The 144,179-nt window shown below is 35.9% G+C and overlaps 1 protein-coding gene across 2 annotated transcripts; it reads right to left on the bottom strand.

Moving 5' to 3' along the window:
• Nucleotides 1-41,814: 41,814 nt before the first annotated feature.
• Nucleotides 41,815-136,650, bottom strand: LOC138328421 (dachshund homolog 1-like). 2 transcript variants are annotated; one of them, XM_069275222.1, is made up of 10 exons: nt 135,835-136,650; nt 101,557-101,678; nt 80,272-80,482; nt 72,415-72,509; nt 68,597-68,719; nt 63,607-63,822; nt 47,914-47,997; nt 47,504-47,659; nt 46,596-46,670; nt 41,815-45,837 (listed from the first exon to the last, which is right to left on the bottom strand). In XM_069275222.1, the coding sequence occupies exons 1-10, from the start codon at nt 136,353-136,355 to the stop codon at nt 45,734-45,736; spliced, it is 1,707 nt and encodes a 568-aa protein (XP_069131323.1). In that variant the 5' UTR covers nt 136,356-136,650; the 3' UTR covers nt 41,815-45,733. The 2 variants fall into 2 exon arrangements, with proteins under 2 accessions (XP_069131323.1, XP_069131324.1); XM_069275223.1 differs by having other exon boundaries at nt 80,272-80,461; nt 135,835-136,649.
• Nucleotides 136,651-144,179: the final 7,529 nt, after the last annotated feature.

The raw sequence follows: 144,179 nt of genomic DNA, 5'->3' as shown, positions 1-144,179 counted from the left end.
TTATAAATAGAGAGCTTTGAAGCTTACCCGACACAACCTTGTGTGTCAGCAGGTTCGAGTACCAAAAATGGTATATCTCTTTGATTTGATATAAATGTCCAGACGTGATAAAACTGTATGAATTTAAGTTCAAAAAAATTTTAGTCTATTTATCTTTCAAAAATTTCCATTTAGCAATTGTTTTCCTTGTTTTAAAATATATGGTGTATTTTGGGTTGTCACACGACGTCGTTTCACGGATTTGTTCACAATTTCATTGTTTTTATATTCAAATAGAAAAAATACGCAACCAGAAAGAATATGACATGAAAAATGCCACAATTACTATTAAGCATCTTATTTTTTTGTTCAGGACAGTTTAGATTGTAAAGTGCAAATTCTGCTTCATATATATTTAAAGCGTACTAATTTGGTTAGCGTGCCACATTTGAGTAGCGTCACGTAACGCTATTCATTCTCGAACATTTTGTAATCATGATAGGTATTTCGCTACACAATTAACACCTCATGGTAGAATACACATACATTAAATCAAATAAATAGTTAATCTCATTGTCTGGGGTCAGCACTCACTAATTTTCACCTGCAGCTTAAGCTATTCTTTAAACTCTAAACGTTGAATGTCGTGAAATTATATCGAATTAACTGAAAATTTAATCCGTTATCAAAAAAAGAAATCAGTGTTTGCAAATATAAGACATGATTACATAGTTGAGCACGGAAATAATGATGCTAGATAAAAATGAAAAACATAAATATAACAAAAATAATGTTTGTAAAATCGCTAAAATGAATTGCCCATAGGCGTCATAACGAGGTCTAGCCCAACTTTCTAAAACCAAAATAAATGCCCGCTAAATCAGATACATCTCCGCTAACAGTTCTCCTCAACCCTATAGACCATCCCAGACAAGAGAAAGAACAGGGATATAAAGAAAATCATTTGTGGTGGTAATGAGAAATGATGTTATATATTTATGTGTGGCGCTAATCGTATACAGACACAGAGAGATACAAATCGTGAAAAATGATTGATTGATTAAATTAACATTGAAACCATGACAGTAATTTGGCTGTTTCCCGTACAGATACGGTTCAGCAGTATATTAAATCCGTTCCGACATGTGATTATAGTCATATAAATATCCTACAGGATGTCTAATATCACTGGATGTCGATTTCACTGCAGTTTAGTGCTAACGCGTGTCAGGAAGGGTGTTTCGTATATCGACTGAGAGCCCGGCGCCTTCTATAAGTAGATAACTCCTAATTTTTACATTAGTATTTCATTATGTCCGGAATTAAACAAACCATTTAACGATGACTGACTATTCCACGATATTCTGACGTCCCATGATAAACTAGAGTGATGAAAATGAGTAATGATTTTAACGACCAGAGGTGGGAGATATCATTTTCTTTGCCCCGATCTGACCGTTCTGCCTACTCCCCTCACCTGCATCCGTTCATAAGGTGATGAACGCACTAGGCAGCTGCCTTGTGAAACACATATATACACCCTGCTAATATAAATGATGACGCAGACTGTCTTAGCAATATTTTAACGTGATTTCAATACAACAAGAAAAATATGGTGTATGATAAATACAGGGTTTTAAGTCTAAGGAGTCTAAGAGAAATGTTACTTACCCGATATTAACACACACAGTTTGTTAGCACTGAATATGATAAATACAGGGGTAAAACATTGTTATCATCAATTATTTGTTAACTTTGCCAACTATAATGTAAATTTCTGTTCCAGAGCGATGATTTTCTTCGGGGACTTGTAGGCATCCCATTAGTGCCGTTATTTTAGCGTAACCTAGAAATGATCCAATGGAAGTGGTGTGTGTACGAATTTGAAAACCCGTTCGAATAAGAATTTATTAAATTTGGGTATAAGCTATTCATACTTTTGTCATATGACTCTGGTGAATGTATTAAAACAAGTTATTTTCATGGGTAAAAAAAAAATCGCGATTTTACAACGAATTGATGATATACCTATTTAGGGTATGTTACTGGATCAGTTTTAATGCGATGAAGAAAATTATGCACAAAAATCGCATCAAAGCATCCGCACGAAAATAATGACACTACCACTGACAGACATTGTTTTACAGGTAGTGGACAACAGCCTAATTAACTCTTAATATGGAATTAAATCATTTTCAGTCAATGAAGCAATATTATCATTGCATCGATGTGGTTTCTGTTAAAGGAGAAAGTAAATAATACTATCACAAATGTAGTTTCCAAAGGTAAAAAACTTAAATACTTAACAAAATGGCCAATTGTGATATTCAGATAAATCAGTCCAAACATTAGACCCATTACGTCTGTCAACGTCAGCGAGAATGCATTAAAACAAAGCTTTTAGGACCTGTGTGTGGCCTGGAGGCCAGTCACTGTCACACGGAGAGGGATCAATTGTGAGAACATAAAACCAGAAAAAGCTTGATAAATCTAATTTCTGAATGTCTTTTTTAACAAATTAAATGAAGTATCCCCGCATTAGAGATAACAAATCGTCTCTATAAGCGAGACCCATTGACTATATCTAATGCTCCAAATGTGAGATGACACAAGCCAACGTAACATCATCAGCACCATCAGAAAGCTAGCTTTTACACGGCCGACCACCACTAACCTCATTAATATCATTTTGTGATATTCGAACTCTTAATGTAAACAGCCGGCGTTCAATTTGTCGTATTACGACCACACATCCGTCTAACGGACCCCCTCCTTCTAACCCAAGCCAATACTGAAAACGAAAGTAAGGTCAGCTTTGAAAAATGTCAAGAATTTAGATTTATGAACATTCAGAATGTTTAACAAATAACGTTTAGCAATAAACTTCATCGTTAATTAATTATCACATGTATAGTACATGTATAAAATATGATTTTTTGATCACAAAGCCTTTGGTTGATATTGTTTTAATATTATCTTTGTAAATAAAATGTATTTTTCTACCATCTCAGGGCGAAGGCAATGAAGGTAGACAGATTTGATATATAGAAGTGCTCTTATATCCTTTGCGCTCATTCTAATCAAGGATTGTGCAGTGAATACATTTAGATTTATTCTTATGTCTCTTAGATAAATTGTCCAAATCAACTAGTACTCTATATAAATCGCAAAGTGTTACCGTATGATACAATATACATAAATTTCTTGAGTTTTTAAATGCCGAGTGATTCTTTTCTTCTACCAAATCGTTAGGCTTTTAGCAGAACAAACATATAAACAGAAGCTACGTTATCAACACCGACGTCTTTTTTTTCTTAAACGGGATGATAACGTGTATTTTTAAGCCAATGAATGTTTTTTAGAAGCAGAATAGAATAACTTCTCCTTACATATATTTCCACATTAAACCAACAACTAATCTTACACAATTAAATTAGTCTAGAATATTAGCAATTAACTGCAACACACCACTCAAAACCCGAACTTCAGTAACGTAACGATGATTTTAACACAGTAAAAAAAAATAGAATAAAAAAATAAAGAAAGAAAGAAAAAAAGAAAACAAGCGAATGCTGTTCTTCACAACAGAGACAATTATCATCATGACGAATCCTTGTGTCACATAGGAAAGTATGTCACATTGGACAGTATGTCACATTGGACAGTATGTCACATAGGGCAGTATGTCACATTGGACAGTATGTCACATTTGACAGTATGTCACATTTGACAGTATATCATCCATTGGACAGTATGTCATACAAGTATTTGTCGTAGGATTTGGCCCGATCAGGATCCATTTGCCAATTCTAAGTTATATACTGAAGGCTCAGACATGTGGATATCACTTTTCATCCTTGTTTATCGATATTCGCCATTTCAAAGTACATTCATACAATGTAACTACATCTTAAAACATCTTAGTGTGTCTATTTTCTCTAGTAAACGAGACATGCCGTTTTTTAAAACCGAAAAGCTGAGTCTATGTACACATTCAATTGTTCTATCGAACGGAATATAAATAGGTTTCTCAATCTGAAGTCTATCTCGTAAAGCGGCATTACAGTGAAACCATTCGATCTTTGTTCGTGTAGAATAATATATATATATTTATTTACCTTGATTTATACCAGTGCGTGAAAAGTAAAAATAAGGTTGATGTTTCTATATATTGGTAGATTGACCAAAAAGTGTGTTAAAATGGTAGAACAATGGCAATGTGACAATGAAGTTAAATTGGGTTAAATAAAAATAACATAGCCAGAGACTAATGTGTGGATTATGGGTCCTCGCCTGGTAGCCGTTGGAACAGGCGATTTCTGGCAGAACCACAGAGAATTTATTTAACGAGCTAAAATTACTTTGGATCCTTTAAGAAATGCCACCATATTGACAAATAGATATTTTTATTTAATAAAAATAATAAAATCAATATTAAATATTTCTTCTTTTTTTTTTTCAAATATGACATCATTTGTAATGTTATACTGTAGTTCTATGTTATTGACCTGAGGGGGCTGTGTACTTTACACAGGGTGACTGTGAACCCGACAGACATAAAGTACAGCTACTGGGGCCACACCGCGACAGGTTATAACAAAAACCAAAATTCCAACATTCAAAAGATCATCAAGCATCATGTCAAGTACAACTTTTGTGAGGAAATCAACTTGATATTAAAAATCAGTGCTGTTATTAGTTTTTTCCGGATAAAATATTTATAAACTTCTGATCATATGAGGACGAACCACCGTCATGAAACGTCATTCTCGACTAGGTCACACCAGGTTTGTTGAAAACTTTTTTTTATGTTTTTTCATATGAATAAAATGAAATGGTCGTGTTGTGTTTTTGAACGATTAATTGCTAAAACTGTCGTTTGTATCATGTCGGTATTGCGTTATCGTCTGCTGATGATCACTGCCATTAGTTAATTATCCTAACCGATATATGCTCACAGCAAAGTTTCATCGTGTGACAGGAAGCGGAAATACCGGACAGGAATTAATGCGAAAAAGAGAAAACGGATACCGGTAAAATTTACACGGATGTATGTATTTGATATTTCGTGTTTAATCTGCCATTAGACGGGGATGAGCAGTCTGTCAATGAGAGCTTTGTCTATCGTGACATGATATCACAGACGTCTTAAAATGGCCCTCAATGTAAAGAGAATGCTCATAAATTGATTTAAATCTAATATGGTTAATGGTGGGGAACCATCGAGAGGGGGAAGCCAGTGTTTACATTCATGTCGACATTTTAATTTGTACAATTTTAAATAGGCAATCACATAATTTAACGGGTTTATAATATCACAACAAAACATGGTTGTTTTTTTTCTAACATCTTAGATTGCTTTTTATTGCTATCAAAATGAAGGTGTACACCAAAAGTAAAGTAAATAATGACAGTTCATCGGTTCCTGGTAGTATCGAGCGACATGCATTGTCACCCTTTTCATGGTTGCCATTTCCCCGTGACCAAAATGACCCTCTACATTTCTACTTGACTTTGCAGTAGCTAAAACAGCACATTTGTAACAAAATACCATTGATTTGTATGGAATCACATTGTCTCTATATTTATGGGTATACGCTAATGTGAAGCTTCTTTAGATAATATTTCTATACTTCTATATTCCTCTTCTTTTTGAGTTCCTTATGATTTTTGCTGCGGCAATAACCACTTGATCGTAAAACAGAAACTTTTTTCATGTATATCCAGATTTAGCCAGACTTGTATTCTTGTCCGCATGGCATTATAGCCTTCCATCACGCCAGAGATGATTAAAGATAATTTAATGGCTTGTGGTGTGCTAGGTTGGATAGAGTCTTAACGCTATTCAGGTCAGTTCCTATGGCTTTAAAACACAGGAAGGATCCAGGTTTTTAGTGGAACTCTCCTGATACTATAATATGACACCGGATGACAGTTACTTACTGTTTGGATGGCCAATCGATTGATATTCAGTCAATATCCGGAAATCAGATTCCTAGATGATAAAAGGCCAACACCAGATAGACATTAAGGAATCGCTTATTGTTTCAGGTTTTGTTATGATTCGACACGATATATGCTTGTAATATGGATACTTTAGTTTTTGTTAAGCGCAGGAATAGATGATTCAGATAAGATTCCTCATTGATAAGCTAAATAAACAGATACTCTATACCAACTGATAACTGATAAGATGAGTTTTTCATATAATTAAATTAATTTTAAAATTGTTATTAGTTCAAGCAATGATGTAACATTCGTTCATGTAAAGTTTCTTTTTTAGAAACAGAATGAAAATATCAATGTCCTACTGATGGACCTATCACTTACCTGCTGCCTAATTTTTCCTTTTTTTTTTCTTTCTTTTTTTTTTTCTTTATTTTTTTGACTTCAAGGAAGGCTTTGGATCACACCGAAGCCTAGAAGGGTAGTTTGTATTCCTGCTAAATGTTCCATACAAATTGTGTATGACGATTAGTTCGTTTAATGTGACCGTGAGGATGCATTACGCCCGAGATAATAATCTTTGTGATATAGAACTATAAAATGGGTAAGAGTTCCGCCATCATACTGCAGTCTTCCAAAACGCACACAAACAGCTATCACACGACGCGTATGGGGAGGCCGTCCTCAGCTGTTACTATGTATAACCAACCAACCGTACAATTTTGACAATATCACGCGTGACTTAAATTGAAATTACATTAAAAAAGGAAATCAAAGTTTGTTTCTTATCTCCCGAGCATTAGCTGCTTAAAACTTCGATAAAAGACAAGACCACTATTAGTGTCCATTTTATTTTTCTTTGATTTAATGCCAGTTTTCACTCGGGTGTATTTGTGAAATTGTACATTGAATTTCATTTCGGGAATTGAGAGTGTACATTACTGGCCTGTACCTAGAAATCACATACATTACACAAGTACCCGTGAGCGATTCAAAATTCTCCGTAACAGTCACATGTGATGAAGGGGTGAATTAGAAATAGTTTTCCAATGAATGTATGTCTTCATAGTTTTCATAATATAACACGTATCAAGTTGAATGGTTTTATTTTTCAATAACAGAATTGAAATTTAGTATTCAATTCACAATCAAGTGATTAATTTCACGACAAGAGGTTTGCTGTCATGTGTTAAATGTTAAAGTATTCGATAACAAGGCCATTGTCTCCTTAACAGGCCTGTACATAGCTGCGTCACTATCACCTTCTCCGAGTGGATTTTTACCTGTAGCGAGGACAGGTAATTGTACAATAAATTTCATTTTCTCGGACGTAACCGTCGATTTGACCAGCTAGTATTTCACACACGGCACACAATGCATTCAATTATACTCTTTGATAATTTGTCAAAATTAGGTTTTATATTGTATATCTTCGACTCAATCGATATAGTGTTTCTAATATAGTAAGACATAAATTTTCTTTCTTCCTTAAATAGAAGGAAGCAGTGGACAGCGTTATAGGGCTACCAAACACCATAGTGGTCCACCTTAATATTACTTTGCAATTAAACTTGATGATCTCCCTTTCTATTTACACACCTTTAATTAACTGATCGAGTTTCTGTCAGGTATCAAGACTAAAGTGTCGTCTGCCCGGACCTTTATGACAGCAGCCTTTCCACAGGTCCAGAAACATAAAAACAGAAATAGACAGATTTAAGTGAAACAAATAACACTTTTATTACCGAAATTGTACCTCAACGAATTTATATAAAGTTGCCCGGAATTCAAACTTCTTTGTTTCCGATAAAACTCCTTTGATGTACAAATTACGACTTTCTCTGCCATATCGTTCAATCGAATGTATTGTGTATTTATGGCGGGAAAGATGTCGTCTGCTCCATCCCTATCATTTACCAACAATAAAAAGAACGGAAAACGGTTCTACTTATTCACTGTGCAAATACTATTTAAATGACACGAATTGGGGGAGAAGATAGCCGTGTAAACGATGTGGTTTATCTGAACTGTTGCTGTTATTTATTAGCCGCCTTATCTGTGGGTAGCTCGAGTGTGTCCTCAAATGGCCTTTGATCGTCCCAGGACAATTCGAGAGACATCACACCTGTGTGAGGGGTAGCCTACATCAGCAGTGTACACTGCGAGTGTATTGTAATATCATTTCCGTCCCATTAACAGCTCTGGGTCCACAAGCATCTCAAAAAAATCTCAAACAAGTTTGAACAAGAAATAACTGGCCATTTATGGATGAATAAGGGGTATATGTAGTGTTAGAGTACCCGGAGAAAATACACCGATCTACAACTTTTATCGGGCAACTGCTCCACAGGGGTGTTACATTCATGACCCAAAATCCCGGGGGTGTATCGTAGAAGGCGGAGGCGAAAGTGACAGTGAAAAAAATCAATAAGTTATATTTCGATTCTAATAGAAAATATTAATGCACGAATTTTAATCATTGATATATAATATACTGTCAACACGCTAAGCCAGACCCGCCTCCTGGTCAACGTGTAGGTGGAGTCCAATCTTAGCTTCAGAGCTTTAGCGTTTATTAAATCCTTTGTCTGCAAGATAATATGATCATAAATACCAATATTTCGCAAAGTTTGACCGTCAATCCCGCAGCTTTCTCCAGTTGTGCGAAATAAAATGAAATACCATTGATAGTTTATAATAGCGTGTAAAGTTATGTGATTATCGGCAGGTCATCTTCCCACAGAACTTAGCACTAACCATCATGTAATGTTAGGTCTCATAAAACATTCCAAGAGAACTGTCTGATTCCCTGACAAACTTCTCGCCTTTTCCTCTTCATTTCAAAAACTCGCACCAACAATCATAGAAATTTCACCCCCCGTATTATTTTTCGGGGAACTCTCGGCGAAGCTCCTCTCAAACACTATCAATTTTCACACTGCGCCATTGTTAGATAACACAAAGGAATTTGTCGGACATTTTAATGGTCAACATTAAGTAATGTTACAGAATCCGTCCGTAATATCACGTGGTTCTCTGTAGAAGATCTGAAAATAGAAACAATATAGATATTTGTTAAATTGTTCACAGTGAAATGTAAGGTTTTACGGTAAAAATATTTTCACTAGTTTTGATATTATCACTCGTTTTTGACCAATAACGGAATGCATCTTGACAGTGAAAATATCATTTTGATTGTTACGTCATTAGTTTGTGTACAAAAATGACGTCATATTTTTGTGTAGAAATATCAATCTCTCCAGTCCGGTATTGCAGTCCTTTCAATGAACTATGGGGCAGCATTGAACCCTTTTAGATAATGTAGAAATATGACGTTAATCTCACAACAATACGACGTAATAATCGCAAGGGCAAATAACTCTGTAAAATGGCGGAATAACCTTTGGTGAAACTAGTAGTGATGGTCTTCTGTAAATGGAATTGAGAAAACAAAAGAAGTAAATAGAATATGCCTTGTTTATTGATGAATATCAGTAATATTTCATCTCGAGAGGTGGAAACTTTGATATTTTTCACTCATGCTTCGCACTCGTAAAAAATATCAAAGTTTCCAACTCATTGATAAACAAGGAATATCCTCTATAAATACTTTCCCTTAGAAAGAGAAGAGAGGAAAAACAAAGAACATTGGACCTTGTTTGATACGAGAATTCGACAACCTGCCTAAATACGAAGTATTTAGTCGGTCCCGGTCAAATTCCCTCGCTATCTTTGTTTAGAAAACTCGAAAAACTCGAAGAACTCGGATAATTTGAAGAAAATTTTTGGTTTGAATGACAAAAATCATACATAAATTGTTTGTATAATTCGAAATGAGAATTTTTGAACTACGAGATCGCCAAAAATCCCAATTTCTTTTTCATAAATCTGTCGTAGAACGGCATTTCAAAAGCCGTTTCCAACTACAAAAACATGCATAAAACTGTTTCAAATTTGAGAGACACAGACAAGCACTGTGATAGTCAGAAATGATGTGTCCGGCTCATCAGTTGTAAGGTAGGTTATGGGTTCTGTACCCTGGCCGAGACATTCTACTCCTGTTTAGCGCTCAGCAGATAAGGAGTGGGACGACTGGTTCGCCCGTTGTCAGTGTAATATGACATAGATATATAATACACATCAATAATACATAAGATGACGTAACCTCGCCATTCCATCTTTTTATAGTTATACATAATTAATTCTACAATTAGAATAAAACATGCATTGTTGTAGTTATTTTATTATCAAATTGTTTATCATAACTCGAGCTTTTGTGAAATAGGTTTTAAACACAAGTAAATAGAACTTTTATTTTCAAATCTAAAAAAATCTAACAGTTGTGAAAAGTGTCATTAGGCTTTGAAAGGCAAAAAAAGGACGACAGTTCATAGAATAACGCTATAGTTTCTTATAAAAAACCTAAAAAATGAATAGAAATACTCCTTTCCTAACCCTATTGACTATGAACAATAAATAAGCAAGGATATCGCCATATTTATCTAGAATGTTGGGCGCCACGGAGAACGTCAACTTTTTAGGTTGTTTTGCCGACGGTTTTTCCCACTTCGATGCTAAACCATGATACATCAAAAAGGTTTACATTAAATCACTGTGCTTTTGAAACTCACTGATTTATCGCCATGGTATGTACATGCGAGTAGTTTTGTTGTAGATACAATTGGGTATTAGATGTCCGAGTCGGAGCGTCATCACTCTCTTCAAATAACATTGTAAATATTTTATTTACCTTTTCTATTGGCGATTTCAGATTAATTTGTGTTGCTACAAGCAACTTTATAATGCTGTAAATCAACTTTCTTTCGCGTGCGATTTCTTTCCGCGAATTTCGCGATCCAAGTAAATTTGCTAAAAATTTATTTGTGCGTATTAACATCTTCCAACAACTTCACGAAAATGGTTTTAATCGGAAATCGTGAAAATAAGCTGTCGCGAAAGAAAGTTACTATATAATATATAAAATAAAAACAACAAGATTTGTATTAATACAGTTAAACAACGGACATTACAGAATTGTGATACATCGTTCGAGTGTGAGGCAAATTATTGAATATTGTATGTAAAACTGATTATCAAGAATACCTTAATAAAATTTCAATAATCCCAAATACATAACTATATCTTCATTTCAATAACATATAATCGTTCTAGTGGTATCAAAATGTGATTTTGACTAATAGAAGAGAAAGGTAAATTCAAACTTTCGTACTCTGGTAATTTTGTACAAATCAAAATACTTTTCGGATCAAGTTTTCGCAATCAAGGTAATGTCCTCCAAAAAAAACAAATATCCCGCGACAATGAACGGCTATTCGGTACTATTGTATGAAGACATACGAATGTAGGAATGTATAATGATAAGCAGAAACAATGGCCAAAATCTGAACAAAAGTGGAAGAAGCGGTGTAACACATGAATAACGACCCGGAAAATGGATTGTTGATCAATCGTAGTGATCTGAAATGGTCTCCTGTAGTTGTATACTGTTTAAACTATCAATAGCCTAGGATATTAAACGGTGTTCTATAAGTATTTGTAAAGTGACGTCAGTCGGCTATAAAGCCTCCACTCCACAATAACTTCTATATGTAATGCAGACAGAACAGATGGAAAGAACTGCAATGGAATCATGGGACAAGAAAAGGGGAAGACAGAAACATGTTTATTTTTTTTAATTTTTCATTATGAGAATCATTTCTACAAATATAAAAAAAATATCTACAGGCGTTTTATAAAAATACTCATCAGAGAGATTTTAATCAACAAGAAGTTTGGCAAGCATTGCAGCATGGATGACGCCCTTTCTACAATTTTCACTGCTTGAATTTTATCAAAGACATAATAGCGTTTCCGAAGTCTTCTATTCTGCCTGTGTCGAGATCTTGATAAACATACCAAGCCCTTATTATCTACAATATAGCTAGTATGTCATGGGGAGTAAATAGGTTTTCTCGCCATCCTTTGTCGGGACGTTTGACCGTGACAAAGACACAGAAGGAACAACTAATACCAATAATTCAAGCGATTTTATTTCTTTCTCAAGTAAAAAAACCATAAACACGGCACTTGAAAATTTACACGCCACTATTTTTATTGTAATTTTGATCGCGATTTTACGAGATCATAAACAAATATATTCATATCGTGAAGATTTAATCATTCAAATTGTATTATCTCGACTCAAAATAAACCATTTCACGAACATAAAATTGATATATTTCATTTGAATGCCTGAGGTTGAACGTGTCGTGTTTAAAAATACATTTGCGAAGTTTCTTCTTTACAAAATAAAATGTTATATATTTCATACGGACATGAATTAACCATCTACATTTACAAATTTATCTATTTGGGTACATTTCAGCATTTTATTCGGCTATATAGTTTTATTGGTTGATGACTCTGATAACTTTAGGATGCTGATGGAGAGATATGTACAGATGTAAAAATCCATTAACACTTCTCCCCTGCGTGAAATCCGAGCCTGTGTGTATCCAAGCGTACCGAGAAATGACGGAGATTCGCCTTTTTATTCTCTTATCGTAACAATCGTATTCTTATTTTCAAAATTCAAAAATTGTGATTTTTAACTGCATTTTGTATACCGCGTTTGTGAAATGTATTGGTGTGCTTGTCATGTACTTCTATGGACTAACTACAACGTTAATAGTTAATAAGAACATCACTAATCAGAGATTGAATTATCCATGCCAGTTTTTTTTTCTTTTTTTTTTTTTTTTTTACAAAACATAACAAAATTATGACCAAATATTTTGTTTAAGATAGAAATAACTTATTTTATGGACAAGATCAGTTTAAGTTTTATGCCATTTTATTCGTCAAATTTGATTTTTGATATCATTTCCAATGTTATAGGTGTAAATATCGTGAATATGGTTTGAAGACGATATAAAACTATCAATGTATATATACGAGTAACATTAGTTTGTCTCGCAATGATACATGACAATATATCGAACCATGTGTCTGTAGATCGGGTCGTTATTGCGTCTGTGAGTCCTTATGGCGTGTCATTTGGTGCTGCAAATAGAGGAAGCAGGAAATGACTATATACATTGTATAAAGCATCAGCTGGAATTATGAGTGACATGTTGAGTACCAGAGGAAATGCAAATCAAACCAAAGTTTTGTGAAATAGCTTCCTCTCATTGGAACAATACTGTGTCTCTCCCAAAATGGCAGAAAACCGGTGAACGTTTCAAGTTCAATTTACTTTGAGTGTGCTGACTCATCAATTGGATATACATTATTATGGAACATTCAAATGGTATACCATGAAATACAGATATAAAGATCGACAGTACTACATTCGGAAGAGTATAACTAATTAATTTATTAAATTAAGTAACTCTTTGGACTTGACATGAATACGTGGCGTAACACACAAACTTTATTAGTCTCTAGTTACAAAATACATTGTGCAGAGAAACATATTTACAACATCCAATAAATGTTGTTATAATAGAAAGAATAGAAGGAGGACAAATTATATAACTTTTTCCCAACATGACTTAGATAAATTTACATACATCTCTTAATATTTTTTATGTTCATAGATTTCATAAGCTGTGAAAATTTAATAATATAGACATGCAAACTGTTTTCGTCTCGAAATACATGTAATTACAAAAAAATACATTCAGCTGATGACACCAAATCCGACAATGATAGATTTCCGATGTTATTATCTTCAAGTCACGTATCTGATATGATAATTCTTAGTGCCACAGAACAATGAAGTGAAACACCTGAAATAGGTAAATGTCGTTAATGTAGATGATTTTATATACGACTCCTCCTCCATCCTATGCTTGTAAAACGACACACTGACCATACTCACAATTACAAAACCATAGTTTGCAAATGACACTAAAATCGACATGAATTTCATGATTTATTTTGTAAGGGAGAATCAAATAACCATTAAAATATTATAATTTTCAGATTTTTTCGTAGATATATAACCATGTAAAAACCAGCGAGATTGATATCTGGTAGACAGATGTACGCCGGTGTGTGCCTGGATAACCAAATATCGATATATACTACCCAGATATCAGTTATATATAGTCATACCGGGCAATAATACACAATAAAAATATAAATAATGATATACACTACACAGATATCAGTTATACATGTACATAGTCATACCGGGCTATAATACAAAGCTAGGAATAAAAATATAAATATTGATATACACTACCCAGATATCAGTTATATATAGTCATACCGGGCTATAATACAAAGCTAGGAATAAAAATATAAATATTGATATACACTACCCAGATATCAGTTATATATAGTCATACCGGGCTATAATACAAAGCTAGGAATAAAAATATAAATATTGATATACACTACCCAGATATCAGTATATATATAGTCATACCGGGCTATAATACAAAGCTAGGAATAAAAATATAAATATTGATATACACTACCCAGATATCAGTTATATATAGTCATATCGGGCTATAATACAAAGCTAGGAATAAAAATATAAATATTGATATACACTACCCAGATATCAGTTATATATAGTCATACCGGGCTATAATACAAAGCTAGGAATAAAAATATAAATATTGATATACACTACCCAGATATCAGTTATACATGTACATAGTCATACCGGGCTATAATACAAAGCTAAGAATAAAAATATAAATATTGATATACACTACCCAGATATCAGTTATATATAGTCATACCGGGCTATAATACAAAGCTAGGAATAAAAATATAAATATTGATATACACTACCCAGATATCAGTTATATATAGTCATATCGGGCTATAATACAAAGCTAGGAATAAAAATATAAATATCGATATACACTACCCAGATATCAGTTATATATAGTCATACCGGGCTATAATACAAAGCTAGGAATAAAAATATAAATATCGATATACACTACCCAGATATCAGTTATATATAGTCATACCGGGCTATAATACAAAGCTAGGAATAAAATATAATATAAATATCGATATACACTACCCAGATATCAGTTATAATGTACATAGTCATACCGGGCTATAATACAAAGCTAAGAAAAAATATAAATATCGATATACACTACCCAGATATCAGTTATATATAGTCATACCGGGCTATAATACAAAGCTAAATAAAAATATAAATATTGATATACACTACCCAGATATCAGTTATATATAGTCATACCGGGCTATAATACAAAGCTAGGAATAAAAATATAAATATTGATATACACTACCCAGATATCATTATATATAGTCATACCGGGCTATAATACAAAGCTAGGAATAAAAATATAAATATTGATATACACTACCCAGATATCAGTTATATATAGTCATACGGGCTATAATACAAAGCTAGGAATAAAAATATAAATATCGATATACACTACCCAGATATCAGTTATATATAGTCATACGGGCTATAATACAAAGCTAGAAAAAAAAATAACACAAGAATAGTAAAATAGTCATACGGGCTAAAAGCTATGATATACACTACCCAGATATCATTATATATAGTCATACCGGCATAAACAAAGCTAAATAAAAATAAATACGATATACACTACCCAGATATCAGTTATATATAGTCATACCGGGCTATAATACAAAGCTAATATAATAAAATATACACTAAATATCAGTTATATACACATACCGGGCTATAATCAAAGCTAGAATAAAAATATAAATATGATATACACTACCCATACATACGGGCTATAATACAAAGCTAGAATAAAAATGTAAATATTGATATACACTACCCAGATATCAGTTATATATAGTCATACCGGGCTATAATACAAAGCTAGGAATAAAAATATAAATATCGATATACACTACCCAGATATCAGTTATAGTATATAGTCATATCGGGCTATAATACAAAGCTAGGAATAAAAATAAAAATTGATATACACTACCCAGATATCAGTTATATATAGTCATACCGGGCTATAATACAAAGCTAGGAATAAAAATATAAATATCGATATACACTACCCAGATATCATTATATATAGTCATACCGGGCTATAATACAAAGCTAGAATAAAAATATAAATATTGATATACACTACCCAGATATCAGTTATATATAGTCATATCCGGGCTATAATACAAAGCTAGGAATAAAAATATAAATATTGATATACACTACCCAGATATCAGTTATATATAGTAATACCAGGCTATAATACAAAGCTAAGAACAAAAATATAAATATCGATATACACTTCCCAGATACCAGTTATATATAGTCATACCGGGCTATAATACAAAGCTAGGAATAAAAATATACATATCGATATACACTACCCAGATATCAGTTATATATAGTCATACCGGGCTATAATACAAAGCTAGGAATAAAAATATAAATATCGATATACACTACCCAGATATCAGTTATATATAGTCATATCGGGCTATAATACAAAGCTAGGAATAAAAATATAAATATTGATATACACTACCCAGATATCAGTTATATATATAGTCATACCGGGCTATAATACAAAGCTAGGAATAAAAATATAAATATTGATATACACTACCCAGATATCAGTTATATATAGTCATATCGGGCTATAATACAAAGCTAGGAATAAAAATATAAATATCGATATACACTACCCAGATATCAGTGATATATAGTAATACCAGGCTATAATACAATGCTAGGAATAAAAAATGAATATTTATATAAATATAGCTATGAATATAGGACATAATTTAACTTAACCTTGTGACACAGCTTTAGACAACATGTGCTCTGTCTCCATTGCTTACTCTTCATGCGTTCAAAAACACAAATGTTAATAAGTAATACAAATGAGTAATGCGCTGTGCTAAACAAGAAAAATCCTGTCAATTTTCATCCACCATACTCATTCGAAGAAAATAGCTTGTCAGACGTCAGAACGGCATGTCTGGGTGTCAGGTCCTCACAATAGGACCATTTTTGGAAATAAATCCACTGTGTGATTTGATATCCTTTTAGTTTTATGTTTAGTTTCTTTTAGATGTTTACTTAGCTATAGAATTACAAACACCAAAAAGACAAAGTAAGAACTTCACAGTATACAGAGAGGAAACAAGCGAAGGACAATCTGATTTCAGTTTTATAAGGGTAGTTATTGAAGTAAATATAAATAATCAACCACTCTATTATTATGTCTGTAAAATAATTCCAAAAACCCCGGGGACTATCCCCGGGGGTTATCCGGTGTGTTATGACTGGTCGTGCCTATAAAACTAAAGAAGATATATTAAACAAGTTAGAGTTCTGGACCGATGTAATCTGTAGTGTCATTTCAATGTGAAGACGCCGACTAGACATAAGACGATGTAGCAGGTCACAATGATAACACCTACATCGTGAACACGAAACGCCTTTGTGTAGCTTATCACCACAGAATGTGATTTACACCGAGATGAAAAAAGTATTATCAAATAATTTGCTCCGATAAAAGAAAAGTAAAGAGCGTATCATTTGGCGATATGGGTAGTTTTCAGTAGATGTGAATTCAGGATGTAGTTTTACATTCATCTGGCTGTTGGTTTGTTATATCGCTTGTATAACTCAGGTTTTATTTATCCTGTGTGTTTTTTATCATATATTTGTTATATCTACCGAAAGTAATTCCCTCTCTTAGCAGGAAACGTATCGTTTACCTAACTTATATCTTTCCAAAGAAAGAAATTCTTTGATTTGCACGATTGCTTAATGTAGAACATGAGTGTATGTGTTGATTTCCTGTCAGATGTTTAATTGTAGATTTCTAATTAGACGTACATGTTGTTTATTTACATAGCTAGTCAGAATCCAATCCATCATATTTAATGACATTGATAATGGACTAGTCTAATGGATCTTAAAAATCACATCATGTACGTTATGTTTGGCGAGGTGGAATCCTCTCACAATAACATGTTTATCACATTTATACTATTACTTAGCGTTTAGTCCACACTTTGAACAGATAAACTTAATTGGGATGAATAATTAATTATACATTCCAACCTCTCACGAAAACCAAGTGCAAAATATTTCATTGGTATTTCACTTTGTTTTGTTGTTTTCCGAGATAACAAAGCTAAACTTCCTCTTTATTTAAATAAGTAGTATGCATTTTCTACAGGTTTGTACAATTTGTATTCAACTCCGGATTATTTTACACAATAAACACAAAAAATCATCTGACCTGATTAGTTCAACTGGTGTCGTATCAAAATACATGTTTGAAGGCAATTAATAGAGAGTTTGATTGGCTTTCGGTTAAATATTTCAACCGTGTCGAACTGTGTTTTAATATCGTTTATGAATTGCTTGACATCACAAGTTGTCTTTGTTCTCATTGCAATGGTCTTTATCAGTTTACGTTGATTCATAAATCTATGTTACTCGACTTGCAATGCGATGTAACGTAGTTTGATTTGTACAGTTTTGTGACAAAATTATACCCAATATATATAATTAACGAGTGGTAAGTAGAACTAAGGGTATCGGAAGCGGTCTCATTCATTTTTCGAATGACAAGAATATGTTTTGGATAAAAAACAACAACATCTTCTAATTCATCAATTATTATTGCAAATACTTCTACGATTACAAATAATTGTCAGAATGCTTGAAGTGGTCCGATACGTTTCTAAAATTCTACCGAGTACTGAATTCGAACCTCTTAACTAAGGGATCGGTTTGTGCTTTGGGAAATACCAAATTAAATCCATTTAAAATAAATATCTGTCATTAGGTCAATCAAAACAGCGGTATATATAACTTAAGGCATGAAATATTGGAGCCTGTGTAAGACAAAGGGTCAGGGCGGTAATGGGGACTGAAACACAGATGTGTGTAGACCACAACACGTACGATACAACCACAATGTGATATACCAAATCTAAATTATTGACGAATGGTCGAGTGGAGTTGTAATCTACCGTGACCGGAATTTAAATATATTTCCTGCATGTTTTCTGTCAGTTTCCATTCCTACCAACATGCGCATGCGCTATCAAGTCAACCTAGAAAAAAGGTATTTAACATTGCAATCTGTAGTTGTTCGGTGAATTATTGTGTAATTTTTCTTTTTTCATGATACAGTTCTCCACGGGCTATAAAGACATAACATTAGATATTAAATTTAAACAGATAACGCCTGATGATCCCGGGCTGTGTTAACAGGAGGAGACGCCTGTCCCCCAGTCTGTTTACACTATAACCAGTACAGACATTCATTAACACTGGACGAGTTGGTGTATTTCTACTAATATAATAAAGACAGTTTCTGTTGATATTAATAATATGTTACATTTCACACTCTGCGTGTAAGAACATTTGCGCGAGAACGTTGCCCCTTCATCTCGGCCATATGCAGTGGAGATTACACTGGTCCCAGCAGGTCCTGGTGGGAGAAGGAGGTTTCCAAACTCTGGACCGAATTTGCACTCTCGCATCCACAATCACAACCCACAGGCTCCATAACCAAACAGTTCCACATTCCCTTTTCTGTATTAAATCTTTTCTTGTAAACGACCAGAGTTTCTGGTGGGGAACCAGGCACATTTTCTAATCGAGTTTTTATGTAAGTAACGGTCTCAAAGACCTAGCAGAAGTCGTAGACAAAGCCTCGCTCATGTGTTGTTATTGAAATAGATATTATCCCGTTATATATTGGAATTTGTATAAATAATTTATTTGATCTTTTACTTCTGATTTCCTTTTTTCTTCTAGAGAAGATTTCTTCTATAGTCCAATCACAAATATATGTAGATTATATACAGTGACGGGGCATCCTAACATATAACGCATTACCACCACTCCAGAATCTTGGAATGTTCATTTGAAAACCATCGCTAGCGAATTATATGCTTTAGACCGCTCATTTCAGCGTTAATGCGGTAGTAGTTTTACATGTCAAACGATTCAGAGCCTTTTATTGCATTGTACACATTGTATCAATGGTATTTGTACTTTTCAAACGGACCAAGCTCCAAAGAAACACGGACTAATTCCGAGCTAACATTTGTACCTTTATAACAAACGTCTGATCGATAGTGTTATATTAGGACACACGTGATCGGACTAAAGCCACCATTCACATTCTCTTTTTCACAGTCTTTTTCACAGATGCAGAAAAAAAATCAAACGGGTTTATACCGAAGGCATGGCCATTTATGGCGGATACTAGTCAATGTGGTAGTATAAAATAATTGATATCAGCATCACTTTATCTTCAATTCATTATACTGTTTTCCCTATTTATTTATTCCAGATACAGTGTACCGTGCGTCTTCGGAAAGCAGGTCGGATGGGCTTTGATGTATAGAAGAAGTATTGTTTGGTACCGTTACTGTCCGTATTTAATGATTGTGGAAAATAACTTGGAACAAGTGATTTACTATTGGTGTGGGTAGGATGCGTATATAGATCACCCATATAGGTTGTAAATGTATAGAAAAGAACTTGATAATGGTGAAAAAATTATACCCAATCTCATATAGATTACTTACAAAAAGAATGTTTTGATAAAAATGTGGAAGGTTTTATTTAAAAGTTCACTATTCTGATAAACTCGTTTGTTGCGTTTGAACGAATATATACTACACTACTAGACATTCAGAAACATTACTCTTCTTGGAACTTAATCAAGATGGCGTTATTTATAATTGATAATTAAAAAATCTAAACATCTACAAAAAATCGACTTATTTCTATATAATTTGGAATGCACTTAAAATAGAAATTAACAAAATTTAACTAAGGTTATCGCACGTGCTCACCGCGTAATGGAGTGTCACGCGAAATTTGACACCTCATATATATATTGGTAATTGGTACAGTTGCAATGGAACATTAAAGAAAATGGGGAAGGCTGAAAGAATTAGTTCCTATAGTGGAACATTTTACTTAAACGGTCTCGGAAATTTTGAGTTGATCGAAAACTAAATTAGAGTGGATTTGCCACTAGTAGTCCATGAAAAAAGACAACAGGCAACATTTTTAATATGTTTAAAGCACATTGACTGATTTTATATAAAATGATCGAAAATTTAAACGGAACTCGGTCCAATGAAATGGGAGTTAATTGAACACGCATCTTAACTGACTCTATCACAAATTATCCATGACAAAACGTAACAGACAACATTATATTTATATATAGTTATATGTTCAAATCACATGAACTGAATTTATTTAATTTTATTAAAAAAAAAATCCTTAAACGGAACTCAAAAAACTTCCGTTTGCTTCGGTCTTCCAGAAAATGGTATTCCAAACTTGTGGTTTTTGTCTTAATTACTCTGCGCAACACATATGTGATTTTATTGTAAATAATTACAGAGCGATGGATACATTACTGTCCAGTATTGTCACTGGTAGTGAATACAGGCACAGAAACTCATCCTTCCGAGTTTTATCTGGTCTTTTACACGCATTATACCATCAACAAAGCTACTAGAATGTCTCAACAGTATCTGTGTGAATACGGGGCCTTTCCACGCCTATCTACCCGGTATTTAATTAGGAAAAATGCAGGTTCTTCAATGAAATAGTAAAGATGTGAAAAATGTTACTTGATATTTCAAAGAACTAATAAAAATGGCGATAAAACATTTTCCCTTTTTTTCTACATTCGGTATAAGAAAAGATGTTATTTTGATTTAATATCATTGATGGTACGCGACTATACAATTATCACGCAAAAACTAGCACCATACCTGCTCACTCGGTCAAAAAGGAGGGAACGTTTATTGTTAGAAAACATGTGAACTCATTTTAAACAAATTGGGGGTTGTATTTTCTATAAGATTATGTTTTATGGCCATATTACACATGCATGGACCGTGTCCATTTTCAGGCGACAATAGCACGTGAGGCTGGACAGCCACACTGGTCAGTTTTGTTGTCCAGTATCTGTTTATCTGAAAAAGAGAGGTGCATTGTATGACTTTCTTTCAGCTGACGTCTATTTTACATAGCATTTAAATTGCCGTTCGAAAACGTTGCTAACTGCAATTTACGATTTTACACAGAAAAATACATGTATTATAGTGCTGCATGTAAGGAAGACGCGCTTGGTAGGAGTAGTAGCGTACAATAGAGTTGGTGCGATTTGTATTCAATGAAATCTAATCTTCGGCCAACTGCGACCAACTGCAAGTACCATTTGTTAATGAAAAAGCAATCAGAAACCGACTGTAACTTTCCTTTGTGGGACTCTTTATAAGATGTACAGAAAGGTTTTTAGCGTCAATGAAATATAATAGCATGTTATCAGCACTAGTGTAAGAGCTTTACAACGGTGTGTCAAAATATCCCAAACTCAACCGATAACATTTAAACATTAGCATGAGAAGACGACAACACCTGGCTTGGCCGAGACACCCTCAACATCAGAGGTATTTAGTTTGTTGTAATTCCGCGGAATACATAATGGGATAAAGATGGCGATATTTCCATGCATTTGAATAGGAAGAGATAGTGAGGGACTCTCCAGCCAGCCCATTAATATACAGTCGTTTAGCCCTGGAAATCATACCCACACGGGCTGCCTGCGGTTATGCAGAATTTCTAATGATTAAAATCAAACTAAAACCCGAATTGCAATGGATTGTGTGATAAGGCAGCGGATCAAATTGTATGGAATCTCAAGCTGTTCTTCTTTGACATTGAGACAGAGAAATTGGAAAACGGCGGGAAGTTACAAGCGTGGCGCAATTATTGTTTGAATGTGCACGTCATTGCACGTGCCTAGATAATGGTTGATTTATTTATCACTTTTTCATTTTTATGTACGGTCGTACACTTGCCTGAAGTAGATGGCAGCTTAGTTAAATAGATATATGCTGTAATCGTCCATTTTAAGATACATATAGCGTCAAGCTCGGTTTCAAACGAAGCATTCACTCACGTGCTCACGTGGAACAAGGAAGCACCGACTGACCCCGGGCATATGTTACGTGGATTGTTTTTCTATGTAATTGATGTTCCTCTTTCCGTCCATTCTTTATTTTATTGTTTCTTTTGAAGACCAGTGCTTTCAGAAGAGTCTGAAATTAAGGAAAGAATTTATTATTAAGCGTTTTGGTATAAACACATAGCTAATTATAACTAAAGGATACATATTTGCCATTCCTTCCGAAGGAAATACAACACCAAGCAAATGTAGTTATTGGCCAAAAAATGGAAAGGGAATTAAAATCAATTAGATGTACAGTTCAGTTACGGAATCTTAATGAAACCTGGGGATGAGGGCTCGGGGTGAATAGAGTGAAGGGGATGGCGGCGATGGGGGCTCGGGGTGGACAGAGTGAAGAGGATGGCGGGGATGAGGGGCTCAGGGTGGACAGACTGAAGAGGATGGCGGGGATGTGGGGCTCAGGGTGGACAGTGTGAAGGGGATGGCGGGGATGTGGGGCTCAGGGTGGACAGAGTGAAAGAGGTGTTAGCAAGGATAGGGCTCAGGTGGACAGAGTGAAGGGGATGCCGGGGATGGGGGCTCAGGGTGGACAGAGTGAAGAGGATGGCGGGGATGTGGGGCTCAGGGTGGACAGACTGAAGAGGATGGCGGGGATGTGGGGCTCAGGGTGGACAGTGTGAAGGGGATGGCGGGGATGTGGGGCTCAGGGTGGACAGAGTGAAAGAGGTGTTAGCAAGGATGGGGGCTCAGGGTGGACAGAGTGAAGAGGATGGCGGGGATGTGGGGCTCAGGGTGGACAGACTGAAGAGGATGGCGGGGATGTGGGGCTCAGGGTGGACAGAGTGAAGAGGATGGCGGGGATGTGGGGCTCAGGGTGGACAGAGTGAAGAGGATGGCGGGGATGTGGGGCTCAGGGTGGACAGAGTGAAGAGGATGGCGGGGATGTGGGGCTCAGGGTGGACAGAGTGAAGAGGATGGCGGGGATGTGGGGCTCAGGGTGGACAGACTGAAGAGGATGGCGGGGATGGGGGGCTCAGGGTGGACAGAGTGAAGAGGATGGCGAGGATGTGGGGCTCAGGGTGGACAGTGTGAAGGGGATGGCGGGGATGTGGGGCTCAGGGTGGACAGACTGAAGAGGATGGCGGGATGGGGGCTCAGGGTGGACAATGTGAGGATGGCGGGGATGTGGGGCTCAGGGTGGACAATGTGAAGGGGATGGCGGGGATGTGGGGCTCAGGGTGGACAGAGTGAAAGATGGTGTTAGCAGAGGATGGCGGGGGGCTCAGGGTGGACAGAGTGAAGAGGATGGCGGGGATGTGGGGCTCAGGGTGGACAGACTGAAGAGGATGGCGGGGATGTGGGGCTCAGGGTGGACAGAGTGAAGAGGATGGTGGGGATGTGGGGCTCAGGGTGGACAGAGTGAAGAGGATGGCGGGGATGTGGGGCTCAGGGTGGACAGAGTGAAGAGGATGGCGGGGATGTGGGGCTCAGGGTGGACAGAGTGAAGAGGATGGCGGGGATGTGGGGCTCAGGGTGGACAGAGTGAAGAGGATGGCGGGGATGTGGGGCTCAGGGTGGACAGACTGAAGAGGATGGCGGGGATGTGGGGCTCAGGGTGGACAGAGTGAAAGAGGTGTTAGCAAGGATGGGGGCTCAGGGTGGACAGAGTGAAGAGGATGGCGGGGATGTGGGGCTCAGGGTGGACAGAGTGAAGAGGATGGCGGGGATGTGGGGCTCAGGGTGGACAGAGTGAAAGAGGTGTTAGCAAGGATGGGGCTCAGGTGGACAGAGTGAAGGGGATGGCGGGGATGGGGGCTCAGGGTGGACAGAGTGAAGAGGATGGCGGGGATGTGGGGCTCAGGGTGGACAGACTGAAGAGGATGGCGGGGATGTGGGGCTCAGGGTGGACAGAGTGAAGAGGATGGCGGGGATGTGGGGCTCAGGGTGGACAGAGTGAAGAGGATGGCGGGGATGTGGGGCTCAGGGTGGACAGACTGAAGAGGATGGCGGGGATGGGGGGCTCAGGGTGGACAGAGTGAAGAGGATGGCGGGGATGTGGGGCTCAGGGTGGACAGTGTGAAGGGGATGGCGGGGATGTGGGGCTCAGGGTGGACAGTGTGAAAGAGGTGTTAGCAAGGATGGGGGCTCAGGGTGGACAGAGTGAAGAGGATGGCGGGGATGTGGGGCTCAGGGTGGACAGACTGAAGAGGATGGCGGGGATGGGGGCTCAGGGTGGACAGTGTAAAGGGGATGGCGGGGATGTGGGGCTCAGGGTGGACAGAGTGAAGAGGATGGCGGGGATGGGGGCTCAGGCCGGACAGAGTGAAGAGGATGGCGGGGATGTGGGGCTCAGGGTGAACAGAATGAAGAGGATGGCGGGGATGGGGGCTCAGGGTGGACTGAGTGAAGAGGATGGCGGGGATGTGGGGCTCAGGGTGGACAGTGTGAAGAGGATGGCGGGGATGTGGGGCTCAGGGTGGACAGAGTGAAAGAGGTGTTAGCAAGGATGGGTTCTCAAGATGACAGTCTGAAGGGGATGACGGGGATGTGGGCTCGGGGTTGACAGACTGAAGAGGATTGCGGGGATAGGGGCTCGGAGTGAACATAGTTATGGGGATGGCGGGAATGGAGGCTCGGGGTGAACAGAGTGAAGGGGTTGTTAACAAGGATGGGTTCTCAGGTTGACAGTGTGAAGGGGATGGCGGGGATGGGGGCTTGGGATGGACAGAGTGAAGGGGTGGCGGGGATGGAGGCTTGAGATGGACTGGTTGAAGGGGTTGTTAGCAAGGATGGGGGCTCAGGTGGACAATACGAAGAGGATGGCGAGGATGGGGGTTGTGCTGGACAGAGTGAAGGGGATGGGGGCTCGGGTTGGACAGAGTGAAGGGGAAGGGGGCTAGGGGTGGTCAGAATGAAGGGGATGGAAGGGGATAGGGGCTTAGGGTGGAGAAAGTGAAAGAGATGGAAGGGTACTGTTTGACATCCAACCTGTTCTTAGAACTATATGAATTATAATCTGTCCTTGGAACTGTATGACATACAACCTGTCCTTGGTACTGTATGACATACAACCTGTCCTTGGTACTGTATGACACCAAACCTGTCCTTGGTACTGTATGACCTATAACCTGTCCTTGGTACTGTATGACATACAACCTGTCCTTGGTACTGTATGACATACAACCTGTCCTTGGTACTGTATGACATACAACCTGTCCTTGGTAATATATGACATACAACCTGTCCTTGGTACTGTATGACATACAACCTGTCCTTGGTACTGTATGACATAAACCTGTCCTTGGTACTGTATGACATACAACCTGTCCTTGGTACTGTATGACATACAACCTGTCCTTGGTACTGTATGACATACAACCTGTCCTTGGTACTGTATGACATAAACCTGTCCTTGGTTCTGTATGACATACAACCTGTCCTTGGTACTGTATGACACCCAACCTGTCCTTGGTACTGTATGACATAAACCTGTCCTTGGTACTGTATGACATACAACCTGTCCTTGGTACTATATGACATACAACCTGTCCTTGGTACTGTATGACATACAACCTGTCCTTGGTACTGTATGACATACAACCTGTCCTTAGTACTGTATGACATAAACCTGTCCTTGGTACTGTATGACATACAACCTGTCCTTGGTACTGTATGACACCCAACCTGTCCTTGGTACTGTATGACACCCAACCTGTCCTTAGTACTGTATGACATAAACCTGTCCTTGGTACTGTATGACATACAACCTGTCCTTGGTACTGTATGACACCCAACCTGTCCTTAGTACTGTATGACATAAACCTGTCCTTGGTACTGTATGACATACAACCTGTCCTTGGTACTGTATGACACCCAACCTGTCCTTGGTACTGTATGACACCCAAACTGTCCTTGGTACTGTATGACACCCAAACTGTCCTTGGTACTGTATGACACCCAAACTGTCCTTGGTACTGTATGACATAAAACCTGTCCTTGGTACTGTATGACACCCAAACTGTCCTTGGTACTGTATGACATACAACCTGTCCTTGGTACTGTATGACATACAACCTGTCCTTGGTACTATATGACACCCAAACTGTCCTTGGTACTGTATGACATACAACCTGTCCTTGGTACTATATGACACCCAACTATTCCTTGGTACTGTATGACACACAACCTGTCCTTGATACTGTATGACATACAACCTGTCATTGGTACTGTATGACCTATAACCTGTCCTTGGTATTTATGACATACAACCTGTCCTTGGTACTGTATGACACCCAACCTGTCCTTGGTACTGTATGACATACAACCTGTCCTTGGTACTGTATGACACCCAACCTGTCCTTGGTACTGTATGACACCCAACCTGTCCTTGGTACTGTATGACATACAACCTGTCCTTGGTACTGTATGACATACAACCTGTCCTTGGTACTGTATGACATACAACCTGTCCTTGGTACTGTATGACATACAACCTGTCCTTGGTACTGTATGACATACAACCTGTCCTTGGTACTGTATGACATACAACCTGTCCTTGGAACTGTATGACATACAACCTGTCCTTGGTACTGTATGACATACAACCTGTCCTTGGTACTGTATGACATAAACCTGTCCTTGGTACTGTATGACACCCAACCTGTCCTTGGTACTATATGACATACAACCTGTCCTTGGTACTGTATGACATACAACCTGTCCTTGGTGCTGTATGACACCAAACCTGTCCTTGGTACTGTATGACATATAACCTGTCCTTGGTACTGTATGACATATAACCTGTCCTTGGTACTGTATGACATATAACCTGTCCTTGGTACTGTATGACCTATAACCTGTCCTTGGTACTGTATGACACCTAACCTGTCCTTGGTACTGTATGACATACAACCTGTCCTTGGTACTGTATGACATACAGCCTGTCCTTGGTACTGTATGACACACAACCTGTCCTTGGTACTGTATGACACCAAACCTGTCCTTGGTACTGAATGACACCCAACCTGTCCTTGGTACTGTATGACACCCAACCTGTCCTTGATACTGTATGACACCCAACCTGTCCTTGGAACTGTATGACATACAACCTGTCCTTGGTGCTGTATGACACCAAACCTGTCCTTGGTACTGTATGACATCCAACCTGTCCTTGGTACTGAATGACACCCAACCTTCCTTGGTACTGTATGACACCCAACCTGTCCTTGGTACTGTATGACATACAACCTGTCCTTGGTACTGAATGACACCCAACCTGTCCTTGGTACTGTATGACATACAACCTGTCCTTGGTACTGTATGACCTATAACCTGTCCTTGGTATTTATGACATACAACCTGTCCTTGGTACTGTATGACATACAACCTGTCCTTGGTACTGTATGACACCCAACCTGTCCTTGGTACTGTATGACACCCAACCTGTCCTTGGTACTGTATGACATACAACCTGTCCTTGGTACTGTATGACATTCAACCTGTCCTTGGTACTGTATGACATTCAATCTGTCCTTGGTACTATATGACATACAACCTGTCCTTGGTACTGTATGATATACAACCTGTCCTTGGTTCTGTATGACATACAGCCTGTCCTTGGTACTGTATGACATACAACCTGTCCTTGGTACTATATGACATACAACCTGTCCTTGGAACTGTATGACATACAACCTGTCCTTGGAACTGTATGACACCCCACCTGTCCTTGGTACTGTATGACATACAACCTGACCTTGGTACTGTATGACATACAACCTGTCCTTTGTACTGTATGACATAAAACCTGTCCTTGGTACTTTATGACATACAACCTGTCCTTGGTACTGTATGACACCCAACCTGTCCTTGGTACTGTATGACACCCAACCTGTCCTTGGTACTGTATGACATACAACCTGTCCTTGGTACTGTATGATATACAACCTGTCCTTGGTTCTGTATGACATACAACCTGTCCTTGCTACTGTATGACATCCAACCTGTCCTTGGTACTGTATGACATACAACCTGTCCTTTGTACTGTATGACATACAATCTGTCCTTGGTACTGTATGACACCCAAAGTGGCCTTGGTACTGAATGACACCCAACCTGTCCTTGGTACTGTATGACATACAACCTGTCCTTGGTACTGTATGACCTATAACCTGTCCTTGGTACTGTATGACATACAACCTGTCCTTGGTACTGTATGACACCCAACCTGTCCTTGGTACTGTATGACATACAACCTGTCCTTGGTACTATATGACATACAACCTGTCCTTGGTACTGTATGACATACAACCTGTCCTTGGTACTGTATGACCTATAACCTGTCCTTGGTATTTATGACATACAACCTGTCCTTGGTACTGTATGACATACAACCTGTCCTTGGTACTGTATGACACCCAACCTGTCCTTGGTACTGTATGACACCCAACCTGTCCTTGGTACTGTATGACATACAACCTGTCCTTGGTACTGTATGACATTCAACCTGTCCTTGGTACTGTATGACATTCAATCTGTCCTTGGTACTATATGACATACAACCTGTCCTTGGTACTGTATGATATACAACCTGTCCTTGGTACTGTATGACATACAACCTGTCCTTGGTACTGTATGACATACAACCTGTCCTTGGTACTATATGACATACAACCTGTCCTTGGAACTGTATGACATACAACCTGTCCTTGGAACTGTATGACACCCCACCTGTCCTTGGTACTGTATGACATACAACCTGACCTTGGTACTGTATGACATACAACCTGTCCTTTGTACTGTATGACATAAAACCTGTCCTTGGTACTTTATGACATACAACCTGTCCTTGGTACTGTATGACACCCAACCTGTCCTTGGTACTGTATGACACCCAACCTGTCCTTGGTACTGTATGACATACAACCTGTCCTTGGTACTGTATGATATACAACCTGTCCTTGGTACTGTATGACATACAACCTGTCCTTGGTACTGTATGACATCCAACCTGTCCTTGGTACTGTATGACATACAACCTGTCCTTTGTACTGTATGACATACAATCTGTCCTTGGTACTGTATGACACCCAAAGTGGCCTTGGTACTGAATGACACCCAACCTGTCCTTGGTACTGTATGACATACAACCTGTCCTTGGTACTGTATGACCTATAACCTGTCCTTGGTACTGTATGACATACAACCTGTCCTTGGTACTGTATGACACCCAACCTGTCCTTGGTACTGTATGACATACAACCTGTCCTTGGTACTATATGACATACAACCTGTCCTTGGTACTGTATGACATACAACCTGTCCTTGGTACTGTATGACATACAACCTGTCCTTGGTACTGTATGACACCCAACCTGTCCTTGGTACTATATGACATACAACCTGTCCATGGTACTGTATGACACCCCACCTGTCCTTGGTACTGTATGACATACAACCTGTCCTTAGTACTGTATGACATAAACCTGTCCTTGGTACTGTATGACATACAACCTGTCCTTGGTACTGTATGACACCCAACCTGTCCTTGGTACTGTATGACATACAACCTGTCCTTGGTACTGTATGACATACAACCTGTCCTTGGTACTGTATGACACCCAACCTGTCCTTGGTACTGTATGACATACAACCTGTCCTTGGTACTGTATGACACCCAACCTGTCCTTGGTACTGTATGACACCCAACCTGTCCTTGGTACTGTATGACATTCAACCTATCCTTGGTACTGTATGACACCCAACCTGTCCTTGGTACTGTATGACACCCAACCTGTCCTTGGTACTGTATGACATAAACCTGTCCTTGGTACTGTATGACATACAACCTGTCCTTGGTAATGTATGACATACAACCTGTCCTTGGTACTGTATGACCTATAACCTGTCCTTGGTACTGTATGACATACAACCTGTCCTTGGTACTGTATGACACCCAACCTGTCCTTGGTACTGTATGACATACAACCTGTCCTTGGTACTGTATGACCTATAACCTGTCCTTGGTATTTATGACATACAACCTGTCCTTGGTACTGTATGACATACAACCTGTCCTTGGTACTGTATGACACCCAACCTGTCCTTGGTACTGTATGACACCCAACCTGTCCTTGGTACTGTATGACATACAACCTGTCCTTGGTACTGTATGACATTCAACCTGTCCTTGGTACTGTATGACATTCAATCTGTCCTTGGTACTATATGACATACAACCTGTCCTTGGTACTGTATGATATACAACCTGTCCTTGGTTCTGTATGACATACAACCTGTCCTTGGTACTGTATGACATACAACCTGTCCTTGGTACTATATGACATACAACCTGTCCTTGGAACTGTATGACATACAACCTGTCCTTGGAACTGTATGACACCCCACCTGTCCTTGGTACTGTATGACATACAACCTGACCTTGGTACTGTATGACATACAACCTGTCCTTTGTACTGTATGACATAAAACCTGTCCTTGGTACTTTATGACATACAACCTGTCCTTGGTACTGTATGACACCCAACCTGTCCTTGGTACTGTATGACACCCAACCTGTCCTTGGTACTGTATGACATACAACCTGTCCTTGGTACTGTATGATATACAACCTGTCCTTGGTACTGTATGACATACAACCTGTCCTTGGTACTGTATGACATCCAACCTGTCCTTGGTACTGTATGACATACAACCTGTCCTTTGTACTGTATGACATACAATCTGTCCTTGGTACTGTATGACACCCAAAGTGGCCTTGGTACTGAATGACACCCAACCTGTCCTTGGTACTGTATGACATACAACCTGTCCTTGGTACTGTATGACATATAACCTGTCCTTGGTACTGTATGACATACAACCTGTCCTTGGTACTGTATGACACCCAACCTGTCCTTGGTACTGTATGACATACAACCTGTCCTTGGTACTGTATGACATACAACCTGTCCTTGGTACTGTATGACATACAACCTGTCCTTGGTACTGTATGACATACAACCTGTCCTTAGTACTGTATGACATAAACCTGTCCTTGGTACTGTATGACATACAACCTGTCCTTGGTACTGTATGACACCCAACCTGTCCTTGGTACTGTATGACATACAACCTGTCCTTGGTACTGTATGACATACAACCTGTCCTTGGTACTGTATGACATTCAACCTATCCTTGGTACTGTATGACACCCAACCTGTCCTTGGTACTGTATGACACCCAACTTGTCCTTGGTACTGTATGACATAAACCTGTCCTTGGTACTGTATGACATACAACCTGTCCTTGGTAATGTATGACAAACAACCTGTCCTTGGTACTGTATGACCTATAACCTGTCCTTGGTACTGTATGACATACAACCTGTCCTTGGTACTGTATGACATACAACCTGTCCTTGGTACTGTATGACATACAACCTGTCCTTGGTACTGTATGACATACAACCTGTCCTTGGTACTGTATGACATTCAACCTATCCTTGGTACTGTATGACACCCAACCTGTCCTTGGTACTGCATGACACCAAACCTGTCCTTGGTACTGTATGACATAAACCTGTCCTTGGTACTGTATGACATACAACCTGTCCTTGGTAATGTATGACATACAACCTGTCCTTAGTACTGTATGACATAAACCTGTCCTTGGTACTGTATGACATACAACCTGTCCTTGGTACTGTATGACACCCAACCTGTCCTTGGTACTGTATGACACCCAACCTGTCCTTGGTATTGTATGACACCCAAACTGTCCTTGGTACTGTATGACACCCAAACTGTCCTTGGTACTGTATGACATACAACCTGTCCTTGGTACTGTATGACACCCAACCTGTCCTTGGTACTGTATGACATACAACCTGTCCTTGGTACTGTATGACATACAACCTGTCCTTGGTACTGTATGACATACAACCTGTCCTTGGTACTGTATGACATACAACCTGTCCTTGGTACTGTATGACACCAACTATTCCTTGGTACTGTATGACACCCAACTGTCCTTGGTACTGTATGACATACAACCTGTCCTTGGTACTGTATGATATATAACCTGTCCTTGGTACTGTATGACATACAACCTGTCCTTGGTACTGTATGACATACAACCTGTCCTTGGTACTATATGACACCCAACTATTCCTTGGTACTGTATGACACACAACCTGTCCTTGATACTGTATGACATACAACCTGTCCTTGATACTGTATGACATACAACCTGTCCTTGGTACTGTATGACATACAACCTGTCCTTGGTACTGTATGACATATAACCTGTCCTTGGTACTGTATGACATACAACCTGTCCTTGGTACTGTATGACATACAACCTGTCCTTGGTACTGTATGACACCCAACCTGTCCTTGGTACTGTATGACACCCAACCTGTCCTTGGTACTGTATGACATACAACCTGTCCTTGGTACTGTATGACATACAACCTGTCCTTGGTACTGTATGACATACAACCTGTCCTTGGTACTGTATGACACCCAACCTGTCCTTGGTACTATATGACATACAACCTGTCCTTGGTACTGTATGATATACAACCTGTCCTTGGTTCTGTATGACATACAACCTGTCCTTGGTACTGTATGACATACAACCTGTCCTTTGTACTGTATGACATATAACCTGTCCTTGGTTCTGTATGACATACAACCTGTCCTTGGTACTGTATGACATACAACCTGTCCTTGGTACTGTATGACATACAACCTGTCCTTGGTACTGTATGACATATAACCTGTCCTTGGTACTGTATGACACACAACCTGTCCTTGGTACTGTATGACATATAACCTGTCCTTGGTACTGTATGACACACAACCTATCCTTGGTACTGTATGACATATAACCTGTCCTTGGTACTGTATGACATATAACCTTTCCTTGGTACTGTATGACATACAACCTGTCCTTGGTACTGTATGACACCCAACCTGTCCTTGGTACTGTATGACATACAACCTGTCCTTGGTACTGTATGACATACAACCTGTCCTTGGTACTGTATGACATACAACCTGTCCTTGGTACTGTATGACACCCAACCTGTCCTTGGTACTGTATGACATACAACCTGTCCTTGGTACTGTATGACATACAACCTGTCCTTGGTACTGTATGACACCAAACCTGTCCTTGGTACTGTATGACATATAACCTGTCCTTGGTACTGTATGACATATAACCTGTCCTTGGTACTGTATGACATATAACCTGTCCTTGGTACTGTATGACCTATAACCTGTCCTTGGTACTGTATGACACCTAACCTGTCCTTGGTACTGTATGACATACAACCTGTCCTTGGTACTGTATGACATATAACCTGTCCTTGGTACTGTATGACACACAACCTGTCCTTGGTACTGTATGACACCAAACCTGTCCTTGGTACTGAATGACACCCAACCTGTCCTTGGTACTGTATGACACCAAACCTGTCCTTGATACTGTATGACACCCAACCTGTCCTTGGAACTGTATGACATACAACCTGTCCTTGGTGCTGTATGACACCAAACCTGTCCTTGGTACTTTATGACATACAACCTGTCCTTGGTACAGAATGACATACAACCTGTCCTTGGAACTGTATGACATACAACCTGTCCTTGGTACTGTATGACATAAACCTGTCCTTGGTACTGTATGACATACAACCTGTCCTTGGTACTGTATGACACCCAACCTGTCCTTGGTACTGTATGACATACAACCTGTCCTTGGTACTGTATGACATACAATCTGTCCTTGGTACAGAATGACACCCAACCTTCCTTGGTACTGTATGACACCCAACCTGTCCTTGGTACTGTATGACATACAACCTGTCCTTGGTACTGAATGACACCCAACCTGTCCTTGGTACTGTATGACATACAACCTGTCCTTGGTACTGTATGACCTATAACCTGTCCTTGGTATTTATGACATACAACCTGTCCTTGGTACTGTATGACATACAACCTGTCCTTGGTACTGTATGACACCCAACCTGTCCTTGGTACTGTATGACACCCAACCTGTCCTTGGTACTGTATGACATACAACCTGTCCTTGGTACTGTATGACATACAACCTGTCCTTGGAACTGTATGACATACAACCTGTCCTTGGAACTGTATGACACCCAACCTGTCCTTGGTACTGTATGACATACAACCTGTCCTTGGTACTGTATGACATACAACCTGTCCTTTGTACTGTATGACATAAAACCTGTCCTTGGTACTTTATGACATACAACCTGTTCTTGGTACTGTATGACACCCAACCTGTCCTTGGTACTGTATGACACCCAACCTGTCCTTGGTACTGTATGACATACAACCTGTCCTTGGTACTGTATGATATACAACCTGTCCTTGGTACTGTATGACATACAACCTGTCCTTGGTACTGTATGACATAAACCTGTCCTTAGTACTGTATGACATAAACCTGTCCTTGGTTCTGTATGACATACAACCTGTCCTTGGTACTGTATGACATCCAACCTGTCCTTGGTACTGTATGACATACAACCTGTCCTTTGTACTGTATGACATACAATCTGTCCTTGGTACTGTATGACACCCAAAGTGGCCTTGGTACTGAATGACACCCAACCTGTCCTTGGTACTGTATGACATACAACCTGTCCTTGGTACTGTATGACCTATAACCTGTCCTTGGTACTGTATGACATACAACCTGTCCTTGGTACTGTATGACACCCAACCTGTCCTTGGTACTGTATGACATACAACCTGTCCTTGGTACTATATGACATACAACCTGTCCTTGGTACTGTATGACATACAACCTGTCCTTGGTACTGTATGACATACAACCTGTCCTTGGTACTGTATGACATACAACCTGTCCTTGGTACTGTATGACATTCAACCTATCCTTGGTACTGTATGACACCCAACCTGTCCTTGGTACTGTATGACACCCAACCTGTCCTTGGTACTGTATGACATAAACCTGTCCTTGGTACTGTATGACATACAACCTGTCCTTGGTACTGTATGACATACAACCTGTCCTTGGTACTGTATGACATATAACCTGTCCTTGGTACTGTATGACATACAACCTGTCCTTGGTACTGTATGACACCCAACCTGTCCTTGGTACTGTATGACATACAACCTGTCCTTGGTACTGTATGACATAAACCTGTCCTTGGTACTGTATGACATACAACCTGTCCTTGGTACTGTATGACATAAACCTGTCCTTGGTACTGTATGACATACAACCTGTCCTTGGTACTGTATGACATACAACCTGTCCTTGGTACTGTATGACATACAACCTGTCCTTAGTACTGTATGACATAAACCTGTCCTTGGTACTGTATGACATACAACCTGTCCTTGGTACTGTATGACATACAACCTGTCCTTAGTACTGTATGACATAAACCTGTCCTTGGTACTGTATGACATACAACCTGTCCTTGGTACTGTATGACACCCAACCTGTCCTTGGTACTGTATGACCTATAACCTGTCCTTGGTACTGTATGACATACAACCTGTCCTTGGTACTGTATGACATACAACCTGTCCTTGGTACTGTATGACCTATAACCTGTCCTTGGTACTGTATGACATACAACCTGTCCTTGGTACTGTATGACACCCAACCTGTCCTTGGTACTGTATGACATACAACCTGTCCTTGGTACTGTATGACATAAACCTGTCCTTGGTACTGTATGACATACAACCTGTCCTTGGTACTGTATGACATACAACCTGTCCTTGGTACTGTATGACATACAACCTGTCCTTAGTACTGTATGACATAAACCTGTCCTTGGTACTGTATGACATACAACCTGTCCTTGGTACTGTATGACATACAACCTGTCCTTAGTACTGTATGACATAAACCTGTCCTTGGTACTGTATGACATACAACCTGTCCTTGGTACTGTATGACACCCAACCTGTCCTTGGTACTGTATGACCTATAACCTGTCCTTGGTACTGTATGACATACAACCTGTCCTTGGTACTGTATGACATACAACCTGTCCTTGGTACTGTATGACATACAACCTGTCCTTGGTACTGTATGACATACAACCTGTCCTTGGTACTGTATGACATACAACCTGTCCTTGGTACTGTATGACATATCAACCTGTCCTTGGTACTGTATGACACCCAACCTGTCCTTGGTACTGTATGACACCGAACCTGTCCTTGGTACTGTATGACATAAACCTGTCCTTGGTACTGTATGACACCCAAACTGTCCTTGGTACTGTATGACATACAACCTGTCCTTGGAACTGTATGACATACAACCTGTCCTTGGTACTGTATGACATACAACCTGTCCTTGGTACTGTATGACACCCAACCTGTCCTTGGTACTATATGACATACAACCTGTCCTTGGTACTGTATGACACCCAACCTGTCCTTGGTACTGTATGACATACAACCTGTCCTTGGTACTGTATGACATACAACCTGTCCTTGGTACTGTATGACATACAACCTGTCCTTGGTACTGTATGACACCCAACCTGTCCTTGGTACTGTATGACATACAACCTGTCCTTGGTACTGTATGACATACAACCTGTCCTTGGTACTGTATGACACCCAACCTGTCCTTGGTACTGTATGACATACAACCTGTCCTTGGTACTGTATGACACCCAAACTGTCCTTGGTATTGTATGACACCCAAACTGTCCTTGGTACTGTATGACACCCAAACTGTCCTTGGTACTGTATGACATACAACCTGTCCTTGGTACTGTATGACACCCAAACTGTCCTTGGTACTGTATGACATACAACCTGTCCTTGGTACTGTATGACATACAACCTGTCCTTGGTACTGTATGACATACAACCTGTCCTTGGTACTGTATGACATACAACCTGTCCTTGGTACTTATGACATACAACCTGTCCTTGGTACTGTATGACATACAACCTGTCCTTGGTACTGTATGACACCCAAACTGTCCTTGGTACTGTATGACATACAACCTGTCCTTGGTACTGTATGACATACAACCTGTCCTTGGTACTGTATGACATACAACCTGTCCTTGGTATTTATGACATACAACCTGTCCTTGGTACTGTATGACATACAACCTGTCCTTGGTATTGTATGACATACAACCTGTCCTTGGTACTGTATGACACCCAAACTGTCCTTGGTACTGTATGACACCCAACCTGTCCTTGGTACTGTATGACATACAACCTGTCCTTGGTACTATATGACATCCAAACTGTCCTTGGTACTGTATGACATACAACCTGTCCTTGGTACTATATGACACCCCACCTGTCCTTGGTACTGTATGACATACAACCTGTCCTTGGTACTGTATGACATACAACCTGTCCTTGGTACTGTATGACATACAACCTGTCCTTGGTACTGTATGACATACAACCTGTCCTTGGTACTGTATGACATACAACCTGTCCTTGGTACTGTATGACATAAACCTGTCCTTGGTACTGTATGATATACAACCCTGTCCTTGGTACTGTATGACATACAACCTGTCCTTGGTACTATATGAAATCAACCTGTCCTTGGTACTGTATGACATACAACCTGTCCTTGGTACTGTATGACATACAACCTGTCCTTGGTACTGTATGACATACAACCTGTCCTTGGTACTGTATGACATACAACCTGTCCTTGGTACTGTATGACATACAACCTGTCCTTGGTACTGTATGACATACAACCTGTCCTTGGTACTGTATGACACCCAACCTGTCCTTGGTACTGTATGACATACAACCTGTCCTTGGTACTGTATGACATACAACCTGTCCTTGGTACTGTATGACATACAACCTGTCCTTGGTACTGTATGACACCCAACCTGTCCTTGGTACTGTATGACATACAACCTGTCCTTGGTACTGTATGACATACAACCTGTCCTTGGTACTGTATGACATACAACCTGTCCTTGGTACTGTATGACATACAACCTGTCCTTGGTACTGTATGACATACAACCTGTCCTTGGTACTGTATGACATACAACCTGTCCTTGGTACTGTATGACATACAACCTGTCCTTGGTACTGTATGACATACAACCTGTCCTTGGTACTGTATGACATACAACCTGTCCTTGGTACTGTATGACATACAACCTGTCCTTGGTACTGTATGACATACAACCTGTCCTTTGTACTGTATGACATAAACCTGTCCTTGGTACTGTATGACATACAACCTGTCCTTGGTACTGTATGACATACAACCTGTCCTTGGTACTGTATGACATACAACCTGTCCTTGGTACTGTATGACACCCAACCTGTCCTTGGTACTGTATGACATACAACCTGTCCTTGGTACTGTATGACATACAACCTGTCCTTGGTACTGTATGACATACAACCTGTCCTTGGTACTGTATGACATACAACCTGTCCTTGGTACTGTATGACATATAACCTGTCCTTGGTACTGTATGATATACAACCTGTCCTTGGTACTGTATGACATACAACCTGTCCTTGGTACTGTATGACATACAACCTGTCCTTGGTACTGTATGACATACAACCTGTCCTTGGTACTGTATGACATACAACCTGTCCTTGGTACTGTATGACATACAACCTGTCCTTGGTACTGTATGACATACAACCTGTCCTTGGTACTGTATGACATACAACCTGTCCTTGGTACTGTATGACATACAACCTGTCCTTGGTACTGTATGACATACAACCTGTCCTTGGTACTGTATGATATACAACCTGTCCTTGGTACTGTATGACATACAACCTGTCCTTGGTACTGTATGACATACAACCTGTCCTTGGTACTGTATGACATACAACCTGTCCTTGGTACTGTATGACATACAACCTGTCCTTGGTACTGTATGATATACAACCTGTCCTTGGTACTGTATGACATACAACCTGTCCTTGGTACTGTATGACATACAACCTGTCCTTGGTACTGTATGACATACAACCTGTCCTTGGTACTGTATGACATACAACCTGTCCTTGGTACTGTATGACATACAACCTGTCCTTGGTACTGTATGACATACAACCTGTCCTTGGTACTGTATGACATACAACCTGTCCTTGGTACTGTATGACATACAACCTGTCCTTGGTACTGTATGACATACAACCTGTCCTTGGTACTGTATGACACCCAACCTGTCCTTGGTACTGTATGACATACAACCTGTCCTTGGTACTGTATGACATATAACCTGTCCTTGGTACTGTATGACATACAACCTGTCCTTGGTACTGTATGACATACAACCTGTCCTTGGTACTGTACTGTATGACATACAACCTGTCCTTGGTACTGTATGACATACAACCTGTCCTTGGTACTGTATGACATACAACCTGTCCTTGGTACTGTATGACATATAACCTGTCCTTGGTACTGTATGACACACAACCTGTCCTTGGTACTGTATGACATATAACCTGTCCTTGGTACTGTATGACACAACCTGTCCTTGGTACTGTATGACATACTGTCCTTGGTACTGTATGACATACAACCTGTCCTTGGTACTGTATGACATACAACCTGTCCTTGGTACTGTATGACATACAACCTGTCCTTGGTACTGTATGACATATAACCTGTCCTTGGTACTGTATGACACCCAACCTGTCCTTGGTACTGTATGACATATAACCTGTCCTTGGTACTGTATGACATATAACCTTTCCTTGGTACTGTATGACATACAACCTGTCCTTGGTACTGTATGATATCCAACCTGTCCTTCGTAATGTAAGATAATACAATCAGAGTTTTTTTCTCAAAGTTTTGCAGGTTTCATAGAGGCTTTGTGTCTTGTGTATGAAGAACCTTCTTCCGTTTTTAGTTTATGAATTCATAAACTCAAAATATATCGAGAATGTTTAAATGTACATACAACATAATTAAATTACTTATATCAACAATCTTGTAAGCATGTTTTTATCTTTACCATAAATCTCTATTGAGTATAGTACTTCTACAAATATTCTTTTTCTAAATCATTTGTTCTTTAGCCAAAATAATGAACCAGCGAATCTCAATCTTGCATTGATACATGGTAGCAGCATGTGGTACGAGATTTCCTTTGTGGTTAATTCTGATTGTACCAGACCCACCAAAAGGATAGGTCTTATAGATGTTCATTTCTTTGTTACCTAACAATGATAACAACCTTGCTTGGATACTATTCTATATCTATTATACCTGACTTACCCTAACAATGAACCTAGATGGTAAACAAACGCATGTCTGTCTGGATACAATGGTTTACTTTATCTATTGCTATAGGATACAAACACCTAATTATCCAGTAGTTTATGTGTAGACTTGTTAGACATTTAAGCAACTTGATTTATTTGGTCTGTGATCATTACAGTGATGGGTGTGCGTATGCAGTTTTGGATTGTTTTTATATCATATTTGTACCACATTATCATTTTATTAAGGACTTGTTTCTGATATGATAAACTTGTTGTCAGCAATGTGTTTATTGCCAAAATCAATGCGACATTTCTCCATGGATACAGCCATTTCACTCTTCCCCTCCAAACCTGAAGAGGTCTGCTTTGAAAGAATTTGTTGATTGTTTCTGCTTATAGGATGATGTTAATTTTTTAATAAGATTTTTTGGTTGAGCTGATCCACATATGATATGTGTTGTATAGTACAATCAACCATGGGTCTCCGACGGATGTTGATCAACCATGGGTCTCCAACGGCTACTGCCCATGTTTTATGAAGAATTGTTTTTCACAAATTCTAACCAGAAATCAGACATGAAAATGGAGTACTTTATGGAAGCAAAATGATAACAAGACAAGAATTTGTTTCTACAAAGGATATTTAATTGACTGGCTCATGGACACAAGTAAGGAATGTACCATCTGTACAATAGATCTACACTGACTGTACAGACTACTGAAAACAACATCTATTACAACTAAGTAGTACAATAGGGCTTGTTACTTATAAACCTAGGTCACAGTAACCCATTAACCTAGGTCACAGTAACCCATAAACCTAGGTCACAGTAACCCATAAACCTAGGTCACAGTAACCCATTAACCTAGGTCACAGTAACCCATTAACCTAGGTCACAGTAACCCATAAATCATAGGTCATAGTAACACATAAATCTTAGGTCACAGTAACCCATAAACCTAGGTCACAGTAACCCATAAACCTAGGTCACAGTAACCCATAACCCTAGGTCACAGTAAACCATAAACATAGGTCACAGTAACCCATAACCCTAGGTCACAGTAACCCATAACCCTAGGTCACAGTAAACCATAAACATAGGTCACAGTAACCCATAACCCTAGGTCACAGTAACCCATAGACCTAGGTCACAATAACCCATAACCCTAGGTCACAGTAAACCATAAACATAGGTCACAGTAACCCATAACCCTAGGTCACAGTAACCCATAAACCTAGGTCACAGTAACCCATAACCCTAGGTCACAGTAACCCATAAATCTAGGTCACAGTAACCCATAAACCTAGGTCATAGTAAACCATAAACATAGGCCACAGTTACCCACAAATCATAGGTCACAGTAACCCATAAATCATAGGTCACAGTAACCCATAAACTGTAGGTCAGTGTCTAAAACCATAAGAACACACATATATATATATCAAGGTTATGAAACCAACAAATATGTATGCCACAGCGTCTGTGACTGAAAAATATCTAGGTCACAGTATCCAAGATCCTCAAATATATAGGTCGTGAGAACCAAAAATATAGGTCACAGCATCCTACAAATATGTAGTGTGCTAGAACAAACAATATGGGGATTGCAGGTGTACATAAAAAACCTTCAAAAACAATCCACTGTTATGATGATGGGTGGATTTCCATGTTTCTAACCTTATGTTGGATTTCAGAAATGCAGTGGGGATATATTATAGTATCATAGTTCCAAAATTATCATTGTTTAAGCCAACAACAAAATAAAAATGTCTTCCCTTCAAAACAGCTTTACCATAGGAAACGGTATACACATTCATGATAACTATGTTTTGATTAGAAGTGGGATAAAATGAATGTAGTATGTTGGAACTTATGTCATGCCAATGTCTAGAAACACAGCTGAGATCTTGCTTAACTTAAAGACCTCATTTTCAACAGTAAATTCTTGGATAAGTACATAGTTTTCCTATAGCTCTTTGATTAACTTACTTGGTAAAATCAACATATGACAAGACTTCAGTTGCAATCATTAATTTCATTGGTAAAAAATAAGCATGGTACATACGTATTTCACCAATTTCTAGGACTTTCTTGGCAAGAACAAAAGACTATGATTTCATTATAATCTAAAACCTACTTTCAAATTAGTTATCAGATTGTATATTGTAGATGTTTTCATATAAAACCCTCAGTGGAAACTGATCTCCACCAAAATTGACAACGTAAAAAATAAAATGTGCCTGTGCGTGCATCAGCTGGTAGGGGACAATGGCACAACATTACAGGCTCACTGGAGTTATGGTGACATATGTCAGCAAGTTGACAGGCTGGTGGGAAGGGACGGGACGGGTAGTGTAGGGGAGGGGACGGGCGGTATAGGGGAGGGGATTATAATATCTCCTATCAGGGTTTCTCAATCTACAATGTAATCAAGCACAACTGACTCCCGGGTCTCTTTAACATACTGTCCTTGGTCTAGGGCCAAATTCCTACTGTCCCTGCAGGTCTAGGGCTAAATTCTTACTGTCTCTGCAGGTCTAGGGCTAAATTCTTGTAAAGTCAATGAAAGTGGATATTACATTATTGCACTAAAATAATTGCATCAAAAAATACATAAAATGTGTATATAGCATAGAAAATGGGACAGAAATGGGAGTCGCTGTAAAGTCAATGGCTTTGTCATGTAACATAGACATCCAAACTTATGTGTCAGGAATAGGAAAGCTTTTTCATCAGGAAGGAAAATAAAAATACATATTACTGAATTAATAATGATAAAGTATGTGACATTTATCAACAAATCTAAGAATACAGTCTGTACATGGAAACATAAATTGAAGTTTGTAGATTTACAAAAAACACGTGGATAAACATCAGTAAAAAAGTGCTTTAGAGATATTGCTGTATAAGTTTGTTTTCAAAGTAAAAAAGAACTATTGCCGAAGATAGAAGTAAAGACCCAGTGAAATGTAAATGATCTATATGTCGGTATGGACATTGACATGTGTCAGCGATGGACGACACAAGTCTTAATCAATATTAGAATATTTAATTCTCCATGACAACATTTAGTTAAATGAATATTTATAAACTGACGCAAATGAATATTCATAACAATGTAAAAAAAAAAGTAATTTAATAGTACAATAATATATATTGAAATATATTTCCCAGACAACTAGACGTTAATCACGATTCCAGTCGATATGGAAATGATTTGTGTAGTTGAATTTCATTTATGACTTAAAGGCCCACTGCCTTTCCGAAACGGCTTTTAATTTTTAAAATGGGAATGTAAAACAAGATCGATATTTTTGTAGAGTCTTAAAAATTATTAACTTACCGTTAATACTACATTTATCATTACCTTCTGAACGAATTGATTAAAATAAATAAAATGTTTATTTTCATAACACGGGTCGTATTATGTTTCCCGCCGTCGTCCTAAATACCGCGCGATAGTTGACTATTACTGCGCCAGACGGCAAAACAGCGAATTGACTCTCCACTGTTTTCATATGTTACGCAGGAATCTTGCATATGTTTGGTGTCGTAACCTTATTTTAGGTCATCGGTATGCATTTTCTGATGTTATTAATGTTTTTTGAGAAACCTTTATATTTTGCTCCGGAAAGGTAATGGGCCTTTAAAATACATTTAAAGACTACACTTGTGTCTCAGGACAATGAAAATTATGTGTTCATCTATAGCCTATACTACATATCACAATGTGGTCACTTAGATACAAGATCATATTATTAACACAAGTAACTCCACCTTAGTCAAACTTAATGTGACCTTTGAACTGTGATATACAATGTATCTACAATCCTGTCCAGTCACTCTCTATCTTGTTGACAATTAAATGCTCATAATAATTATAGTTAACAACTAGTAGTGTCTGATATCTACATGTAAACAGAAGGGTATCACTGTGTCAGTTCTACTGGATTTCTGATGATACAAAATGGCACAAGGAGCGACATACATTTGTGACAAAATATCAAATATACATATATACACCCATAAATATTGGATAGTCGACTGGTATGGGATCATAGGAGTACATTTATAACAACAAAGGAGGCATCAATGAACTGTAACATTGAGTAGAAAATCTAGATCAAATATATTTAACTTAACATATAGACACTTTGATTTATTGTAGCTAAAACATCATACATAATGAACAATGATCAAACAGATTGGTTTTATCTGTACATATCTATTTCTCTCAATCTGATTGGCTATATCAATATTGTTTAAATATCCAATCATATTGCCCTGTTGGACTCCCTGTTTTTTGATTGGTTGTTTGTCATACTGACAGCTAACATGGCACATTGCCTTTAACAAACAAATCGCTCCCTCTGAATATAGAATGGAGCTAAACAGTCTTCAATCTGTTTCAATGTCAAGTTTTACGAACAGTAAAATTTAAAACAAATTCTTTACAACATTTAATTTCATTCTTTCTTCACATTTTCCCGCTCATTTATTCGTCTGAGATCATATATTCCATTGTTGTGTGAGGGTGTCTCTATTGTACGTCCTTCACCATGGGTATGTATGGAAACCTATTGGTACTGTTACTGCTGTGAGATAGGTAGTTCTCAAACAGGTGACTGGCACGCTCCTGGGATTCTGTACAAACAAACAGCGCTTATTAAATCACTATTCATAGGTACAGCTATTGTTCTAATTAGAACTAAGCTAGAGAATGGAAAATGAAACTTTTATATTATATATTTGTTAAAATATGTTTTACAAACAAGTGTGTTTTGTACATTCCTAAGATTCTGGCTTCCTTCCAAAATGTACATATAAGGCAAGCCATTTATTTTGGTGGACTAAAATTTTTGTGATTTGATCTAAAAATGAGAAAATCCAATTTAAGTGTTTTTAAATTTTTGCGATATGGATTTAACGGTATATATCATTCAAGCATATCTCAATATTTGCCAGATCAAATTTTACGCTATCATAGCAATGTCATGCGAAATCACTAAAACATCATAACAATATATCCGGCTATATGGTATAACGCCTTTTGTGGCAGTCCACAAAATGATGTGTTTATAAAACTTATCCCTTGATTAAATATTAAAATTGAGATCAACTTACTTTACTGCAGATAATGAAGCTAACTGATATTACAGGTGATAACCTTGACCTCTACTGACCTGTGCTACATAAAGCTTACCAATATAAAGGGTAATGACCTTGACCTCTACTGACCCGTGCTACATAAAGCTAACATATATAGCAGGTGATGACCTTGACCTCTACTGACCCATGCTACTAAAGCTTACCAATATAAAGGGTAATGACCTTGACCTCAACTGACCCATGGTTCATAAAGCTAACCAATAAAACAGGTTATGACCTTGACCTCTACTGACCTGTGCTACAGCTTAGTCTTCTGTCCAAAGCCTCACTGGGCATTTCCTTCTCAGCCTCCTTCTCACTGGCAGATTCTGAAGAAGACAAGACACAAGGTTAAATCTCTGATTATACAAAGTCAGTTTCTCAACTCAGCTACAAGGCAAATGATAAATATAGGTGTTCAGCTTATAGTGTTTAACACTTTAATTAGTATGGTCTTCGAATTCAAGCCTATTGATGATTTGAGGAAGATGGGAACTAAAGATAAGAGTCCTTGATTGAGAAAAGATGTACATTCTGTTTAAAAAAGCATGCGGAAAGTCATTGTTACCATTGTTGTTTTTGCCCGAGTTGTGACTACGAAACTGCCAGTATTGGGGCTATGTAATGTAACAGAGTGGTCACAGGACTTACCATTGTTGTTTTTGACCGAGTCGGGACTGGGAACACAGCCAGTATGTATTGGGGGTCTATGTACATGTAACAGAGTGGTCACAGGACTTACCATTGTTGTTTTTGACCGAGTCGGGACTGGGAACACTGCCAGTATTGGGGCTATGTAATGTAACAGAGTGGTCACAGGACTTACCATTGTTGTTTTTGACCGAGTCGGGACTGGGGACACTGCCAGTATTGGGGCTATGTAATGTAACAGAGTGGTCACAGGACTTACCATTGTTGTTTTTGACCGAGTCGGGACTAGGAACACTGCCAGTATTGGGGCTATGTAATGTAACAGAGTGGTCACAGGACTTACCATTGTTGTTTTTGACCGAGTCGGGACTAGGAACACTGCCAGTATTGGGGCTATGTAATGTAACAGAGTGGTCACAGTACTTACCATTGTTGTTTTTGACCGAGTCGGGACTGGGAACACTGCCAGTATTGGGGCTATGTAATGTAACAGAGTGGTCACAGTACTTACCATTGTTGTTTTTGACCGAGTCGGGACTAGGAACACTGCCAGTATTGGGACTATGTGACGGCTTTATCTGCTGTTCCATTGACATATCCATCATCTGCTGCTCTTGAAGTTTTCTTCGAATCTTTTTCTCTTTCTTAATTCTCTTCAGAAGTGCAACTAGATAAGAAACAACAACAATTAGATCTTTATAAACTTCTCTTAAGGAGCACAGCAACAATTAGGACTTTTATACTAATTCAGACTTTGATTGAATTTTTAAAGTTTGATTACTCAAAGTTCATTAGAACATTATCTGATATATACAAACATTTCTAGTATAATTTTCACAGGATCATGGCTGAATACAAATTCTTTTGAAGATAAATTAGATAGAATTCTCCGTATCTTATAAATCAGCTACTAAACTATACCTTTGCTCCTCTGTTCAGCGGACAGCTGCTTTTCCAGACTCTCTCGTACTTCTTTCTCTCTGATCAGCTCCATCTTCAGTTCGGCTGTAAAAATAAGGGCAGATAACTGTCAAACTTGTTAGCGACCATGACTTGGATACTAAATATTACAAAAACCTACAATTAGATCAGATCACACCAAATCAGAGAATTAAATACATAGTAAAATGTGTTAAATATCAAAGATTAACATAGCCTTACATTGGTCTGTCAAGTGGACAAGGATATCTCAACCTGAGTGAAAGGTTTTGGGTTTGTTAATGTTTCAGGAGGGTTGAGATATCCCTGTCCACTTGACAGATCCATGCTTGATTCATTTTCTCTCATACTTAGTAGAAAATATAATTCTGAGTATTCCTACACTTCACCATTCAGTGTTGTGCGATGTCGCCTTCCTTTACCGACATAAGTCAGTCCTAGATCAGAGGACACACACAGACATATATAGCACCATTTAGTTGCAGTCAGCAAACCTTTGTGAATTAAGGACAATTTGATTTCTGAAAATAACTGAAATCCAGTTTCAAAGATTTCTGCTGAAAACCTAGACAGATTTGTAACCCGGTAGATTTTTGCTAAAAACTCAGACAGATTTCTAACAAGGTAAATTTCTGCTAAAAACCCAGACAGATTTCTAACATGGTAGATTTCAGCTGAAAAACTAGATAGATTTCTAACTAGGTAGATTTCTGCTGAAAACCTAGACAGATTTCTAACAAAGTAAATTTCTGCTTAAAACCCAGACAGATTTCTAACAAGGTAAATTTCTGCTAAAAACCCAGACAGATTTCTAACAAGGTAGATTACTGCTGAAAACCTAGACAGATTTCTAACACAGTAGATTGCTGCTGAAAACCTAGACAGATTTCTAACAAGTTAGATTTCTGCTGAAAACACAGACAGATTTCTAACATGGTAGATTTCGGCTGAAAAACTAGATAGATTTCTAACTAGGTAGATTTCGGCTGAAAACCTAGATTGATTTCTAACAAGGTAGATTTCTGCTGAAAACCCAGACAGATTTCTAACACAGTAGATTTCTGCTGAAAACCTAGTAGATTTCTAACACGGTAGATTTCTGCTGAAAACTTAGATAGATTTCTAACACGATAGATTTCTGCTGAAAACCTACATAGATTTCTAACACGGTAGATTTCTACTGAAAACCCAGACAGATTTCTAACAAGGTAGATTTCTGCTGAAAACCTAGATAGATTTCTAACAAGGTAGATTTCTGCTGAAAACCTAGATAGATTTCTAACAAGGTAGATTTCTGCTGAAAACCTAGATAGATTTCTAACAAGGTAGATTTCTGCTGAAAACCTTGATAGATTTCTAACAAGGTAGATTTCTGCTGAAAACCTAGATAGATTTCTAACAAGGTAGATTTCTGCTGAAAACCTTGATAGATTTCTAACAAGGTAGATTGCTGCTGAAAACCCAGACAGATTTCTAACAAGGTAGATTTCTACTAAAATCCCAGACAGATTCTAACAAGGTAGATTTCTGCTGAAAACCTTGATAGATTTCTAACAAGGTGGATTTTTGCTCTAGTTCAATGTTTACTGCCATATAACATTTGATAGCCAGGTTTTCACACTACTAGCTAATAGATGTACAGACTCGAGCTGATAATCTGGTTACAAAACCTAACAATTACTTGTCATTTCTACCTGGGTGGCTTCAGGTGGTATCTGTCTACACTATATACATCTATGTAAATTACAAAGTCATCCTCCGCCTTCCTCTCACGTGTTATAAATAATGGAAAAATTACTAAACATTCTCTCCTCTACATTTAGAACAATAATTTCGCTATCTAATTTTGAAGACAAACGAGTATTAGATGCAGCTGATATAAGCACGATAATTCCGTGATTATCTCCCCTCAGGCGCCAGTAAACTCTATAGAGCTTTATGCCATCATTACTCAAAAAGAATACTTATGAACATTTATATTATTCATTTGAATTTCTGAAAGCATGCTATCATAAAAACAGCTATAAAATGTTGTTTAGTTGAGATACAGACAATTAGCTTTATCGTATACAAGGATATTACAGATAGTTGTCATCGACAGAGCATTAATATTTGAACTGTGAACAGCTGTGTGTACGACCACTAGACATTTTGTATTAGAGTTGTGTTGTTTCCTCTTCACTGATGTTCTATTGATGTGTAACGGTACAGTTTTATTAAATTTCAAATATTCATGTGTAGCAATACTTTTGTAAATTCTATTGTATCACATGTGATCCGTAACGGTAGCCGTTTATCCTAACCATATCCTAAAAGGTACATTAATCACATTCAAATTTACACACTTCAATAGCTTTTCTCCCATCAAATTAAATTATCACAATTTATCCTCCTAAATGTTTCAGAATTGATAACAGGTAAAATATTTTACTAGTCTTACAATAGTCTATAGTACTCTCTGAGTGTCCAACTTTACATTTACAGATATCCACGCAATATGTTTCCATCAGCTAAATTTTAAATAAAATGATGAAAATGCCTATTTTTTTATAAATTGATTTAAGCATATTTTGTTTCTAATATTGGAAATCCATTTTGTTTTATTGTTTCAGTTTTCAGAGCTGTATGCTAAGAAAACACATTATTTGTACCATGTAGTAAGGTGTATCCACTGTAAAACGCGCAGACACTTTGAGGAAAAATCTAAAAATCTGTCAATCTGACAATTCTCGTAAATTTAATCATTATTTCTAAATGGAAGAACACGATGGTACCCGGTATTTTTTTCTCCATTTTTTACTTGAAAGGGAGCCCACAGACAGCATTAAGTGATGTTGTAGAGGACTTTGAACAGTAATTCGTGGTCTACAAATTGTACGGATTTTGACGGTAAACAGTAGCAAGGCTATCATTTAAGAATAGGTTCACTTTAATGTGTCCGATTCCTTCATCGTTTTAGTGTTTCGGTACACTTGTGTGTCAGGCTAGCCCTCCTCAGACATTGCTGACTGAAAGGTGATGGTACATTGATCTGTTTTAGTCTACTTTAACAAGGCATTTTATTTTTTTAACTTGTGGTGGTCATCCAACATTTTCTGGAAATTTTGTAGCATTTCTTAATCTTTTTATTCATCAAGAACTAATATCATACATCTTAAATACAAAATATTGCTGTCAATAAGATCAAACAAGAAATAAAATTAAGAAAAATGTACTCCAGAAAAAATTTGAAAAATGTGAAAAATAAGATACCTTAAAAAAAAAATGGCTGAAGTGCAGACCATAATATGAAAGTATAAGGAGACTGGGCAGGCAGACATTTGTATAAGGTGTGTGAATACCTATCTATCATGATACTGGAAGCATGACCATTATTACACGATATCATATGGGCATTAGTGTCTACAAAAAAACACTACAGCAGGCATTGGGTTTTTATATCCATATTCCTGGATGTGTCACAAAAGTGATATATATACCAAATCACTTCCATAAGATACGGAAATGATACATTACACACTGACGTTGACCCATCAGGTCTGTCAGGCACTCTGTAATCAATCAAATAATTAAATACTCTTTATGACAAATTCCTTTTTCTCCATACTTTTGTCTGTATCTGGAGCTATTATCTATGCCAGGGATGGCGGTCGCGGACAGAACCGCACTCCAATTGCAAATCAACCAACGTCTGCAGTAGGTTTTTCCTCTTTTTTTGAATGTCAACAAGATTTTTTTCTCTTCTGTATAATCAGATGACAAGCAGATAGAATTTCAAATTAACCCTAGGTTTGGGTTCCTACCAGAGACAATAATTGGGCAAACATTGCCACCTAGTCACCACCGTATATACAACTGATCTGATGGTCAATGCCCTGTTTGGCTCCATCATAATTAACGTCTTACTACACCTATTGTTTTGTGGCATGGTGCACGGTACTCACAATAGCATCCTATATATTCTTAAAAAAAAAAGATTTCATTCAAGATAATGTAGTTTTCTGGCCTTCGATACTGTGAATCAGAGATTTAGACAGACATTTTTGTCCAGGTATACTGCTAAAGTAGCTACATAATTTCAACAATGAACGTTTTTTAATTGGCGGGTAATCTGCAACATAGTACAAATGGGAAACAAGATATTGGTCCAACAAGTGTTTAGTAAGTGAATACAAAATTTGTAGGAAAGCATCACTTTTTTTGAAAGTTTCAAAGTATTTACTTGGGGAAATTAAAGATTAGGGTAGACTGTTTGCTTTAGCCTTAGTTACTAGGACAGGCTGTTGGTAGACTGGTAGAAGTGTCCTTGGTGGGAAGGTTATGGGTAGACTGGTAGAAGTGTCCTTGGTGGGAAGGTTATGGGTAGACTGGTAGAAGTGTCCTTGGTGGGAAGGTTATGGGTAGACTGGTAGAAGTGTCCTTGGTGGGAAGGTTATGGGTAGACTGGTAGAAGTGTCCTTGGTGGGAAGGTAATGGGTAGACTGGTAGAAGTGTCCTTGGTGGGAAGGTAATGGGTAGACTGGTAGAAGTGTCCTTGGTGGGAAGGTTATGGGTAGACTGGTAGAGGTGTCCTTGGTGGGAAGGTTATGGGTAGACTGGTAGAGGTGTCCATGGTGGGAAGGTTAGGGATAGCATGGTAGAGGTGTCCTTGGTTGGAAGGTTATGGGTAGACTGGTAGAGGTGTCCTTGGTGGGAAGGTAATGGGTAGACTGGTAGAGGTGTCCTTGGTGGGAAGGTAATGGGTAGACTGGTAGAGGTGTCCTTGGTGGGAAGGTTATGGGTAGACTGGTAAAGTTTCCTTGGTGGGAAGGTTATGGGTAGACTGGTAGAAGTGTCCTTGGTGGAAAGGTTATGGGTAGACTGGTAGAAGTGTCCTTGGTAAGAAGGTTATGGGAAGACTGTTAGAGGCGGTACTTGGGGAAAGTTTGTTTACTAGTATATGTACCACTGTATAGATATCTATTTGTTTCTACAGCCATAAATAACCAGTTTAGACGGAACTGGATACCCGTTAGAAGCATAATCATCCACCCAGATCTAAGTGAAATGTTTAATATGGTTGGCTGCACCCCACCGCAGTTTCCACACATGCAGAAAATTGTAATTATCAAAACAAGTTTTTATATTAGGTTCCTAGTGGGCGTCCCATGACATTTTCAATTTGTTTACTGAAATTCTGCGAGTGACTGACTATCGTTTCTAGCCGGTGGGTGTTCAGGTACGAACTTTATAGTGAAATCAAGTCACCGAAACTAAATCCGGAAAACAAGAAAGTGTACCCATTCATTGAATAACATCTAGATGATAATTTACGACAGGTTATATTTAGATGCCATGCTATTAATGTTGTCGTCCCCACAATACTATGCGATATTGACACTGATTCCCTGGTAGTGATTACGGTAATAATTCCGCTAATCGGACATCTGTAGTGTTTACATTGCGAGAACTGGCAGTGCTATAGCACTATCGATCCCCTGTACAACTCAGTGGAGTTTTTATGCTCTAATACTGACTATCCAATTACTGTCACCAATTAGAGAATAATCTGTTTGAGAAGTAAATATCAACTTAAACAACAAGATCTCTTTGTGCTGCAAGTTGTAGGAATAATAAAATTAATTTTAGCTTTTGAAAACAATGATAGATGCATCAAGAAGAGATATAAGAACTGTTTTGTTGGCAGTAAAGAGGATTTTTTGTTAAGAGCTTGGAAATTTATTGCTAATGGGTTCCCTTGGCACGGTATCATTAATCCTGATTTCATTGTCCTATAGCTAAGGACAGACAACTCTGGAGAGGATTCACTTCAAATAATTAATTAATTTTGATATTGTCTATTTCCACAGGTGGACAGCATAATCTTACTTCAGGGAGGCATCCTCTAATATTGGGAGGAATCATAACTTCTATCGTGACACGTCCAGATCACTAACATTAACACCTGGATCTGAGCTTCATCATAGAAAATGGTTGATTCCTCTAAACTGATGGATAAAAGGCTGGTTGAAATACCTACTCCATAGTGTCGGGTGAAAGGCTGGTTGAAATACCTACTCCATAGCGTCGGGTGAAAAGGCTGGTTGAATTACCTACTCCATAGTGTCAGGTGAAAGGCTGGTTGAATTACCTAATTACATTAAGGCTCAAGAGTGAAACATTTCTGGTAATTGTCGTATTGTGATTTTATATCATGTACACAAAGTTTGTAAGGCTTGTAATTAAACATATTTTATACTTAATATAGATATAAGATAAATTATTTAGCATTAATTACCAAAATTAATTAAATCAAATTAAATACAGGATAATTGATTAGCAAGATATTTAAATTCAATGTAATGATTTAATTATTACCCCAAATATCTATGATGTAGTACAATGACAAATAAAAAAATGTTTTACCGCAATTAAGTCATTTTCGTGGGGAGGATATTTTCTTTGGGGAGGATATTCTCTAAAATTACTAAAAATATTGAAATAGTCTGTGAAAACATCAGTATAAGTGAGAACTATACTGTGAAAATTAAATTTTTTTTTTTTAATTATGTCAAAATTGCGAATTGTTTAAACAATGAATAATAACCCTTAAGCTAATAAGGTATACATTAAAAAAGCTTTTAGATTTATTGATATATTATTATAATGTAAATTAAAATTCATTTACCTGTCAAATTATTACTGTAAGTACAGAATATCCCTAAATTAGGCTTAAATTTAAAACTTAGTAAGGTAATGCTCAAATACAAAGATTTCACACAGACCAAAAACTGCTAGCCAGTATCTTTTATGTAATTTTTATCTAAAAGTATTTCACAAAGATAACTATTCTTAAGTATTTTGCAAAGAATAATATCCTTTTATCAAAGTCTCAAGCTCTCTGCAGTCTATCAGAAATATCTACTGTATTTGTGGTCTGGCTGTGTGATAATCACAATAACATATAAATTTTTCTTGTTTTAATATTTGTGGTATATTAGTTTCTATACCATGTTATACAGTAAAACAAACTGGAAATAAGAGTTTTCATAGAATGATGTTTGTAAGCAGTTAGGTTGATCTCAAAACATATCTCATATCCCAAAATATTATCAAGATACAAAACGGTGTCATTATTTTTGTTATTTTCAATGATAGATAATAAGTTGTTATCTGCCAGCCAAGAAACACGATATTATACACTATCTTTGTACCTCTCTTTAATCTATCATATAGCAATGCTTATTTCCAATTTCCACTTTTTCATTCAACCAATAACACAATTTTTAGCTTTCCATGTTATCAAATATCATTTAGGTTTGCCAGTAAACATAGAAAATGTAATGTATTTGAGATTATTTTGTGTTTCATCTACGAGATGAGGTAATAATCTTTAATAAACAGCTTCTGTCATTATCTAGGATGGTGTACCTGCTAGTCTACGCTATCTACCCAGACAGTCTCCCTCCCTCCCTCCCGGCTGGGACTTATTAATCTAGTCCTACACTGCCTCGAGAAGTCTCCAGACATGGGATTAAGGGAATTAATACCTTTATTTCTTTGTTCATTTCCATTTTCCATTAAAGTAAATAACATGATGACCTGCAAAATATTTTCATTTTAATAAAAACGGATTCGTTTCTGATATTTCATATCTGTTTATGGCTGTATTGTCCTCTGAGGATGTTCATTTCCTGGCGTACCAAATCAATTTCGCTCTAGAAAATATTTATTTTCTTTATCTCCGCTGCTGTACATGGCTAAGTAGCCCAGTTAGAGCTCGGGTCCAATGTGACAATGGTAAAACCTATTAGGAAATGTATTTGTAGCAATCCTTGGAGAATTCAGAAAATGATTTTCATTATAGCGAATGAAATGAGCGGACAATATTATTGCATTGAGGTAGCAGTAAATCTGTTTCACTTTGTCATTTTCATTTACTTTGGTAATAGAGGTCAGCTATTGGTAGTGTTGCTATCCCGACCTAAATCTGATGTGATGATGGCATTAATATGTCTAATGTCATTTTGAATGTGGTCTGCATTACAGCTGATATTATATTATTACAATTGCCATAGGGAGGGGTACATTTTATTTATCACACAATCAGGATTCCATTTCATTCTGGGCATTATGGACTTCATGTGGTTTTCATTGCAATAACGCTGATACTGCACCGGCAGAAAATATTTTATCATTCCAGAAAATTCCCCATTTAAAGTACATTATTGTTTATATAGTTTTCTGTATTTATTCAAATGTTAATGGACCAGGGTTGTGCAATTTAGACACGAAAATCTATCATAAATGTATAACAATTTCCAGCGGTGATTGTTTAAACGCTGGCCTGGAGATAGGCACAAGTGTTAATGGGTAGCTACAGCTGCTGACGGCTCCCTCTAATCAATAGCTGTCCCCTTTAATACATGCACCTGTAGTCGACTCCTACTGATTCTCTCAAGGGGAGATAACTCTAAACTTTCCCAATCCCAACTGATTGATATCTGAGGTGTTGTAGTGCTACATGTATACCATGCACCTGCATATTGGTTTGTTGGCTCCACATTTGAGGAAATGTGTTTTAGACATGGCCACTGTAAGGCTAGGCTACATATCAACGTATCATATCCATAGTCAGGGGTTCCAAAGGGAGATAAATCCACAGATTGTTCACTGGGTCAACGGTTGGACTATAATTTAATATACAGGTGTTAATTAACATAGAAATATCTAATAACTCCAACCATTGAACGCAATTAAAACATTCAATTTGTATAAAACAATTTGTGATTTGTCGAATTGATATTGTATGATCTATTTACATGGAAGTATAATTCTAAAATGAATTCTATCCTTCTTGTATAACAATCGTCAAATTATTCACCCATAGATAGGGGGAGTTAACTCTTACATGACCAATCTCTAATTTATTTGCCAAAGTTTCATTGACAAAAGCTCTAGACTTAACAGGGAGGGGTAGAATGACGGCACAACGGTGATGCATGAAGTAAGGCGTAACCTTATACCTGTACAGGTAAACAGATTACAGGTAAGTTAATAATACTCTCCTATTCACAGCCACTACCTAACACAGTGGAAATTTAATGAACCTTAGAGGTCTAGGTGGAATTCTGGAAATGTGTACAGCACACTTGAATCATTTCCTTGTATAGTAAGCAGACAAGCTTCCATGACCACTCCTGAAGTCGCCACACAAAATTACAAGCTTGATCATCTGGCTTTACCTGTAGGTTTGGAGAGACAATCATACAATTAAATTTTTTAAAGGCTCTCTCCTGTGACTTTATGCAAATTGTTTGTCTTTCTTTGAATGTCAATATTTTTCTCAGTGCCTTTTTCTCTTATTTACAAAAATTTCAATTCAAAGAATGTGTTTATGGAGACCTGTAAAAATGTAGACAGAGTTCAACAGAAACATAGACAATATTACGGATACATTCCAGTGATGAATGTAATATGTTTATGAGGCAATTCATGTTAACGTGACCCTTGAGATTTATACATTTTATCTACAGAAGATGTTATGGGGAATATTCTACAATCATCACCATCGCCAGTAACACCAACTCAGCCATCTACAATCTTGCTTTGCATTTGAAAAGGATATTTTTGGTTTTCATCTTCGCAACAACACATGATTAAAAAAAACTTTCATCAAGAAACATAAAACTTTGATGCCTTATTCCCCATAATGATAAGGCCAATCCATCGTGTCTGCTGGAGAAAGATTCCTACACAAATATCAAATAAAAGAATTCTTTAAAAGTATTTCAATCAAGAATGTTCGGATTATCTTCCAAGAATTTCTCTTGATCCATACAAATATCTTATCCAACTAAAATCCTTTACAGAAAGTAAACCCAGGCCAACTGACTGTTTCCCCGGTAACAGTCTTTGTAGAAAGAATAAAATTTATCTACAGACTTGTGTGATATTATTATAAAGACTTAGTGGTACAGAATCTGTAAAATTGATACAAGAATCACCAAATGAAAGCCTTCTAGCCCCCATATATACGTGTTGTATTGCTGGTCCTATCGTCACGATCAGCCTCCTTCACTACCTCCATTCTAATCAGACGTCTGTTGTTTCCTCCTCTACAATTTTTCCATATCTTATTTTTTATTTTTTTTTAAATTTTTAATGTGTAATATTGGTCTTTATTCTCCGTGTATTAGTAAACTAGTCCGAGTGAAATCCTGACTTGACAGAGTTTTCATCTTGTATCTAACATTTGTTTTGGGACCTGTTTGATAATTGGCCATTTTCACCCAAAATTTCTGGGCTGATCCCAATCAGGGGTGTATCCGATTATAGCAGTCTTAACTACAAAGTACCACCAGGTCTAATGTCTCTCAACTTATCATTGGTCTATAGCTACAGCTTTTTTTTATCAGTTTGATTGGGTTAGACATATTTATCAAAAAAATTCTATTCACTTTCAACACAAACCAAGGTTACAAATAAGTTAATCACCTGTATTCTTAACCATTATACTTTCATTAATTCAGGAAAATGTATTTTTTAGCAAAAAATTAAAGATGCTCCACCACTGACAAATGGTATTTTTTCTCTATCAAAAACAGGAACAGGCGATTTGGTATTTTTCTTCATTTACAAAAGTTACTTACTTCACACCATTACTACTACTGTTGAAAAATTTGAGCTTTTAATTTTACTTGAAGATGAAAATATCAAAAATAATTAATTGAATCCCGAAAAAATTTGGTAGCACTATGTCCTATTTGAAATGAAGTACTGATTGCACATGCACCAAAAGCAAAATAAATTATTTTTCATTATTATTTGTGTTAATTAAACATATGTATATATATACAATTAATCACCAATTAATGTTCAAATGATAAGAATAATTTATGCTCTCTTGGCGGTGGAGCTTCTTTCATTATAAAGATATTTTGAACAAAAAAGATTTTTTATAATAATTATTATATGTTGAATATCAGTAATAAAATCTAAATGGCAATTTATGAAGAAAGAAATGTACAATCAATATAATTTAGAGTATTTGATGAAAGAAAATGAAAATGTGTTATGAAATGACCATAAGAATAAATCATTACTTCTATATACACTATTTACATTTGAATCCCTTTCTTTCCAACAAATAAAATTAAAACCTAAAAGCTAATGGGAAAGACTTTAACATATTTTATGATGCAATTTATTTTTTTCTCAAAATAATAATGGAAAGAATACAATTATGCTGTAAGTAATTTTATATAAAAAACAACAATGTAATAGAATGTAAAATATATAATGTAAGACACATTGGAGCTGAGGTTAAAAAAATTAATGTTTTCTTTGTATGTCAGAATTTATTCTCTTTACAACTCATAAAATACCAACACATGTAAAAATCAATTATCTTTGTGAATATCTCCGAGGGAACATTAATCCCACATCAGGTTATAACGGCACACAGATATTGATATACATCTGTACCTGTGTATTTCCTGAAGACAGGTGAAGTTAATCAAACCTTATCTCAGATGTACAATTTCTTAAAGATGGTAATTTATTACGTGAGGTAGGTCTGATGACTTTGGGGTTCTAAAAAATATTATTTATAGCAATTTCTACCCCAACTTTTCCTCCTTCCCCTGGGAATGGTGTAGAGTGAGGGGGGTTTAGACTCTACCACAAGGAAGTCCCCACCATCAAAAACTCTCACCACTTATAACAGCAACATAATCTCTTCATGCTTAAGTCTCGCTGTGGCACCCTGACTACCACAACTATTATTTACCAATTGTGTTCTTGTTTTTATTTAATTCCTGTGAAACAGTAGAAATTTTGTAATTAGCTATGAATAAAGTTTTACTGCTCTGCATATTTTTTAAATGACATGAAGCACAAAATTGATTGGAACGCAGTTTGCAGCAATACCATGGATAGATTGATCAGAATCAAGCGATTACATACAGCTCAGTGAATCATTGTTTCAAGAAAACATGTTTAAATATGGTATACTAGTATTCCAACGAATACTGTGCAACGCCTAAAAAAATTAGCTATTGACTTGGACTCAACAAATGGATCTGTTTTTGACATAGATGCACACAGATTAAATGTAAAATTTCATAGTTGATCTGTTACCTGTAACGAAGAAATAGTTAGGTGATTGTTGGTGCTCACATGTAGTTTATGGTACTGAGAGGCTCCAACATTCCACAGGAATTCAGTTGGAGCTTGTTTTAAGACATTGTTCATGTGTCAATTGGCTATTACCATTAGAATTTCAGATGGATAAAAACAAGTTCTACTCCACATTTCTGATTGCTGATGTAATATATACGCAATTTATGAGTAAATATTTCATTTATAGTTTTTGCAAAAAATTTCAAAAACATAGCGCATTTACTTGTATCGTCATTTTAGCTGGAGCCTAGTCAGAGAGGTGTAAGTGAGATTCTGGTCCAGGGTCACATCCCAGGATGCTAGTCCGGATGGAGCCTGGTCAGAGCCTGGTCAGAGAGGTGTAAGTGAGATTCTGGTCCAGGGTCATACCCGAGGGTGCTAGTCCGGACACAGACATAAGGGAGAATTGAAGGGACAGTCGGGGTGGAATATTAGACCATATATGGTCTGGTTGGATAGAAGGGGTTGTCAGACATTTATTGCCACTGTTAGCTGGAGGAGATGAATAATTCTCTTAACCTGGACAGTCCTCTGGTGAGGGCAAGATAACTTAAGAATCTTAAGAATCTAAGGGTTGAGATTGCCTTCATACCGTGAACAATTTTAATAGTCATAAGAACACTCTTAATCTGGTTAGAGAAGGTGCCTGGGTGGGGTTCTATAGGTTAAATATATAAAATATATATATATAGATTACTTTGGGTAGGAGTTTAACATCCCTATTATTATATCTGTTGTCACAAGTAGTTTTATGACAGAACTTTCTCATTCTTTCTTCAGGACACAATACTGAAATGTGAGCCATCTAAAGAGATGTTTGATTTCATCAGGGTTCGGATAGTAAATGATACACACACAAGGATAATTTATAAGCTACAGTGACTGACACAGGTGTACAGCTGGATTTGTCTCCCCTTTAATTACACACAATAAACAGATGGCATTCATAGCTTTGTATACCACACTTTCACAGGTATATACAATAATGATTATGATACTATGGCTAAAATGGTAAGCAATTAGAGTACATTTGAAGATTTATTTCAGCTTTAACATCACATCAATGTATTCAGAGAGAAAGGCACATTTACATGTGTAATACTGTCAACTCAATATTTTACGGCTAGATTACGTCTCCTCATCTAATATCAATATCTATATTGATTTTTCTATGGAACGAAATGAGGAAAATAACATTTTATCTTTTAACTCCGTAATGACATCATCTGCTTATAGCAGTGTGTTGGTTAACGCATCAGGGATGTGAGATTTTAAAACTGTTGTCATTACGGCTAGCTTCAATCTTTTGATGACAGCTTTCTAAGTCTATATCTGTACCATTTCTGGCCATTACGGAGATCAATATCCACATTTTATATGAGATGCTAACACCACAGATAATTGTATTTAAAGAGAACCCGAGTCACACAGGTAGAAAAAGCAAGAAATATCAATTTGCATTCATTTAATCTTCACTTAGCTCTGATTTCTTAGATCGTGTTCCATGACAAATGTTAATGGTGAGTTACGGAGCTTTAAATAACAGGGCCACTACCACATTTAATGATCGCCATTCAACATTTGTCTACAATTTATACTGGTATTATATCCTGTCTTCACCAGAGCGAAAATTCTTCATGGGAATGGAATATTGGAAACTTGAATCATATTCCAATGCGATATCCTAGTCGGGGATAATACCTGAAAATGTTTTTGAACAAAAGTCGCCTAATTTGGATGAATGAAAACGATAGGCGGGTGAGCGAGTACAGATTCAATCAGCCGTGGTCCCCAATCGGAGTTATTGCACTAATGACCTCTGGATCATAGGGAAGAAATAGTGCTGATCTTGTTTCAATGCATTTTATGACACAGGCGTTGATAACAGATTTTAGGGTCAGCCAGGGATACTGTCCTGTTTGAAATGCAAGTGCAGCCCCTGCTGTAGGGGGCGCTACTTTATCCCCCTGTGATAAGGTTTATCATCAAGTGCTCAATGATATATACATGTCACTATATACCACTCCCAGGGGCTGTAGGCATGGCTCACTTCAAAAACATGTTCCATTCATAAAAAAATTTGGATTCCCATGTAGTAAATGTGTGAAGTGGCATGAATGAAATCCAGCTCCAAGTTGTAAAAATGGAATTTGCTGTAGGAAATATGTATGTGTGCCTGGTGATTTTCATCAATAAAAGCTTCAAAAATACATTTTCCCTTTAGATGTTTAAATAACTCTGTACTAATTAAAACTATCTGCGGTCAATGTGCCAAGACATGATTGAAACAAGTCTTTCAACACCTGTTCCAAGAAAAGTTCACAATGGGCTTTATGCATGCATTGATTCCAGAGAAAAATTAAACTGATCCACACAGAATTAATTTTGTTGTAACCTTTTTGACGAAACTAATTTAAAACGACAGAAAATGATAGTTTTAAAATTGGCTGTTAATTGCTATCATAGGGCTTGTTGTGGTTTGATAGGACTGTAAAATCTACCTCTCAGGTAAAAGTCACTCTGGTTCCGTGATTACAGATATTTCCCCTGATAAAGGGAAGAAATGAACCAATATACTGAGCAATCATGCATGCTTACAAAAGTCTGGGAGTGACCAAATACAAACACATTATCACATTCTGTCCCTCAGAGATGGTAGCCTTAAGCAGACTTTGTACTTGATAAGAAATTGTACAAGTCCAATCTGTTATTACAATGGGATTATTCCAAAGATCATATTTTCCTGTCCTCTTTTAACTGGTTGTATTTGAGGTTGGTATATTTCATTTGGAGCCAGATTTCACCGATTCACCACTGGCATCTGCACATTTCTAGCTTCTGGTTTTCTTCTGCCTCAAGTTTTCATCAGTTTTACAAATTTAATTAAAATCACACTTGTTTTTGTAGTATTTGTACAGTTATTTGACATTAGTATGTGTCCTTAGTAGAATGATATTGAAACTGGCTGAGGCATGCCACTGGCATTGTAACTCAAAATGCATTACAAGAAAAGGTTATTTGACTTAGCTTAATTAACAAGAGAATAAGAAAAATTTCAATACTGAGTAAAAAACTTGATAGCCGAACAGAAATATTGGTATATCTGATGATTAATTAATAAACAATGGCTTAATTAAAGTCATCTGGCAGACACATTGCTCTTTCTAGTTACAGGGTATCAAAGAATTTAAATAAAAACTTAAAAAAATATATGTACTTGGTTTTTTTTTTTTTTACTTTTTTTTTTTTTAATTTTGAATTTAATTTACACAAATCTGAGAAAGCTGAGTATTCCGTTGTTAAACCAGACTTCTTCAAACAGACATTTTCTATATTTTTTACAAATCATATGTATAACAAATTATACGACTATCAAGTGACACTTAAGTATGATGTCAAAATTTGAAAAATTATTTAAACTCACATAAATACCTGAAATATTGAAAATTTTATTGTGGCAATGTTTGACTGTAGGAAACAATTATTCCCTATCATATTACAATTATTTAATACCTTTTTCATAGCTAAGCTGCCTTTCATGATGTCGTGCGTTTTCTGCTGCGACCTTCAGAAGTCCTTGGATGTTTAGGAGCAGTGTTTCTATAGAGGAGATGGAGGGCGTCTCCCCATTCAGAAGTTCGGTAGGGAAGGGGGCAGGAGGGGCGCTATGCTTCTCTCCAATGTCACTGTTGTTACCAGATTCACTCGGCTCCATGCTGTCGTCCAAATCTGTAGGCAGAAAGCAAGACTCTTAAATTCTCTCCTTACTTATTATTTTTATTTCAATTTTTTTTTACTAAAGTAATTATCTGAGCACCCTTTGAATATGGAATAATAACCATTCAGGAAGGTATGCTTCTATTTTAATCTGTTTCTTGAAATTCTTAACTGAAAAAAATAGAGCATCTGTAATAATTAAGGCTTAGTTTAAACATTTTCTGTAGATTGGTAATCCGTACGACTCCTCTCAAATCTTTGAAGTTCTCCACAGCTATCTTGTTAATTTCTCTCCATGCTGACTTTCAAATCAAAATTATCTTAATTTTAATTTAGAGTTATAATTGGTAGTTAAGCCAGAAATAAATATCATTTCATACTTTTTATGAAAAATACTCAAAAGCCATCAAATGTAATGCATGGAGTGATAACATTTAAATAAAACATGGCCAGTCTCACAGCTTCCATTCAGATATTTTAATGTGAATAGGTTTTTATCCTAGATCTGTGCAGTAAATTTGAGATATGCTTCCGAACTTGACATTGAAATAAACGGGTATTTATCTTTAAAGAGGATGTAAATAATGCTAAAGCACGAGACATAAAACTGAAAACTTTCATCTCTGACACTCCCTACCACCTATAGTAAACCCCTACTGACACACACCCTGGCAAATCTTTCTAATGTAATGAACTTGACTCATTTATTGACAAAATCTATAACTTATCAGTCTAATGATAACTTTGGACACTTCACCTTCAACCTAAATTAAATCACCCATTCAACTTTTAAACATGCTGCTGATGTTCGCAATCCTCCTAGCTCTAAAACTACCACAAACTCCAAGGTGGTTGGGATATTTTCAAACCTATGTATTTTGACAGACTGAGTGTAGACTATGATAATGATATTAAACTGTAAAAGTTGTTTTCAGAAGAGTTGCTACATCAGTAATCTGTAATAATTTCACTGTGCATCCTCAGAATTACTGTTTTATTGCACCGTGAAAAGTTATTGTAATATGTACAAAATCTACACAATCTATAAATCTAGCAAAACTGAATAAAAATTGTATACGGTATGTATTTCTATAGGTTTTTATATTGTATCCAATGTGTTGTTGAGTTGATGTCTCTTTCAGGTAAGGATGAATTGCTTGTTGCACAGTTAAAATTTACCGAAAAAAAAAAAAGGCATTTGCCTACATGTTGCCTTGACAAAAATCACACATATAAAGAAACTTGTATAATGTTGTGTTATTTGGCATTTTCTTGGCACCAAATTGTCAGTTCGGAGATGAAGCATTTTAGTTCCAGCTGTCCTCAGTAGGGGAATGCTGGGCCCAGTATCAGGTGGGCCAGGCCGCTCCATACATCTGGTCTATTGACAATATGATACATACCATACAGATGTTTTACAATTATTTCTGTCAATTAAGATGGCCTACCAAATGACCTTCCGGCCCAAAGGAAAGGCTAAGTCACAGGAAACTGCTATAAAATCTCAACCCAGAACAGCCCATATCATTAAATTTTTATATTTCTTACAAAAGAAAAGAATGGGAAGGATTGACGCGCTTGGGTAAAAAAATATTAACCGGTTTGATGATGTATACCGAGGCTATTTCACCCAGTTCATTATACCACCCAAGAGATCTTGTTTTTATGTGAAATAGTTAATAATTCAGCCAGGACTTATCTGTATTATAAAGGATACAATTTACTGTTGAACTGTTCAAGTACAATTGACTTAGAAAGTTGGCAAGTTAAAAATTCTCTGATCTCAGTGTCGACTACAATAAAAGGCTTTACACCAGACAACTTGTATGATGTAACATTGGCCGATAGTCCACTGACAAAGAGCACATCAACAAACAATTAATTATTGAAATGTTATAAGTACTGGTGAGATCTCCCCAAGATATCTTCAGTTGATAAATGTAGAAAATTACAACCTCAGACACCCAAAACGGTAATGGAGCAGACCGGATTAAGGCGATTAACTAATCCAATTTTGTTTTGTAGGTAAGAAAGGAAAATGTAATTATTTTTGATTGATTGGGATAAAGATGACAAATTTAATGTATTTTGAAAAAGCTACTTGATTCCTAATGGATTTGTATTCCAAGTAAGACAAGATCAATCACTGCTCTGATATCACCATGACAACACCGTGTAAGACAAAAGAGTTCCAATAAAAATGTAAAACACTGGAGCAAGACAGCACTTGAGAGTAATAAGCATGACCATTACCACTTAACAATGCATAGGGTATCGAGAAGATCATTCAACACACATCTCCACATTTGGGCATTTTCTTGTAGACAAACTATAATTCAACATTGCCCTAAAGCAATTTTATTAAAAACTTTGAGATATTTTTTCCTGAAGGCTCACTTTTTCTTTGAGGCTTTTCATCATTTATCTTAAAGTCTTTTTAATCAAAGTCACCTGTGTACATAGTTTCTTGCATATTTTTGCTGTCTTTTTTAAATGATTGCATTTTTCTTGTTAAGGTGTAAAATTTTACAGCTATTCAAACTCACTGGAATTATAAGATATTAAAATATCCTTTCTTTGAATTATATCAAAATTTAAGATACATCAAATATTTATACTGCCTTTTTCTTTCTTTTTTATTTCTTATTTTGCTTTTTTTTTTTTTTTTTTTTACAAATTTGCTTTTAATGCAAAGTCTTCAGAAAAAATAGAATAATTTACAACTGAAAATAACAGTAACATTGCTCTTATTATGACATTAGGTCAAAAAACTGAATAAGGATGTAATTGTTTGAAAATGTAGAATCTATATACATGGCCTAGAAATCAAAATAATAAGATTTTAACTCTATACTCATTCTATTTACATCTTAAAACCTATAAACTGATAACTAAGATTTTACAAATATTTAAATAAGCGTTGAAGTAAAAAGTGATATTTTTGTGAGATTGTATTGAGTAAAACATTAATTGTACATTAATTATTCATCGGACTAGGATGGGGGTCTTTCGATGTCTCCGCGATCACGTAGCTTCTCCACCCATTACCGAATGCATTATTACAACCGATCTGGAATTATCAAATTTGTCGTCACATTGCTGAGACAATTTTCGGGACATTAGGCAGTTATGAGAGTCCCGTGGAAATATCGTCTGAAATTGAATTTCCAACTGAGATGATCGGGAAGCTCTCTACCTTAACACTATCAGTCGTCCATTGTTCTAACAAGGTTACGGAAATCTTCATTCATATTAGGTGTTTTTTGACGACAAGACAAGAACAAATAAGAAACAACATTAAACGTGATAGTTCTTTTTTCAATTTCAGCTCACCACAGTGATGTGTCCCGTTATTGTACTTTGATAATTTTGTTCGTGTCGAGTAAGAGTACATTGAAGTTGTGTTTTATGATGCTGTTGTCTTAATGCTAATATAAGATTCCTCCGTGATTTTTTATTGTAACTTCTGTTCCTGGCCTTAACAGCTTTGAACAACATATCTCCACAATCTTTGTGAATATAAAGAATATTGCATTTCTTTATCCATAATTTATCTTTATTAGATATGAAAATCGGGTTGGGGTAGAAATATAGTTCAGACTCAATGTAAGATGAATATCCAATAAGTGCAGCATTCAGTCAAGCGGATACCTGTACTTGTATAATTGTTGATAACAAGCAATTGAGACATTAATATTTACAACAACGGAGCTAAATTTCTGATCATGATTATTTAATACTCAACATGAAAATGATCCTTGCTTATTAGTCATAAAGAATATCATAACTGTGGCTCCGTCCCAGGGATGCACCGTGGGCCATAAAAGCAAAGAAGTACAAAGGCAAATCACCTGGCTGGTTTTAATCAAAGAAAACAACATCAGCTATCAAAATAGTTACAAATTAATGACAACTACCATTTTAGTACAGAGCAGGGGCTTTTTCATGTTGGTGCACGTTAACTACCAGATGTGATATCACGGCTAATCTTACTACCTATTACAAGTCAGTCCCACTGCGATACCTCAACACTCTCCACCGAGAAATGAAATGGTTAATTTTCCAATTTCAATAAAATTTGTAATAAGGAGAAGAGAGTTTTTTGTGCTTTAATGGACCAGCCAATTGTCCTTATATTTTATTGATAGACAACCGAGATCACAGACTGGTGTACGTCATACGTAACACAGCCCCTCAACGTCACTCACGGTCTTAATGAAGATTGGACATTATTGGAAAATAGCAAATCTACCATTATCTGCTATCTAGGGGATGATTTGCCAAGGGAGACAACTTGTTGCAGGTTTCTAGGGTAGAATATTTTAATTAATGTGCTTAAATATAAAGTCCAAAATTTAATGTGTACATTGAAAGGTCAGGGAAAGAGACATGAGAAATTGATTTTTGACTTCCTAAGGAATTCATCCTCATGAATACGCCAGACTAACCAACAGTACAAATTAATCTATGTATAGCATTGTTTATTTTTTATTCTATTCTTAAACATTTTTTAATCTTTATTTCCACTGTTCTTGGTGAAAAATATTTGACATACTTGGAAGAAATGAAGTAAGCAATGAAACAAACCATTTCAGCATATTTCAGCCATTTCTAGTAATTTTGTATATTCTAATACTAAAATTATTAAAATATTATACTTAATATTATCTAATACCTAAGGTCCATAGGATTTGCTTAGCTTTTGGTTGTTTACCTGAGATCTTTCATTTTCAATTGTTGGATACAATTTTAAGATGTAAAATGTTTAATATTACATTGTACATACCATCATCTCTCTCGTCTGATAACCTGTCATCATCGTCTTCATCATCATCGCTCTTGCCGTTAGAGAACCTGTTGTTCAGGTCTTTGGTGTGGCCGTTGATGTGAAGATTTAGAGGTTTATTGTCTACAATAAATCATAAATAATATCACCGCAATGTCAAAATTACCTAAATAACATTACCACAATGTCAAAATTACCTGACTAACATCACCACAATGTCAAAATTACCTAAATAACATTACCACAAAGTCAAAATTACCTAAATCACATCGCCACAATGTCAAAATTACCTGCCTAACATCACCACAATGTCAAAATTACCTAACATCTGTCAAAATTACCTAACATAACACCACAATGTCAAAATTACCTAATTACATCACACAAGTCAAATTACCTAATCACAAGTCAAAATTACCTAATAACATCCCAATCAAAATTACCTAATAACATCACCACAAGTCAAAATTACCTAACATAACATCACCACAATGTCAAAATTACCTAACTAACATCACCACAATGTCAAAATTACCTAACTAACATCACCACAATGTCAAAATTACCTAAATAACATCACCACAATGTCAAAATTACCTAAATAACATCACCACAATGTCAAAATTACCTAAATAACATCACCACAATGTCAAAATTACCTAAATAACATCACCACAATGTCAAAATTACCTAAATAACATCACCACAAGTCAAAATCCAAAAACATTACCTAAATAAAATTACCTAACTAAACACAAAAGTCAAAAATTACCTAAATAACATCACACCACAAGTCAAAATTACCTAAATAACATCACCACAAAGTCAAATACCTAAATAACATCACCACAATGTCAAAATTACCTAAATAACATCACCACAATGTCAAAATTACCTAATAACATCACACAGTCAAAATTACCTATACATAAAATACAACAAATGTCAAAATTACCTAAAACATCCCACAAGTCAAAATTACCTAAATAACACACACAATGTCAAAATTACCTAAATAACATCAACACAATGTCAAAATTACTAAATAACATCACCACATTGTCAAAATTACCTAAATAACATCACACATCAAATTACTGAATAACATCACCACAATGTCAAAATTACCTAACTAACATCACCACAATGTCAAAATTACCTAACTAAATGTTTATGAATAATATCTATCATCGAAACGTTAATTTCTTTACAAAACAGATTATCAAAATAAATAACTACAAATTTCTTAATCATCAATATTTTAACTATGAATAAGATATTACAACTCTGATTGTCTTTAGTATCAAAATGTTAGTGATAAACTAACATTTAAAATGTAAAATTATGAATTTCTTTATCATTGGAATTTTATTGATAAGTTAAATTTGTGTGTAACTGCAAATTTCTTTCCTTTTACTTTTATTGTAACGGCCTTGCCTCAAACTTATATATCTAGATCTACCCAATCAAACCCCACACCTTTACTAAAAACAAAGTCAAACTCAAATTTCACCTCGTAACCTTTCTCATATTGCTTTCATTGCTTCATAATCATCGTACATGAATCGAAAAAAGTCCACTTGAGTACTGGCGTTAGTTGGGTGTTCAGTGGGCCAGAAAGCAAACCTGCCATGGTCAGGGCTACAGGCAGTTTGGTAGGATTTTATTGTCAGCTTGTGAGGTGTCTAATCGGCCATAGTCAGTTTTTCAAGGAAACAAAATCGGTAATTTACACTGCTTGGCCCAGAGATATGATACAGATTAGTGCAATATTAGGATTGACCTCGGAACATTACACAGGGTAATCAGACAGTTATTGACCTCATAGAAACCTTGATTCAGAATATTTTCCTTTCGGGGAAATTTTCCACGTGTCTATTTTTTTCGGATTTAAAGTGTAAGGAAATAACAATAAATATATCGAAACAAGTAAATAAAAAAAATAAACAAAGATAAATTATTTTGAACGAGTGATCTCCAATGATCTGACTGGTAAAGCAATAATCTTGATTACTTTCTGTACCAGTCTGGAACACCAAGATCTAATCACAGAAAAATTAAAAGCTCTAACAACATTTTATTCTACAATGATCATTAAAATCTTTTTCAAAACTCATTTGAAAATTATCATGAACATGAAACTATTTCCGAGTGAAGATGAACACTTGAATAGCAGACGTATCTAACCCAACTACTGAGTAAAGCTTTATTTTTATTGCAAATACCATTTATGCTTAACATGGGGTAGCCCATAAAATTTCTACGACTGCACGCAATAAAAATAAACGACTCTATATTGGAACACATTAGCGGAAGGAAAAAAGTAAATATTAATAAAGTGAATCGTGAGGATATAAAGAGTTTAATACATATCCACGTGGACGTTGCCAGACTACACCGAGAAGTCATCGCTTCCTCACAGGAGTCCCTTCTTATCATCTTTATCAAATATTCATTTGCACCAATTTGAGTCGAGATAAGTACCTCCATTTTGATGCGACCAGATGAGAATTTTCCAGATTCCAACATATCTAAATTAACCCTTTTTATTTGGGGGATAAGCATTGCGTACCGAATACAAATTCGCAGGAATTCAAAATGAGAATAATTGTAGGTTTTTACGCTGTGAAAACCTCACATTTCCGAAATGCTGGCAATAATTGATAATTTGACAGACTTAAGGGTGTATGATAGGGAATCTGTGGGATAAGGACGAACACTATTTGGTGTTTATCGTAATACCAGTGGTGATGTTTCTATTGACAATATAGATTCTGGATGGATCTAAATAACTCAACGCTTTGTCAGTGCAACATGACAGTCTACATCATTACTGTTCACAGGGAAGCAACCCATTTTTTTCATGACATATTTTGTTTTCATTTTGAAAAAAGAAGTTTTATGTGGCATGATTAATGGATTGTAACTTATCTACAAGAATAACTCAGCTATAGGGAGAGATGTGGCTGTGTTTATACACTCAGCTATAAGGAGAGATGTGGCTGTGTTTATAAAATCAGCTATAGGGAGAGATGTGGTTGTGTTTATACACTCAGCTATAGGGAGAGATGTGGCTGTGTTTATACACTCAGATATAGGGAGAGATGTGGCTGTGTTTATACACTCAGCTATAGGGAGAGATGTGGCTGTGTTTATACACTCAACTATAGGGAGAGATGTGGCTGTGGTCATACACTCAGCTATAGGGAGAGATGTGGCTGTGGTCATACACTCAGCTATAGGGAGAGATGTGGCTGTGTTTATACACTCAGCTATAGGGAGAGATGTGGCTGTGTTTATACACTCAGCTATAGGGAGAGATGTGGCTGTGTTTATACACTCAGCTATAGGGAGAGATGTGGCTGTGTTTATACACTCAGCTATAGGGAGAGATGTGGCTGTGTTTATACACTCAGCTATAGGGAGAGATGTGGCTGTGTTTATACACCCAGCTATAGGGAGAGATGTGGCTGTGTTTATACACTCAGCTATAGGGAGAGATGTGGCTGTGTTTATACACTCAGCTATAGGGAGAGATGTGGCTGTGTTTATACACTCGGCTATAGGGAGAGATGTGGCTGTGTTTATACACTCAACTATAGGGAGAGATGTGGCTGTGTTTATACACTCAGCTATAGGGAGAGATGTGGCTGTGGTCACACACTCAGCTATAGGGAGAGATGTGGCTGTGGTCATACACCCAGCTATAGGGAGAGATGTGGTTGTGTTTATAAACTCAGCTAGAGATGTGGCTGTGTCTATAAACTCAGCTAGAGATGTGGCTGTGTTTAACACTCAGATCTAAATGTTTCACTTACTGTCATATTCAGATGTACGGTGCAATCTCTCAGATTCATAATGTGGGGACACACGTCCCATCTTCATGGCAGCTTCCAGGCGCTCATCTCTCGATCTGTAAAACACAACAAGGTTGTTTACAGGTAAAATCTAGTTAAGCTGATTACAGTAAAACATGGTTATAAAGAACCTCTAGGGACCAACGAAATCACTTTGTTATAAGCATAATTTGTTACACAAATATAACAAATATATTAAAGTGATACTGGCTGAGAATGAAAATGACTATATTAGATATAAGTATGATTTTGTTTTACTGCACAGGTAAAAATTAGTTAAAGTGATTACAGGTAAAAATTAGTTACAGGTAAAAAATTGAAATTGGTCATTTGGGGTCTTAGAAAAGTGGTCTTGTTAAGCAGGTTGTCATCATACAGAGTTGGTTGCTTAGACAGGTTTTACTGTATTTAACCAGGTTAAAAGATTACAGGTAAATAGACAGAATTACAAGCTGAAGACCGTGGGCTATATAAAGTAAAGATATATAGGTAACATATACATATCAGTAGGCGTTGAAACTATGTAACACTATTACAAAAATATTGATTTAGAAAATGTTTTCCTGAACTTTCATCAAAGTAACATTTCAAGCTAAAATATCATGATTCATAACGGTTTACATTGTAACATAAAGAGAACATAGAAAAGTTCAAAACAATTAACTGTACTATGAACTTGGGTACAACGTCCGTAAATACATCAATTACAACCGTTCAACACCTGCCAAATCACTACATAACGCTTCATATTTCCGAAGGTTACCAATTCTTAATTAGATAAATATGTTTTCTGAGGTATTAATGAAAAACACCACCCTCTCACAGAGGGAAAAAAAACTATTGAGATATTGTATGTTTTTGTTTAATGTACAAATTCCTTTTGATTAATTTTTACGACATCAGACATAGCTCCATATTTCACGAGAAAAAAAACACAGGAGAATGACAAGTAGAAGAGGGAAGCTGGAGCTTTCATCATCAAACCAAGAAAAGGAAAAACAGAAATGGCTAGAAACACCGTGTAAAACATCAATGAGTTCTTTATAAGCAAGCATCAAACAAATGTCTACACTGCAAAAGGCACAACTAGCTCTTCATCTGAGATTCAGAATGTTTCATTAAAATGGCGAGCCACTAATGAGAAGATAAACACAATATTTGCTTTATCGCAATCTGATTCCAATAAGAATTAAAGTGAAATGCACACGCAGTTATTCGGCATTGAAATCTACCTACCACTCGCCACATCACAAACCCAAAGCTTCTTTTGCAGAATGTATTAATGGCATCCAGCTAAAAAAGCTTCATATTTTCATGAGAGCACATCCAAAACATATCTTTAACATCATACAATTTGGCTTCCTTTTTTTCTCCAACTTTCATTCCTTGGCAGTGCCATTTGAAAATATTTTAGACTTGAGATGCCTAATTAATACTAGTGCTTAAATTCCAAGAGAGAAGAGTGTATTTTTTGTGTCACCTGTTAGTAGTATTGCCAAAATCCTTGTGATAACTGACTACAAGGCGTGAAAATGTGGGTGGACTCGTACAAATGTGTCCTCGCAAAGACATGTTACTCAGCCATGTAAAGGAAACTTGTGTTTTTGATGTTGTTGGACAACAACTGTTAATTAGACTGTGTTATTCACTAATTACACATTGTGGCCAAGTTTTCTAGTGTTTGTGAATTACAAAGTGACCTCCTTTACATACAATGATACAAGCAGGTATGAATTATTCTAAAGGTAAAATTTATAGGTGCAAAGTCGTTAGTCGGCTGTCTCATTTCTATTTTTTCACTATCAAAAACCGGAACAGACAATTTAGTATTTTTCTTCAGTTACAAAAGTTACTTAAGTTACACCATTACCACCATTGAAAAGATTGAGCTTCTAATTTTAATTCAAGTTAAAAATATGAAAAATAATTAATTGCATCCCGAAAAAAATCCGTGGCACTATATCCTATAAGGAATGAAGTACTGATTGTGCATGCACCAAAGGCAAAATGAATTATTTCATTTTATTTTTTGTGTAAATTAGGCATATATATACACCAATCATTGTTCAAATGATGAATATCATTTATGCTCTGTCGGCGGTGGAGCATCTTTAAATAAGTAGTTCAAAAAAAATTAAAATATATTTTGAACCGCTATTTGCCTGAAATGAAAATAAGTAAAAAATTTTGTTCGCTTGCTCCAGTTAAGAAGGACAGGAAATCAAATAGTAATTGCTGTCTAATTATAAATTTATCTATTTACTCTCTAATCTCAATTTTATTTTTGATTATTAAATACAATATTGAATAAACTGATGATAAAATAAATGATTAATACAGAATTACTCAATTACATTTTTATTCATAAAATACATTCAAACTTACATAACTCAAACATTAAAAACCCTGTTTGTACTTAACTTAAATAATTCTAATTTACCAAAGTTTTACCAAAGGACTATATATGGTAATGGCTCTTTTTGGCTCCTATATCTACCAAATTTCAAATTAAGTATTTAGAAATAAAGTTGCTGTCTTTGAAATATTGAATACGCCCCTGATAAAAACTTAATGATATTTTGTTGACAGAAAGTATGTTTTTGCTATATAACCATAGTAACTTTGCATAAATTATGAAAATTTGAAAATTTGGCCAATTTTAGCATATTTTTTTATAGTTTTTCTTTTAAAAGCGATAGAGTACAACCTAGAACAAACTTTATATTTTAAGGGAATTAGCAGACACGAAGAATACATCATTTCTAGAATGCGCTCTATGTTAACTAGATGAAAAACTGCATTAAAAAAGCCAATTTTAATGAAATCTTCACATTTTTCATAATTTATGTATAATAAAAATTGTTGCCATAGCAATTAGAACTGCTATATTACCTAATAGTATTATTAAATATGTTAGGTATGTAGTTAATATTTGAAATGCAAGATTAACATCTTAATATAACATAAATTGAAAAATAGTGGATTTGGGGGCCACAAAATACCCTTACCATACCTAGTCCTTTTTAGGATGCCATAGCATTTCATGTCAAGAAAATCAATTTAACAGTAATTCTAGGTGATTACCTAAATTTTGATTTCTTTATTCCTTTGAATAAACTTGAAAGATTTCAGATAAATCTCTTTATCCACATGCAATATATAAAATCAAACATCACAAAAATAGAAGAATAATTTGGAAGATTATCTAGAATTTCAGGCCCTATGAGCAGCAGACATTAACATCTATATATCATGTCAGACTGTAAAAAATCTTTCTTAGAAGAATAATTCTATAAATATTCAAAGTTTGGGGATGTTTTTATGAGCAGACGACATCAGCTGCCAGAGGGGTAGAAGATCAGCGCCAAAAACACAACAAAGCTTGTCCAAGACTGCATTTAGCATTACTAGATAAAGAATAGAGTCCACAACATGTGTTCTGGGGTAATTCCACACAACGTTTTGTACTTTTGAAATTGACATTATCTCCAAGTACAAGCTTGATATAAAAAGTTGATGGCTATGATAATAAAAGCGTTTGATATAGGGCTGTTTTTGATATATGTGGGGCTCAATGTGAACAAGACTAGTGCACACTGCCAATCTGACAGTAAATATCAGAAAACCCAAATCAAATATATTTCACATTTTGATGAAAGACATCTGGACTTGAGATCTTTGTAGGAATCCCAAAGGAACTTATCTCTCATCCGTCCTTAATTACAGCTATTAATACCAACATTTCCTTATTCCATCCACTTTCCTCAATTCTAATTTCCTGAAACGAATAATCTCCCTACAAAAACGGCCTAAAATCCCTAATTCATTAAGCATTCGTAGATATACAATTCCCACACTCCCCCTTTCATTTGGACATGGCTTAAATACATAATGATTCAATAAAACCACATCCCCTTCCTACGATCAATTTTCATCAAAGAGAAAATCAAGTAATTTTGACATTATGCAAGAAACAAAATTTTCACAGCATTTGCAAAAGACTAACACCTCTCATTTCTTGGGTCTTTTGCCTCCATACATTTGTCATTAATGCCAAAATCTAATTATTTCTTGAAAGCTGGAATTTTCACTGTTGATGCGATCCGCACAGATATGAACGCATTATACATTTGATATCTGAAGAAACAGAGCAATGAAATGTGATTTTATTGAAATGTTTCATTTTGGAAATGGAAATGATTCTTGTGATGTGTTTGAGGGTGTCATTAACAACAATCTTCAATCTAAAGCAAACACAAATGTCAGTTCTAAATCAGAATAATAATTCCCTGTATATATGGTTGCCATCATTCAAATCGAGATACATTTTTCTATGCTACAGGAAGAAGGGTGTCTTTCCACACAAGCATTAGACTGTATGTAACCTTGATGTAACCTTGACGCCCTGTTGGCTTTCATTATATCTTGTACCCAACAGCCAGCATAAAACAGAAAAAAAGGGCAAAAAATTATCAAATTTGAAATCCTCCAAATGTATGCTTCTTTACATCTGCCATTATATCTGTGGATTGTTGAATTGCACCAAATGCTCGGGCTGAGTGAGTCCCTAAGGCCCAACAATGGCAGATTAAAGGGAGATAACTAACTAACGAGCCTTTGAAGCCATGCTATTTGCCATCCTATCACTGTGGAGTTGTCATACAAGAGGATAATTCCTCAAGCCTATATATTTGTATTCCAGTGACTTAACAGCCATATTCTACACACTAACAGCTGAGCTGCAAATCGTTTGATGTCAGGTACAGATTATTTGGATTTATTTTAAAAGAAAAACCTTATATTTTCATCTGTTTTATCTTTTTTTTACCCATCCAAACAACTGACCCAGTGAATGACCATGTATTTGAGATTTAGTGGGAAACTAGATTTCTGTTTGTACTAAACTGTACCAATAAGTACTTACAACCGGCACGACAGAAACCTTACCCGAGAAGATCCATCAGAAAATTTGAGTGACACATACCGTCTGTTCAGTTATTGTATTATGTTGTATATGTAATGCTGTATTATACAAGTTTTACATATAAATCCAACGCAGGTGCTATACCAATAATAAAATCCATTCTGTATGTTAACAAACCTGACATCCATCTGCCTAACGTCTCTCATTATAAACCTACCATATATGCCCAATAGGTCATCTACATCTCATCCAAATTATGTACAGAAAATTTAATTTGCAGGAAGCCATGATATTATAAAACTGTTTAAAACAAGAAAATTGACAAGAAAATGGAATTTCCTGGTATGTGGGGCCACCCAGACTGTTTTGATTATTGGTAAGTGAATTAGAGGCTTTCTGTTTTCTGACATACCATGTAACTTGTAAATCTGTACAGCCACGGACAACAAACAAACATAAAAACCATTGTATTTAAATCCAAGAAATCCATGTCCTTGGAAACAGAGCTCACAGTAACAAAAAAACAGAACCTCAATCCAAGAAGTATACTGATGTATAATAAAATTCTTGTAACCTATGATTGTGAATAAAATTTAGAAAAAATACAGCCAAAAAATGGCTTAGAACGGTTTGCTGGCTGGCAGTTGACATAAAAGGCTGCAATGTCCGCAACCTGGTTATTAAGGAACGGAGAATGTAGGCAGCTTAAAATGGAGAAACATCGGAAATGGGTAGAGTGGTGAGCATTAATTTGTATCTGATACTACATTGTACCTTGTGGAAGATGAAGGAAAAATATTCGTAATAGGAAACACGCCTCGTTTTGTAGAAGATTTCTACATCTGAATAGGTCAAGCGGTACGCCATTCCCAATCAATACAATATTGCAGCTTTTAACAGCAATTGGGGAAATTATTTCAGTATCTTTGTATGTATCGGCGAAATCTCAAAGAAAATCCAACTCAAAGACATGGTAATTTCGCCTCAGATAAAAGCTTTTCCGATAAATACACGGTTTTGAGTTTTAAAAGCATATTTGCCAAAATGGAAGGATTTTAGACGGAAGAAGTATTTATTAAGCATGTGTTGGTCTCAATGTAAGGTATTACTGGAAACCCGTGTGCAATTTAGACAATTTGAAAACTTATGCATTGTCTGAGTAAGAGAGAGTAGTGTTTACCGACTATCTTTTATTGGCTGCGTGGCCTCCGTCCAAGAGGCCAGCAGACACCCTAGTTACTATATCACTACCGTAACAACATAAACAAATGCTATTGTCCAGGTTGGTCATGCCACAGGGCATTCCAGCCGAATCCATAGCACTAAATGTCTCAATGTAGACAGCGGAGGAGAGCCATATAACATTGTAATGTCAGAGTCGGCCCAATACACACTTAATTCACCACTATAGACAATATCTGAATGACAATACACATTATTTCCATTGAATAGACACTCAATGTGGAGAAAAAAGGCCAAAATGGACCCATTTGCTTAATGTTAAGATCAAGAAATGTCATAAAAGTTATGTTATATCCATTTCCAGAAAAAATCGAAGAATTCCTTTTTTCAATGGACTACCAACATTTTTTTACCCCCCCCCCTCCTTTAACATATTTGTATATCAATACTAAAACATCTTTCCCTAGATTTTGGTAGACTCCTTTCACAGATCAATCCATTTGATTCAGATGATATCAAATCCAATTATGACCTACTTTCTTAATTGATCTAACATAACTTCCAATATTTGAGGTATTTTTTAGCCATCATTGCCATAAGAAAGCATTAATTTTTGCCCCAGTAGATCTTTTACAAAGTGCATTGCATGATGTAAATCAGTACATACTGGGAAATAGCGAAATGATACAGAACTAGAAAAGTGCCCCAATCTGGGCAATCTGTTATTCCGACTAATAACGCCAACGGTCAACTTATCAACTTCATATTGAATCAGGTTTTACAACAATTTCCAGGTAAAAAAATGGCTCGATACTCCAATAAATCATCGCCTCTGCATTCTCACATCTTGCATTTCAATTACATTTCATTTCTGATTATCAAAAATAGTTTGACGATTTTTGTGATTGTTACACCAAATGAACTAGCCAAGTTTTGATCCTAGAACACGATGAGTAGAACCTAAACATTCGAATGCACTGGCAGCATTCCTGTAATATCGGTGATAACTCTAATTGAATGTTTATTGATAACAGTGGACTGTGCAGCTTGTTTTATCAGCAGTGTCTTATCAGTCAATTCAAATTTAGCCAATTCTATCTGTACTAACTGTAAACACTATGCTGTAAATTAGCGCTGTATCCACCGACAGATTGGCCTGTAACATCTCGCCTCCAAACACCCCATTACTTCTCTTTCACACCTGATAGCATTCCAAAAGTATATTTCATATTACATTTGACATACAAATCCATAATTCTGTTTATCTTGGCACAACGTAACATGTTATATAAGTATAAAACTAAGACTTATATTGGTAACATAGGTGGAGAACAGAGATAAATATAGAAATGTATAGCTGAAATAATAATCCTAATGGTCAAGGGGTAAACAAAGAAACAGGTTACCATGGTGACTAAGGTCAGAAGTAAACATAGAAATAGGTTACCATGGTGACTTAGGTCAGAGACAAACACAGGGATAGGTTACCATGGTGACTAAGGTCAGAGACAAATACAGGGATAGGTTACCATGGTAACTAAGGTCAGAAGTAAACATAGAAATAGGTTACCATGGTGGCTAAGGTCAGAGACAAACACAAGGATAGGTTACCATGGTGATTTAAGTTCATAGGCAAACATACGAATAGGTTAACATGGTTATTAAAGGGAAATATATATTGAGATATATACATAATAAAATAAATTGCTTACCTTGGTGACATGAGGTCAGATTCTGAGCTTGACCTGTCCTTGATGATTGACCCATCAGGTCGAAGGCCAAGGTGGGTTGCCATAGCGATGGAGGTGGGAGGAGAGATCATGGGATGGTTGAGTGGCATGAAGGGGAGTGGCCCCATGGCGTAGGGGTGGTGGGCAAACCCATTGAACAGGGACTTCCTGTCTGTAAGTAAATTTGAAAGACCTAGTAAAAATTAATAACCTGTCCTCAAACCCAACAAACAACATATTAAGCAAATGATGGAATGTTTTGTGTTCATTAGTTTTTTATCAAAATCTTGATATCATCAACATTCCTAGTGTACTTTAGTATTAATTATGAAACATTCTCAGCGATTTTTTTTCTTTATCTGTTCTCCATTCCATAATAAATAAAAGTATAAAGATCTATCTAGTTACCTGGAGATCAATCTAATTACCTTGACATCTATCAAATTACCTGGAGATCTATCTAATTACTTGACGAGATCTATCTAATTACCTAAAGATCTATCAAGTTACCTTGAGATCTATCTAATTACCTAGAGATCTATCTAATTACCTAGAGATCTATCTTCTTACCCAGAGATCTATCTAATTACCTAGAGATCTATCTAATTACCTAGAGATCTATCTTCTTACCCAGAGATCTATCTAATTACCTAGAGATCTATCTAATTACCTAGAGATCTATCTAATAATCAGGAGATCTATCTAATTACCCAGAGATCTATCTAATAATCAGGAGATCTATCTAATTACCTAGAGATCTATCTAATTACCAGGAGATCTAATTAATTACCCAGAGATCTATCTTATTACCTGGATATTTATCTAATTACCTGGAGATCTATCTAATTACCTAGAGATCTATCTAATTATCCAGAGATCTATCTAATTACCTGGAGATTTATCTAATTACCTGGAGATCTATCTAATTACCTAGAGATCTATTTAATTACCAGGAGATCTATCTAATTACCTAGAGATATATCTAATTACCCAGAGATCTATCTAAATACCTGGAGATTTATCTAATTACCTAAAAATCTATTTATATATATACATAATTACCTTGAGATCTATCTAATTACCTAGAGAACTATCTAATTACCTGGAGATCTATCTGATTACCTAGAAATCTATATATATATACATAATTACCTTGAGATCTATCTAATTACCTGGAGATCTATCTAATTACCTAGAGATCTATCTAATTACCAGGAGATCTATCTAATTACCTAGAGATATATCTTCTTACCCAGAGATCTATCTAATTACCTAGAGATCTATCTAATTACCTAGAGATCTATCTTCTTACCCAGAGATCTATCTAATTACCTAGAGATCTATCTAATTACCTAGAGATCTATCTAATAATCAGGAGATCTATCTAATTACCTAGAGATCTATCTAATTACCAGGAGATTTATCTAATTACCTAGAGATCTATCTAATTACCCAGAGATCTATCTTATTACCTGGAGATTTATCTAATTACCTGGAGATCTATCTAATTACCTAGAGATCTATCTAATTATCCAGAGATCTATCTAATTACCTAGAGATCTATCTAATTACCAGGAGATCTATCTAATTACCTAGAGATATATCTAATTACCCAGAGATCTATCTAATTACCTGGAGATTTATCTAATTACCTAAAAATCTATTTATATATATACATAATTACCTTGAGATCTATCTACTTACCTAGAGAACTATCTAATTACCTGGAGATCTATCTGATTACCTAGAAATCTATATATATATACATAATTACCTTGAGATCTATCTAATTACCTGGAGATCTATCTAATTACCTAGAAATATATATATATATATATATATATATATATACATATACATAATTACCTTGAGATCTATCTAATTACCTGGAGATCTATCTAATTACCTGGGCTTTTAATTGAACATAGAATGAAATGATCATTGAAAGATAGTTATTGCCATTAAGAAGAGAACAGTGCTAACAATTGGCTTTCATTGATAACAAAGTATATAATGTGGTGATAAGCCAGTCATACACCGTTATAAAATTGATAAGTACAAGGCAATGTAATGTTATTGTGTTTTTTAATGCCCTATATCCCATCGTGACAGCTGGATTATCATTTGCAGTAGAGTACATATACAATATTAATTTGCCCCTCCTTGCTGTCGACACCAGTAATTATCAGCAGGCCCTTCACGTCCTAGATACCTACTGTGTTCAATGGTATTAAAGTGGCAGTTTAAATTGGAAGCAACTATTTGTTGCATTGTATGTTTATATTTATCCACTTATCATTTAAAACTTGTACATTTTGTAGTTATGTATATTGAAATTGGTAACTTATTACACAATGGCGCCACTCCATGTTTTTCTTATCACTTTCTTGAAATGGAAAATTATAATATATATAATCACACTGTGACTCTGATGGAGAGATCAGGGGGAGATAACTCCACATCAAACATATATCAAACATTAAATGTAGTTCTGCTTCTTATAACCTGATAAGTAAATGCTCTTGAAAGTCAATTTCATTTTATTTAGTTCCTGAAAATGTAACTTAAATCATTTTTATGAAAAAAAAAAATGAAAATTCTAAGAATGAGGATTGTAATCTGGTCTGAAAGCGATAAGCCAATGTAGGAACAAACTCCCAATATTATTTGATTGAGAAATTTGCTACACTCTTCACAACTGAAATCTTATATGGCTAAAGATGCCAGAACGCCCAATTTTATCACTTCAATTTCATACGTTTTTGACTTAATCTTTTACATTTCAGTGATAACATTGTCACTCAAGTTCTAATTTCTATCATTATACAATCTACTTGTGTAAATGCCAATTGGAATAGAAGATAAATGAAATCAAAAACGTGTACAAACTATCATCAAAAATCCACAACTGAATCTCTGTTTTAAGAGATTTGATGGTAAATTTGTTTTTCTAGCCGAGTTGATTATGGGTGGAGAAACCATGTATTAGCGTTCTCTTGTGCCAGATCTCATCCTCACTAGGAAATCTCCAAAGAATACTGTCAATGTTTTTTTCTATTATTTCTCAAGTATCGATAATACATCAAGCACTTGGAAAACTCCTCGATTCTGTGTGACCCACTTCAAATACCATAACCCAAGATTACACGCTTTGTCTGAAAAAACTTGGAAAGGCCCTAATATAGAAATACAAACCCTTTTCTTGTATAAAGAAAACAATATTGTTATTTCGACATCAAGTATACAATCGAGAGAAAGCACGCCAAGTGATAAAGGGAGCTGTGTGATCACAATTAATTCGTTGACAATATCGGAAGAAACCGCAAGAGGCAGGAAATAGATTTTACTCTACGATTTCTGCGGATATGGTGGTGACGTATTGCTTTTGACAACAAACAGCTTTGGCAATTTTTGCAATCAATTGAAAGAAATTTAAAAAAAACGTTAGCATGAGAAACCAATTCACTTTCACACAAAGCGATTTATGACATATCAATATTATCTTTGAAAAAAATTCCGCTATAAGTGTCCTTCCAGTAATAACGACAAATTTTCTACTTTTCATGTTAAATTGTTTTGTGTTGTCGCGTACCCTTGAAAATGGAAATGATTTCAGTGTGTTGATGTGTTGCTTCCTATTCTTCACAATCATAGGTACTTCAAATCATAATATTTGTTTGTAGCTAATCAATAACTTAAAACCTGAATATATTCCCTCACACTTCTCATAACAATGGAATCAAACTTCAAGATCAAAATTATAAACGTATCCAAACAGTCCTTTTAAATCATTGAAACTGGGCCCTATACATACGGACCTAGAATCAGTGTTAATAGACAATATCAAAATCAATCCACTAATTTTTTTACTAATGATTAATTTCTTTTGTGTCTCCTGCACTTAAGCTCTATTTACACAGTTTTAGATACAATAATATTCAGAAATAACAAATAGCCTTCGTAATCACCGTTGATCATGTACACAAATAATGAAAAATTCCTAGCATTGACCAGTACAATGTGAATGATATCAGTGATATTAAAAGTAGGAGAATCAAAATCTAATAAAATCATAATGCCACCATTCTGTGTCAATAGATCCATACAGCCGAACTCTCCTTCAATAAAAACCAAATAAACAGATACGGTTGGTCATTGTGGCATGTATTGATTGAAATGTCATTTTTACCAATGTAACTGTATCAATCAGAGAGAACTCCACATGTGACTGGAAAAGGTGCGCTATTGTGAGCTCAGTCCAAGGCTTCATATCAAATATATCATTGACGGATGAAATGACAAATTTAATTCTTGCTGATTATAGCTATCAACACAACATCCGATAACACGAAGTAAATTATCGTAGAGGCTAGAATTATTGTCCACAAAGTCCGCGAATCAAACCAATTTATAGATTTTCTAATACTAGTCCTTTGGGCAATACGATTCTATGTCTGTTCCTGTACAGACTGCTGATAATAACCAACTTTGATGCCAAGGGCAGATATTGAAATCAGTCAATCTATATTTATTAATCTAATTTATAAATTTAATTTATATTTATTAATTTAATTAACATCTTGATCCTGTCATTTTATATCTATCAATTTATTCAACATCTTACTCAAGTCGATTTATTCGTATTTATTTAATCAACATCTTGATTCAGACAAATTACAAATTTTACATGTACATTATTTTATTCTATAATTACAAATTTTACATGTACATAATTTTATTCTGTAATTACAAACTCTACATAAACATGTATTTTTTTTCTATAATTACAAATTCTACATGTATATGTTCGTATCTATTTCTTTATTATAACTATAATATAGACAACTACAAAAGCAAATTATTTTTTCAAAGTCAATTATCACGTCAAGTAAAAATTGCTGAGTGAATTTGCGACCCAAATTTGGGTCTTATTCTTGCTGCAAATTTGCTGAATATTTCATTATATTCAATACAATTTGCAGTAAGAATAAGACCAAAATGTGGATCGCATTAAGCTAAGCAATTTTACTTTGACGGGATAATTTACTTTGAAAAATAATATGGTATAAGAAAATTTGACTTAAAAATGAGATTGGACCAATCATAAGTTATTTTACTGACTTGTGTCTAGCTGGAGACTGTAGGCACAGCAGTTTATAACATTATACTACATTAATGATGGGGGTGTATTGGTGTCCGCTAACAGACTGGGGTGTGTCGGTGCATGATCACTAATTGGACTTCCTGTATATACATCCGAATGTACACAATCAGCTAATATCCTTATTCACTGCACAGATCTATAATCTCACCAGCCCAGAAAACATCTTCTATTTCACAAAATTTGGAGGAATCTTATTCCAATAAGCCCAGTTCAAACTGATTAAAATATTCTGCTAATATTCATGATGTCCTTAGAGTGAACTTTATATATTCATTATAACTTGTGTCAACAAAAACTTCTACAGGCAAATTAGAACTACACAGGTTTAAACAACTAAGTTAATAGTTAATCAGGGCTTTTTCTAGGGGCATTGTGGGCCCCATTCTTAATGGATATTATTTCAAATGTACGCCATATTCCCAAAAAATACTGGTTACTCCTCGAAATTTTCTTCCCAATTTCTTTCCAAAAATAAGGTAAAATGGTCTTTTCCAATTATGAAAAAAAAACCTGATTAATGATAAAGTTATAACTTTCCTTGCAGCAGAATAACGCCAACACAACACTGGTAAATCTAGCAATAGGTTGAGTCAATGGTAAATCTAGCAATAGGTTGAGTCAATGGTAAATCTAGCAATAGGTCGCGTCAACAGTAAATCTAGCAATAGGTCGAGTCAACGGTAAATATAGCAATAGGTCGAGTCAATGGTAAATATAGCAATAGGTCGAGTCAATGGTAAATCTAGCAATAGGTTGAGTCAACGGTAAATCTAGCAATAGGTTGAGTCAACGGTAAATCTAGCAATAGGTTGAGTCAATGGTAAATACAGCAATTGGTCGAGTCAATGGTAAATATAGCAATAGGTCCAGTCAATGGTAAATTTAGCAATAGATTGAGTCAATGGTAAATAAAGCAATAGGTTGAGTCAATGGTAAATATAGCAATAGGTCGAGTCAATGGTAAATCTAGCAATAGATTGAGTCAACGGTAAATATAGCAATAGGTTGAGTCAACGGTAAATGTAGCAATAGGTTGAGTCAATGGTAAATATATCAATAGGTCGAGTCAATGGTAAATATAGCAATAGGTTGAGTCAATGGTAAATCTAGCAATAGGTCGAGTCAATGGTAAATATAGCAATAGGTCAAGTCAATGGTAAATATAGCAATTGGTCGAGTCAATGGTAAATATAGCAATAGGTTGAGTCAATGGTAAATATAGCAATAGGTTGAGTCAATGGTAAATCTAGCAATAGGTCGAGTCAATGGTAAATATATCAATAGGTCGAGTCAATGGTAAATCTAGTAATAGGTCGAGTCAATGGTAAATCTAGCAATAGGTCGAGTCAATGGTAAATCTAGCAATAGGTTGAGTCAATGGTAAATATAGCAATAGGTTGAGTCAATGGTAAATCTAGCAATAGGTCGAGTCAATGGTAAATATAGCAATAGGTCAAGTCAATGGTAAATATAGCAATTGGTCGAGTCAATGGTAAATATAGCAATAGGTTGAGTCAATGGTAAATATAGCAATAGGTTGAGTCAATGGTAAATCTAGCAATAGGTTGAGTCAATGGTAAATATATCAATAGGTCGAGTCAATGGTAAATATAGCAATAGGTTGAGTCAATGGTAAATCTAGCAATAGGTCGAGTCAATGGTAAATCTAGCAATAGGTCGAGTCAATGGTAAATCTAGCAATAGGTCGAGTCAATGGTAAATCTAGCAATAGGCGAGTCAATGGTAAATCTAGCAATAGATTGAGTCAATGGTAAATCTAGCAATAGATTGAGTCAATGGTAAATCTAGCAATAGGTTGAGTCAATGGTAAATCTGCTTTGTTGATGAGGCAGGTACCAATTTAAAAATACAAAAATAAATTATAATAAATATTTTAAATGACCTAGCATTAAAACAGAGTGGTTTGTTGTTTGACAATATAGCTATTGTTATTGGTGTGTACACATCAACGCCTGTCCAAGTACAATACCCATGTAAAACAATCCACATTAAATAAATATACACAACTTTTAATTACAGCAAAACAGACAGATTTAATATATTCTACACCTAAAATAAACCTATAATTTATAGACTTGTGCTACAAACACTTCTTTGTTAGTTAACACCTTTTGTACTGTTCTGTAACGTTTGTATACTATGTCCCTATTTATCTAGTTAGAGTTTACAAATCTTTAAAACCTTAATTGTAAGGCTTCCAATCATTGGTTACAAGTTGTGAATCTTATTTTACACCAACGTTTCACCAAGAATCCCTTCAGACCAGAAACGAACTGATTAATGTACGTACAGTTGGAGCCTTAAGGACCTTGCACCACTCTCAGGAAACCTAAGTTCCCTGGTAATATAGAATAAATCAATAGTACATTTACATGAAGGGAGTCTGTATTTAATTAGATAGTTTATTTATTGTAGAACTGATCAGTGTATTAATTAAATTCCACTTTAAAAATGTGGTGTGTGTATAAATAGCATATTTTATCTTAACCGTGTAATTCTTTGATCCCATGCAACGTTATGATTAAAGTGAACAATTTAAAATACGATCAATTCATGTTTTTTGTGTTGTCATATTTAATAATCATTTTTCACGTGCTATAATCTGGGGATTTTGCCTGGAAGCCCCCCCATCTGTCTATGAGGAGGTCGTTTTGTGGTGGCGAAATATAGCCTTAACAAACTCACTCCAAAGCCCCTACCTTGTACTGAGCCCTATGTCTCTATAATTAAGTGACAGGAGATGTCGGTGGCCCTTTTTCCCCCTTTCACACGGGATTAAGGGTGCATTACCACAAGTAAATGTGACAGCTACATACCAAAGAGATATACACACAAAAAAACAGCTCTGCATTTCTACAAACGTCAAGAAATCTGTTTTAAAGCTATGTAAATCTGATTAAAACCATTACAAATACATACACTTCCATCCCCTGAACAGAGTAAAACTGGATTTCCTTTGAAGTTAGCATGTCAAACGGTATTACTATTATTTTATTTGTACTGACATCGGCAGAGATCAGGGAGAGATCACGATGGATAGTCGACAACTTTCTGTGATTTATATCCAACTTCCAACTTAAATCTAACAAACTCAAATAAACTTGTATCCATCATATCTCTATATCAGAACTATACCTCTAATTCTGACAATCACTGTATTTTCATAATGTTACATATTTTCAAAATGTTACATATTTTCAAAATGTTACATATTTTCAAAATGTTACATATTTTCAAAAAATTACATATTTTCAAAATGTTACATATTTTCAAAAAATTACATATTTTCAAAATGTCACATATTTTCACAATTTATATATTTTCATCTAAATTAGCGAGAGTTCAAATGCAAATTCCAATGTTTCTCATGTGATTGCAACCTAATTACAAAATGTAAACATATTTAACAGCCATTAGTCGTAAATTAATATATTCACAAATATACTGAAATCTAATGAAGATGCAAAATGTAGTACTTTAATCAATATGACAGGTAAATAGAATCTTAAAACAGTGTTGATTTCATATGAGATTTTATGAAATATATACCCTACATAATGTAGCATATTAACATTGAATTCTATAGTCTTTTGAAAACAGCAAATAACTGCATTCTATTTTACTTCATATCAAATTTAAATAGGTTTAATAGTTCCAAAAGTCCAACCTAAATATGTAACAAACTGCTGGCATACACACACTGCCAGGCATTCACATCTAATCAACGACACTATTTTTGTAATATTCTCATTATTCAATAAATTTTATTTTTGGTCCAATAAAAATTAAGCTCAGAAATGTTCCACAAAATGCAGAAAGAATAAGATTGGCCATAACTCCGTCAATGTCACAAGTAATTCCATTTTTATCATGGCTATGGAGGAGCAAATAACTTTTGAATATTGAATTTTAAATGATTCAATCTTCATGACTAGAAATATGCTTATCTAATTTTCTCTTGTCATAATCGTTGAGGTTTGATCTCATTAAACTTGCTTGCCTCAACTTTTTTCTGGCAACTTTCTATACAATTATTATCGTGGATTCGAATTTATATCCTGGTAATTGTTCAGTTTCCAGTTTTATTTCAGGAACAGGAAATAAAACTCAAGACTTAATGAAAATATGGCTTCAAGGTGTAGAGCGAGATTAGAAATAGGGCTAAAAATGAGAAATAATTATCCAGATCCCTACAGATGGGCAAACCAAGGCATTGGATATTGAATCTAATAAATGTCAAAAAATCTGCAAATGTCAATTTTCAAACAAATCATTTCCTCTAGCAGAGAAATTTACACACTCAATTAGATAAAAATGTTCCAAATCATCAATTTACGAAGCAATTTCATTTGTTTATTTCCTGTCTGAGTGCTCTTTAATCATTCATTCCATCTTGGCATCATCCCTCATCATCACATTTTGTAAAATAATTCTTAAGATCAGTCAACTCAGACACTTGGACCATAATGTACCTGACGTCCACTCAGACAGACACTCAGACCATAATGTACCTGACGTCCACTCAGACAGATCCTTGGATCATAATGTACTTGACGTCCACTCGGACAGACACTCAGACCATAATGTCCCCGGCGTCCACTCAGACAGACACTTGGACCATAATGTACCTGACGTCCACTCAGACAGACACTTGGACCATAATGTACCTGACGTCCACTCAGACAGACACTTGGACCATAATGTACCTGACGTCCACTCAGACAGACACTTGGACCATAATGTACCTGACGTCCACTCAGACAGACACTTGGACCATAATGTACCTGACGTCCACTCAGACAGACACTTGGACCATAATGTACCTGACGTCCACTCAGACAGACACTTGGACCATAATGTACCTGACGTCCACTCAGACAGACACTTGGACCATAATGTACCTGACGTCCACTCAGACAGACACTTGGACCATAATGTACCTGACGTCCACTCAGACAGACACTTGGACCATAATGTACCTGACGTCCACTCAGACAGACACTTGGACCATAATGTACCTGACGTCCACTCAGACAGACACTTGGACCATAATGTACCCGACGTCCACTCAGACAGACACTTGGACCATAATGTACCTGACGTCCACTCAGACAGACACTTGGACCATAATGTACCTGACGTCCACTCAGACAGACACTTGGACCATAATGTACCTGACGTCCACTCAGACAGACACTTGGACCATAATGTACCTGACGTCCACTCAGACAGACACTTGACCATAATGTACCTGACGTCCACTCAGACAGACACTTGGACCATAATGTACCTGACGTCCACTCAGACAGACACTTGGACCATAATGTACCTGACGTCCACTCAGACAGACACTTGGACCATAATGTACCTGACGTCCACTCAGACAGACACTTGGACCATAATGTACCTGACGTCCACTCAGACAGACACTTGGACCATAATGTACCTGACGTCCACTCAGACAGACACTTGGACCATAATGTACCTGACGTCCACTCAGACCATAATGTACCTGACGTCCACTCAGACAGACACTTGGACCATAATGTACCTGACGTCCACTCAGACAGACACTTGGACCATAATGTACCTGACGTCCACTCAGACAGACACTTGGACCATAATGTACCTGACGTCCACTCAGACAAACACTTGGACCTTAATGTACCCGATGTCCACTCGTTTAAAGAGAAACTTGGGGCCGAAAAAGGAAATGATTAATATAAAAACAAATATGATCACACAAGTTTACAATTAATTATGATAATGAAAGGTTTGCTAAAAAAACATTGCTGCCAACTGTGGAATTTGTGACTTATTAACTAAGTTGATTCAGGGTGCAATTAGACTGTCACTATCAACTTTGGAAACTAGAAGTTATAACGAATTATTTCTCCTAGTCCCACAGGATTTGTTATAGCAAAGTTTTACAGTTATTCAAACAATAATGCCAACTGATTTGATCAGAATGGGGACAATATGACTGTAACATCGGATATATACATAAGGAATTTATTGATCTGCAGTAAAGAAATGAATAAACATGTATATGATAACTTGTCCAAACTCAATATTAGCTCATCACAACTGTCATCGCTATGGTAATAGTTGCTCGGCATGTAAAGCAGCCATGATCATGCAGAAAACGAATCCTCCATCTAAAACTCAAAGACCAGAACCATTGTGAACATCTAACAAAACGCGAGATAATACAATGAATTAAGCTACCAACAAAGAGAAAAGGACTTATTTGATACAAATGGAACTGGCAGAGATCAAATGGAAGCAACAGAACCAACATGTCCTAGGCCTACATCCCTGGGTTACTATGATATTATATAATAAACACTTCCAAATTATATTACAGACGAATGCCGAATATGTCTGATGCTCTCAAAAAGTGCATTCACACTTGTGTGAGTAAATAAATAAAACAAATACACATCCATTCAATGTGCTTTGATGTATTCAATTGAAGATGATTTAGAACCAGAAAGGAATACTCAAAATTGCCGACAAAACTCCATCAAGGCTCTGAGAGAGATGTTGCTGTTCAGATCCGCTATTACATTGCCTGTTGGAATGCTTTGATTAGTATAAGCCAACGCACTTTTATTTTCATCAAAATTTGTAATTTCTAAACAAACAGACATAGCGACATGATTTAATTTTGAGTGAACATGAGAGGAAATAAGAGGAATACATTTGTAGATTTTGTACTTGAAATACATGAAATGGTAGATAATTGAGACTCATCAAAACAAAATATATATACGTTTCTTTACCAAGCGGTAAGAGGCGGGCGTTGTTGGGTAATAAACGACAACACTAGCTCATGTTTTCTATATAAAATCAATTTCTGAGTCGATGTTTTTGTGGATTAAATGGATGCTCATGAAACTTCTTCACATTTTAGTCCTTAAAACTTACTTAAACCTTAATGTACCCAGAAATGTTAAAATCTAATGGTAATTCAAGGCAATCATCTATAAAAAGAAAATATGTTGGACAAAATGAGATTTCTCAAGTTGCAGATTTAATTTTCTTTTAATTGCTTTTTCCTTGAATTTAACTATAACTGCATCTATTGCTATTGCCACATTTGATCAGGATTGGAGCTCAGATTATACTGTATATTTGTCAATGGAATGTATTAATTATCTAAAATTTCAAAATAAAGAAAAATATGATGATGATTCAATTCCTAAAATTTCTTTAAAAAATTACATTAATTAACTTACTAATTATAAATAAACATCTGAATTCTATAGGTGCTGTATGTAAAAATATATTTATTTCTCCCTACAAAAACACTTAATCTCTTTATATATAAATTCTATAAATCCTGGTTCAGTAAAATGCTGAAAAAGTCTATGAAAAAAAATGTTTTCATGAATATGCCCGTAATAATGTGATCAAGAGTGATTATGGTGTTATCAGTGGAGACAACAAACATCTTTAATTAATGCCTTCTAGCCCTCTCAAACCACAATTTGTGTTAGGGGGTCGAGTATGGAGATGTTTAATTCTGTGTGATAATGTGATTCTTGTTTTCCTAATACCAGAACAATAACCACACAAACGACTTTACGATCAATCCAAACGTAATCAATACCACTGGGTGGAGAATTTTAATAAGATCTTTCCTCAGAGATATTTAACTGATCATTTTTCAATTTTCTTTTGCCTTCAGTTGAAACCTCATTATTGACAAAAGCTTAAGATGTCTGTTTTCTTATGTGACAAAGTGAAATCAACGACAGGATGTTTATAACGACCTCAAGCTACAAACATCATGGTCAGACTGTCAACTAATTTTACACAGTGTACATAACTATGAATATTCTCTACAAAATGCAAATTGTGAATGTTTTTGGGAGGTTGTGGTATGTACCTATAAGAAACACTGCTCTGGCATGAAGGACACAACATGACGCACTGAACAATCTATATGTGTACGGTGACAGTATAAACTCTTCTACATTTATTCCTCTGGCCTAGCTATTTTGCCTGCTGGTTGAAATGAATGATTGATTTCCCTATTGACACAAAAGCCTCACTTTTCATTCATCTTTATCAGAATGAGAAACTTTCATCATATTGACTTTGCTCAAAGCCAAAATGGAACATTTCTGTGGTTTAAATGATGCTTTAGTAATCGTTGATGTTCACATCAAAGCTGTTATTAGCTTGTGCTATTACAAAGTCAAATGACAGTTTCTGTGGTTTTTTTTTTAATGTTTTTGAGGTTTTATGGTTTTTGAGATTGCAGTGACATCATGATCAATTCATTGTTTCATCAGAGGAATCCAGAAATATATTTGCTAACACAAATCCTGTACCACAACATTTGATTTGATTAACTAGTTAGAGCTGCACCAATCAGAAGACCTGCAGTGACCGTGCTGGATCTAGTCTCTCCACGTACACAGCCAGTCAGGTTCTTTTCTTTGAATTATTGCTGATAGCTTGTATAAATTAAATTTCCTTCTCCTTTGAAAACTTCACGTTTATAGGAATATAATTAGGCGTCCATTACAGAAATCAAACTACACAATCAGAGTCAAATTCATAAACAATCTCATGTGGTTTTCATCTTGTAATGAGCAAATTTATACATCGCTCAAAAATATTTTCTCTATAAAGTCCGTCTTTTTTTCTGATAGCCATAAACATTTTTCATCAATCCAAATTTACAATGAATAAATTTGGATATAATGTAATAAAAATTGTACTTCAATTTGAAGTTATTTCTATCAAAACATTTTTTCTGTAATGTCTCTATTCATAAATCAAAAATACTTGTCAATAATGATAATGGTAACAAGCCGTTTTCTGTTTGTTAAGCAGACGTAACGTTTTGAAGCCGTTTTTGACCACCATGATTCCTGAGGTCCAATCGATTACGTGTGTAGTGGTTAGTTGTGGCGTATTTCTGTCACAGATGTGCACATAAAAAGCAATGTCCCACATGTTACACAAATCGGGCGCCCGTAATTATAGCCCAGCTAGCTCTACATCTGTACGGCTAAAGGAAAGCATTGCAATGTGACTAATTCAAGATATCTTTTGTGGAACTGAACTCGTTCACCTTTACCAAAATCACTGTTTCCCTCGTAGGTACAGCAATATATCAGTTACATCATTAAATGTTTGATTTTAAACATAGAGTTTGAGAAACTTAATCTAGGTTCTTGGTGATAAAAAGTTTTCTTGTGTGGCCATGGCACAAGATACCTTGATAATGCGAGAGAAGGCCATTCATCATACACATTTTATGGTTGAAACAGAAAGCAGCAACTTTACAAATTTTAAGCATTAAATGTTATCAGTTCCTACTGTTTTATATGCATAACAAAATGTTAGATATTTACCAAAAACTTTATTTTTCTTCACATTTGAATCAAATTCCAAGAAAGAAAATTCCAGCCGTGATATATTATAAAAAGTGCCTTACATGAACTCAGACAAAGAATATAAAACATGTAAATAGATTAAAACCATGAAAATAAAAATTCTACACCAATACTTATCATTTCGATGGTTAGAGTCCTGGAATTATTGGTTTGAATATTTTTATTAATTTTTTTTATCAAGCATCGCGTAACAATACCATTAAGGATATTGTAAAAATGATTGTAGGCTGCAAGAGATAATTGCAAAATATTTTGAAGTAATTCAACATAATTTGCAAGCATTTTTATTACGCATGCAACAGAAATTCAAAAATTGGAAAAATTGATAACAAAATATGCGAACTAAGGCATTAAGTTTCCCCTGTAGTAAATAAGGTATTTGTAAATGACAGAGTCCCCCCATATAGAGTACAAATGACAGATTACAACAAAATCAAAACCAACTACTCATTTCACATTTAAGCCGGAGGATTTATTGGAAGATAATAACATAAATTGACAAAACATTTCTCCGTCCAAATGCCACTTCAATTTATATTTTATTCATCACCTAATCGTTTATCCCGTGCATTCCATTCCCTAGTACCATATACAAGCCCACAGAATTAATACAATTCCAACAAGACACCTTTGTCAATTGTAACCAGATTATTGTCACTAATAATCATGTGTAAATAGACGTGAAATCATTCTGACAGTTACATCCACCGCCAGTTTCCCTGTTTCAATGCTATTCTTATAAATTAACTGTCATTTCTACATTACCAGATTAACATTCAATTTTCTAATTTGATAAATGGATATTTCTGCACTATAAAAAATATGTCTTTTTGAATGCTGCATTTAGAACTCTCCTAGTTTACGAGAGCTTGGTGCCGGGTGATTTTCCCTTTTATTGGACGCCCATGTTTTATCTATATGTTGTCACAAAAGATTACAAACATATTCTCTGTTCAATTGAAGAAAAACACGAATGTTCATTTCGGTCATTTGAAATGAATTCAGAAGGCGTTTTTCTTGTACTGGCCCTAGCTGATAACACGATCGCTGGGGTCAATATGCTAATGGACTTGTCAGGAAAGGTTGATATGAAAACGGAAAAAGATTTAGGATTCAATTAATTGAAACTTGATAAATCACACGGTCCCAAGGAAAACTAATCATTCTAACTTTTGCCAGTATGTTGTTATGTACAAGCCAGAGAAAAATTCATTATCTGCCTGTTTTCATAACTTCAAAGCACATTTGTCGAATAAAAACTTTTGAAATTAGTGTCGCCAATTTCATCGGACATAATTTCATTTGTAACGTGCATGTTATTTTTGGCAAAGACTTCTGGGGAAGATATGTTTTTCTTCCCCCACCCCTCATTCCCTTCACATCTCTTTGACAACTGTATCTCTTTCTTTACCTATGAAACCAGTTCTGAGACCAAGAGGAAACGGAAATTGTTTGTTAATTCATTGACAATAACTATAGCTACTACATTGTTTAATTTCAAAATACGTGGTTGATTATGGGACAAGCGTATTGGGTAGCGTTTATAATGGCAAGCCTGTTTATCTTTACTACAGGGTGCCAAAGGTTCTATTCTCAGTATTATAAAGACAAGTTATGGAGTTAATGGCTTTTATTACAAATCTTACCCAGGGCTATTAATTTTAGCGGATAAATTTACAAATCTGTCAGATTGTTTGAATTTGTTCATATGGTCACCAGGCATGTTACAGTCATACTGGCCTTGTAAGAAGCCGTTCCAACAATTTTTTGCATTGTACAAACACTGATACTTGTGATAAATATCAGACGTTAATCTATCAGGAGTATGGTTAGCATACTCATCACAATTCTATACCCAAACAACATATTATCTATTCAATCTAAACAAAAATTTGTATATAGTTTTTTTTCCATTATGATGTATTCAAACAAAACATAATTAACTGTAAATTTCCGTAGTCATTCATTTTTAAGAAGCATCTTAACTAAATTTACATACCACAAATTTGATGCTAACCTTTCTTAAACGAGTAATACTAAGATGTATAAAATATCAGCTATTTCTGTAGGTGTATTATGCAGTTAGTAATTTTCAGGTGTTTACATATAAAAGGCTGCCTACTGACAACTGTTATTGACTTGATCAAGCTTGTTACCTCACCTGCCTCCACAGGTAAGGCAACAGGTTTGTATAGCACTGATACAGCAACTGACAGACTACAGCACCAGGTTTGTATAGCATTATTACAGCGACTGACAAACTACAGCACCAGGTTTGTATAGCATTGATACAGCAACTGACATAGATACAGCACCAGGTTTGTATAGCATTGATACAGCAACTGACAGACTACAGCACCAGGTTTGTATAGCACTGATACAGCAACTGACATAGATACAGCACCAGGTTTGTATAGCATTGATACAGCAACTGACAGACTACAGCACCAGGTTTGTATAGCATTGATACAGCAACTGACAGACTACAGCACCAGGTTTGTATAGCACTGATACAGCAACTGACATAGATACAGCACCAGGTTTGTATAGCATTGATACAGCAACTGACATAGATACAGCACCAGGTTTGTATAGCACTGATACAGCAACTGACAGACTACAGCACCAGGTTTGTATAGCATTGATACAGCAACTGACAGACTACAGCACCAGGTTTGTATAGCATTGATACAGCAACTGACATAGATACAGCACCAGGTTTGTATAGCATTGATACAGCAACTGACAGACTACAGCACCAGGTTTGCATAGCATTGATACAGCAACAGACAGACTACAGCACCAGGTTTGTATAGCATTGATACAGCAACTGACATAGATACAGCACCAGGTTTGTATAGCACTGATACAGCAACTGACAGACTACAGCACCAGGTTTGTATAGCACTGATACAGCAACTGACATAGATACAGCACCAGGTTTGTATAGCACTGATACAGCAACTGACAGACTACAGCACCAGGTTTGTATAGCATTGATACAGCAACTGACATAGATACAGCACCAGGTTTGTATAGCATTGATACAGCAACTGACAGACTACAGCACCAGGTTTGTATAGCATTGATACAGCAACTGACATAGATACAGCACCAGGTTTGTATAGCACTGATACAGCAACTGACATAGATACAGCACCAGGTTTGTATAGCATTGATACAGCAACTGACATAGATACAGCACCAGGTTTGTATAGCATTGATACAGCAACTGACAGACTACAGCACCAGGTTTGTATAGCACTGATACAGCAACAGACAGACTACAGCACCAGGTTTGTATAGCATTGATACAGCAACTGACATAGATACAGCACCAGGTTTGCATAGCACTGATACAGCAACTGACATAGATACAGTACCAGGTTTGTATAGAATTGATACAGCAACAGGTTTGTATAGAATTGATACAGCAACAGACAGACTACAGCACCAGGTTTGTATAGAATTGATACAGCAACTGACAGACTACAGCACCAGGTTTGTATAGCACTGATACAGCAACTGACATAGATACAGCACCAGGTTTGTATAGCACTGATACAGCAACTGACATAGATACAGCACCAGGTTTGTATAGCACTGATACAGCAACTGACATAGATACAGCACCAGGTTTGTATAGCATTGATACAGCAACTGACAGACTACAGCACCAGGTTTGTATAGCACTGATACAGCAACTGACATAGATACAGCACCAGGTTTGTATAGCACTGATACAGCAACTGACATAGATACAGCACCAGGTTTGTATAGCACTGATACAGCAACTGACATAGATACAGCACCAGGTTTGTATAGCATTGATACAGCAACTGACAGACTACAGCACCAGGTTTGTATAGCACTGATACAGCAACTGACATAGATACAGCACCAGGTTTGTATAGCATTGATACAGCAACTGACAGACTACAGCACCAGGTTTGTATAGCATTGATACAGCAACTGACAGACTACAGCACCAGGTTTGTATAGCACTGATACAGCAACTGACAGACTACAGAACCATGTTTGTATAGCATTACTACAGCAACTGACAAAGATACAGCACCAGTTTTGTATAGCATTGATACAGCAACTGACATAGATACAGCACCAGGTTTGTATAGCATTGATACAGCAACTGACAGACTACAGCACCAGGTTTGTATAGCATTGATACAGCAACTGACAGACTACAGCACCAGGTTTGTATAGCATTGATACAGCAACTGACAAAGATACAGCACCAGGTTTGTATAGCATTGATACAGCAACTGACATAGATACAGCACCAGGTTTGTATAGCACTGATACAGCAACTGACATAGATACAGCACCAGGTTTGTATAGCATTGATACAGCAACTGACAGACTACAGCACCAGGTTTGTATAGCATTGATACAGCAACTGACAGACTACAGCACCAGGTTTGTATAGCATTGATACAGCAACTGACAGACTACAGCACCAGGTTTGTATAGCACTGATACAGCAACTGACAGACTACAGCACCAGGTTTGTTTAGCACTGATACAGCAAATGCACTGATACAGCAACTGACACAGATACAGCACCAGGTTTGTTTAGCATTGATACAGCAACTGACAGACTACAGCACCAGGTTTGTATAGCATTGATACAGCAACTGACATAGATACAGCACCAGGTTTGTATAGCACTGATACAGCAACTGACAGACTACAGCACCAGGTTTGTATAGCACTGATACAGCAACTGACAGACTACAGCACCAGGTTTGTATAGCACTGATACAGCAACTGACAGACTACAGCACCAGGTTTGTATAGCATTGATACAGCAACTGACATAGATACAGCACCAGGTTTGTATAGCACTGATACAGCAACTGACAGACTACAGCACCAGGTTTGTATAGCACTGATACAGCAACTGACAGACTACAGCACCAGGTTTGTATAGCACTGATACAGCAACTGACAGACTACAGCACCAGGTTTGTATAGCACTGATACAGCAACTGACATAGATACAGCACCAGGTTTGTTTAGCACTGATACAGCAACTGACACAGATACAGCACCAGGTTTGTTTAGCATTGATACAGCAACTGACAGACTACAGCACCAGGTTTGTTTAGCACTGATACAGCAACTGACATAATCAACTTAATCAACTTACAATTTATATTCTGAAAATTGATTTGAATTTGGAATTTTTCAGATAAGGTTGTCTTCCATACTTTTGTGATATTTGTATCATATAGTAACAAAATTTGATGCAAAATAGTTTTTAAAAGTTTATAAATGATTATGTTGTAAAATTTTCTAAATACATTTTTTACAGTACATCCAGCTGATTATCTACCTGGTACATATATTGCTATTGATACATACGGAATCAATAACAGACTTCCACACAGAGGAAAATCGTAAAAGAAAAAAAAACGTGGATTTATCTGGTGTGAAATGGCGTATTTATCCGACACAGTGATGAATACACAAATCTACGCTGTGCATTACAGGTGCACATCTGTGTACGGATGTTAGATACCTACCGCTACGCCAATCTTAGATCAAGGAATCCCCACAACACCTGGTAGTATCTAGTCGATCTCCACTTTAGTACCGTTCCAAACGATTCATTGGTTTAAATGATATATAGACCAGTATTTACACGCATGAGGCTGTGATATCAGATATATCTTTGGGGATATTTCTCTTTTCAATGTTTTAGTATCAAATCATCACCTTTTTATCATTATCATTCTCAGAAGGCTTACATTGCCCCCAAAAACTAGAAATGTTTGTAATACAGATAAACTCGACACACATTGTAAAACGCGGATGTAACATGACATGACGTGGCAGAATTTGACGCGACGCCACGGACCAGTCATGGCTTCACCCATTTTTTCATGGCGAATGCATAAAAAAGTAATGTTAAATAATTATAGATTTTTCTGATGACCTTATCAAATAGCTTTAACTTTGAAAAGCAGTCTTCAGGAACTTTGAAGCATTAGAATGTTTGACTGACCAACACTATCCTTTAGACTGACCATTAGATGAAATGGACAGAAACAACTTTATGGGCCGGTTGAGCCTTCACATTTGAGACAATAGCTTTTTAAAAACCATTGTTGCGCTGCCTTTAAGATGATAATGGTCAGACTTGTGTAATGGAAGCCCATCAGTCAAACTGACATGCACAAGTTTAGTTGGAAATGGCCATTTCTGACAATAGCCATTGAACCTACATACGGTCCATCTGACCCTTCAGTCAAAGAAACAGACTAAAACTATTATATATATGGACAGATGTCATGTTTACTCAGTAGATGTTATGAGAGGGTATGGACTCACAGTAGCATTGTGTTACCAATAATAGGTCTTAATCTCTATCGGAAAAAATCATGTAAAAAAAAATAATTATGTAACAAGACTAAACTTATCCTATTCCGTAAGTTTAACCATTGACTTTGTCAGTGAACTTTAACCTTTAGACCTTGGTAAATAAACTGACCTTTTAGTTCCTCTCATTAGTCTTGGTGTAGTTCCTGGATTTAATGAACTTTTACCTTTGATCTTTAAAATTCTGGACATAGAACTTTGTCCTTTGTGGTGTAGATAACCTATGACCTCTGTAGGTCAAACTAGTATTCATTATAAACTTACCATAGAGTCTTGGGTCATACTGAAAATGGTCTCCATCCAGGCGACTTTTCTTCAGTTTCTCCAGAGTCTCTGGACTGGCATGGATGTGTGGGTTCCTTTTAGGAGGGCGACCAGGTCGGGCACTGTAGAACAAAATTATATATGTTTAGACCAGTGAATCAATAAATATAATTTGTGTTAGTTTTACAGGGATTTTATGTCTCTTCTACACGAATAAAGAGCAAGATGAAGTATTATTAGTGAAGGGAGATAACTCCTTATCGGAAATAGATGTTGAGGAGACAGAATATTTACACTACTTCATAAAGAACTACTTCACTGTTTCAGTACCATTACCAGAACAACTGGGTATGAGGATAGACAACTTTGGAAGGGAGATAACTCTATTCAGTGTAGTTGGATGGGAGATAACTCTATTCAGTGTAGTTGGATGGGAGATAACTCTATTCAGTGTAGTTGGATGGGAGATAATTCTATTCAATGTAGTTGGAAGGGAGATAACTCTATTCGTTGTAGTTGGAGGGGAGATAACTCTATTCTATATAGATCATCAAAAATTTTGACACTGTTGATGTCCATTTCTGGAAAAGATGATGAATAACACTGTATGTACGTAAAAATGATAAATAACTGATATATCCCACTCCATTTTTATTTTGGTGTTGAGGATATTGGGTGAGCGGTGCACGTGTGGTACACAGCAGAAGAGATTTAATGGGCTTTCTATGAAGCTACATACGAATGACGAAAGTGCATAAAATCACTTAAGACATGTTCACATAGCAAAGTGCAGCTAACCCTCTAGATTATTAATGTCAATCGTTCGAGAGTCAGAGAAAAAGATAAATACATAAAAAAAAAAAAAACCATAGTCAAGATGATTTATATCAAATTCATTTGATGTAAAACATATCTGATAATTCATTCCACATTTGAAATGTTCAGAGTAAAAATATGCCAGTGTAGCTTATTTGAGTTTCAGAGATTGGCCATTAAATCTGCTCCCGGTGGGGGTACAGACTAGAAGGCCTAGAATTCCTACATTTGTTGAGTCGTCACATATAAATGGATACTTAAAGAAATCTTAGTATTTATTTAATCCAAAATAAGAATTAAATGTCTTTAAATGTGTAAAACAGTTGCTCGATTGGTGTAGTTAAGTACACCATACAGTGTCAAAATACCAAAATCTTGGAATAAAAAATGTTGGAATACAGATGTTTCTATAGATCATGGTAGTGTCAACTCATAATCTAACCTAAACAGAAAATGAAAATAAAATTTTAAGTCCTTTTTTTATTATCTTTGTAGTAACCATTTTCTTTTACGCAGTTTATTTGTGAATAAACTAAATCTGTAGCTGTCAATTGAAAACTTTCTTATATTCATCACAACAGAAAACTTTGTATTACTGCATTAAGGTTTAATTGAAAAAGGCCCATTATAATATGTCAAATAGTCCTTTTGATAAAAAGTCGCATCAACCCCATCTGAAGAATTTTGTTGTAACAAATACACAGTCTGGTAGAAAGTTAATATCATTCATCCGATATCTATACTTATAAAAAACACTAATTACAGCAAACATTCAATTCCTGTAAACCAGCGACACAAACACACTAAACGCCTCCCATAATGATACCAGGGAATTCAATTTGGAAATGTAGGCCTTTTTAATATCACTTTAATTCCCGGGTGTTCAGTCAAATAGTTTCATCCATTCATTAGACAATATACACCTATCATTGTAAAATTTCTAATGTATCACAAGATTTTCAATTTCGAGTAAATTGTGAACATGTCAGTATTAAACACTCATTTAAAACATAATTTAACATATTATCATAAAATATATTAGGCCGTAATTTTTTTTTACCTCTGACAAATTCTTTTGTGAGTATCGAGTGAAAAGGTATCTTTTGTGTGGACAATCAGATGTGGTTAAACCAGTTGATATAGATTGGATATAAACCTGAAATCTACAGTAGCTTGGCTATAATTTGAGGGCCAAGAGGGAATAAGAAAGGTATACTTTATCTGCAATTAGGGGCTGAGGGGCTTGGACGCTGGCAGAACTAACAGCTATGTTAGTATAGAAGGGTAGGTTGGTCAATGAGTGAAAGAAACCAGATCTACCCAGAGTACAGTTTATATGGGCAGGCGGTCCTGTATAACTCTATATCTCCTTACAATATCCTACAGCTCTTGCCTTCAGTTGTAAGGAGAAACTATGAATGAACAAGCATAAGACAAATTGTGAGTTTACCCGTTGATAAAAAATATCTCCCTATCGAGTCTGATTAGAAGTAAGGATGTTTATTCCAAATAAACATCTAGACACAATACAACCATAGGAAGTGTAAAGAGACCTTTTGTAAATGATTTAATTAATTAATTAATTTATTAGATAATGGTAAATGTTTCCAAAATTTCTTCAAAATCATACTGCACAGAAAAAATCCCCTAGCCACATACAGCTTTTATTATCTATAAGATAAATATTTTTACATGAAATGCAAATGGATAGATTTACAGGTGAAATTGATAACTGGAATAAGATGCTTTTTTATCTATAGGTGCTTTGATGAGTGTATGCTCCGATATACCTGGGACATCTGCCTGACCCCATGTGACCCTGTACACCTGTCGAATGGTCTGTGACCTATGGAATTGTCTTACATCTAATGTTACATGTTTCAAATAATTTTCTTTGAAGGAAAATTAAAAATGCTTTAAAAATGCTTAAAGTCCTCATATGACAAATAATTATGAAATGTTGCATTGAAATGTCACAAATGCCAAGATCAAAAATAAACCTGGAAGCTGGTCAGGTCAATAGTGTGTACATTGTCACGTAAACAAACAACAAAGGAGAGACAGATGAAGAAACTGGTTTTTCAAAGCAATTTTACGCAATATTAATATCCCCACATTGTACCACCGACATGCTAGTACAGATATATCTTGGCATGACTAATTTGCTGCAATATTTGCCATTTTCTAATTTCCTCGTCCAATTAAGATGAGAGATCACAGCAGATATCCGTAATTTAGCTACTGGAAATGAGAATTATTGATAACCATTTCAACATAAATCATTAAGTTTTTTTCAATATCTGAAGAATCAGCACCATATGACAGCTTTCTGGGATATTTTATTGTAGACCTGTTTTTACAGTTTCACTCAGTAATTCTCTCTTGGAAATAAATGTTTGAAATTCACCACATTTAATGGGTATTACTGTCAAACAAGCCTGCCTTACGCCAAGTTTTCTCTCTCCATGGCCAATTAGATCAGAATGAAGCAGCGAAAGTTTTATTTTGCCTCGTTTCTTTCAGTTTATCGGTAGTTACTTTTATTCACTATGTACAAACAGCCGTCATATTCAATGATAATAAAATGTATTTTAACCGTGCGACCCTTTTCCAATTCATTAAATTCAAATGGTAGAGGCCACAAGCTTATGGATGCTGTGTTACACATTCAATTTCACTCGTTCAATAGTAAAGCAAACTCCGGATTTATTGCTTCTCCCATCCCTGTCCATTGACAGTTCTACAGGTGAAAGATACCTGTCTCTCCTATTTTTGATGACATTTTAAATTTTTAATATCTTTTCTTTCATGGCTCAGCAGATCAAACAGAATGGGTTTTCACCCAAGCATATCTAACCGCCTTAACTCTGTTGCTTCTCCATAACGATTAGATTCTACAAACCAAATATTCAGATAATAATTGATAACTAACACAGCTGATAGAAAACTGTGAAGAAATAAGGCCCAATTCATGTATTGGCTATTTAGGAGCAGGTGCGAATGACTTATATTGAATTTTTTTGGTAAGATGAAATAAAAAAAAAAAAAGGATATCTGTTAAAGAAAATGTGTTGCTGAAGTGGCGCACAACCCTGCACAATTCTGTCCTCACAGTTACAATAAGAATGGAGGGAAGCTCTTTGTGTTTGTTTGGTATCAATTAATCCTTCCTACCGAGCAGTTTTACATATAACAATTGCTTGCATACAATAGTGGGAGAACTTCTTCACCAAGATGTCTATTGATGCATTCGTCTCCTCAAGTGTAAGTTTACCTGGCGTCCACAAAAGGAATCGGCCCTCTTTGTAAGCCTCCTGTGATGTCCTCTACTTCTGCAGTTGCTACACTGGTGTTTTTCTGTTATTCAAATTTAAATTCATTTATCGTATTTCAATTTGATCTCCATTGGCTATCAGCATGAGCAGCCATTGTTATTAAATGTTGGAAAAAATTCTACATGATTGGTGAACTGGGGCCACACACAAACCTTTCTATTACATGGGTAGGAATCGTATAAAAGCTCTCTATACACTTATTGAAAGGAATTTAAAAACCCATCAGCTGGAAAACGAAATCTTTCTAAATTGGTATAACCAGAAAACATATATCATTTATCATTTCTACATTACGATTCAATCATTTTATAAATTTATATAGAATTCCAGAAATGCATTTGAATGTACTGTGCCAAGACCTGCTGTGACTAAATCCAATCTCATTGTCGACAATTATGTACAAATCAAGTTTTTATTCAATTTCAGGCCGATACTACTAGAGTTATTCAGTATTTATTTTTTTGCTGATAATCAACTAAAGTACATGAAAAGTTCATTTTGATCTCACTACAGCCTCGCGATGTCTCGTAAAGTGCACCAACTTTATCAAAGAGATCTGATTTCTATAATGTGCTCCGTTTAGTTGTCTTTTCTATACACATAGCAAGGAAATAGTTTACATACAGAGAATAAAAAACAAGATTTTCAGGTCTGGCTGCTAGAGAGATTTGATACATAGAACATAACTTGACTACATATTTGAGAAGATATCGCTTCAGGTAGCCCACGTCTTTAATTTTAACCTGCTAACATTAGACCTCAGATTTAGGCTAGTTTACACTAGTTTAGCTTCTTGACATTGTATCAATTCTCTCTCAATATCCACACTAACATATCTCCCCCTAAATCACATATATTCTTTTTTCACCATCCCAGTGTTACAGTTGTCTCCCCTTTTAAACTGTTATCTCCCTTTGTTAAGATGTGATGATCCTAATATCCATAATATACACTGTAATCTTAACACATTTCTTGATATGCACAAGAAGCTTAAGATTTTACTACAATATGTAATCTAATAAAAAAAAATGGATGCTGGGATCTTATTATCGAGTGAAATGAATTCTGCCCCTTAAGTTCCGTGATTATATCCACACGTTTCAGATTATTAACTTGTAATGTGCTTGAAATCATACCAGGGGGGTGTCTCCTGCTAATTAGCATTTTACCCACAATGCCATAAATTGATAATCTCGAACCTGCTGACAAAATTGAAAACCAAACTATTTTAAATGTGGCTACCCCCTAGTTCTGTGGAGATTGGCGCTTTGAACTAGGTTGGAGAGGAACCCTGAAACAGCCAAATGGTAGCTACAGCTGCCAGCGCAAACATAGTATTAATATAGTGTTATCATAAAAGACACAGGCAGAAAAATGCATAGGAATTAAACAGGCTGGAGTGCAATGTAATATTTCAATCCTAATAAGGTTCAGACATAAAATTCAGCCATGTCCCCTGGGTGATCTCTTTGTAAATTAATTACAAAATCATGTAATATTTTCAAATAGTAGCATTTACATTTCAGTGTCATGAAAACTGAAAGAAAGGTCATAATTTAAAGTTTAAGAATGAATCTTATTGTTATATATTATCATACAATAATATACGGGGTTGTCATGATTTAGATCTCATTATTACTGGTTTATGAATATTCAATTAATACCTTTCTTATGCATATTCAATAACCAGGTGAAATGGGTTTTTTTATGTACTTTTAAGGATATCACCATAGTGATTTGCATAAAAGCAAACACCCTTCATTATGTAGGAATAAAAGTAGCGAATAAAAAATATATAAAAAGAATTTGTCATAAAAGGAAATAAAAGATAAAACTTTGAATAATGTTTTAAATACAAAATGAATAGTGAGGGTAAAATTACCGTCATATAAGGACATAGCTATTCAGAAGAATAACATTTAATAACATTTTCTGATATCTAATATGAGACTAAATGTGAGTGTTACATTGTAAATCTGATCTACATAGGATCTGGCAGAAAATAGTCTTTAAAAAGACGAATCCATTTTGTTTGAATCTCAACAATGTCACGCCCCATATAACACAAAATCTAACAAACATTCCGTTCTACTGCAATACATAGTACATATGAAATGTGATATCTCTGATAATAAATCATCAATTTCCGCAACATTTCATAGCAATTAAAATTACCAACGCCAGACATAGAATGAAATTTATTATGTTATTTTGTCAAAAGAATTAATTTACTATGATAAAATGAAAATAAATAACATGAGATTGTAGCCGGCCATTTCTTTAAAACCATAGCGATTCACTAGATAACTCAGGGGTTTGGTTACACTGTTAATATGTGCTATTTATTTATATCATTATCCTACAGCAAGCACATTTTTTTTCTGCTCCTTCATTCTGATAGGCTCCACATGGGTTAAACGTTATAGATATGTCTTGGAAGGTTGTTAACAAAATCTTGCATCTTTTGATAATTCATTCATTCATTCAAGTTCTTATTGAAATGAACTTGGGAGCTAAATGATAAACTGGTATATAAGTGGAGATATTGCTGATTATCTCCCTTGTAAAGAAGTGTTGGTGACGTCCTCAAATACAAATTAATCTCAGACAAATAAGTTAATTTTAATTAAAGTAGAATTGTTGTATTAGGTGTTGATTAAAAAACCGAATTACACCTTTTAATGTTCTCTATTTAGCCTGTTTAGATAAAAAGCGTGTTATTTAAGGTAAATATTTTGGAATTACAAAGCTTGATTTCACACTTATCATTTTATCATCAAATAAATGATTCAATAAATTTATCTTGATGCAGTCATCATCAAAAATTTTTTTGTAATAGTTTTAAAAATATCAAATTAAAGATTTGAATAACTTCTTGATAGATTATATATCTTTAATTTTCAATACCTGAAGTTTTCCTTTGTTCGAAACCCCAAAATAGATGTGCTGAACAAAAATCAATACTTAATGCACACATACAGAATTCTGTCTGAATAAAATCCAAAGCATTATGTCGACCAGTCATCAACTAATGAGAAAGGACAGATTTATAACTGTAACAGTTAAACTCACTTTTTACATGTTCACTCTGCCAACTCACTAAAATAATCATTCAACTAGTTTATAACTTTGAATTAAAGCTTTTAAATACATAAATTATCAATTGGGATATCTCGCTAGTAAAATTGGAAACTTGATAGCAGTTAGAGTAGAAAAGGTAGCTGTGAACATCAAGATGTTTCTGGGCGATGTTATCAAGGGAGGACGAACACCTTCATTGTTTTGGTACATAACAATAAATAAAGAGGGAGGGCCGGCCGGTATAATGTGGTAGATCTCTATCTGTTAATTCTCCGATGGGACAGATACAGACATTGTACTGGTGACAATGGCTGGAGTTACACCTGGACACATACTTCTCTCTATCATTCTTTATTCTCTGAATCACAGCCATAATGCTTTACTTTCTTAGTTTTAAATGTGCAGCATTAACAAACAGAATTTTCACTTTCACCATAGAAAAGACTAAATTTAATAAAGAATTACGTCGTTTTTATTCCATAGTAAAATTTGTGCTGATTTCTACAGTGTTGATGGTACAGCTGAACTTACACAGTAAGACATGTTCTACTAGTACATCATACGTTATTGTACTTCAGTAAAAATGGCAGTCAGATTTGCATTAAGAAATTTTTCATTAATAATTCAACAAAAATAAAACAATAAATAAATTGAAAATAAGAACAAACCCCTAAATTGACATCTTTGCAGTAAGAAAACATAAATAAAAGTGATTTAACTTATGAAGGAAATTTAACATGAAGGTGTGAACATATAACGAGTTTAGGTAAGGTATAGCCATTTCAGGTATGTTAGCTGTCAGGTGAGAACGTACACCTTTGTTACCTGAGACGATAGTGCAGCAGCATCATATTACAACAGAAATATATTCTCTTGTAAACAAACATACCTATGTCATATACCTATCGACTGAGCAGAATAATTACCTTTCCTTTTCCTACAAATCTCTCTCACTGTGTATCTAAATACTAACCAAATTAAATAGATTTTATCTCAAGTTTATTTCAATTTCCACCCAAAACAGCATTTTTTTTACCTGAAATGATGTACGAGATATCAAGTTAAATATTTCATGTGTAAATCTACCCTATGTAAAATCTACAATACAAACAGACTCTAATGAAAAGGTTCAAAATGTGCTGCAAAGATTTTCAAAAAGAGATATTTCTGTATCAAATTTAAGTTTTTGATTTATATTTAAATACTCTTCTGGAGAACAAAATCATTGAGAAATAAAGCACCTGGATACGACAAGAGATGATGTTGTTAAGTAGCCATTCTTGAGAGGCGACCACAGCCATTTTAGTGTGAATAGCAGAACCGTATCAGAAGTCGATCATGTTTTTGGACTGTCATAAGCATACAGCATCAGATATCAACCAGCGTTAAAACCAGTCCATTTTCATATATCTCTTTGTGATTTCAATAAAATGTAAAATTATGTATGGTAACCCGATATTGGAGAGCTGAAATGGAGCAATGAATTTTTAATAACAGTGTCCAATGGCCCACCTTAATGATAGCGAGATAGTGTCGGAATATAGATAGAGTATTAGGCCCCCTAAACAGATACATACACCCAACAAATTATGTAGCAGCATGCCAAGTCAGCACCTCAACATTTCACTCCCTTCTCAAACCAAGTATTGTTCTTCTAATTTACCATTAATTAACACCAGTTATTACACAATACAAGCTCATTAAGTCAACAGATTTTTTATAGTCATGATAATGGTAATTAATCTATATCAGAATTAGGATTTCTTTAATTACTTGACCTGTACTCATTGACCTTGACTCCAGACAAAATATGACCTTGAACTATGACCTTTTCGCTACATGCATCATATGGCTTTACATATATCTTACTAACAGGAATAAATACTTTTAATTGACAGTGTACTTGTTTAATCCTACTTAAATGTAATCTGACAGTACTGTCAAACTTCCCTCTGTATAAAGACGACCTGCTTAATAGGACATCATCTTGGGGTTCATTATAACCAAATTCAACACACAAATATTTTTGGATAATCTATATCCACATGTTTGAACTATTCAGTGATGAGTTGTCTATTCCTGTTGATTATTGGTGTAGAGACATGTATCTAGGTATGAGACATCCTCAGCACAGATATCCCCAGGCAAACTAATACAAACATCACATCTCTTGAAATAGACAGCTCTAATCAGCTCTACAAATGAAGTAAATTAACTAGTATATAAATGTGCGAAAATGGACAAATATATTTCTTGCAGAAAACAAACCAGATATTGGCCATATTTCCACTTGGGCAATTCGATTTCCTAATTACAGGGCCCATTTCATTGCTGTAATAATTTCTCTCACTGCATGACTAGCCTGTATCTGTGAGGCGAGAATTCCTATTACATACATTTATTTCCTATACTTCTATTGATGATAATGTGTTCTGAACATTACCAGAGTTTCTCCATTTCTATTGAATTTGTCGCTTGGCTTTCCATCTGTCAGCCCAGCCACTCGGAACAGATGTATCAGGGAGAGATGAAATATCTCCCTTGTATTTTTCAATATCTATAACAGGGGAAATCCACTAATTCTATTTGTGACAGAAATGACAGTGTGTGACACTAGAGGACAGGGGGCCGTCAGTAGTGGTCAGTTAAGGTATATCCCATAAAAGGTACCTGATGTGCTGCAATCCACCCAGACATAAGGCCCTGGGGGAGAGAGGGACCCACCCAGACATAAGGCCCTGGGTAGGAAGGGACCTCTAGGAGGAACCCACCAACACATAATGCCTGGGAGGGACCCACCAACACATAAATCCCTAGGGGGATGGAGGGACACCCACCCACACATAAAGCCCTAGGGGGAGGGGGGAGGGACACCCACCCACACATAAAGGGACCCCTAGGGGGAGGGGGGAGGGACACCCACCCACACATAAAGCCCCAGGGGGAGGGAGGGACCCACACCCACACATAAAGCCCTAGGGTGGAGGAAGGGACCCCCAACCAGACATAAATTCTTAGGGAGGGAGGGAGGGAGGGACCCCCACCCACACATAAAGCCCCAGGGGGGGGGAGAGACACTGAATAGGACTCGGTAATCAAATATGCTCCTTCATAAGTTGTCTTTTTTGTAGCTATACGTGTTAAAGTGTTAACATCTCTTACAGAAAATAAATATTTCATCTGTACGCAATTACAGACGAAATAATTTGGTGGGTCACTAATAATAAGTCCTATCATTGTGGATGTCGCTGGTCTACTTTGTTATAGAGAACAATGGAGATAAATCGAGAATTAAACTGTCACAGAGTCAGGTGAGTTCAGGCAACACTAATTATGATTGAAATAGGTAGATATCTTAACAATGTGTCAAAACTAACATCCGAAAATGGAAGTCGGAAATGAATACGTCTAAAATGATGTAACAGGTTTTATCTGCTACTGCCTTGTTTGACTTAATCAGTGATTGGAAATCTGCATATTCAGTGGTCGGTGAAGTGTTTGGACACGGCTGGCAGTTATAATGCATGTGTTTCCAGTCACGACAATGTTAGCGATTTCATCACTTAACAAACAAATTTACGGAAAACAAACAAGAAGAGCGATCAGCCTGTTCTTATCAAAGGTAGCAGTGAAATTAGGGTAAATAGAGATAAGAGAGATATGGGCTTTCATATCAAATAATGTTATTACAGAATCATTGCATTACCTTCAGTCCCAAACAAGCTGTCCCCTTGGGCCTGGAGAGCTTGTAATTAGATACATTTTTAGAATGGGATTTACACATAACTGACAGATGGTTAAGATGGCCACTAGATAGGATAAAAAAAGCCATCGCTTACAGAAGCTCCTCAGGTGCCAGGCACCGATTTAAAGGACAGGTAGGGATACAGGTAAGGGGTCGGAGTTCTGTAGGGATACAGGTAAGGGGTCAGAGTTCAACAGGGATACAGGTAAGGGGTCAGAGTTCAGAAGGATACAGGTAAGGGGTCAGAGTTCAGTAGGGATACAGGTAAGGGGTCAGAGTTCAGTAGGGATACAGGTAAGGGGTCAGAGTTTAGTAGGGATACAGGTAAGGGGTCAGAGTTCAGTAGGGATACAGGTAAGGGGTCAGAGTTCAGTAGGGATACAGGTAAGGGGTCAGAGTTCAGTAGGGATACAGGTAAGGGGTCAGAGTTCAGAAGGATACAGGTAAGGTGTCAGAGTTCAACAGGGATACAGGTAAAGGGTCAGAGTTTAGTAAGGATGGATACAGGTAAGTGGTCAGAGTTCAGCAGGGGTACAGGTAAGGGGTCAGAGTTCAGTAAGGATACAGGTAAGGGGTCAGAGTTCAGTTGGGCTACAGGTAAGGGGTCGGAGTTTAGTAAGGATACAGGTAAGGGGTCAGAGTTCAGTAAGGATACAGGTAAGGGGTCAGAGTTTAGTTGGGTTACAGGTAAGGGGTCGGAGTTTAGTAAGGATACAGGTAAGGGGTCAGAGTTCAGTAAGGATACAGGTAAGGGGTCAGAGTTCAGTTGGGCTACAGGTAAGGGGTCGGAGTTTAGTAAGGATACAGGTAAGGGGTCAGAGTTCAGTAGGGATACAGAATTCATTAGAACTACAGGTAAGGGGAAATAATAACTTATAACTGTTCCTGGTACATATGTATTCCAGTAGGGTTTCAGCTTACAAAAGTGTCAGCTGGTCAGTCACAGAGCCATAGGAGTATAGGGGCTACAGCCAACACTGTGCTGACTGGCCACTTCATACATTATACAATACACACATTTATCTTTAAAAAATGGTAATTTTTCACTATCAAAAACAGGAGCTGACGATTTAGCATTTTTCTTCAGTTAAAAAAGTTATTTATATAGAATATTATGGAATGAATTACTGACTGCGCATACACCAAAGACAAAAATAATATTTTATATTATTTTTTTGTATTAATCAGACATATATATACTCAATTAAACATTAATTATTGTTCGAATGATGAATATCATTTATGCTATGTCGGCGGTGGAGCATCTCTTTAATGATGAGCCTTTTCAACTAAATGATGACTTTTATTTTGCCAAATAATATCTTCAAAAAATTGCTATCACTATTTTTCAACTTCATCTGGTAATGAGAGAAATTTTTTTTTTTTGCAAACTGTGTGAATGATTCTCACAAAATTTTGCAAACAAAATTTATTTCATAACCCTATGAAGTTACAAAACTTGTAATAATTTTTTCAGTCTGCTTGATAGCATAAAATACCTTTAAACGTAGAATTCCATTGATTTTCCAATGGATTATTTTTTCAAAATCAATATGCAACATTGACTTCTCTATTGTGACGTACTGATAAAGTAGGGTTTTCACGCCGTTGTCAATATTTTTCTTCATAGTAGTATGAAGAAAAAGAATCTGCCAATCAAAATTGTGAAAACCAATATTAATTAATTATTGCTATATATTGATTACGTTAAATTCTGTGTTTTCCCAAACCTTAATCTTCTTTGCAAAATTTTAATACTTTTAATTTTTTGTAATGAAATATGCAAAATATTTGTGTATAGTGAAAAGTCTGCAAATAAACAAACTGAAATTATTATATTATTATGAATATTGGGTTGAAATTGAAAACTTTTGAGGGTTAAATTGTACCAGTATTTTTTTTTCAATATATGAGCAAGTACAAATTTAAGTAAAACTGTATGTGTATTAAAAACATAACAATTATATCAACATTGGATTGGAAGAAAATTAGGTCAATTTATAAATGCCTTCATCAACAGAGGGCCTTCTAACTACATTTACTTCTGTATACTATGTACTTATATACAATGTATTAATTCTTGTGAGAGCAAAACCTCGTATCTTGTTAACTTAAAACATCTTTCCTTTATATCATGAAATTGAAATTGAAATTGAAATATATCTAAATCACATAAAATTAATCCATTAGACTTAGCTATTATCTGGTGCCATTACAGGAGAATGAATTCATATTCTCTGATAAATAAACAGTACTATTTATATAAGCGAAGGATTCATTTCACTTAATTACACCTCACAAAACTAATTACACACCAACAAAAGAAATGTATATATATTATTAGTTATCACCTGTTAAATTTTATAAAATACAGAAGATACACTTTATTAAGGCCACAAATGAATTGTTTCATGGTATACCAGTACAGTCATTGGATTAACAGAGTACACATTCCCCCGATTTTGTACTTTTATTTTACAGATCTCAAAGCAATCCCATAACTGCCACAAGGTACCAGTCACTCCCCCTAGCTAGTGGTGCATGTGGTTAGAACGGTAAAAATACAGAGGAAATAAACGCCACGGAAATCGTAATGATAGCTTTTAATTGTACTATCAATAGTACACAGCTTTATAATATATATCTTATCAAAAGCACTTCTTCTCAAGTGCTAATTTCTTTATTTGGAAAAATTATAAAACCAATTTGATCGATGTATTTTAAATTTGTCATAATGACAAATGGTTCAGGTTACTGGCAAAATGACAAGTTATTACCGTTTTTTTTCTACCCGGCCCTTCCTAACGAAGATACATACTTGATAGTTGATTTCTATCAATACTGGATATTTGATCTCCCCCAATAAATCCAGACAGGTGTTAATTTCCCAAATGATGTGACATTCGATCTGTTATTTTTCTATGTTTTATCTTGTTTAAATCTAATATAAATCACATAAAATTAATGTGAACGATCTTTGTCTTCCTTATTTCTCTTTCCACGACAATCCACTGATAATCAGTCAGTTTCTTAATGGTTGCACTTTATCAGACGATAAGATTGAACATCTTTTTCCTTCTTTTCGTTTTCCTGTTTTCACCTTGATTATTTATGTTTCATCGGCTCCCATTGAATTCATGTGAATTGAATCAAAATTAAAAATCTGAGAAAATGATTTTTGTTACAAGATTATTTTAACACAGAAGACATGGTTTTAGTATTTGGTCAGAGTTCTAGCATCAAGTGATATCAAGTAAAATCAATTGAAACCTACAAATCAACAGATTTTAAACTGGCACAATTTCAACTGTTAATTAAACTCAATGAGATTTTTAAGGGATAGGTTTGAAGTTTGACAATCCCACTGAATGTCATTTTGTACCTGTGTAAACACGCTATATAGAAACAATATCAGCTATTGTTTACCTAAAATTCATGACAATTACTTCTCTGCAGCGCCTTCTTAAAACGTTTTAAATGCATTGCAAATGTACAGCTTTATCTATAAATATACCTATAATGCACAGTTCAGTACTGCTATTCATGTGAAATGGGATTTAAAAAACAACTTCCAATACATTAGAATAAGTTTATTAGTATAATTGTACATTTAATTTAAATGGCTGACATTTCTCTAAGCTAGACAAAGGTTGGAATCGTCAGATAAACACCCGCTGAAATTATACACCTATTTGATACAAATCACATTTGGATCTGTCTGAACTTATTTGAAAATCATCAATTCAGATTCTAATTGAACCAAATTAAGTTTTTTTGTGTTGAATAATCCATTACATGATCGATCAATGGGTGTCTTCTTCGCACATGTTTCCAAATGTGTCATGGTTAGAATTTCATTAATAAACTACTGTGTTTTACTGTAACACTCTTACGTTATTGAACAAAGTTTGAAAACACAGAAGTTTTCAGAGCTTATACAGTAAAACACGAAAAAAAACCAGGTATGATTTAGAAGAGAATGAATGTTACAGCTAAAATTTTCCCTACAAATTAAATATTCATTAATTTACTAAAGCGCCATACAGCTTATTCCTTGTATGCAAACATTAAGACAGAAGAGAGAATAAATCTGATAAATAAACAAATTTTCGGATGAACTACTTGCATTGTTTATCTGCGAGTGGACATTGAGATAACTCCAGTACCTTATACCAATAAACCTTGACAGGCATTATTTGTTCCACCTGATCTGACCATCCCCTAATATGTGTTCCGTAATGAGACCAAACAATCGCGGATTGATTCAGTTTTAGTGTCATCTTTTTAATTCCACATTCACTTCAAAAGCATACAGAGGATATTTGCTCAGAGTAATTTCCAAACAACCAAAAATGGTTCTTACCTGGACAACCCTGACATTAACTGGCCAGTTGCCTGGTGTTTAACGCTTTTGTTAAGAATTTAAGATTATGATGTAGCTGTATTTAGTGAAGCGGCCATCTTGATCACCCCTTTGTAGAAAGATAGACCGTTCCACATCAATGAGATATAGTTTACATTAAGATGTTGTAGGGAAGATCGCGTTTATCTAAAAATGAAAAGTGAAGGGTGTATCATGGCCAGGTCGTTTATATTATAAGTCCTCGGTAAACATTGTTGTGGCAATAGGTCTCCAACCTAAATTCTTTATCCATGTGAAAGGAATTCCCGATCTATTCTAATTTTTTTTTTTTTTTTTTGTATTATAATGGATTTTTCTTTTTCTATCCTGATAATTCCACATTTGATTTTTTAAGAGATTAAAATAGTCTCCCTTACATGAAAATTTTACTTAATTTCATACTGTCCTTTTTTTGAATTCAAACACAATTCATTTTAGCAATTGTTGGACACAAAGGTTAAAAAGAGCAAGGAATCAAGGGGAAGTAACTCAGGACAAAGAAAATAAAAGTTTCACAACAGATCTAGAGAATACCAATGCCAGATGATGAACAAAGAGTATGAATGAAGCGCTTCATTGAGATAAGATTAAGAAGATTTTGATTGGTTCATGAGGTTTTCCATTGAAAATCCATAAAGTTTCAATATTTTCTTCGCTATGTTAGAAATGTGATAGTTGTATTAATGTATCTGAAGAGAAAAACATTCATTGAATTGTCAACAACTTAAAATGGTTATATTTAAATGGCATTAATTATCTCCCATCCATACATTTTTTGTTATTACATATATACATATCTAGTTGCAGAGTTTTTGTTTGTTTATATGCAGAGAAAGTCCAGAAATGATTTGACAAGCAAACTTCTCATGCTGTATGAAACATGACTATGGTCATGCAGTGCAGTTAGCCTTAATTAGTCTGATGTAGCTTGGAATCAAGTTTTGTAATACCTCTTTATCTTATCACTCGGTTCCTAATTCAAACAAATTAGTTCTGAAATTGAATAACATAATATTTTCTGATGTTAATTAAAAATTGTTGGTTTGAGCGGAGTACTGCTATCTGAGATAATCTGAATGTGTCAATGAGGACCTAGAGATATGGAAAACAACTGTTTAGATGTAGAAAACAGCTGACAAATCACCAGTATTCATGGACACAAATGTTACAAATCTCATCACCAGCCTGCACTGAATGGCCAAACCAGTTCCTACCCCTCTTTACCCCCTCGTCATAGCTAAACCCTATTTCCCCTTTCCCACCCTTGATCATAGCCGAACCCTATTTCCCCCTCTCCCACCCCTTATCATAGCTAAAACCTATTCCCCTCTCCCTCCCCTCATCATAGTAAAACCCTATTTGCCCTCTCCCACCCATCATCATAGCTATAACCCTATTTGCCCTCTCCTCCCTTCATCATAGCTATAACCCTATTTGCCCTCTCCCCCCTTCATCAATCTATAACCCTATTTGCCCACTCCTCCCTTCATCATAGCTATAACCCTATTTGCCCTCTCCTCCCTTCATCATAGCTATAACCCTATTTGCCCTCTCCTCCCCTCATCATAGCTATAACCCTATTTGCCCTCTCCTCCCTTCATCATAGCTATAACCCTATTTGCCCTCTCCTCCCTTCATCATAGCTATAACCCTATTTCCTCTTTCCCTCCCCTCATCATAGCTATATAACCCTATTTGCCTCTTCCCCCTTCATCATAGCTAAACCCACTTTGCCCTCTCCCCCCTTCATCATAGCTATAACCCTATTTGCCCTCTCCTCCCTTCATCATAGCTGAAAACCATCCCTTTCCTTCTTAATTTATCATCAAGTTAAATTAAAAATGATAATAATTATTACAGATGATCATAGTACAGTGTTTTGATTTGTTTAGTTTCACGTCCTATTAACAGCCAGAGTCATGTAAGGATGTGCCAGGTTTGTTAGTGGAGGAAAGCCGGAGTCCCCTGAGAAAAACCACCGACCATGACCAGCAGTCAGTACTTGGCAACTGCCCCACATGGGATGTGAACCTGCATCCCAGAGGTGGAGGGCTTGTGGCAATATGTCAGGACATCTTAACCACTCGGCCAACGCGGCCCCTTAGTACCTTATAACTTGTCTAAACTGAATATTACTGGGACCAGCATATTTGGTCGGTATATACGGATTTCCAGATTATACAAGTTTTATTTACTGTAAATTAATGTTATACAATGATGAATTACACTTGGATAAACGGGGATCTGGAAAAGGCAAGGTTTAGATAGGCTATACAGTACTGTACATGTAAAGTTGTTACATTTTGCGAGTGTAATATATAGTGATTCACTCTGTTGGTATTATCTACAGGGGTTTATTTTCAAAATTGATTTTAGTAGCTTTTGAAAGTGTCATTAGATGACAGGCAATAATATGTATAACTATGATTTGGATCAATTTTAAGAGGTGCTAAATTTGAGTGGAATTTAGCAAAAAAAAAAAAAACATGAATAAAAACCCCGGAAATATTAGCAGTTTCACAGTACTTATGTTAGCCATTCAGTTTTACTATATGATACCTGGGAGGAGTCTCAAACCAGGGGAGATAATCGGTAGATCAAGTGTAACAAATTATGAAGGCACACAAACAAATATGTCTTTAGAAATATGTTGTGTATAATTTTCATACATAGGCAAATTTTTATATGTATAATTTTCGTTAAATGCTTAAAGAGTATAAAAATGTTTGCTAAGTACATGACATACATGTATACATTTGTACTGTAACTGGATTTCTAACCAGCTTTTATCAAGCAAAATTAATGACTTATTTTTAACTTCATTTTTTCATTAAAGTCTAAAAGTTCATCTTATACAAGATAGCAAAATTCTGTCTGAAATACCATAAATTGTTCATACCCAATTTTACTAGGCAACAAATTCAGATTCCATCTGGTGTAAAATAATTGGTAACAGATTTCAAACACCTGTCTAAGACGACATGTTTTTCATGATTTACAAGCATGATATGTGTACTTCTATCTGAAACAAAATCAAAGTTTTCAAAAACCTGTCAAATGTTACCACACATTCCAATAAAGCCATCGGCCACCATACAATGTAAAATGATATTGCCTTAGCAAACCTATTTCTATAGAGCTATCCTTACCTATCAGAATGACAACTGTGTCTGCAAAATCTGTTGGGAGTTCTCAGTAAAGTTGTTTTTGTAGAAGCGATATTTATTAAGTTTTGATTTTAATTGATTAGCAAAACCTATGTATTGTATCATAAACATGGAATTTCGTTTTGACACAAATGGTAAAATTCAGTAATAAAACGATTGTTTTCCTCCAATTCAATAAAACAACATTAGCATTCAGCTGCTAAATATGCAGAATATCATATACCGTATTCGACCCAATAAGCGCCCAAGGCACTTAAAATATTGATAAAAATAAAAAGGTGAAAAGTTGAAATTATTGCAAATCTATACCGTTTTATGTCATTTTGGTCCTTATTTATGCATGGACAATTGAAATTGAGGCCTCAAAAGGGGGGAGGGGCGCTTATAGGGACATGGGTGTTATTGGGTCGAATACGGTATGTATATATAAATATTCAGTATTTACACAGCTCTGTATGGACCACATCTAAACCTCTGTCAGTCTGCTGCCTCAGCTACCACAAACCTTTTTGATTGATTGACTTAATGGTCTAAACATTTTAAAAGGGTGTTAATCACATTCACGCAGGTGTCAATCACACATCAGGGGCAAATAACTCAAGGTTCAAATCACATACTACATCAGGGGCACATAACTCTGTTTCCAAGGTTCAAATCACACAACTACATCATGGGAACATAACTGTTTCCAAGGTACAAATCTCACACTACATATGCTAATCAGGGGCACATAACTCTGTTTCCAAGATTCAAATCACACAACTACATCAGGGGAACATAACTCTGTTTCCAAGGTACAAATCTCACACTACATATGCTAATCAGGGGCATATAACTCTGTTTCAGAACTACCAACTTTACTGATCTATAATAAGGCGTTTCTTCTTTTCAGGGGGACATAACTCTGTATAGACATGTTAAGTTAGAGGAGTTTTTCTACTCAAATACATAAATTCACAAATTTGGGTTAGTTGTTAAAATAATATTGGATACAGTGTTAAAAATACCAGGGAATTTAAAAAAATGAATAAAAAAAAAAGTAAAAATATTTGATTTAATATATCAACAGAATAAAATTTCTCTATTAAATTTAACAGATGCTGGTAAGATTATATCAAGGGAAGAAATTTTGTCCCAAAAGGTCTATAGAAAATAACTTCAAATTTCTATTCATCAACATTTAATACTTCTTTGCTTGAACTAAAATATTTTATAGATCTTGACAAGATGAAGATGTCCCCATGTGAGATGGCCATACCAATAGCCAGTCAGATGTTTCTATTTTATTCTGAAATTTGCACCAGATTTACTGATAAGCTTCTCATTGAGATCTGATTGGTTCCCAGGAATCAACAAAGAGATAAAAAATAATGTTGATAATTTGAATGCAGGTGCCACAGAAGCATTGGTGTGTGTGAGAATTTCACTCAGCATCTCATACCTGGTGGTGATTCAAATTTAACTCATTTTACATGAAATGTTTGTTCTGCTGAAGAATGGCACTGATACATCACTTTATTCCACCACTCAAGTGTGGACAGACTAATGTATGGGAACAGAATAGATTCTCAACAGGGGTCACGACCCAAACGTATCCAAGGCGCTCATCTCTGGATGAATCGCCTTTCTTTCATTTGTCAATGGGTCGACACTCACTGACACCAAATTGTTCAAATAAAAAAGCAGTCTTTTCTAATTCAGTAACTAATTCAACCAATTGTATTTTTCTCTATGTCATTTCTGCGTTTATTTTCTATGCCGTGGGCAAGTGTCGGTTTATAGTAATTTAGATCAACTACAATCTACAAAGATAAATGAAGTGGTCATGCTATTATTTACTTAACAGCCATTAGCAGAATACTTTTGATTAAAAATGCATTGATTCAATTTCCTATTGTGATATATCTATTAGAAATAAACATTAAAATCTTTAAGCAGTACGACATATATTGCCTAAATATTTCATGGAAAAGTGTCTTAAAGAAAACATTTCTCATTTAACCAAATTTTTGGGTAAAACTACAGTAAAATAAATTTTTGGGTAAAACTACAGTAAAATATATTTAAGTTTATGTTTTGTAGTATGGTGAAATATTTATATAATTTCGTTTTGTTTATAACTCATGCTTTTGGTCTATTGGTCAAAATCTGCACAATGAATACGGAGAATAATTGACAGCTATGATTTTTGTAGTATTGTGAAGATCTGATAGTTTCAAAGGATAATTTTTCCCACAATTATGAAAATTATTTCTTTCAAAAATTATCAATTGTGAAAAATTCATTGGTTCAAAAAGGCAATTACCGTATTTGTATTATTATTGCTATATTTAAAAAAATTGTTTCAACAGAGAACAGACAGTATGAAGTCTGCCCTGAAAATTACAGTCAGGCGTGATTAATTCTCCAAATAATACCCCTCTAAACGAGTAAATGCAGACTGCAACCAGTGGTACTTTTTTAACTTTTTACCATTACTTTGTTAACTCCATAGAACAAGCTACAATAATGGGCCCCTCCTCCAAAAAGTCAAGAAAAACGAAGCTCTCCAAAATGCATTCAAACCTGTGATTTGCACTGTATTGTAGAGCACCAAGAAAAAGGTGTTTTTTGTTGAAATTTGCTTTTTTGTTAAAAAAAAGCCTTCCAGATGCAAGTATTACTTGATGTGACAGCACAGGACAATGGCTTTCAACGAAGCTTTGTCTATGGTCAGTGCTACATATCCATTTTCCTGTCAAATCGTGCACTGCTTCATTTTATATTCACACATTCAAAACCATTCTTGACAGGCCTAAAACACACTCTCAAGCATTTCAAAGAAAACCTTTTACATTTAATGAATAATTTTATACAACTTTAACAAAAACACCCTGCCACTTTTTATCTCTGGACAATACAGATATTTAAGTTCTTGAAATTGACCAATGCAGCTTTGTCCGTATAATGCTCTGGACATCACTTGAATAGGACCATTGTTGACCATTTGTTGAACAGTACAGTTTATGCAAATATTTGATGCTGAGCTCCATTATTTATAGAAACATAAACCTCACAAAATGTTATATTGGGATAAAAAGCATTTTTAATTTGAATATATATGACCAGAAGTCGGACATAAAAAGTCTATTTATGTGCTTTTGATAAGGAAAGACCGATCTTCTTACAATCAATGTACAATTTATTAGTGTCCACTGTCAAATCTTGAATTTTATATCTCGTCTGAATTCTGTAACTGAATATTTCAAATGCATCTATTGCATTTCAACATCTATTTTTTGATAAAAACATTTTCAAATCTTTGGATACTTAAATTGAAATAAACACCTATAAGTATTTATCTACTTTTTAAATCCTTTCCAAGGCAAAACATGTTTGGTCATAAAATGAGTTGATATGTTGGAGCTGGCAGTCACTCCTACACCAGCGTGACATTTGTGAATGTGAAGTATCCATGTACAATGTACCTTATAAAATTCCGGAAATAACTTTGCATTTAAAGAATTTGGTCTAAAAAAACTAGATTTCATATTTTCTAATTTCATTGTTTAAAATATTTTACAATACACCATTACAATGATTTCTTAATATTTATTTCTAATGCTGCAAACATTTTTAATCACAGTCGGTCAGCAGCATGTGACGTAATAGTGCAGATGAAATTCCGATACATTTAGGAGTTACTATAATCTAATACTATATTATATGATTATTGCTGATGGAATTCTGATAATTCTGATAAATGCCATACAGATATTAAAAAATTTCCCCATTATATAGGAGAACTCTAGCAAATTTATTCTGGGCATATACATGTCTGCTGTGGTCCCTAAAAGTAAAACATCCTCATAGCAATGGCTGCCAAGAGGACATCAGAAAACTACAGTGGTCCTGTAAAAATTTATGTAACCAATCAGTGATTCTGTACGTATTTATGTAACCAATCAGTGATTCTGTACGTATTTATGTAACCAATCAGTGATTCTGTATGTATTTATGTAACCAATCAGTGATTCTGTACGTATTTATGTAACCAATCAGTGATTCTGTACGTATTTATGTAACCAATCAGTGGTCCTGTAAGTATTTATGTAACCAATCAGTGGTCCTGTAAGTATTTATGTAACCAATCAGTGATCCTGTTAGTATTTATGTAACCAATCAGTGGTCCTGTAATTATTTATGTAACCAATCAGTGATTCTGTACGTATTTATGTAACCAATCAGTGGTCCTGTAAGTATTTATGTAACCAATCAGTGGTCCTGTAGTATTTATGTAACCAATCAGTGGTCCTGTAAGTATTTTTATAACCAATCAGTGGTCCTGTAAGTTTTTATAACCATCAGTGGTCCTGTAAGTATTAGTTAAACCAATCAGTGGTCCTGTAAGTTATTAATTAACCAATCAGTGGTCCTGAAGTATTTTTATAACCAATCAGTGGTCTGTAAGTATTTTATAACCAATCAGTGGTCCTGTAAGTATTTATGTAACCAATCAGTGGTCCTGTAAGTATTTATGTAACCAATCAGTGGTCCTGTAAGTATTTATGTAACCAATCAGTGGTCCTGAAGTATTTTTATAACCAATCAGTGGTCCTGTAAGTATTTTTATAACCAATCAGTGGTCCTGAAGTATTTATGTAACCATCAGTGGTCCTGTTATTATTTATATACAGCCCTAATTTCAGCCCTACATTTATACCCCTGTTTATTGATTTATGATTTAATGAGTTGATGAAACTAGTTCATTATACAACTCTCTATACACACACCAACTAGTGACACCCACTAATACTCTACTTAATTAATGATAACAATTAACTTAATAGGCAATTAACATAATAATTGTATGATTAGAATGTGGCAGGTTTACATTACAAATTAAGTGATAAAGATTTAAATGTTCTTATATACGGTAAACATATCCCAAATCTCCAGACGGTCCTTGATCAATCTACAACTAGAGGATTACTTTAACTCGGGAAATAATATCTTTGTCTAACTCCATACCCAAACCACTGGTTGTAAAAACTCCACACCGACTTCACAATACTAGTCATTACATGTGGATGGTCAAATCTTGGCCTATAATTGTGAGATTTAAAGTAATGCCATATCTGCCGAAGGAACATCAACAAAAACACACTGAAATATTTATCATTCATGAAAACCAAGGCAAATTGATCTTCGGTCATTTAGTACTAAGTCAGGGCCAAGGTGAGTACCTGGAATTCATTCATGCTTATTCAAGCAACCTGCACTCTTTGTATCTGCGATATGTTCATTTATAGTCAAAGACAAAGCCAATTAGAAATGGTCGAGACGGCATTGCGTCTTGAATGATGTCTCCACAAAAGAACACCACATTTCAGATGAAGTAAGAATGTATTTTTCAACAAGGAGTGACATAACATTTGAAGAAGTACCAAACCTGCGGACACTGCCGAATGTACATAAAATATGACAACAAAACAGTTACACACGAACCACGTTTGTTATACAGTTACTTAACCAAGTGAACTTGGAGAGATATAAAATATGTATTCATGACAGTAGAGAGGCCTAGAACTGAGAGATGATTTATCGCTAACAATAGCCCGATCCATCCGTATAATGAAGCCATTTCATGCCAGGCTGTTTCCTCAATACACGGTGATAAATTGAAACAGAATTAATGAATTATTGAGATACTAAAAATAAGTATTAGATTGTATAGATACATCATGGAATATACAAGTGTAAACATCTCTTTGACGATCAATTCCAAATCCCCAAACGATATATATTCCCATTAAACTGAGTTATTAAGATGCCAGCTGATTTCATAGGTTTGTACTATATCATTAATGTATAGGCTATATATGTGACTCTCTATTATTTCACATTTATCATTAAAAAATTTTTTATATGTTTGGCGTCAAATAATAATTATACAGACAATATTAAAAATTTTATAAGCTCTTAGCCTACTATAGAATTAATGTCTTGTTACCACCATTACTTTCTAGAATCGTTTTGATCTATTTAAATCCACCCTCATTAGAAGACCACAATGCAGAAAGTCTTTTGATATCATTGAACGCTGGCTTTGATAAAAGTTGTTTATATTTTTCCATATGTAGCTTTTCATTCATAATTAAAAAGCCATACGGATATCAGAACCTAATTGATGACTAGATCACAAGGGTCTTTAACGGAACTTTTCAAGGAGGAAATTTCTATAATTTCAAACATTCATTTGAAACAGATGCGAAATGTACACTAGCTTTCAATTTGGCCACATTAACCAAACTGTTTATCTAGTGTATCATAGAAATCTTTCAACAATAGTCAGAGAATTTAAAAATAATTTTCATGCAGATGGAGAATTTTTTCATAAAACGAATAAAAGGAAACGCATCAAAGTGGTGAAAAAAATATCAATGTTTGAGAGATTTCAGTAAAAATCTATCCACACACTTTTACATCAATATCACTGCCATTAGTGAACTTCTTTTTATAGAATGAGCTTACAATGCTGGACGACCACAATCAGCCTCTCAAACACATGTGATTTATTGAGTGACACATTTTGATGGTTATGTAAACCAATTTGCTATTTTTTGTGCGTTTATGTAAAATTTCAATTAAATTTCTCAAACAACATACATTTGATGTATCAAGTTTGTATTGGTATTAGAAGTAAAATAAACTGAATTCACAGTTTTTCATATTTTTAATTTTAAACACTGTCTAGCAAACATTCTACATCCATGAACAAAATGTATTCTAGGTGTGAGTGTCTAAAACAAAGCAATAAGATTTTCTGATCTTCTGCACTAATGAAACAAAGTCATCTGTACAAATCTAGACAACATCTACCACAACAAAGGGCCGCGCTGAGAAATATCTGTTATAAAGGGAAGATAAAAAATCTATGAGAAGGTAGGAAAACAGTTTATCCCAAAGTCCACCAAAAGGTGTTTCTAACTCGGGCATCAGATCATCTTGGTGAAAATCTACAAAATTAATTGCAAAGAAATATATCTGCATCACTTTAAAAAGCATCTTTAAACAGCTACTGCATTACATTCCGAGCACATTCAAACATAGGACAGATTAAACAAGCTATATAATCATCGTATAAACATCAAAAAGGAAACGGGATGGCAGACGGACAGACAATCCCTAGAACTAAGGACTTGTGATATACTCTGATATGACTTTGAAGAAAACAGACATCAATTACAACTGATTAAAAGCTCTTAATCCTCACAAACATACACATTTGGCGCTAGCTCTTTAAAAGGGTTTCTCTTTGAGATGGCTAAGTTTTGTGGATTAGCATATCAGATATACTGAGTAAATTGTACAAAACTTTCACTCGTCCTTTTTGTAAAGTTTTCCAGTTAAAGTAGCGACACAAACATCTATATCAATAAACTAGAATCAATTTGATAAATTGTAATTGATTACCGTGTATTTAACACTAGAATTATTTCTGTCTCAGTGTTGACCAGTTGTCGGAGGAATTTAAATTAATTTGTAGATATACACGGTTTGTGCCTCCAATACATTGGAGTACCCATGTTTACATTCACACGAATTGTTGCTTTTATCATGATTCTTTATCAGTTTGACATTCTCTATCTGTCCAATTTAGCCATTTGTTGAATCAGCGTCTTACTAACTCGACTATTTCCGATGATTAAACATTATAATTGTTTGAGTCAACATGGGAATTCCTCTATATCGGATCTTCTACGTACAAATAAACCACTTTTTCACATCTTTTATCTTGGCTTCTTATCAACTTGGATGTCCATTGCATAGCACATCAAAATGACCCAAGGTGAGTCGTCTGTAATATTGTGAAGGACTGGGCCGCATTTATCTAAATCTTTGACATTTATGAAGATATCTAATACAACAGATCAACGCTATATCAGGTATCACACAAGGGGTAGCCATGTCATTTGATTTTAAATCTCCAACTCTCTTGGGGTCAAAAGTAAATATCATTGAAATAAAAATACCGAAGATGTCATCCAGGATATGGAAATTATTGATCAATATAAATAAAAGCAAGAAATATGGATTTTGATTAAATCCATTATATTGAAAACAGAATGAGAAATTAGCTTTTCATTCTGCGAGGTTCTTACAAGTCAATCAAGAAGATGACTGTACATTTCAAGTTCTCACCACTAGGGGGCCCAACCAGGTAAAACTGGGGCAGCCCAGATCAGGGATGCCAATACCAGAACAGATAAATAAATCCACATAATATCCAAGTCAGGACCTTCCTCTAGAATGAGTGGACAACAAAGCCAAGCAGATAAATATGATCATTTTATCATTATTTGTGTTTGTTGGGCCAGATCAGAGGAATTAAGACCATGTGGTCTACGTGTGTGTGATTCCCTGACTGCCTGATTAGGGCCGAGCTAATTGGTGACAAGGGTCGATTAGGGAGGGGCATTAGGCTGACTTTATGTGTTGCGCTGTAACATAAATGCCACTGAAACAGTTCAGCTGGATCATAAAGTCATAAAGTAAGAGATACTTTCTCAGTAATCCCGCTAAACTTCCTCCCCCTAAAATGTAATGAATTCAAGTGTCCGCCATTCTCTGATAACATGGGTCTATTTTTTCAAAGAAGGGAGGTTTAATTGTTTCAGTTGTCATGACAACGAAATGATAATTATTGAATTGTTGTTGTAAGTATTAGGTTCTATCATCTAGAGCACACTGTTTAAGTTTCGGGCTCTAATCTTGATTTACGACAAAGACACTAGTTTATTTGCCTAAGCCAAACTACAAAAGCAGCCCCTTAACCTGGCCTGCCCCAAAACAACTGATTTATGCATATTTTGATAATTGTAGCCTCAGAGCGCTTTGTTTGTTCAATACTTCAAATTGAATGTAAAACTATTTATCTTTGTGATTTGAGTGCTGGTGTGATGGGTATATTTTTAGTGAGGGGTTCACTATCAAACAGATAAGTAGTGCTAATTTGTCAAGTGAGCATCTCTAGAGAATAGCTTTTAACTTTCCCCAACAGATGGCGCTAGTCAAATAATGTTAGGGCGTCATAAAATTAACAATATGGTTTTATTTCATTCTTGACTGTGGTACAAAGATACAAATAGTTTTAAATCCATTTGCTCCACATTTAATGTACACAGCTCAGTATAATAAAAGGTGTCTATTTCTTTTAATTGTATCCTACAAAATTTTTATTTATTTATGCAGAGTGTAATAAAATTTTACAACCGAAATCAAACAAACACAAATATTCCCCACATAGGTGCCCACTGCCATCAAACACTTAGGACATTGGATTTTCTATCCCCAAGTCTCAGTACACAGAAATAAATAAACGACATTTAAAAGTACAAAATGCCTAAAACGATTTTATTACAGAAATAATTTATACTGGGCAAGAAAAGATTGAACAGTCTGAAGTGATCCTGTCAGGTCAAGATTTTAATAATGTTATTTCTTGAGAAGCACATTTAGCGGCCATTCTGGCCATTACGATTACTTCAACAATATTAAATATTTTAAACAAAGAATGACCACTTCTATGTCTTAGACAGATGGGAACTGTGAGGGAACACATTCTGTGTATTTCTTGTAACTAAATCTGAGATAGACAAACCCACATCTTTACTCCAAAATGAAAATATGATAAGATACAACTAATTAAATCTAAAAATTGAGCTTTCTCATTTTCCATAATTTTTAAATATATATATCTCTCTATGAATTCTTTTTTAACTTGTGTGAAGAGGTGAAATGTCTTTCAATATAGAACTAAGACAATAGAATGAACAATACAGAATTTTTTTCCACAATGAGGAGCAATCTGTTGAATCAATGCCGCGACTGGTTGTTGAACGGCTGGATAAATCCACCTATCACAACCTCGGTGCATAACCATAACTAGGTGCTTCAATAACAAACTGGTTCCTATCTCAAACTTAATGGTGCTTCCAAACCTTTTTCTTGTCATGTAGGCCTACATGTACCCTGATGCTTATAATGCATGGTAAATCTTGCTCTACAATTATAAACGGACTCGGTGAACTTGCATGCTTCACCGATCCTGTTACACAACATGCAGGGTTTCTCTTTCCTGCCCTAATCGGTGTTTTTATAGTTTTTATTGCAGGAAAAAAAGTATCATTTTCTTTGAAATAACCAGTCTGTTTGAAATGAACCAAATGGCAGAAGTCTCCATGACAGATGCAAAAACAAACTTTTATCAAAAATAACAGCTTTAAAATAAATTTCTTGCATTTCTCATGAAAATTAGCTCAACTGAACGATAAACTGACAAAGTGAAATATGAAAATCAGGAAACAAAAAATGGAGATTTATGATGTATTTGGTGAGACTACCAATTAATCATTAGCTGGGGCAAATGGCATTAAAACTTATTTTGTTTTAAAGAAAACTTAACAAAATTCTATGGACTAAGTGTTTGAAAAGATAAATATTGAAATATTATGAACTTTCAAGACTTTTCACATTTTTTTAAAGATACATTATTTCTTCTCCACATAGATTTCAACATCAATGTTATCTGTGAAAAGATATACAATATCAACGATCCAGTCTTGATTTCCAGAGTTGTGACTTTGTATTTCTCTGTCCAACAATACACTAACTCCATACTAATAGCTATAGTTTTCCAAGTCAAATGAATGTTTCCATTTACACATTCATTGTTCTATTTCTATATGACGTGAAAAGAGATCTTTTATGTTGTTTTTAATCAACATTTACAGTAATAATTGGCTTTGATATCGAAAACAAATGCAGCTCGTTTGACAATGATAGAGCTTTCAGTGGCCTCGTACTAGAGTATTGATTCCTAGTAAATTATATGGCAAAACGACCGGTCGATGTATGTGAATACACATGTTTCAACACTCGTCCAATCGGCCAATTAATATCGTGGTTTGTTATTGTAAGGGAATTTAATTTAAATCTGTGGTAATTCGATAGATTTAGGGTATCACACAGTCGTTTCCGACCGATAGCCTATCAAGACAATGACTGTTTCTACATGTCGCCGACATGGTTATCAACTCTCTCCTGTTATCATATAAATAGCTAATGTGACTATGCATATATCTGAATGTATCATGTACTGAAGTCTCTATAATGATTCTTTACCAATAATTAAAGTAAAATTGCCACTCTCGGTACACAAACTTTCGTTTTCTCATTTGCCGTCTTAGAAAAGGAAAACGATTGAACCATGTCGTACATAAAAGGAACATATGCATTTCTTAAATTCTGAAATGTTAATTCAATTTACCGGTATTTTCTTCTCTCTCTCTCTCGCTCTCTCTTTCTTGCCTTTTTTACCCTTCTCTTCTAAGATTTTTCTCCAGGTGTGTCCCACAAACATGACCGCAGAAAATACATGCGCAATGACAAATAGTGCCAACAGAACGCTAAAATAACATCAGTTATGAAAGCGAACATTTGTATTTAAAATGGTACAATTTTTTAAATAATCGAAATACACAAAAAAATGATTTAATAGCATTCAGAACGACTTTATTTATGTGTACCTATGCGGTCAGACGTTTTCACACGTATGCAGATCGCAAGAAAAATAAAAACGCGCACACTGTTGTGAAGACGTAAGGAAAATTGACAAACTGCGAGACTAAAAATCTGTTTTACGGTGAATAGAAATGATTTTAATGTATCCATTGGTATGCTTGGTGGAGTTATTGTGTCCGTTACGTGCTGAAAAACCGGAAATAAGTAGCGTCATCGGAAGTGGCAGTTTGTTGATATGGCCCATGGAGCGCCTACTTTCGGTTTATACATTTCTAAAGCGTCTATCCTGTTTGATCAGAGAAGAAACGTCGATATCTTGATAATATTTCCAATTACTTATTGTTGAAAGAGAAACATGTAAACAAACCTTCATGTGCATGGATTCGGACAAACCAATCTAATGCAAATAAGCCGTGTATTTATTTAGAGAAATGGAAACATTTGTACCCAGGTGCGAATCAACCCGATATTTGTTAGTAAATAGTTGCTTTTCGTCCACTTTCGCTCAATCAATGCCGTTCATTAGCGTTTCAATATAGATGCTGAGCTTAATTGCCCGTTTTGACCAAAAACAAATACTGATTACGGTTGGAGAGTTGTGCTGGCTGTATCAGAATTATATTAGCTATATGCTTTGGAGGTAGACGAGTACATGATTGATTTGTCACTAAAACATCATTATTGTTATTAATTGACATTATTATGAATTAGCATTTACATAAATTGCTAAATATACGTGTCCAGAAACAAGCGCAATCAAACAATTTTAAAATACCCCTTCCGGTCACATGTTCATGCATAGATCAATAATTATGAGCCTGACAATTCAAGAATCGACAGTATGATTTTATAAGAAACCAATCTGTTAATTAGAAAAATCTCGGCTATCTTGTCTTTCAGAATACTTCCATGAAATCACACAAAATTATATCAAAACTTGATATCTTATTTATTTATTCTAAAGCTTATTTAAAACACTTTCATTGTTATCATTTGTCTTCGTAAACAATTGCAAGTTCAATTGTCGTTCAGTCATCTATGGTACTGCATTTCGAATCGACCCGGGTGTAACTTTTACTGCTCACGCGACAGGTGGTACTTATCGGAAATGACCTTCGACATGTTTTCTAGGGAAACTGGGCCGGATGACGATAATATCGTCAAATAAAAAAAACTAACGTGAAATATTTCACAAAAATTTTCGAGAACATCTTTTTTTAAAATTATTTCTGTTCATTTGTTACAATCAGAATCTTTTTGGCATTTCCAAGCACTACTTAAATTCAAAATAATTCACGACTGGTCGGTCACATCCTAGATACACTATACGTGTTGGTTTTATTTTCATTCCGATAAATATATAATTTTTTATCTCGCATTTCATTTGCAAAAATAAAGTTACAAATTTACATTTCACCTTATCCATCTCCAATTTCTATGGCAGAATATACGAAAATCTCTGTTATCAGTTTTCTTCTATTAAGGGCAATTTAAGGCACTATGCTTCAAAAGAATTATTTTAAAAAGATGATTTAGAAACTGTATAGAATTGTCCGGATGGCCTTTGGGGATTTCACCCCACCGATCATCATCGAAGGTGAGCACAACATGAACTCAAGTCAACCGTAAAATAATTGTTACTGGAATGATTTAGATACAAACACCAAATTAACTTCAAAGCCTATATTTTTTATCAAAAATTTTAAACCTGCTCACGAAACATATCTTCCGTCAACCCGAAGACATAAAAATTGCATGATGACCTTTTTATCTGTTGCGGGAATTATCGAGGTTTCTGTCGTTGAATCAATGATAAGACACAATGGCGACCGACTAAACATGTTTTTGTAACAAACAGATTACGATAAACAAATAGGCGGCGCAAGTCGAGAAGGAAACCATCCGATTCTGAAGATCTTTTTATCGTTTCAAGTAGCAGATTGCATGAATTTGTGTAATAAGATGATTGTTGAATACATACATTTGTGACGTTTCGACTTGACCAAAGAAACTATTTTGGATCCTAAGATAAGATTAAGGGGAGTCGACACGAGTAAAGGAGTTGATAGGGGACTTATTTCATTTATCAAAATTTCTTTAAGTTCCGCTTAAAAATCGGTGACAGGAAAACGTCCAAAATGGTTACACAGGAATTAACGTCAATATAAACTGTTAATTTAAAAACGAAAACATCATTATTATATAATTTCATCATTATAATACACCCGAACTATATGTGTAAGGTTTTTTATTTTGATTAGCTGCGGTTACATTGGTACATACTCTCTCATATACTCAATCCGGTATAATCAAAACCATATGGCTCATTTATAAAGATTAGTCTACCCATGTACATCCGCACACGCCATCTCCGTCACGACGTTTATTAAATTTCCTTTATATGATTTCTGTATATCACTTGTCATTATGTTTAAGATGATGATGTCTTCCTCATCCGCCTGGGAATTCCAACCCCGCCCTGCCGTCCCCCTCCCGATGACATCCCATAATATCCACACCTGTAGGTGCACATTTTTTATGATTTTGTAATTGGGATAATAAAATGAGTTTCCTGTCTCAGGTGTGACTAGATTTGATTATTCTACATATTTATCATAAACCCAAAAACTTACATATATATATGTAAGTCAACCGGAACAGCAATTATGTAAAATAATATGGTATCTTTTAGCAAACGTTTTTAAAACAAGAACAATTCAAAAAAAAGTTTCAAACAAAACATTAATGTCAATAAAAGCAGTAAATGTATTTTTTATTGGAAATGTCTGTTATATCAGAGATATGTATTTTTCATGAGCTAATCATATATTTCGTCTGTTGGAGCATTTGACAAATTGTGAATTAATTTAATCTTGGAATAACATGATTGTAATCCTCATTTCCAGCTGTGATTCCAGATTGTGACTTCCAGTGTAAGTCTCAATGTTGAAATTTGCAGACAGATATTATTTATCGTCCAGATAAATTGACAGCCTAACAGTGTTTACTAGAAAACGTCAACTTCAATTTCAAGCTACTCCAGCAATTAATTATAAACTAGCTAGGGGTATCTCTTTTTATTTAAACATATCGGCATTTGTCAGTCTGTATCACAAAAAAATATCAGTTTGAAATGCACCGATTTGTTTTTACTGACTTACAAAAGTGATTTTTATTTCAAAGTTAATCATTTACTTTTACCAACTGTCCATCAGAAATGAAAAATGTCTGAAAAACTCAAATGATAGAAATCTCAAATTCATGATAATATTCGGATATTTTATAAGCAGACCTGTAAATATTTGAATTAATTATTTTGATTCGTGAATCATTGTGTAAGTTTTCAATCTCAATAACCCATCTAAATTGTAAAGAAAACTGTTATTAACGTTCAAATCACATAATTATTGCAGGTGAGAATATTGATATTCCTGGAGAATTACCTGGTTCTTTATAAGGTATTTACACCTAAATGATAACCATTAATACCAGCAGGTCGATATACAGGTATTATAAAAAGTTTCCATTTGTTCTTACCTTGGTCGGAGATAAGAACAATTGGCCTTGTATTTTACCAATGGTAAGCTTCATTTATTTGTCCTGCCTATTGTTACCGCGTATTCCGGCCTTTATCTTATTCAAATAATAAGAGTTTTCAGATTTCTGTCTTGCATTCAAAAATTCGATAATCAATTTTGATATTTATTTTGTAAACGGATTGAGGGGATGCGTGTGATTTGGACGCTTTGGTATTGTTGATTGTTTACGGACAATGAAATATCGGTCTTGTCTTTTCAGTGGAACTTGTATATATAGATATTAAAATTTTCATATAAACACCAAAAGGGTTTCCTGTATCAATATGCATAAGAGGGCAGATACAGATATATCTGGTAGGATTGATTATCGCGTGCGTCATTACAATTTCCGAGGTAACTGGGTACAATACCACTAAAACTGGACACCTCCACACTTCGGCATCATTTACAACATTTATAGATATTTTTTTTCAGATTAAAGAAATACGTATATTTTATACGTTATATAACTATGATCCTATTACACAATAAAACTTAATCATTAAATCACAGAAAAGCAGAATTAAAATTATAAAAAATATGTGTTTTCTACAAAGAATTAAATTATGGGATATTATTTAGAACTTACTTTGAATTGGTACAGTCGTCATAGAGAATGTCGAATTCTTTACACGAGATGAGTTTACAGCGGTTGACACCGGGTTGGATGGAGCCCAGCCCCCGGAGAATTCGCACCTGTTCGACATTACAGACCACGGGAAGAATGTCCAGTCGTTTTAGCTTGGTGTAAACTGTGTGGAGTCCTCCAACAAGATGTTTCAGAAAAAGTTCAAATGCCTGGGGCAAACAGATAAGTTCCCGGCCGTCCACCACAAATGCTGCAACTTTAGCATTTCTATATTCAATAAGCTTACATATATTGTTGTCGGGGTTGCATGCTATGGGTGGTGGCGAGCTGTAGGTCGTCGCCTTGTGTAGTTTACTTAGTAAACTATTGTTGTGATTTACCGTCGGTATCATCCCGTGGGTGAGGCTGATCGTCCCGGGGGTAGGTCCAGGGCTGGAGTGTGCCCGAGGGGGTGAAGGGTAAGAATCGCCTTTTAGATGTCCGAGCGGAGACTCCATGTAGTCAGAACCGATAGTATGCATGTACGGCGAATACTATCGACTTAAATATGAAATGTATATATTGCTGCTTTCTCTTTACAACTGTATCTATATCCGTGAATGAAATCCTTTTTCTTGCGTACAGTTATGTCACAACAACATACAGATCCGAACCGGATGGAAATGTCCACCTGTAGTTACCTCAACCGAATCAAACATATATGTTCAAACCGTGGCGACACAATAATAGTTCTGCACAAAGATAGTATTCGTATAAGCGTGTTTTTGTAAGATAAATACAACCTCGCTACTTAGACTGACATGTGCCTAATCGGGGCCTGGGAGCGTACCTACTGCGCATGACCACACAGGAACTATTTTACAACGTAAACACGGGGTATTGCACACACGCTCTGACAGGGCCTATGACATGTGTATACAGTGATCTATTTCAATGGCTGATTGTGATACGTCTGGGGGCCAGCGCAGGCGGAGTCAAATCGAACGATACATTAGCGCACGGAGAGCGAAATTCATATTTACATATTATGGTTTTTAATTCTTCCTCTAATCTTAACTCCAGATATGTCATGCTTAAACGGCCAATTTGGCTGCCAAGATCAATTGGTAAATGGCAGGTTGAATATTTTACAGTCATTTCAAATCAATCGATGTTATCGCGTTGACTACATTCGTTTCTAGTGACCAGAAAGTGTGAAAAAATGAAATGGCTTGTCCCAAAACATGATTGGCACTGATAGATCATTTTTATTTTTCCATGACAAGAGAGATAAATTAATTGATGACCTTAATTAAATCAATTTCTATCCGAATGCGGCTGCGTTAGGCATTAGCTAAAATTTACCGTTTTGTCAGCGTTTCGCCACCACTTCAAAGATTGTTTTTCTATTTTTCAAAGATTGGTTTTATCTGTAATCAATTGCCCATGTGTGTGAGTGTGCTTTGATATACACACAACCGCGCCGTTCATACACTCCGAAATACGGTACGAATGAAAATGATGAAATACGTGCACAATCTAATAACATTTCGTTTGATTGTTTGAAATTGGTTTGAAAGCCGAGTTTTGGCCCATTCTCTGTCTTTGTGAGCTGGGTGGTTAGTAATTTTTATGTGCACTAGAGCCGGTTTAATTAACTTAGAATAACAAACGCATAAAGTAACTATAAAACATCAAAAATGGATAATCAAATGAGGAAACCAAAAACGGACATAGCTGGGACTATCATAACAGAAATAGGGGTTCTCTACGCCACATCCTCTCCTATTAAGTAACCCCATCAACAATACCAAATAATTCAGTTTGCATCACATTAAATTATCTCGTTAAATTTATTTAGATCTATTTCTTAAAGAAGCATGAAATGATCCTTTTACATATAGTCAAATTTGATTTCTCAATTAATGTATTTTATAGGCTATTTTTATGACTTGATCTTGTATTTTGCGGTTGTTCTATAATGTTAAATATAAGTTAACACACAGAATTAAATGGATTTAACGTATTAGGATGCTATGTTTAAACTTATCTTTATATCATAAAGCGCATATGTGCGTTTCTTTATATCGCAAATATTTAATTTGATTTGGGCAAATAATCTTTCATGTTATCTTAATTCCGTCTTATAAGTCACGGCGACAACGGACTGCTAATTGCCCCGTATATATGGAATTAAACCGCGTGCGATTGGGACTATCAGTTGTGACGTAATATCGGGGTCAACCGAAACCATGACCCCTCCTTTTGCGTTCCTTTGTTAATATAAACAGGGTCAACAAATGTCCAACAACAGATGAAGCCACAGACATTCGTGGCCAAATAATAGATAAAATTACTGAATTGTCGTGAGGGTCTTTATTCCAAATGATAGGCGGACTAAGAATGGAGTAATTTAATCTCGACTTCATAGTATCAGAAGGAAGCCAAGATTTGACATGGTCCAACTTCATAAGATCTTCTCATGTCCACAACAACACGTTAATGGGCATAACGACTTGTGGCCATATTTTATTTAGATATACCAAGCTGTGTGTGAATTCTTGGGAGTGGTCACTGTTTATGTTCAGAAATCTCAAATTACAGATGTATATTACAAGTATATTTTTATTGGCCGTTTTTATTTTTGCAATTCGGAAATGAAGTCGAAATTAGAATTAAATTTATAATACCTATTTTCTGTAGGTAAATTCTAGTTTTAAATATATGAGCAAGATGTACACGTGTTTCTGATTCAGACGTAGTTATCTCCGATAAAACTCTGATTTATTTGGTAATTATTAAACTGATTTTAATCGATACATTATTTATATTTCTATTATTGGAAACTATTGACCTACTGGCTCTTATCTGTATATTTTGATGGTTAGTGTAAAAACTATAAAACTTAGACTGTATTCAATTTCCTACAACTTAATTGCTATTTTTGACATTGACATATACCTGGGCACATGCTAATGATTAAAAAACACAACATCAACAAATTGAAATATCATTAAAGCTAGTTCATTTTGATAACAATAAAATTGAGATATAATTAAATTAAAATATTTGATTGATAGATGAATGATATTTGACTTGGTACTATATGTCATGAATGTGTGACAAATGTACATAAGCATGGTTCCAGATAAACTAACTGCTATCTCATTTAACTTGATTGATTCCTGTCCATTTCACGAACCACAGAGTAAGGTAGGGATGTGTCTACGGCGCTGATTGACAGATCGGGCGATAACGACAACGATATATTGGAAGAAATAAAAAGCGATGACATCTCCTTATCAGGGTTCTACCGCAGACAACACGTGACACTTATGGCAGAATAAGGGGACAGCATCAGAGCGTCCGCCGATTGTTTATTACATCATCCGCGCGAGTTTTACCGCCAATTTACATGTCATGGTAATTTATTCTACAGTCTAAATGTTACGTGTACATATCGATGTGTGTTAGCTGAAGTCGTAAATCCTGTCAGCAGGGGGGCGGTTATTGGGGTGGTCAGTCCCCCTCCCCCCGGACACCCTCAGATTTATGACACTAAACAACCTACATGACAGCTGCTACTGCGGAGTATACCTTCTAAATGTGTCGGAGAAAATTTATGACTTTAGATATATTTGTAACTTTATCTAAATATTGAGGGAGTAAAATGAAATATTTTTATATACATATAATTCATATGGGACAAAGAAATAATCAAGACAGTGTGGAGAGAATATTGTTGGATTTTCGAGGCGATCTACCCTTTGACAGGACACAATTAGAACATTAACTATTAAAAATAGATATTAAGATATTAAAATGTATCATTTGGGGTATATAAACGTCCTTGACGTATCCCTATACAGACAAACGGCCTTTCATTCGATAATATTTTATTTCCCTATTTACACCCTTGTACATAGATTTAGAAACTAAAGCATTTCATATTCTTTATGATAATAACAGAAATATCAACGTTGGAAATATATACAAGTTTTTGATGATTTCTCTGGTACCCTCCAAGTGCGAGGAAAGAAGCCTGTTTTCACAGATTATAAAAAAAAATATTCAATCGTCATTTAACACCAAGAACATTTTGTCATATATGAAACATTAACAAAAATACAAGTTGGAATAATGAACAATTAAAACAATATTTTTTAAAATCTCTTGTGACAGTGTGGTAAATTATTGATATAAATATAAGTATACACGGTTAGGTAATTAAAAGTCCAACATCATCAACATAGCTAATGTATTAGCATGACCGTACTAGTGTCACCGTACCAGGCAATAGGCAGAGTCAGGAAGGCGATAACTAACATGGTAGACTATAGATAATGAATATTCCATGTATTGTACACCAAGTCATTTTAAAAACATCACTCTAGCCATCCAAACGCTGTACTACTCTAATGAAGAATCACAAGACTTTAAGTTGAGGGTAGTCTTTGACTTCAAATATATTTTAACCAAAATAAAAATAAAAAAGATTTGGCACATGTTGTCAACTTATGAAGCCGTCCGCTTACAAAGTTTTATAGGCAGCCAGTATATTCACTTGTAATATGTACATGAACATCAAAACAAAGATATACATTTTAACATTCACAAGATATATCATAAGTCAATATTGTATAAAATCACGTGATATTTAATATATGCAATGAATTATATATCTGAGCAATGGGAATCAAGATAAAATTGGAAGGACTGTGGGAAACACAGACAATTAAGGCGTATAATCGAGCCTACTGTACAAGTTCATCTCCACGGGAATCATCAGTGATGTCGAATTTGTTAACATGTTAAATTTTAAACATGACATTAACAGGAAAAATGTTGATATTTGAAATATATGTATTCCAAAGAATACAATTTTACAATTTAAATGTCTAATACAAGTGTTATAAAAAATCAACCCTTTATTACAAAATCACCTCATAAAGGATTACACAAGGGGGGTAGGGCATTTGTTGTACAGATAGAAGCCAAATGAAATCAATCAGATTAAGCTATCAATGGCAAATTATCATCAAAGCAAATATATAATGATCATAAAGATTAATTTCGTTTAGCGTGCAGATTTATTTTATATCGTCTAATAAAAACTCATGCAATATGAAACAGAATAGCCTTGTCGCATCATGCGGTTTAGTCCAAATATACTTTTTCATTTTGGTTTGCATGTGTATGTGTATTTTTTTTTGTGTCTTTTGCGTCCTTTTTTAGCAAGTAATAAAATTTATCATTGGCAATACAGTGCGCGATGATCTTTACTTGAAATCATTGAACAAACCTATTTATTTTTGGCGTTCGATTTCAGCGCATTAGATATTTGGCGTGTACCGAGCCTTTTACTCTATATATAATTGTTGCTGTGATTTTAAATCTACACGCACAGGATACATATCCGACATGTTTCCATTTGATAAGACTCGGAAAGAAACCGCAAATCGCCGGCAAATAATACTACACAGGAAAACCCCACATTTCATTTACCAGACAGAATATATACATGTACGTATGGAGATATAATGATTGTGTTGTATCTTTGATATAATATACAACACAGGATAACGTTGATGAACTTATAACTACCGGCGTAATATACACGTCAAGACTGATTAAAGTCAAATCGGAGAACGTCCGCGGATGGCATTGTCTCACTAATCAACGATAGTTAAAGATGCAATGGTATTTTTTCACTATCGAAAACAGGAGCAGACGATTTATTATTTTTCTTCGGTTACAAAAGTTACTTTCTTTATACCATTATCACCATTGAAAAGTTTGAACTTCTTATTTTACTTTAAGTTTAGAATATAAAAAATAATTAATTGCATCCCGAAAAAAATCTGTGGCACTATAACCTACATAAATGAAGTACTGATTGCGCATGCACCAAAGGCACATGAATTATTCTACATTATTTTTTGTGTTAATTCGACATATATATACACGATTAAACACAAATTTTTGTTCAAATGATGAATAACATTTATGGTCTGTCGGCGGTGGAGCATCTCAACGTCAGTCTATTGTGTATTTTCATATTACTCCTTAAAACCTAATGCTGAACAAATTGTAACTACACATACAATGATTCAATGTAATAATGGATCAGCATCGCTTCCGAATTCCCTTTAAATCGTCATATTTTTCTGTAATTCCTCTCCAAAATATATAGCGCACACAGAACTCGGTCATGTTCTCTTTGTTCAATAATAATTACGTCTTTACTTAATTGTGCTAATTAATCAATATAATGAATGAAATATTCAGAACTAATACTTCCCATATAAAATAACTTTAATTGAATCAGTTGAAGGAGAAATAACACACGCCCCCATGAAACAAGTTCTTAATCTGCTTATAAATATAGAACCACAATACAGCTTGGATGGATAAAAGTGTACGGAGGAAAATCACCGAACCACGACGACTGTTCCATTTTGTCAATATTTATAAGGAATTTATATGAAATCAAGTGTGCATGAGACGGAAACAAATACACATTTTCTAATAGTTTGAAAATGAATTTGTTAATTATTTACACAACTCAAAATTTCCTCAATATGTTTCAAATAAATTTGAATTTATTGACGCATAGATAATTTAAGTTAATTTAATATGATGCGACAAAACCATATAGGGACTTTGTTGATACCTGACGTTCACATGCATTTGTGTAAATGATCCTTGTTACGAAACAAAGGCATTGTTCTCGTGTTTTTATGTTTGTTGTATAGGTTCAGATTTGCTAGGATATATACATGTTTTGTATGTTATACATTTTGACGTTGCTAGGCAACTGAACTCGTGTAGACTACTTAATTCGGTATCGATCTTTATCACGTGCCTTGTAAGTAAGACAAACGACAGCTCATAGCTCTACCATCACCTACCGGCACCAGTAATCAAAGATCACTCTTCAGCAGTCAGGATTAAACCAATGAAAAGCATTTGCTTTTTTGATTTATCAATCGAATTAAAAAAGCGAAGCAGATAAGTGAACGTTTTATCACATAGATCACTGGTAAAAGTGTCATTTGAATACCATAATATACAAATTGTATTTGTTTATATCAAGGACGTATATGAGACTTATAAATCCCTGTTTGTACATATATATTAACATTGCATTATCGTGATATTAATAATAAAACCTTTAGAATGTGCATATTGTACTTTTATTTCTGGTATTCTTTATCAGTTAGGTATGACCCCGATTCGGATCACTAAACGCATCCCCACCCCTACACCTACCCTTACTCCTACACCCCACCCCTACACCCACCTTACTCCTACCTCCACACCTACACCCCACCCTTACTCCTACCTCCCCACCCCTACACCCACCCTTACTCCTACCTACCTACCCCACCTACCTCCCCACCCCTACACCCACCCTTACTCCTACCTCCCCACACCTACACCCACCCTTACTCCTACCTCCCCACCCCTACACCCACCCTTACTCCTACCTCCCCACACCTACACCCACCCTTACTCCTACCTCCCCACACCTACACCCACCCTTACTCCTACCTCCCCACCCCTACACCCACCCTTACTCCTACCTCCCCACCCCTACACCCATCCTTACTCCTACCTCCCCACACCTACACCCACCCTTACTCCTACCTCCCCACACCTACACCCACCCTTACTCCTACCTCCCCACACCTACACCCACCCTTACTCCTACCTCCCCACACCTACACCCACCCTTACTCCTACCTCCCCACACCTACACCCACCCTTACTCCTACCTCCCCACACCTACACCCACCCTTACTCCTACCTCCCACACCTACACCCACCCTTACTCCTACCCCTCCACCCTACACCCACCCTTACTCCTACCTCCCTCACCCCTACACCCACCCTTACTCCTACCTCCCCACCCCTACACCCACCCTTACTCCTACCTCCCCCAACACCCTACACCCACCCTTACTCCTACCTCCCCCACCCCTACACCCACCCTTACTCCTACCTCCCCACCCCTACACCCACCCTTACTCCTACCTCCCCACACCTACACCCACCCTTACTCCTACCTCCCCACACCTACACCCACCCTTACTCCTACCTCCCCACCCCTACACCCACCCTTACTCCTACCTCCCCACCCCTACACCCACCCTTACTCCTACCTCCCCACCCCTACACCCACCCTTACTCCTACCTCCCCACCCCTACACCCACCCTTTACTCCTACCTCCCCACCCCTACACCCACCCTTACTCCTACCTCCCCCACCCCTACACCCACCCTTACTCCTACCTCCCCACACCCTACACCCACCCTTACTCCTACCTCCCTACACCTACACCCACCCTTACTCCTACCATCCT

Source organism: Argopecten irradians, chromosome 7 (assembly GCF_041381155.1).
Source record: "Argopecten irradians isolate NY chromosome 7, Ai_NY, whole genome shotgun sequence".
Classification (NCBI taxonomy): Eukaryota; Metazoa; Mollusca; class Bivalvia; order Pectinida; family Pectinidae; genus Argopecten; species Argopecten irradians.
Note: the sequence above shows the minus strand (reverse complement) of the source record. Positions and strands in the feature narration are given on the sequence as shown.

Bases quoted from the DNA above. Each gene is read 5' to 3' on its own strand.
- LOC138328421 (XM_069275222.1), bottom strand. From the start codon at position 136,355: ATGCATACTATCGGTTCTGACTACATGGAGTCTCCGCTCGGACATCTA. The intron at 101,679-135,834 runs GTAAGTTCTAAA...TTTGTTCTACAG, and splicing joins GACGACTGTACCAATTCAAA to TGCCCGACCTGGTCGCCCTC. The intron at 80,483-101,556 runs GTAAGTTTATAA...AATTTTTACTAG, and splicing joins GTATGACCCAAGACTCTATG to GTCTTTCAAATTTACTTACA.